General features: G+C 39.0%; 5 protein-coding genes across 6 annotated transcripts; 3 read left to right on the plus strand and 2 right to left on the minus strand.

Annotated features, from left to right (window-relative positions):
- Positions 1-3099: 3099 nt before the first annotated feature.
- Positions 3100-8484, plus strand: LOC140234809 (trafficking protein particle complex subunit 2-like). The gene is made up of 5 exons (XM_072314847.1): positions 3100-3255; positions 3563-3648; positions 4175-4236; positions 4811-4896; positions 5482-8484. Exons 1-5 carry the CDS (start codon positions 3160-3162, stop codon positions 5578-5580), a joined length of 429 nt encoding a protein of 142 aa, XP_072170948.1. The 5' UTR covers positions 3100-3159; the 3' UTR covers positions 5581-8484.
- A 2526-nt stretch (positions 8485-11010) lies between these two features.
- LOC140234821 (uncharacterized) lies at positions 11011-14134 on the plus strand. Its single transcript, XM_072314859.1, has 4 exons — positions 11011-11664; positions 12663-12851; positions 13272-13484; positions 13839-14134. Exons 1-4 carry the CDS (start codon positions 11163-11165, stop codon positions 13973-13975), a joined length of 1041 nt encoding a protein of 346 aa, XP_072170960.1. The 5' UTR covers positions 11011-11162; the 3' UTR covers positions 13976-14134.
- Positions 14135-21226: 7092 nt separating this feature from the next.
- Positions 21227-25127, minus strand: LOC140235195 (polyprenal reductase-like). Its single transcript, XM_072315228.1, has 5 exons — positions 25003-25127; positions 23837-23988; positions 22920-23111; positions 22094-22231; positions 21227-21550 (listed from the first exon to the last, which is right to left on the minus strand). The coding sequence occupies exons 2-5, from the start codon at positions 23943-23945 to the stop codon at positions 21300-21302; spliced, it is 690 nt and encodes a 229-aa protein (XP_072171329.1). The 5' UTR covers positions 23946-23988; positions 25003-25127; the 3' UTR covers positions 21227-21299.
- Positions 25128-35900: 10773 nt separating this feature from the next.
- Positions 35901-84901, minus strand: LOC140235145 (uncharacterized). The gene is made up of 4 exons (XM_072315181.1): positions 84742-84901; positions 44602-44897; positions 42518-42587; positions 35901-37904 (listed from the first exon to the last, which is right to left on the minus strand). The coding sequence occupies exons 1-4, from the start codon at positions 84899-84901 to the stop codon at positions 36109-36111; spliced, it is 2322 nt and encodes a 773-aa protein (XP_072171282.1). The 3' UTR covers positions 35901-36108.
- Positions 84902-114411: 29510 nt separating this feature from the next.
- LOC140234836 (5-hydroxytryptamine receptor 4-like) lies at positions 114412-135738 on the plus strand. Of its 2 annotated transcripts, none has more exons than XM_072314879.1 (2): positions 114412-114854; positions 132940-135738. In XM_072314879.1, exon 2 carries the CDS (start codon positions 132954-132956, stop codon positions 134025-134027), a length of 1074 nt encoding a protein of 357 aa, XP_072170980.1. In that variant the 5' UTR covers positions 114412-114854; positions 132940-132953; the 3' UTR covers positions 134028-135738. The 2 variants fall into 2 exon arrangements, with proteins under 2 accessions (XP_072170980.1, XP_072170982.1); XM_072314881.1 differs by lacking the exon at positions 114412-114854 and adding an exon at positions 120294-120406.
- The last annotated feature ends 8441 nt before the right edge of the window (positions 135739-144179 follow it).

The raw sequence follows: 144179 nt of genomic DNA on the forward strand, positions 1-144179 counted from the left end.
AGTCTAAAATATGGGATGTTATCGTAAAGTTGTTGTGTCTGTGGCGTGTTTATGGTGGGTGATTGTGCAATCGGATCGGGGTTCGGGGGGTGTGTACCGTGTACCGGGGGTTGAGTTTCACCAGATTGAATAAATCCGACTTCAAAGCATTGTAACTTATGGCGACCATAACTGGGGGAGGGGGGCTTCCAAAGAAGAACAAAAGCACTTTCAATGGGTTATGCAATGAGCCAGGTGTGCATGATGCTGTGTCAGTGCATAAATTAAACAAAAATCTGTCCGTCCATAGGAGTTTTTTAAAATAATTTGTTAACTTTCATGGGAGAGGGGATTCCGTGTTGACCGAAGGCAAAAGATTGGTCTGTATCTGGTCGTAAATACTCGTAGGGGATATGTTCCCGGAGACTATGTCTGGCTTCATGGAATCCTCTCCTATTATGGAGGAGAGCGCTACGTCAAAAAAATAAAAGACTCCTGAGGACAGATGAATCTTTGACCCCCATTTACAGTGCAGCCCAGGGCTGGGCCGAGCCCAGGCCGAGCCTGGCCTCAATTGCAGTACTCGGCCCAGCAATTCTGTCCGTTTGCAGTGGACGGTTCGGCCCGGGCTTTTAATGCAAACTATTCAATATTTTGTCGTTGTGGCGCTCTGCGTGTAATTAAACAAACGATTATTATTAGAAGCGCGCCGGTTGCAGTTTGGTACCACATTTGGCACAGTTTGCATTTACAGTGAGAAAGGCCGGACCGAGCACGGGCCGAGGCTACCTCCAGTCTACCAGAGCTTGGCCAAATGCGCGGCTGTTTTTGGTACCGCATTTGGCCTTTTGCGTGTTTACAGTGAAATGAAGGCCAGGCTTGGCCCAGGCCGAGCCTGGCCTTTTCCATACTTGCCAACTCTACCGCATTTGGCGGTAGACTACCGCTTTTAAAAGATTTCATTAGCATTCAAGCTAGTGCTGCTCGCATAGGCATCCTGGATTCTACCGCTTTCTCAAATGAAAATATTGGCAAGTATGCTTTTCACTCGCTGTAAACGGGGGTTTTTCTGTCTAGATTCTGTGAAGCTAGCTCCGACCAGACACCGTGCAAAGCAGGTGCAGCGACAGGGCTATCTACACATGTAGTTACCATGAAGCCAGACATAGTCTCTTCGGAACATATCCCTGACAGCAAGATACAGTCTGATCTTGTCAGTGCATAAATTCTATTTTGTTAGGCATAAATACTTGAAAAGCCCCCCCCCCAAAAAAAAATAAATAAAAAAATAAAAAAATAATAATAATGATAATAAAAAAAACAGCACCCAAACCGAATTGGTCTATAGCTACTTCCCCTCCGGTTCTATGACATTTGCTCCTTTGATAATTGCTCCCATGAAATATCTGCACGCCAAGCCAAACATACAACCTACCCAAAAACATAAACACTAACCCATTCCTAATCCTCACATCTAAACTAAACCTGAAACAGTGAAACCCTATTACAACCCTAGCTCTTAACCCAAGTCCTTAGAAAAATAAAGACCAGAGTAATTGTCGCAGGAGCAAATGTCATGTCACTTCCCCTCCATGTAGACCCCAGTCTAGTTGTGTCCAGAACTTGACATTTTCTGAAAGCCTGGATATATAGGTACCTGGACTTACATCATGTGCACTACCTACAGTACTTGCAGAGGGGCCTATTTCACGATTTTGCCCATGTTAGGCTTAAAGTTGTCCAACTAGCCATTGAATTCTTGGCAATCATGCACTATCAATAACTCATCTCTAATCAGGGCACTATTTTCTCGGAGGCATGACACTTGTGGCGTTTTTGATGTCCTTGTATTTGAGAAATAAAAGAGTGCAGACATTTCATGTTATTTCCTTCCCCTGAACTCTGAGTCGAGTCTGAAGTAGAAATGGGGCATTAGTATCTGATCAAATAGGAAAAACTCTACATCTGTGGTATAACCGGGGATTGTAATTCCCCCGTCAGACATTACTATAGATGATGACTGGTGGGGGAGGGAACGTACTGAATGTTCCACCCGAAGGGTTTGAAATGCTATTGAGGGAGGTTATAAGTCCCGAGACGAAGTTGAGGGACTTACACTGTAGCCTCCCGAAATAGCATGTTTCAAACCCTGAGGATGGAACGTTTGGTACATGTTCCCGACAACAAAAGTCAACATCTGTTATATTATATGGGTTAGTCAAATACGTCATCGTCAACCACGAGCACAACACACTCGATCGCTCGTGCAGAGCCAAATTCACTATGCCCGGGTCCTTTTGTCATTTGTTTCGTGAAAATGTTTTTCCATGGGAGAACATTACAAAAATGTTCTCCCATGGGCAAATATAACCAATGTTCCTCCATCATGTGACTGTGTTTAGCCAATCACTAACCGGTATTTGATTAACTCATTTATTATTTGGGAATGTCATCTGCTGCTACACAGCATGCATGCACTATTTGACTAAGACTGGCACTGCACAGTGTCTGGTCGGACTACACTAAAATGTAAAGACTAAAGTTCAAACAAGGCATTTTGATACATAATGATGGTCAACATTTCAAATCACTTTTAATTAGTTGAGGTGTTAATCATTTACGCACCTTGGAAGCTTGAGAAAACATTTTAGCAGTACTACTGCAACAACCAAACTGAATATTCCTTAAAATAATGCCACAACTTTGAACCTATACATATAGTGTAGGCTATAAAGAGAGATGAACATGCAACTGATGTGCCCTTGTCAGAGAGGTGGTTGTTACTGTCGGTAGCAGAATGAGACAAGTTTTAATTCATTGTTATTCTTATACAAGTCTAGAGAAGCATTTGTCAGAGCGCTATTGTCATAGACATGACACATGAGAATAATGATGTTGGGTGTTGAGACAGTGCAATTAAAAATACTAATCGACAGTGGTTGTCATGACAACTGTCGCAAAGTGTACTTTTGTCAGTGAATGCATGCTATAGTACAGAAGAGTTTGCAGTCTTACCTAAAAATCTTGCCTGTGGCATGATGGAGCATGAGTGATTTGTGCAGGGGGCATTGAGTGAATGATGTCTTTTCTTTGATGTTCATTGTTGTTCCACAGGACCACTGTTCTGGATTTAAGTGCGAGAGCCAAGATTGAAGTAAGACAAACCTGACCGGAGAAGCGATGTCTGGGAACTACTACTTCGTTATTGTTGGTCACCACGACAACCCCATCTTTGAAATGGAGCACAACAGCCAATCGAAAGCAGCAGATGCAAAGGTGAGTATTAGAATGCATGCTTGGCATTCTGACAACCTAGAAATCACCTGGCAATATTTTTATTATTATTTAGGGCTATTCTTCTTTCTTTCTTTTTTTTTTTTGCCATCAAGTGCAATTTCTCTGCAAAGGAAAATTTCTTTGACATTTTGTACAGATTAAGTTTTAACACAGATTTGATAACCATGATAACTGTGAACCGTTATCCATCTGTTTCGACAGTCGCAATGCACAAGTATATTTTGAAAAAAACAAACAAACACTCCATCTTTATTTCTCATGTTATTTATTTCTTTGGCAATTGCAGAAAGATGATCACAGGCATTTGAATCAGTTCATAGCCCACGCTGCCCTGGATATGGTAGATGAACAGATGTGGACAACATCCAACATGTGAGTCCGTCAAAGTCTACAGATTTTGGGCAAAAAGGCCCTGCTATGTACTGTTGTGTGACATGTGTAGGGGTTCACTTTTGGACCGTGCTCAAACTGTGTTCTCAGTTGTTATTTATTTTTGTTAGAAATGTCGATTTTCTTTTCAGTGGTAGTGTAGTGCCATTTCATATAGGTATAGTGTGTATTAAAAAGCTGACTGGTGAATTCCTGGAGTTGGAATTGATCTTCAGAATTGAATGCTTTGAACAATTTCACATTGTTGACATGCAGACAAATGTATGCTTGACAAGCATTTTTTTTTTTATGTGATTTTTTTTCTTTCAATTTTTTTTTTTTTTTAGATTCTTACGGTACAACAGCAATATGACTGAGTATGGATGCCCTATAACTTTGTAAATGCAGTAAATACAAGGTTTTGTCATGTTGATCTTCAGTAAAAATGAGTTTTGCAGCAGTCATTGGAAACACTCATATACCTTATGACTCTGTTTTCTTCATGTTGTTTTTGTTTTTATTTTCATAGGTACCTCAAGACAGTGGACAAGTTTAACGAGTGGTTTGTGTCGGCATTTGTTACTGCAGGAAATATCCTTTTCATGTGATTCCAGCAAACAATTGGATTATTAAATAAGCTTACTTTTGAACTTTGAATTAAGTGGTGGTAGGGTGGTTAATGGGCAGATGCATTGACTCTTGACCCATCCAGGCATGAGTTTCATCCCGATCCAGAGCCCCCTTCCTACCCCCCCCCCCCCCCCCACACACACACAACTGTCCAGCCGCCTGTGTAAGGTCATGCTCAATTGTCACACTGGTCATAGCTATGGTAAATCGACATACAAGTTGCTCATGTTTAGTCCCACATCTATCATTTTTGTGTTGACTCTCGTGTTTTGATTTCAGACTTCTGCCAGTAATATTTTATTCAGGTAAAAAAATATTTAAAAAATTAAAAAGATATGCCATTAGAGCACTACAAGCCTATTAAAGGTAAAGATTTATGATTGATTTTTTTTCCAGCACTTCTTGAAGCGTGCACAATAACGTGCACCATCTTTATTGCATATCGGTAAGAATATTCCATATTTGACTAGGATCTAAAGAGTGAAGGATTGTGTGAATGCATTTGATGGTGTATTCCTTGACTGACCTTTGACACGGATGAGATTTTTGGTGTTGCATGACATCAAGAACGAAGACGGCATCAAGAACTTCTTCTCAGAAGCATATGAGATCTTCATTAAGGTAAGTTGTGACACTGCTCAAGCTTAGATGCACATACCAGTACATGTACTGATAAGATTTTTGATATGAAATTATGTCAAATAAAAAGATTTATGTACAGTGCCTGTTTTTTTTTTGTGTGTGTGTGTACGTGTGTGTGTGTGTATGTGTGTGTTTATACTAAATACAAATGAGTACATCAATTCAGAGGCATTGAGAAATCGTGCAAAAAAAAAAAAAAAAAAAAAAAATTGCTGTTCGTCTGCAACCCCCAAATGTTAGTATTGAGCAATTGTGTTAGGGGTTGTTAATTTGCTGCCATTTGTTCAGTTTCTGTCCACAGTGACTTCATGTTACCTCAAGAAACTTAGAGTGATGAGAGTACCCTGTACTGTTTTTTGACAAACTGCGGTATGCTTTTCTCCCATTCCTAAATTGTAAGAAGTGTGCATATTTTTAAAAATGTGTCATCCATGTAATAACTGATATTATTTATGTGTGTATGTGTGTGTATTTCTTCTATTTTTCTTCTTTGTATGCATGACATTGTTCAATTGAATTCTGATAAAACAGTTTTTGTTCTGTGTTCCATTCTGTTCCCGACAGCTTGCCATGAATCCCTTCTACGAGCCCAACACACCTGTCCGATCCCCAGCCTTTGAGAAGAGGATACAACAGCTGGCCAAGAAATTCCTCTCCAGCTGATACAGCACCTGATCCGATGGATTCTAGATGACTAGTTACTATGTACAGAGACTCGACTCTCCTGCTTTGAGGTCGTATTCACAAAATCTCTCGCTGTCCGGTCAGAGTTTGAATATATCCCGCTCTATCTGTGTGTCTCCTCCTAAAGATGCATTTTCTCCCACCTAGAATTTAGCTTTCTCCCGTTCAACTTTAGTTTTGTCATTATGTTCAAAAATAAGGCTGAGGTAGCATCAGAGAGCATCTATAACTGTAAAGCTCCTAGGGCCCTAAAGTGGATCCCAGAGCCCAGCTGCAAGGGACGTCTCGCTTTGTGCTTGTGATGTACACATATTCACAGTCAGAGTCTCCAGTTTGCTAGAGGGTCCAGATGGGAGAATCTCCAGTTTTTGGGTTGGAGTTTCTGCATTTATATTGACAGACATTTAAGAATATCATATTACATGTGATATGGGAATAGCGATGTAAATAATGATGATCCTATGTGTGCATTTACAACTCAGCTGTAAGGAAAAGCTGAAAACAGAGCTTTTTACTTTGTAGGCCATCATTATGTTTTCATTTAAAGTCGTGATTACTAGTGGAAATTGCTTATTTTATAATGTGCATGTTCAGTGTTCCCTATTTATTTAGTTTGTGTGTGTTGGGGGGGGGGCACAAAGATATCAACCAAAATGCCCTGTAGTCACGGTGACACAACATTTGCTCCTCCGACAGTTGCTGTGGTCTTATTTTCTCCAAGGAATTAGGGTTATGGTAGTGATAGAGTTGAAGGTTAGTTTGATGCGAGGATTAGGGTTTGGGTTATGTTTGGAGCAATTGTCACTCTGTAGTCACATGTGTCTTTGGTTTTTAGAGGTTCTGAACGTGAGATGACAGTCGAAGAGATATCAGTATGAAACTCAATATTGCTTCATTCACCTCTCAAAGGAAAGAGGAGCAAGTACGTTTGATGTTTTATGTTGAATGGGACTTATGAATATATTTCAATGAGATGATATCCAGCCATTGACATTAGGATCTCTGTGCAGCAGAGGCACTGAAGCCAAAATTTGAATTTATTGATTTGAATCATGTGTTTGCAGTAGAAAGCCTGTTGGTCTACATTGTGAATTGTCTTTGCTCTGAGAATGTTGATTTCAGAACTGCCGCACTGGTTCTCAGTTGACAAGATCTCAGTGCATGAGGGCTAGGGATTTTTGTCAGGAACAATCAGGAACCAACCAAATACAAAAGAGTTTGTTATGAGTATGTGCAATATAACATGAGAAGTTCTCAATGTAGAGACATTTAGTTATTTCATGAAACAAACTTGCTGTTATAATCTTTGTTTGATTTTTAGTTCTACAACACTAAAAAATTATGTTGAATATAAGAAGTACAGAAATACAATCAGGCGTGTATTTACCTGTGACAGCTTGGAAGTTCAGATGAAACGATAACAGAACTATGTTTGACTGAATGGTGTACTTATTCTAGGTCCCTCTTGCATAAAAGTTGTGATCAAACATACAAACTGTAAGTCAGAAACTCAAACATTCAAATGTAAGTCAGCAAATACTCAATTTTGATTGTCTGAAAACTGACTTATGTTTGACTTCATCTTTTTATGCTACATGGCTCTGCTGCCAGATGTTGTTCCACCTCCGTCTTGTGCCAGCTTGGAGAATTGTCTTACAGAGACATAACATCGTGTTTGGTGATAAGATGACAAGATCATGATAAAGGACTAAACCACAGCTGTCAATGTCTTTAACCATTGTGGCCCAAAATTATGGGAAATGTACCATGAACCTGTATGTCACTGTGATACAGTACAACCAGGTTAGCATCGATACAGCTATCCTACAATGCACTGTGTTTATGTGGTCTTCTTCGCTTGCTGCTAATATTGTTACAACAGTGATGAGCATGTCTACAGAAGTTGGACTCTGAGCCAGATTGTGCAGATCCATAAAATTTAGGTGAGCATATTGCAGAATACTGTGATAATGAGGAGTGGATCTCACTTTGAGCTGCAATAATGTACAGTCAAACCTGCCTTAGTGGCCACCTGTCTACAGCGGCCGCCTGCCATATGTGGGCACTTAAAAAAAATTCCCTCCTCGAGAAAAGCCATGTAAAAAGATCCTGTCCAATGTGTCAGTAGCAGCTACCTTTTTTATCTCTCTTGTGTGGCTGCTATAGGAAAGTTTGACTGTACCTGTAGCTGTATGTAGGTTGTTTCACACATTCCTTCATAGATCTGCTGCTACGCTGTACTGTACAGGATACAGTAGTTTACTTACAGTCACAAATCATACATGTACCGTACTTGAGAATTGCAGAGAGCCTTGACCCAGACAAAAACTATAGGTCTACTATGATTGAGTGCAGTCAGTGTGTGTCAAGATGGCTCTTTGTGTCAATGTATTGGGGGGGGGGGGGATTCAGTTCCCAAGGTGTTCCTGCTACAGCAATGGTTTTGTTTTAGTTCTGTATCAGATTGATGAATTACTGTATGAGCTGAAATTTTCGCGTACAGATATTTTCGCGATTTGCTACTTGGAGGACATTTTCGCGTGTTGTTAATTTCTCGTGTTGTTATTTTCGCGATTCGAAGGCGATTCGCGAAATTCGCAAAAATAAAACCACCGCAAAAATTTCAGCTCGTACAGTACTTATTTCATTTACATGTGTCCATGTACTCGTATGTATAATGTAATAAAACCTGAAGTGTGTAAATGGCTGAAAGCTTTTGTGGTTGTATATGTGTTGTAAATCATAGCTGTATTTACCTTATGAAATTTCATTGAGCATGAACAAGCAGAATGCATTCACATTGTACATGTAATGTAATAGATGTGCATGGTGGTCAAAGGGAAATGGTGCCCAAATATATTGTGGATTGAGTGAATGCAGCAATATTAGTACATGCATGTAGTCAACAAATAAAGTGAAGTTTGAGGAAAATCAGACCATGCATTTGAAAGTTATTAATTTCTAATGTTTCGGTGCTGCCATTGATGGACGAGAACACAGCAGTTTGTGACATTACTGCAGGACGATGTGAAAATATAGAAAGAGAATTCCTCAAAATTTCTTTTTTTTTATGCAAAGCACACATTCCTTCATTTTGTTCTGACATGTTACGGGGTCTGGAAGAAGTAGGGAATAAGTCAAGCGCTCTTTCATTATGCTAGAAAAATGAAAATACCCTGCGTATCGTACATGTAGTTTTAATTGTCTTACCATCTTTATACATTGTACTGCAGTGATGTCGCAAACTAATGTCTTATCCAGTGATGACAGCACCAAAAATTGAAAAAGTCACAACTTTTGAACAGATTGTCTGATCTTCCTCAAACTTTACTGATGTTTTCTTTCAATACTGCGGCTTCCACTCGATCCACATACAGTGGTTAAATTTAATTTATACATATTGGGCATCATTTCTTTGGGAAAGTCCCATGAACAGAATTTGTTCAACCTTTAGTGTGTGTGTGCGTGTGTGAGTGTGTTTGTAGATTTAGCGGGATGTGATTTACATTCACATTTGTCATAAAGGAAACAAAAAAGAAACAATCGAGAATGACAAAGAACATACAGAAAACTATTACAAACATTCATAGCAGAACAAGTTGTGCCAGTCGGCAACAGAGGATAAATGTCGCCCTCTTTTGATAGTATTATGTGCTTCTTCTTCTTGCTTATGAGGCAGCAGCAGCTAAATAATGTCCCTCAATTGTTGTAGCCAAGTTACAGTCTGTGGAGTAGGGTGTGTCAAAAACTGCCATCGCATTCAGTTCTCGAGAAATACTTATTGAAAGAGTGTATGTTTCTCCCTGATATAAAATGACCGTTTCGTATTTAGCGATCAAAACAACTTCAACCTAAACAAAAGTTACAAAATGAAATTGATAAATACGTCTGAATGGAAATTCAATTTCCATCAACGCTAACACATATTCATTGCTTTTGTTTTGATCGTAATACTTGTTTGGTTTGTGGCATGATCGAAAGTATATGGGCTTAATTTCACAGCACACTTGAAAGTCCCAATATCTAGTATCATAACATGCTTCTCATACCGGAAAATGCAAGTCTCTCTCTCTCCCCCTCTCTCTTTTCTCTCTCCTTCATCACTACGCGTTGCGTCTGTCTTGCGCTGGTGGCGCGCGCCATTGTGTCAAATTGCGCAACATCTACTTTTCAAACTGTGTAGAAGAAAGACTGATATGTTTTGCCTTGTCCATGCTGTCGGCTCTCAAACCAATAAGGATTGACTGTTTTGATTCCGTTTGTTCGCTCGAAGTAGGCTGGGAACACGACGATACCTATCACGAGGTATATCGGAGAACGACAGAAAGAACATGCCGGCTGAAAAACTCGTGAATGAGCTGTCTGCCTTGACAACTGAAAACGAGATGCTACATCGCAAGATGGATCTATTGAAGGAAAACGCGGCGCTGAAACAGAACGCGATTATTTCCAGCTTCCTTTCCTGGATGGATCGACGTGACGGGAAGCCAAGAGAAGCAAACGATCCTTACGAGAAGGAGTTGGAATCGCCGAGGAAACAATCGTCGACTACTAAATCGTTTGATAAGAACGGATCATTTGATGGTGTCAGCATTGCGGCGGGAAATGAGACGAGGCTTGCCGGAAGTCCAGACGTGACGATTAACAAGGAGCGTCGTCTGCCTAGCAGCTTGCGAGAAGAAGAGAGTAGACCAGTCACGTCTACTCCGCTAAAGGCAGACCGTTACAGCTCGAAATCGCTTGAAGAAAGAAGACGTGTCAGTAATTCCGACTCCAAAAACATCTCTCGAAATTCTTCCTTGACACGAACAACTGACAAGAACAGATCGTCTGACTATCACCGTACGAGTTTTATAGATGAGACAAGGCTCGCCGGAAGTCCGGACATCACAAAGTTTACTAGCGGAAGAAAAAGCAGCAGACCAGTTACTTCAACACCGTTCAAATCAAAGAACATGAACGACCGCTCCGCATCAAAGAGGGTTGTGTTTGAGGACGAAATGGCAGACAGAAAAGACAGCCAGGCCTCCAGACACAGAACATCCTTCACATCTTCCAGTAACCGCCGCAATGACCAGCCAAGGATTAAGAATCAAAGTGATTTTGCCTCCTCCCGTGGCTCAACATGTCTTTCAAACACTACGGTGGAATCGCTAATGTTGGCATCGGAGCCAGGAGCAGATGCAAGTATTCCAACCGTTGCCCCTAGGAACAAAGATGACAAGGATGACGATGCTGACGTTTCCCATTTGCGAATGACGGGTAAAAATGCGACTGCTAAGGTGTCAGACATCGGTGGAAACGGGCCTTTGACATTGCTCGGCTCCCGCGATACCAGCGGCAATAGTCGAGGAGGTAGAACTATGAGTCCGAGTAGTGGATTTTTCTCGAGGGAACAATCGGAAAACGGCAACCCGGTGAGACGCAATCTGCAGTTTGATGTTTCGAGTGGCGGAAGTAATCGTTCCCCCTTGGATCCCAATAAATTCTTTAACAGTAGATCACCGACACGACATCCCGGCCTTGGTCCATCTACTACCACCGACGCTGAACATCATGGCATGGAGTTAAATCACAAGACAGATACGTTGTCGTCACCCAGACGAACTGATCCTCCTCGAAACTTGGGTGGAGTGAATGTAGGTAGCGAAGAGATGACGAACTCCTTCACCGACCTCGAAGTCGCGCTGCAGGATATTTACCGGCGGAACTTGGAAGACGAACTGAAGATCACGGAGATCCGACGCGACGCTCTCCGGCGTTTTGCGGCGTGGCGTGATGCCGTGGACAGAGAGATGGCGAAGCTAGAGAATAAGAAGAGGACGGATGCAATATGCGATGAGGTCGGCGAAACGCGTGCTGAGCTGAACATGAGTGCCGACTATGACCATACCATCAAAGGTTTTCCCATCAATTTAGCGATCAATAACATCAGTGAAGGTCGACTGAGTCAGCTGGAGGAGACGGCTGCCCCAACACGTTCCAGTTTGAAGCTTGAGGATCTCGAGAACACAAAATCAAGACTCTTCTCGGCATCTAATATCTCACATGCCAATACGGAAGGTATGTATGGTTACCTCTTTTTCATTATTAATGGGAAACTGATTATAATCGGATAAACGGACTATAATGTAAAAGACTTTACCCTTAAAAAGCACGGCTCTTTTCGGTATCAAAATGATTTTCCACTTTTTGAAAGGAAAAGCTCTTTTCTTTCCTATAGCTATAAGTAATACTCTAAATCGTTAATACATTTGAATGGAAATTTGAAGTCAATAAGAATAGATTTGGTTTGGAATTTGCAAACTTTGATAGATAACTTCTAGATGTAATATTTATATTTATAATGCTTGATTCTTGTGACAAAAGTTTTATGTGTATTTTATTCAGTCAGTCTTCATCTTGCACAGAATTCGGCTTCAATCCAGATTAGCAAAGCACACTACCTATAAATCTACTAACTATATATTTACAATGAACAAAAAGTATCTTGTTGGTTTATAATCATGCCATTTAAACAGCAGGCACGATAAAGGAATCTTTGATGAATATGTAGGCCCCCTACTTTAATTAGCTTTGCATTCTCTTTGGCCGGCGCAACACACTGATAGAAACACAGTATCGCTCTGTCCATAATATTACTATCTCTCCAAAATCTTATTCTTTATTTTTAACCATAATTGGAGTCGAAATAAAAATCCTGATGAACTCTCTGTAGAATAAAAACGTTTTACAAAATTTGTAAGGTTTCTTACATGGCCACGTCATGTTTTAGTACGTCTTTGCGGCTAGAATTATAATTTACAATAATAACCCATGTGACAATATGTTCACAATTCAAGGCGATTCAGTCTTGTCACAGTAAGCGTTACGTGTTCATCCAATGTTTTATTTAAAGAGAATGCTAATTCACAGGCCCTCTTTAGTATCACGTAGAAAAGAACAATAAAATGAGAAACATTGAAAGGTCGTGACTGGAAAATAATGTATACACCTATAGACAAAGTAATGAATTAACGCGCATTTACTAATATAATATGCGTTATATTTTACCTATATAGATGACATTATTGAGACGAATTCGCCGTGGAAGTTGTCAGACAAGAGACGATCGGGAAAGTCTGAGACGATGTCGTCTTCCTGCTCATTCATGTCAAGCCCTGAAACCGTCATCATCGGCGAGGTCGCCTTCCAGTTGGAGCGCACAATTCTTGCCATGGTGTTTCGAGGCGGTTCTAAACAACTAACAGGTATACCTTGGCCCATGCTACAATTTTGGTTTGTTGCCTGTTGTGCAGATTCTCTAGCGGACAAGAGATTTATACACTGTACATACACTTGTATTATAATCTCTCAATCGTATTATTTGGGGGGGGGGGGCGCAATAGCTGTAAGATAATTCAGTTAGTATGCCATCTGATTGCGCTTTATGACGATCTTTGCTAGATTTTATACTCACAACAGACATCTAAGATATAAGAATGGTCTATCATTAATCAGTGCGACTAGAATGCGGTCATTTGAACAAGTAACAATTTTACTACCGGGAAAAGTAGTGTAATGGGCACTTATTGATGGATGGATATTTACTTTCTTTCGAAAAAGAAATGAGAAAAATGACACACACACACACGCACACATCAGGTTTTGTACAACTTTCTGTGTCCTAGGCTATACTCTGTCCAACATGGAGAAAATGCTGCACAGCCATTATGACATCGGTCAGCGCCCAGCTCTCGAGATGCAGCTCCGCGAAGTGAAGGGAAATTTGAACATCTGCGGCTGGAAACCAGACTATCACCCAAAACTGATAGCTGACTTGATTCGCACATACGGCACGTTTCCTAGCAACGCAGTGACTTCGAAGCTCGTGAAGAAACACGGTAATGTATTTTCACCGATTAAATTAGACCTGGGAGGTATTGTACCTCATCGATCAGACATTGGTCTCAATCTAATCTCGGGTTGTCGCATACAATCGATGAAAAATCCTTTTAGATTTTTGCGCAAAATGAATGCCTTTATTCATCTAATCTGTCTTAGCAAAACTGTTGAACCTAAAGCACTGATACGATTACAACAAGAGTGAGAGAGAAAGAGACGAAGAGAGATAGAGAGAAGATGAAGAAAGGACCAACTACAATGCAATATAAGAAATTCATTATCGCACCGGGGATTTCAAGAGTACAAATGTCAATCATCTTTTCTTTCTTCTTTTTTTTTCTGTGTCGATTAAGGTTGGACGGATCCAAGAACTCTGAAGGAGACGATTTTATGGGGAATCCCCAAAGAACGAATTCATGACATGATCATCATTCTGGACTGTCTCATCTACCTCAGCAGGAAAGCCAACATCCCTCTCTTCACGTGGTGATGGGACGACATCTCCTTTGTGTCCAGTTTTTCAGTGTTTTTACCGCCTCTTGGCATGCCGTCCGACTTTCTGCGAAGGTCGTCTGCAGGTTGCATTTAAACGCCGTGTGGCACAATCAACTCAGCTGAGGGGCTGTGAACATTTATGGGTGTGTGTGTGTTGGGGGGGGGGGGATGTCAGGGGTAGTGTCTAGGAGTAGTGCCAAAGGCTAGTATCAAGGGCTATTGTGCTCAATGTTTTGGTTATGAAATATTTCTCCCCTTCCCTTCACCCCACTTTAAGGAGCCAGCAGGGCTCTGTTGCACGAAAAGATGCAATCAAACGTATTAAAGTCAGAAATTCAAACATAAGACCAGTATATCAGCCAATCAGAACCGAGTATTCAGGGACTTATGTTTAATTTCCTGACTTACGTTTGATCTAAACTTTTATGCAACAGGGCCCTGTGGGGGCTGCAGCAGTGCACCTCTCTCATTTGTGCTCTCATTCAAATGAAACTGCTGCTGTTCCGTTTGTTCGATACGAGTACAGTGAAGAGTCACTACACTTGTTTCTGTTGGTTGTGACCAGGCTACCTGTCTTGATACAAAATTCAACTTTTATCGTGAAAAGTTTTAATTCATCATGAAAAGATTTTAAGTGAAACGAGACTTTATTTTCAAAGCAAATTGGTTCCTTAAAAGGGGTGGGAGGAAGCATTAATTCCCTCTAAATTTGATTTGAATATAGCGGTGTTTCACTTTATAGATCTTTTCATGATAAAGGTTGGATGTTGCATCATCCAACAAGTAGCCTGCCTTCTTTTGTCTAGACATTTTCATGTCTGCAGCTAAGGGTCACTTTGTTTCTGTTGGCTGTAACCTTAAAGCTGGGAGTCCCTGGCATGAAATTTCAATGCTCTAATGAGTCGGGACGTCAATCGAGTGGCAATATCTTCCATATGTAGATTGATGAACTTCCATCTACACAACACCAGTTAACCCTTTGCGTGCTTTCTGCGTCACTTGGCACAGAAACACCCCCATAGTGTTGTGTTGGACACACTTTCTGAAGTCCCTGGCACAGAGAGTGTTAACCCTATTCTAACTGGGGGGGGGGGGGGGGTCAAATTGACCCCCCCCCCTCGACGTTTCGCGCCACGATTTCGCAACGCGCAAAGATTTTGCTGCGTCGTTTCACGACTTTTTTCATTGAAGTCTCCCGCATATTTTGAGACCAAATTTGCGACGTCCGGGTACACCGTTTTGAAGTTACGTAATGTTTTGCATATGCATGTCAACCAAAAAACAGCTCAAATTCATGATATCGTGTGCAAATCCAATGCAAATTGTGTTTTTTGGTTAAATTGATATAAATTAGATCATTTCAACTTTTAACCATTGAAATTAATTAATTCTAGTGTAGATAAGCCTGAAAAAGTGCCTGCAACAAATTTTGGCAAAAAAACAATAGAAAACTAAAGGTCGAAAAAACAATAGAAAACTAAAGGTCGAAAAAACAGTAAAATACATAAGAAATTAACAAAACAATAAAAAACAAAAGAAATTGATTTCAATTGTGCTATTTTTTTACATGAAAATTGTTTGATGTGTCTTGAGGAATTCTGACACAAAAATTTAGCAATCCTCCCGTCTTTTTAATGGAGTTATAGGTGAAAATATGATTTCATGCACAAATTTGCATAATTAATTTATTAAAAATAGAAAGGCAATATTTTTCTATTGTATGACCATGTAATCTTGTACTTGACATCCAGCTTTATCTTCAGGCAAAATTTCGCGGCGATGGCGCGATCGGCGGCCAAGATCTGAAGGGGGGGTCAAATTGACCCCCCCCTCAGTAAAAACTTGGTCTCAAATAGCCCAGTTAGAATAGGGTTAAACTCTTCCCCTCTCTTTTCTTTCCCTCTCTCTCTTATCTGTCAAAACCACTTGTCTATACATAAGCAAACTGTACCAAGTCAATATGGAATGATCTTAAATATCATAATGGATACAATCCTATTTACATGTCATGGGTTTATGAAAAATTGAATATATCAAATGATCATTTTATTCTCATCATTCACAATGAAGCAAAGTATGTGTATTTGACAAAAGTTGATGCACATCACTTACATTTGTCATGTATCAACTAATGAAGACATATGATTTCAGATCACAGAAAATTGGCACTAGATGATAATCTATTCTGACACCATCAGAACAAAGACTATGAAATTCTTAAGTAATGGGAGTGTAACATCAAAAATAAACATTCAAAATATGTTATTGCAACATTTCAAAACTTTTGAGACCATCAAAAGTCAGCTCAGAATATTAAGTATTAAAAGGTGTAGCCATCTCATAAGGGCAAATTTTGAACAATATATTATCCATGTAATTACATGTATGTAGTACTATGATGGAAGTTTATGCAGTAATGTTTGGTGTAACAATGCAGTAATTTGTTACCATATTGAATCACTGATTTCATTGATAATTGAAACACAGAGCTAACTTACACTACGTTTCTGTAATAAAAAGGCGAAAGACATTGATTTGTCGACTGCTATTTCTTTTTCTGAAAATAACAAAAGTATGCATTTTCTGGCTACAAAGAATATATACCATCTGTACAATGCATACCAATTTCACTGGAGTTTTTATGAAGAACATATTATGTGATCTATTCTAAAATTGATTTGATTATCTAGAAAAGTACGCAAATCAGAAAGCAAGGAATGTAGATAAACCCTTCTGACACTCATTTACGGAAAACAAACAGCATTTAAAATATACATCTGCCAATCATCTAGCAAGATGGAAGATCACATACATAATGCATAAGGTCCATAAACATGTTTCTGAGAAATCACAGTTTCCAAGTATTATATATCAAACTGCAACAGTTATTTCTGTACAAGTCTTACACATATCTTGTATGTTGCAGAAAATCGCACATTGTACAAATACCCTGTTTGTCTTCATGATAATGGCAAGGTCCAATAATGTAAAACTGTATATCTATGTAATGTATCATCATCATCAGCAGTACTTCTTGTGGTCACTGAAAGGTGACATGGATAATATATAACAAGCACAATCTCATTCTCCAAACCACTGATATCTTCAAACAAGTTGTTCACAAGTCATCCCAAAACATACAATTATTCTGTCAGCTATGAAGATGCTAGAAAAGATTGGAAGAGAATATTTGCACAAGTGCATTACAGTTATAGTTACTGTTAGCTGCATGCATGAGATTAATGAGCATAGTATGCTCCCAGAAAAGATTTGTTAGGATACTATGAGTTTCTTCACAAACGATTGCACTTTCATGACAAATTCCTCTTCTGAAGATGCTCAAGATCCATTTACATTTTATATGTCTCACATAGAATTTAAACAGAAACTGCATGTCTCATGACTCGACCTTACTTTATGTGACTTACGGATGTATTGTAAATTTGTGACATGGGCCAGCTGCTATATAACAAACAATTAAAAAAATGTGCTAACCTGAACATTTACATGTTTGGTGAAATGCATATACAGTCAAACCTGTCTATAGCGGCCACCCAAGGGAGACGGAAAAAGTGGCCGTTATAGACAGGTGGCCGCTATAGACAGGTAATCCAACTTTGTGTGCATTGCTTACATGTACGTATCATCGTTGTATCCTTACATGTACATGTATGTGTGTACGTATGAAATCACTGTGTGTTTCATGCATTAATATGGCGGTGTATATGAAATTGTTGCACAGCAGTATGTGTGTACGTATGAAATCACCGTGTGTTTCATGCATTAATATGGCGGTGTATATGAAATTGTTGCACAGCAGTATGTGTATTGTCGTGAAGAAAGCTTAACATTAGTGCATTATCACGACTGAATGAGGGATGAATGCAGCGGTGGCAATCACTGAACGTTGCCCGCACGACTACAAAGCAGAAAAACACGCTGAATTATCGGCTCGGCTACGGCTCCATTGGGTTTTTGGCTGCTATAGACAGGTTAAAATCTACCGCGGGAAACAAAATTTGTGGCTGCTGGCCGCGTTAGACAGGTGGCCGCTATACACAGGGTCTTTAACAGGGCTTTTCTCTTGGGGGGAGTTTTCAGTGGCCGCTATAGACAGGTGGTCGCTATAGACAGGTGGCCGCTAAGGCAGGTTTGACTGTATTGAAAACCAGATTCATGTGATCAAATTCATGAACATGTCAACTTGCCCAATTCCATAATTGACTTGCTGTCTAGTTCCGGTAGTATGCCACTATCTGGAATTCCCTATGGAGTATGGTTTGGTGAATGATTTCATAAATGATACACTACGAAGAATATAATATAATGGTCGATTATTGTAGGCAGTGGTGCCCATCAATGACTGCCATCTAAGTTTTTGTAATAGTAGTCACACTCTATCTTGCACTAACGCCAAGATTAACTGCAGAATTTTCAATCCACTTTCAGCAGGGAAGCTTGGTGGCGGATGAACAGATTTAGACAGGGCTGGACTACAAAACTTGAATTTTTAATTTAATTTTTATCTTTGGCACAAAGCTCATTGTTGTTGTAATAATCTGGTGTATTGATTTTTTAATCATGCTTGAAAAAAGGTAGCGAATATACCTATTACTCCTACATTCTCTATGACACACCAAAGTATGAAATAAAATAAACTCCTAACTGCTTGACTAATTATTATTAGTCACAGGCAATACAATGGCTTGCACACATTTACCAAAGGATTGCTGAAAATGGTGGTGAGAAACTAATTTTCTAAATAGGACACATACATGTTGCCGTGTTGCATAAAAGCTTAGATCAAATATAAGTCAGAAAATAAAAAAATAAATCTGAATAGTCAATTAATTTTGTTTGATTTTCTGACTAACAGCGCGAGGCCGCACAGAAGCTAACAACAGTGGTGCTGTTTTATCAACTCACTAACAGTGCCAGGGGCACCGATAGTGGCACTGTTAGTGCTTCTTGCGTGCGCGCTGAGTGCATGCGCTGTTGTTGTCTCCCAAGTAAACCTACTTTGCCCGAAATTGACCCGAGAACTATGCAAATAATTGAGAATGTGGTGGGTTAAGGGAGATGTAGATTTTGCTTGACTTCCAAAGTTTCTTTCACGACATTTAGTTTCTCGGTTTCAATACGGATCATTTCTTTGCAACTGTTTGGTTACAAAGTGTTACATTTCACACAGTGACAGTGTACGGCGCAGTGCGCTTTGTTCGAATTGCTTTGCTATATCACATTGTTTAAAAAGTGTTGTATTTCGGAGAGAAGGGTACAAAACTACGCACAATTTCAGAATTGATTGTGACGTAATTTTGCTAATAATCTATGTCATCATAGAAATGACGTTATTTTACAAACAAACATTTCATGCAGTGTCAAACATGCCAACTTTCTGACATGGTTTAAAAATATCTAAAATCACGTTAAGCTCTTTCAACCAATCTCTACCTGCTAATTTTTTTTATCGAAAAGATAATATCAGTTAGGCCCAGTCCGCCTTTTATAACATAGTCTTATATAGGAACTTCTGTGAAGCACTGTAGATAGGGACATCATTTGGAGATGTAATAAAACTTAGGACCCTACCTATTTTGTTCTGGGGGTATGACCGAGAGTATTTCTTTTTCATCATCATTCAAGGAATCGAGGACATCAGGATCATTGACTGCTGTATTTTCCCCTTCTCCCGTCTTCCCCCGTTCTTTTCTCTGCACTCGTTGGCTCTGGGTGACTTTTTCCTTGACACTTTTTTTTAGTGATTGACACTTGTCGAGGCGTCTCATACCGAGTGCGCGAACCTTTGTTACAAGTGCGCGTACTCTTGCTACAAGTGCGCGATAACATGTTTACCACTGTGACTCAGCGTAGATTTTGCCTAACTCTTAAAGCTAAATTCACCAACAGCGCCGTAACAGCGCACGTGTCTAACAGCGCTCTAACAGCGCTTTCAGTGCGGTCATGGTGCTCATGCTGTTAGTGGCTGATTTATTAGTGACTTGATAGCGCTAACAAACCTCCCACAAACAGCGTTTCTGTGCGGCCGGTACAGATAGAGCAAAGCCAAAACTGACAATCATACAATCCCAGTGCAGCTTGAATCTCTGAGTTGAAATAAAGCAATATCATCGGTAACACTATAATTCATGCTGGGCTTTTGTTGCACATGCAGCAATGGTAAACAGAAGTAGCAGTCATAATGATACTACGACAACTACTACTACTACTGCTATGATAATCAAGATGATGATGATGACGACGATGACTGTGACGAAGATGAGCATCCATGCTTTCATTTTGAGAGTTCATTTATGTTATGATGGGGTGAATTGCAAAATAAGAAAGAAAGGTAGAATTTAATGTAGTATGGGAAAAAAATACTTGAAGAGCTTGCTGAAGTATTTTCCCCTTTATTATTGTTTCACACATTCACCCATTATAGCAGGATATATGAACATAAGGAAAGGACCGGTTTTGAGAAAAGTTGAATTGACCAAGTAAAGGATTTGATTTGATTTAGTATCAAATAAAAGGTTTCTTTTTCTAAGCTTATCTTTAACTTGGTGCAGAGTAAACAAATACATGCACAACAAGGACATTCTTAACAGGCTAAATTTGTAAACTGGTTTGTGAACACGCAACCTACAAGTGACTTGAGACTGGTATAGCAACAGTAACCAATGGGTAGTTGTCTTCTTATCACTTACTACACACAAAATAGATTTAAACTGCTTTACTTCACTGAATCAATCAAATTGCACTGTTGGCATTTTCAAACACTGGCTGTAATTAGGCTTACAGTGGCCACAGCCACAAACTCATGTAGCACCATTCTCATTGATTACTTACACTCTAGTAAAAGGCATACTGATGTGCCACAATCTTGAAAGGGATGGTACAGTTTTGGTTGAGATGAGGGTTGAGGTTTCTAATGTCTTTGTATGATGATTTTTTTGAGATAATGAGAAACCTCTTATGAAATATGAAAGAGCATATAATTCTAAGAGGAATTCAAAGTTTATTTGATGAAAATTGGTTTTGAAATGGCTGAGATATCCAAAACAAAGCAATCCTAATAAAAGGTGGGGCCCACCTTTTATTAGGATCGCTTTGTGTTACTTTGTTTTTGGATATCTTAGCCACTTCAAAACAGATTTTCATCAAATAAAGTTTGAATTCCTCTTAGAATAGTATGCTTTTCAACATTTCATGCAGTGGTTTCTAAGTATCTCGCAAAAAAGTTAAAAGCGGAATTTTCACGTCAACCAACACTATACCATTCTTTTAACTGGGAGAGTGGACTGAAACCAGAGGTGTTAGAGAATGAATGGTATAAAGGCCTTCCTGTCCTTGGGGTAATCCTCAAACTTGGCACGGTACCAGCGGTGCACCTCCAGGGAGGCGGCTGTCTGGTTGGACACCACAAAAGCGAGAACCAGCCACCAGGTCTGTTGGGCGGGGCCCAGGATGAGGCCCAGGGAGCTGTAGATGAGGATCTCGGCCAGGTAGTGGGGGCAGGAGACGTACTCGAACCAGTCACCTCTTGGTATCATGTGCCTGTTGACATCTGAGGAAGAATTTCATGGAGTGGACTCAAGTTACCGGTATCTTATCTTGCTAATGTTAACCTGTTGAAGACTAGTCCCGAGTATACTCGGGCAGGTGTCTATGGGAAATACATGTTATAGCAAAATCAGCCCATCGTCAACACGGTAAAAATCTTCAAAACCATGCACTGGTTGAAACAACTCTATTTCACTTTGAAAGTCAGAACATGTGACCCCGCACAACAGTTTTTAGAAGAAGTCACAAAATTTGAAAATACTTTTTCGAATGCATCAGAAAAGTTGGTTCGGAAGCTGATGATATATCATGCAACTATGATTTTGAAGGAGAAATGCCCCAACAAAATAGTTCAAATATAGAATTAGCCTTATGGAAATGTTAGACAGCACGGAAAAATTTAATCAAAATTGGCAGATGCACAAAAATATTCTCATTTGCAAACTTGTACAGAGGGGAAGTTTAGAGACAAGGGCCCTGCGTAAAAATCATTAGTGTGACAAATTACATCGACACCAGAGCACAATCACAATCACAGTTCATCTACCTTTTGCTGTAGACCTGAGGCTGGCAAAGATTTCATGAGCCCTGTGATGATGGAAGCTGGCCCAGAGGAACACTAACACTCCAATGATGTGATTCACTCTAAGGTTCTTCATCATTTCAGACAGAGTATGAGGAACACCTGTTGTGAGAGTATACATAGAAATAACAACCTATTACTTCCTAATTATGTGCAGCTCTTCCAAGAATAGTATGCATGGATAATTTAACTAACTGCATACTTGTTGGATATCTGCTACAGCCAAGTGCTTTGAAGGTACGTAGCTACTTTATTTTGCAATGATACATGTTTGCAACAAGCTAGCCTCAATATTTGATGGCAAATATAAGCTAATCGTGACAAACAGTGACAAAATAGTGATGGTGTTGCTAGATGTACTAGTGTGAACAACCTTCAACTCTAATGACCATTCATTCAATTGCATTTGCCATAAAAATCCTAACTTTCTTTTGCTCATTGCAAACTATTATGTATCAAAAAGCATAGAAGCACATGATGTATTGTATCATGGTGATCTATCCACTATCTTCCAACAAGGAGTGCACAGGTTAGATATACAAACAGTCAGTGATCAAGAAACTTGTTGTAAACAGAGCAAGGAATTCAGATCAGAAATCTGATATATATGCCCATACTGAAGCACTTAAATGGGAAACATGAATTCAAATGTGGAGACTTGCTGCAGGCATATAATTCTGTATTGCCAATCACAACGATCATGGAAATTGTACAATCAGTAAGCTCCTCTTATCAAAGCCAGGGGGGGAAAAAAACAAAAAACGCCAAGTTAACCAATGGCCACACTTGCCTTCACTGTGTACTTGTGGCCCCTCGCCAATGATGCTGAATCCCTGAAGCGAGTAGAAGAATATTCCCGCCAGATAGTGAGCCACATGCATGTTGGATTTGGAGTACACGCTGACAAACATGCACTCCAATATCCTCCTGAATGCATGAACCACAATCACCGTTATGGCAATGGTGATGCTCAGTAGATCCACTGTGGAGGTGTGAGGAACAAAATAATGGTTATTAGGTGTGTGAGTGTAGCTTGAGAAACAAGTCAAATAATTGTAAGTTTCAGCTTCTCTGGCACACACTGGAAGCGAAATGCAGGTCATAGTGTCTATACCCCTGACAAGTGACATATGAACTTCACATATGATTCCTGAAATAAAAACACAAATTTCGATATAACAATGCAAAAAAAAAAATACTGCTGATATCAGCATTTGTTAACATTATATCATTTCAGAACTTAAATCTGATGAAGCATATTTAAAATGCTTCCATCCAAATACATGTGACATTTTGTCAAGCATGTAACATGCCAATTATATTAATTGGACTTGGAATCTTATTGACAATATTTATTTACTGTTGCTTATAAGACTGCATGAGTTTACAAATACAATGTAGTTTCATATGGTGTTGCCTTAATTTGATTTCAGTGTTACACATTAGGAAATGAGAAATGAATTGCAAATTTGTTGGTTACAATGACAGTGCTCTTTTGTGATCTTCACTTGGTTTTCATAACTGGCAATCTTAACTTGCCAAATTTATGAAAAACAGAATCTGCAAAATCAGTATATAAAAACAAAACAAAAGAATGCTTTCTTTTGTTGCTTTGTGGTATAAGTGCGTTTTATAGAAAATAGGTTTTGCTACAATGAGATATCTCAGGTGAAGTTGAATGAATTATCTTTGATAAGAAACCCTTACCTCTTGGGGTAGAAATGGGATAATTTGTAAGTGCCTCCAGCGCCCTCATATACCACGCTGGGAAAGGATTTCCTTGCAGCACAAAGCGAAGAGTGATAGCCAGGGTCATTCCATTCCAGACGAATGACAAAACGTAGAAGTGAAGGAACCACCTGTGACAGAAATAATCAATGATAGTGTGGATGCAAAAAAGAGGAAATTAGATGCCTGTTCCAATCATGGATCATAATCCAGATTAATATGAATGATCAATCATAATAATAGTAGTAGTAGTAGTAGTAGCAGTAGTAGTAGTAGTAGTGATAATAATAATAATAATAATAATAATAATAATAATAATAATAATAATAATAATATACAATTACAATACTGATAATATCATTATTATAGCAATGTACTCAATTTCGTATTTTATCATTATTTGAGGTCTTTCATCACTATTATTATCATTTACTGTCTTTAAAGTTACATATTCCTTTTGTTACAAATGCTGAATCATCTTTATACTCAAAGGAAGTTTTTACAAGGGGGGCCTTGAATGCTGGTGCAAACATCAAATTACTTACCTCTCTCAGTCTCTTGTAATATCATTTCCCAGAAAATTTAGATATTGTGCAGACTTAAGAAACTTGTTCATGTTGTTGCATGAATGAAAATAAACAATTTAACCCGCACGATAGTTATTTCAAATTCAAATAAGATGAAAAAAGGTCCGTCTCTTTACAGACTTGTAAAAACCCACAAATGTGTCTAAGTGTAAGCAGAGATTGAAATCGAGTACAGGTTTTGGTAACTGCGTCTGTAACTGTAAGTAGGTTTGATAATTTATAGTTGTTTTGGCCTTACCCTATGCCTAGCCTAGACTCTCGTAATTTTTTATTCACTTTTCTGAGTGAACAAGGCGGTAAATTTATAGTAAATTTTTACTGTTCATGTTGCACCCACGCATTTATAGTCTCAGATCTGTGGACATGTCAGTCTTTAAGATGATGAGAACAATTAAGCTTGTAAAATTCATGTTTTGTGTAGTACCTAGTCAAATTGAATAACTCCAAATCCAATGTCTTTTCCCACGATCCCGGTAAACGTTTTAAATGTAAACCAACGGTGCAACACATAAATCCGTGGTACGCATAAACCAATACATGGGACTGTGTTATGCTCACCTTTTAGGCACAAGCAAAAGTTGCAACGCACCCGAGCGCTGGGTCTTGTCCTGTAGTTTACCATATACGATTGCATCTCTCGCAATAGTTGGAAGAAATCTATAAATTCTGTGGCCTAACCCTACAAGTACGAAAAGGCCTGTAGTGATTGTCCAAAACCAGGAAATTACAGACATATCCATGACGACGACACAACTGCATAAGTCACGTAGATAGAGCTATGTGGTACATACACCTTGGGATCGACCATCCGGCCGTGCATCCCCATGCGATATGCATGCATTGCGCATCACCCTGTACACAACGTAACCAACAACACATGCTGCGAAGGCCCTGGGAATTTCTTTGGCTGGACACGCCCCCTTTCTTCCAGTTAGCTCATTCATGCGTCTATCCAAGGAGTATATGTACCTCCAAGGTCTATCCATGAACCTCCACTATCATAGTGCTCAGACGAAGGTGAGAAGAGGACACATTTTTAATAAATTCTTTTAAGGGTAAAAATACTTGAATAATCTGATGCAAGGGTATGATTTTTTTTTCCTTGTTGAAGATATGTGTCCAAACAGTTGGAGAATTGCTAGGCAATGCCACTGTAATTTGTACTCCTATATGTGATGGGTATCACTGTTTGAATATAACAGGCAAAGCAGTCAAACTCTAAATTTTATTTGATTCTCATTTATGTGAGCTCAATAACACACACATGCACACCCACCCACACACACACACACACACACGTATCATACGCGCATGCACGTGTACCAAGAAAAGCGTAGCGCTTTGTCTGTATATACCAATAATCTAGAAACCAAGCAAGATGAACCTCAGCTAACAGTCTCTGTATCTCCCCTTCCTATATTGTATTCTTTTGTGTAGTGTATATCATAACTTACAAAACACATAAGAACACAATAATACTGTTACATATACATTATAATATATTCATAATTTTGTCTCGGCAAGTTTATCTGTCATCGCCATGAACTCCTCTTTCATCTTCCGTGGCTCATTGCTCTCACAATCCTCACTGATCTAGCAAAATCATCATCAGTATCACTACGCGAGTATCCACATTCTATATTGCCTGGACATCAACCGGGTCACATATTGTCAGCTGAGAACTAAAAGGGCGCTATCGCATTCCAAGATTTGAGCATAAATAAAATCAAAACAATCAGTTTTCATGAAATAAAAAATTAATTTTGGCCAAAAGTGGGTAGATTTATCAGCATTGTTCCAAATACGGGGTAAAATAAAGCCCTTGTGGCTTTGATTTTTAATATCTAACTGAAAATAAAAATAATTAATTTAAGATTGACACCATAATGTAGAGGAGATCGAGCTCTACAACATGATACCAATGAATAACTCACTACATACCCCCCAAAATTGTGATAAAGCCCTTCTGGTTTTCAGCCAACAATATATATGTACAGTGCTACATCAACATCTCAACTTCATTGACATAATTATACCAGACACGCTGCTCTGCATCAATCTTGTACACAAGCTATTGAAGAAGACAAAGTGACAGTTCTAGAAAGAATTGTGAATAAATAACATTTAATCCATCGCACTTGCAGAATATTTACCAAACACAATGGTGTACAAAATAGATATCAAAATTAGTTCTGGAAATACATCAAATATTTTGGAACTTTATGATTGCATCTTTAAATTCTTCACACTTCGCCAGTAATAGCCCCTCTCTACCCTCCCATGTCAATGCTACATTCCACTTGACTAAAACTGATATGAGCACACTCAAAGTTACCAAAGAAACATTAGTCTTTTTTTTTTTTACTCTCATATCAGCCACTGCTGAGTACTTTGATATACCCATGCTCAGAAGACATTTGTACTGATTTATTCAGCTATCATTTTGTAGGGAAGCCACTCCAGTTTGTTACATCAAGGATTTGCATTGAAATGTATCACTAGATTTTGAAGCAGGCTATCAAATTTAAGCTGAATTTAACTTCATAAAATTATGAATTTTCAGTGACTGATCATTCTACTCCTACTCTAAGAATTACCATTCCTGTTCTTGAGATAAGAAAACATCATCTTGCCTAGATTTGCACGAAGCGGGACTTTTGTGCATACAAGGTGTGAAAAGACCCATTGGCTCTTGCAAGGAACTCAGTCCTTGCTTTAACGATGTGCACATACAAACTGTGTAATGATTTTAACATCCCTTTGAAGAACTTTAGTCACTCACTTGGCACTAATTTCACGACAGCAAACAAAGAGTGCATGATTCCGTTGGTGAGAAAACATCTCATACAAGAGCTATATATGTTCAGAAACATGTGTACACACACTGACAGGAGACTTTACTCATCCAAAATATAATACACTGTATGTGACTTTTCAGTAATGAGAGGATGTGGCATGGGAAACAATCTATCATGGCACTGATAGATACATAGCAATAGGCATGGAGCACAAAGGAACTTCTGTTTCTTACTTTTACAATACTGCTCTCCTCCACTTTATGCCATAGGAACCTAAAAAAAAAAAATACATCTCACGATGACTGGCTCATGATTTTATGGCAAAGTACTGATTGGTTTCGGAATGTCACACACGCTGAAAGACCATCCACTCCTTAGAAAATTGATTAAGGTCTTATCAACATATCTGCTAGTCAGACTGAAAATAGAAATATTCACTTCTTTTTCTTTCTATAGCACATGTAGCATTTCCCCAGCAAGCAAGCAAGAAAAAAAAAAAAAAAACATGCAAAAAGGATAGAGAGAGAAAAAAAAAATGCATACACCATTTGGACTGGTGTCTGATTCTAAACCATACAAATTTGATAGTGAAAGATTACCTGATGTTTTCTATTTTACATCACAGAAGTAAATATCGAATGAATACAGTGTAGATAAGTTTCCTGACATATTCCAATTTTGTCTTTTTCTCTTCACAGGAGTTGTTCAAGACAGCTGGAAAGACTGTCTGGGAGTCCACATATTGAAATGTGTTTAGTAGAAGTAGGTTAAAGAAAATATCTTGTGACTGAGTTCTTTGAAGAAACTGTATTCTTATATTTGAATATATTAGTAAATCATGGCTAAACAAATCCCCTACAAAATCACAGCTACAATGATATACACATCCCTTCAACAACCAGAATTCATCCAAAAGTAACACAATCAGCACAACATATGAAATGTTTTCCTTCAGATAAGATATAGAAATCTACACTTATGTGGCCCGTAACTCCATTACTGTAAATGTCAATATTTTCGCGTGATTAATTTTTCGCGCTGAGCAGATTAAAAATGTATTTGCGGGTTCTTGAATTTGACCTGCACAATTGTCAAACCATTCAAAATGTGCAGTGAAAACTGTGAAGATATTTCTGCGGGTTTTAGAGCCGGAAGTAGTGTGAAACACACGAAAATTAATGACTGCGAAAACATCTGCATTTATAGTATTCTTTGTTTTTTAATCATGCTTTTGATTCTTTAACATAAAGAGAGATGATGTGTTATCAGCACTAGATGGTTTTCAAATGCAAAGCACTGATTAATCATCATGTGGAAATCTGTAAAAGTGGATATTTTCATGCGAGTGATTTTTCATACTCGGCCGGATAAGATGCGTTTCACATGTTTTTAATTCCGTGGAATCAAGGCATGAAGTACTGGAACATGTAGCAAGCAAAAATATTTGTGGCTTCTATTTCACGGTAGTTTCTGGTTGTGCGAAATGTGCAAAAATATCAACACCACGAAAATTTTCACTTTTACAGTACCCCTTCAATAGTGTGACCATACCTTACAAATGATCTTCAGTACCATATCTCTATCCTCCTTCATTGTATCACTTCCTACAAGCTTGAGGGTCTCAGTTGCTGAGCAAAATCTTTTAAAATTTCACTTTCTGGTAGACTTTTTGGGGGTACGTGTAGTCGGATATTGATAGGGCTTTGAGACACAATAAACCCTAATTGCTTCCTTTATCATATGGGTTTGGGGAAATAGAAAGAAACTTTGTTTTGTACAGTTTGGTCTGGTATGACTGGTAATATCAACATCATAATCAAGAATGGGCAAATTTCTGACGATGAAGAAGGATGTTCTTGTATGCTACTTTGTTACGACCAATTAAGTGGAGAAATTTTCTTTGTGCATCTAATTGTGACATGTTAATTTTCCTCCACATTGCAGCACAACTTGAAGTGATCTCTCCCTTGTGTGGAATTATTGCAGCATCCAGGGAATAGATGTGCTCACAGATTTGTGTGTGATAACGTCAAATTCCTTTCATAAGGGAATATGGGAAATTCCAATTGTAGTCAAGGAAAATGTAGCCAAATTAAAGTGAAATATCTATATGTCACTGCCAACTTGTTTAGTATGATAATCTTACATAGACACATTATTACCCAACATACCCTACATTATCACACAGCAGGTTTGCATGTAGACAATAGGTCTTTCTCCATGTAGATACCTTGTTTTGTTATCAAACACAAATAATTATAATCTGCAGAAAAATAATATAAGGGTTTACTCAGCGGAATCTGCTTTGCTCTGAATTCTACAGCAATGATGACATGTAACATCTTATACACTGGTAGTACTGTTGGAGTATGCATTATGCATTGACAGACCCATAAATACAGACATTCACATGGATAAAACAGGTACACTGGTTTACACATGCATTTCTCAATTGCACAAGAAGATTTCCACATTCTCAGACGAAAGTATACATTGGCATTCGCACAGCCATTACTATCTAAACTAGATAGTATATCAATGTGCAAATGAAGGCAGGGTGAATGCTTCATGCATTTAGATATTATAAGAGCCTCATTTACATCAAGAGTCAATTTCTACCTGAAATGAGAGAGGAGCATCATGCAATTGTAGACAAATTGAAGATAGATTTCTCTCCAAGGGCTAGCGTGCAATTACAGCCTCAAGAAATTGCACTAATGTTTCTCTGTAATTGCCTGAATGAATGCTGTTCCAAGTAATTCTCATTCCAGACAACTTAAGTACAGAAATAATAGGACTCTTTTATATCTGAGGCAAATATCATCTCCTCCTCCTCCTCCTCTCTCCCTCGCTCAGGAATTAATTGGCCATCTCAGTGATCCTGCGCCCTGTGCCTATGAAGGAGCTTCGCATACTGCAAGATTTCTGCAGCTCTTGCAAGCTAACCCAAGCAGACAATTCAAATTAATTGGCTACCACACTGTCTCGCTGTGGACGCACGACAGAGACGTCCCCTACGTGTCTTGGCTAGCGGAGAATGCAGAGTGGCTGAAAACCCACTTGCAACTGCCTTATACAGAAACCTGCTGACAACATATTGGTAATATACCATTCAGTCACATTTTGTGAAGACTGGAGGGTGGAAGAATATTTTACTGAACACAGAATGACATTTTTTTATCAAGCTGACTCTGGCGAGGTTTAATGGTTCCCTGAAATACAAATGCATGTTGATTTGTGTTGATTTATGATACCCTCAACATCACATTTGCGCTGAAACGAATATCTAGAAACATTCCATATATTTTTAACTAATTTTTCCTCTATTTTTCTTCAGATTACTTGGATAAGCCCACAATAAAAAAAAAAAACTTCCAAACCAATATTCCTGTTGTTACCTCATCTGTCAATCATTGCTAAAGTACTGATATGTTTAACAAAAGACATTGGAATGCACCTCCCCTTCGACTCAGCATAACTTGCGAGTTCCCTTGCCATGTCTTTTGTTAGTCACATTAATATCACAGAAATATGCAGACATGCTGAGTTGAGGGGAAGGTGCATTAAATGTCTTTTCTTAAACACATCAGTACTTAAGCAATGATTGACAGATGAGGTCACAACAGGAATATTAGTTTGGAAGGATTTTTTTTTTTGTGGGTGTATTCAGGTAATCTGAAGAAAAATAGAAGAAAATAGTTAAAAATATATGGAATAGTTCTAGATATTAATTTCACAGCAAAAGTGATGTTGAGGGTAGCATAAATCAACACAAATCAACATGCATTGCTTTTCAGAGAACCTTTAAACACTGCCCATTACTGCAATTCCCTCAGGGCCATGGATAGAAAAAGGCTCTTGCTATTGTACATGAGGGTCTCAAGTTTGGCTTCTGCAGGATTTGAATCAGCACACCAGTAAATGCAAATATTAGTTTTGAGGTTAACGTATTTGCCCACCACTGACCAAAAATTAACAGATGAGAGGACATACAGTACATCCAAATTGCAGTCCCGTTTGGTGGCTGAAATTCTTTATCTGGACTTCACAAAGTTCCTTCATGAATCTACACTGATACACTCTGTTTGACTAAGATTGGCACTCAGACAACAGCTGAGCAATTATTTTGACAGAAATTCTGTAGTGGCTACTATGTGTTTTTGTGATTACAGAAAGCAGGGATCAAACACATGGTGAAGACAAAGTTATTTTGTGGGAAACAAATCAGTGACCAGTACATAAAGCCCATTGCTCTTGCTAAACAAAGAACAAAATTAACTCTGTTAAAACTAATGTGAGCTGACACCCTTCCGCTTGTCAAGTGATAAGTGAAAGTGATTTACAAGTATGAAGGTAAATACAAGAGACAAAATCACTGCATCTACAAGAGACATTTCATGTGGAGAGTTATGTCTATATTCAGCATGTTTTGGTACACAACAAGAATGACTCATGTACCTTCCAATACCAGTACTTAATCAAACACAACAGTCTTTTTATCATACACAACAATGTGTTTTGACGTTTTCTGCAAAATTTTGCCCATTGATTCACAAGTATGTGCGTAACGAGGTATGCTCCAATTAGGCCTACTGTCAAGCACACCAGAGAAAATTACAATGTGCAAAAATTTTGACAAAAATTAAAACAAATATTTGCCCTGCACGTGCTGTCCCACGACACCACTTGAATGTTGCAATATCAAGTGACTACTAGAAGTGCAGCCCCCATTGCCATGCTATTGGGCCCCCTGCTCAAAACCTTGGAATACTAGGACTTTTTTTCCGAGAGATTTGATATCATTTCAAACAATGTTTTAACAAAACAGTTTGTTTGAGAAACCACACTTTCTTCTGAATATTTGTGTCATTTCTTTTTGTTGCAGTTACCATGATAATAAAAAGACCACAAGGTGCAAAATTAATAACTTGTGAAAATGTCTGATCAACTGTCAATTGCAAAAATATCAGTGTGTATCATACTATAAAATTATCATGGCACTAATTCCACTTACATACAAACACACACCCACACACACACATACACACGCACACACACACACATATATATAATGTATATAATATATATATGTCTGTATATGCATGTATAACAATTTTTCAGGACACAAAAAACAGATTCAGTTTCAAACACTGATAAAGATTTCATAGAATGTAAAAATAGAAATGTTGGATAGGTTTTACATAAGACAAGGTTCATCACACAGGTTGAACAAGTGCATACTAATCACTTATTTGTACTGGAATGTGAAAGTATGATATTATACACTCATTTTACATGTCCTCTGAAATGATTACTTGATACAGACTGTTACAATATTCTTGCACAGTATGTACCATTATGTGCAGGGATTCAACCATTTCTTGCTAGCAGTGTGAATGGTTGAAATATCTAATAGCAGTATCTAATCTTGCTTGTTACCACAATGACATGCGTTCAACAAAATAAATGTCCAAGAAATTCTTGCATGGGCTGGTGAATACTTGGTATATTGTGTGCCCCATTACACTCTGGCCGGAGACTTTACTAATTTCCAGAATCCTATTATGAAGTATATTCAGATTTAAAAGAATTTTGTAGTGCCTAAAAGACACTGTGAAAATAACTACTGATCTGTATAATGCTTGCAAATGTGTCTCTTGTTTCATGCTGAAGTTTATGCACAGGAACCCTCATTTCTATTACACAAGATGATTCATATCAAAGTAAACAACTCCATGTATGTGACACAACAATTCTGGCTAATTCTACGCTCAAAACTTTTTGCTGATACTGTCTATGGTGTTTCCACCACATTACTTGCCTCAAAACCATATAATACTTTAATAACAATAAATGTGTGAGAAGAAATGGAAATTCCTACTCTAATGACCTTCTATTCACCCATATCTGCCAATCTACAGGACAATACAAAGCAGAAATAACATTAATGATTACTGTATACGACGTTATTTTCACGAATGACGAGGTCATAGACATTTTCGCGAGATGTTGTTTTCGCGAATCGACGCCGACGATTACGTTAATGCTCTATTAACAAAGCACATGGAGACAATTTCGCGTGTTGTTAAATTTGCGATCCAACTGCAATTCGCGAAAATTAAACCCTTGTGAAAATAACAGCTTATACAGTATATCATTTCTAGAGCTTTTAAAGCCGGAGAACTCTGATCAAGCATCTCACAATCCCTCACCTCACTTCCTGTCACTAATGTTTGGATTGGCATTTATTTCTGAAGTTTACAGCTAACAGAATGGGTCTACATCTATATGAGATCAAGCAATGCCATAAGCATTCATGCTTCACTGTAGTCCATCCATAGTTTTATATCAAAGTTAGACCACACTAGTTTACAATTGTCTATCAGTTTCCATTCAATGTGGTTTTTTTTTTTTTATATTTGTTAGCAGATGTAAATATTCATATTATGTGACATTACATAATTCATCAGCAGACTCTAATTTATATTTCATACTAAAGACCATCATTTTCCCTTATTAATTGATATAGGTTTTTCAAAGATTTCTTCTCTTAAGTGTCAGTGACATCAATTTGAAGTTAAGAGAGCAGTTGAATGAACGTGAGTGAAATAGCCTCCAGCATGAACAACTTATAAATTGCATTATTACCCCTCCCAGTGGATGGATTAACTCTTCTTCACTAATATGCCTAGAGGCTTCTGCCTGCTTTGCCTGTTTGAGGTCGCTTGTTCACATCGTTTCATGTCGATCCTACACTAAATTTCTTGAAGTTCTTTTACATCTTCACTTTCCTCTTCTTTTTTTCCTCTCCAATCTTCTACTTGTTCTTGCTTTTGTTATTTACCTCAGACTGTAAAACTAAACTAAAGCTCAAATTATTCCTCTTCAATGTATATTATATCCACATCAGTTTACATACTACTTTCATGCCTGAAAAAGGACGTAAGATGAGCTGAAACACCTTGCGCTTCTGAGCTGCACTACAATTTGCAGCGATATACTGGTGTCATCTGATGTACCTACATTGTTGGTGTATGGTTTTTATGTCCCTATCATCAATGCAATGTTTCTGCAACACTGAGTGCTGTGTCGCCTAACGATTACTAACAAGCCTGAAATCTAATTAAGCAAGCTTGAGTTTGTGGTTCAGTGGTACAAATGCAATTTCTCAGTGCTAGCCGCAAAAGCCAAGAACTGAAGAAAAGAAAGATAGAGAGAAGATACAAGAGAGAATTATCTTAACTGCATACATGCTCATGTACTCACTCAACCTTTCTGTATTGCACAAAAAAACCACCATCCCACACTTACCACATATCACTCAGGACAAAATTAAATATTCTTCATTCTAAGTAATCACGCCTACCACAGTATAACATGAGACAGGGCTAATTCTGCACTGCGTTTCCTTTCCAGTGCGATGCAACTTAGAGGTAAAATACACACATTGATTATCTGTAGCTTTAGAGCATGAGTCTCCTTCACACAGTTTATCGCACCACAGTGGTTAAACAGACATAATTCATTGGTACAGGTGTGCTCAGTACCTCTGAAATTGATTCAGTAATTACGTTTTGAACTTATATGCTACACCTAACATCCCTCTGTTCATCAAGATGTCTTTGCCACAGCATATTGTGTTGGGATTAGGCAAGATTTTGTTGGAATTAAAGTAACAGCATTGCCAGTATCAGCTGAAAAAAAAAAAGTTGGAGCAAATTTGAACAGGTACAAAGCAGCTCAAAGACTTTGAATGGTAATGGGCACCTGCACTGATATGCTCAGGGAACATGAAATAACTGCCTTGGTCATTTGATCATGACATAATTTGCATAAGAATTCTCATCAGGTTTCTTCATAAAAGTGATATGGAGTCTTTCGAATTTGTACTAAGAGGAATCCACAACAGAAGTCTGGGAGGATTATATGTAAGAATAATTGGAACCCACAAAACATAAGTCTTAGAGGATGTATGAGAACAAATACTTGATAAAGAGCAGAGTCAAGACAAAACTTTTGCTGTGAGAGAAAATTTGGAAATGCTGAAGTGACTGTCTTGTTAACAACACCATGGGAACACAACTGTTGTTTTCCAAATTTTTGTTGACAACATCCTCACTAGTATGTTGCTTTCATTATGAAGGGTAATCTGTAGTGTGTATACTCCTCTGACAGGAATACCAATGTCTGTAAGCAACCCAAACTCTAGGCACTGCAGTGGTGAGCATGATACTTCAATTTAACCTGCCTTCTGATTTTGAATGCAAATAGATGATTTCCTTCAAATTTTTGTTGTCACTGTAAGATAAACACCTGTTTTTCACCACGGCCATTTTGACTGTTACACACCTGCAAAATGCACAAAGCCAAGTCTCTGTGAGCCCAGCATAATGAACACCTATTACATTTGAGACTTTTGCAGTGCTGTGCAAATACCGACAACTATCTTTGACAAATTCATGACAAAACTGTAAAACTTCATCACTGAATGCATGCATTTAATGACTAAATTGTGTGAGATATGACATTTTTTATTTCTGCCAGAAATATATCTAGTCACTCCTGTGATGCACACATATCTCACAATGAATTAAAAGAACTACTCCGTAATACCACGATCAATATGACAATTCCATTGATGCAAGGGAATACTGGTAATGACAACATATATGATATATTCACACATGAACACATCTGAACGATTGGAATGGATGAATACATATATTTCAACAAGGGCACTTCATCTGGGGGAAAAAAGTAATATCTGCTTTGTTGATGATAAAAATAACCACTTTTAGTCAAAATGACATCTCTTTACAAAAAACATCATGGGAACAAAAATAAAGTTTGTGGAATGCATGTTCCATCATATATGCCACACCTCTACCTTCTCAGCCACAACACACCAGTTAGCATGGTCATAGTAGCTCTTCACAATGTGAAGGTTGTCAATATTCCTCTCGATCAGGTCAGTTAGCTCCCCTTCCTTAAACACGTGGTAGTATCTGAGATAGAGTGAAGCGTCATCAGGGTCCTTGGGCTTTGCCTCACCATCTCTGCCTTCACTCCCCGCATGGACTCTGGTGGTCTTCTCCTGGTGGACAGTACTGAGGTTAGGGTTACTAGATGGACGCTTGCTTGGGCCGTCTCCTGCACGGCCCAGAGGACTCTTCTCGTAAGGCTCAAAAGAACAGCTCTCATTCAGGGAAAGACTGAGGGAGGACGGCTTTGGTGGGAGTGAGAGCGGGCTCTCTGCGATCTTGGTGTCTCTGGACTTGAGCTTTTCAAGCGTGCTCAGAGAGTGAGACCTTGCGGGCATCTTAAGCTTGGGTGAGGAGTCCTGGCTGGATGGCTTACTCCTGAGCGGATTTATCGGGTAGGTGGTGAGGCTTTCATCAGATGAGGAGACGGAATCCAATGAAGACTCAAAGTCCTTTTCGGAACCAGACACAGAGAAATGGCTTGGGTTTCGAAAGGGTTTGAAAACCTCACCTTTGGCTGTTGTGAAGTTCAAGCCAACAATTGGTTTCTTGCTTGTTTTGGCTTCGGACTTGCTCAAAAGCTCTAGGGACCTTGTGAAGACACCGTTCAAAGAGTTGAAGCTTTTATCTTTGGCACTACTTGATCGCAGATTGAGCTTCATTTGCTGCTTCCGCTCCTTGAGGAGTTTCTTGGTGGCTTCTGAAGAATCTCCATTGACACTGTTACTGCTGACAAATCCTGAGGTATCACTGCCCCAGGCTGAGACCTTCAGGTTACTGCCCTTAAGGTTCTTGCCATCTATTGCACTTTCTGAATTGTGCGAGAGGGACATAACACCCTTTCGCATAGCACCAAATTTATGAAACGTACAAAAGGGTGAGCCGGGGGACTCAAAGTCCCTCTCATCCAGGGACTGGGAACTAACAAGAAGAGATGATCGCTTGAAGATGTTTTTAGGCGATCTCCTGGACTGTGGTAGTATACTGTCACAACTGTTTGTGTAATCCAGCACCGAGTGCGGTCGACTCTTTCTACTCCTGACTCCACGATAATTCACTGTTCGCTTTCCATTGTCATAGGTGATCATTGAGCCATCCTTGTTGATGACACACCAGTGGCTCTTGGCATCTTCTGCATCGTCCTCCTCATCACCAAAGACACTGCCAACATCGGTAACCGTCACATCGTCCTCACTCCTCTCTGAGCACATGGGTGAAAATCGAGGAGGGAAGACCTGCAGGAATCCATCCCACATGGTCCCGCCCTGTTCCCCTTCCTCCACACTGCTGCTCCTGCTGACCATGCGAATCTGGACGCTGCTGTCCGACTGGCACCGTAGTTTGGATGTCCGGGGCTTCCCGCTCAGCACAACACTCTCCTCACAGCTGTAGCACTTCCGCAAGGCCCGTGCCTCCTCCCTGCATGGTAGCTCTCTGCGGTTTGGGAACTTTTCTCGCAGCCAGTCCCTCTCAGTGGTGTGCCGCTGCAAAGTCTTCACCGCCCTAGTCCGAAGCCCACCATTATGAGCTGTCTTGATGGATGGGTGAACTCTTCCCTTGGGCAGTTTACCGCTGGTCTTGCTGCTACTGCTGCCTTTGTCAGACTTTGCTGTGGACTTGTCTTCCTCATCTGATGCAGAACTGCTGCTGTGTTTGCTGTGTGGAACATTGTTCTGCTTTGCTGCATAGGAGAACAAAAGACACAACATTGGCATGAATTTATTTCACAGTCTCCTACAAAACTACATGTATAGAATCATTACTCATACATAATGACAATATTCCATTTTTGACCTTCTCTTACTCCCACAAATGTTCTGAATACACATGGAAAATACAAGTATGAAAATAACACATTCTCCCTTTATTACCCCCCCCCCCCAAAAAAAAAAAGAGAGGAAAAGACCTAATTTTCAGAGAATCAGTCCAGTTGGCATACAATGTATTGTGTGTTCCTGAAATGGCCATCTTCCTGTATGGCCATGGAATGGCTTCCACAGAACTCCTGATTTACTACCTACCTCAAAAGATCACTAAAGAGTACATGTGGAGGTATTTTCATTATTTTTCTTTTAATCAAGGAAATGGCTTCTTTAACTATTCCTGACTTTATTCATATGGCCCAATTTTTTTAGATTGATCTTTTAACTGCCTTTAACTCTTGACGTGCCATATCGACAGTGTGTCAAGTTCGCATATTTTGCTCATATGCACAAACCCGTCCAAACTGATCAATAAATTGCCAAATGTCATGACACACTGAAAGTTTCACTTGTGATTCTGTTCTTCTCACATTTTGCTAGCATTGTGTGGTGATAGAATATCAAGCGATGTTCCCTCCTGGATTTTCATGCAAATTTTAAGTTTCTGTCATTTTGTGTGTGTGTGTGTGTGTGTGTGTGTGTGCAAAAGTCATGACTGTACAGTAATACAGCTACTGGTCATTTGAGAGAAAATTAATTATCAATTTGTCACAAAATTTACACCTTAGCAAACCTTGGATTTTCTCTACAACTTTGCTCATTGTATGTCCAGCATAACGAAAATGTATAAAAAAAGTTGGATTTGAAAGACACAATGTTTGTCAAAAGCATGCCTGCATTGCAGTCGTAGAATAACGTACAGTACTACACAGGGGCTTTACACCGTAGCATAAAGAGTTAACCATCAGTTTGTCTTTACAATATTAATCTGTCCTACAAAGACACATATTCTATTGATATTCACCTGTTTTTTTTATTTGGGAAATGACACTGAAATATCAGTGCATGTATCAATAATACCGTAAAGTCGAAACTTTCCCAGTGCAGAGAATTTGGCGCATTTCATGCAACCAGAAGCTCATGCAAAAATAAAAGCAAGCGAATATTTTTCCAGTAGTTCGTGTCCTGTTTCCACAGAATTCAAAACACGCGAAATTCATCTTACCTGACTGAGTGCGAAAAACTACTTGCTCAAAAATATCCACTTTTACAGTAGTCCTACAATGCAAATCTATAAGGCACTCTCGGTAATAGCTTGCTCAGTATGGAAAAAACTGCCTTGAACAAGTTTTACTACGCACAAATGTAGCTGCTAACAACCTCAACACAACTATACATCAGTACAGAGTGAACTGATGTCATTTAAATGTCACAAGATGAGAAGGAAAATTTCACTAGTGCTATACTTTCACCTCATAAGGTTGCAACTGAAGATGACATAAAGTAGAGAAAGTGTTGGACATATGATCTATTCAATGACACAGATGAGATAACGTCAGAGCAAGACAATGATTTACGGTGGCACACGTGGACACGGCTCATTAAAATGCGTGGCTTGCACCCTTGTGCGTCCTGCTTCTGCCGTGCGCTTTTCTCTCTCTCTCCGAAGCCAATCAAATGCATCAAGGATATGACTGACGCTGGGACAAGTGCGGGGACGAGGACGCCAACTAGACATCTTTCTGATGTCCTCCCAAGACTATAATCATCAAATCTGCCACACTAATTGGGCAAAATTGGGAGCCTTAGCTGCACTATGCCATCACAGGGGTTGTCATCCTAGAATCAATGGTAAAGAGTGTGGAAAATCATATACCAACTCCCGCATTCAACACAGCATCATCAACTTCTGACTAAATGAGTTACTTCATAATTTGAGGCAGTTGGCATGGAAACTGAGATGCAAAAGTAGGTGATCAAAGAGGACAGTATACAAAAGATGCACATGAACAAGTGCATCAGTACGAGTGTCTGCATAAAGTAACTAAAGGCTAAAGCTAAGTGGGTTTAGGCAAAGTTCCATTATTACCGCATGCATATTATTCTGATTGATGCACGCAAAGACATGTGCATCATCTGTTTTATAAAATGGGGGACATTTTTTTTTTCCAGAATCTATTTTCTAATCATGAAACATAATTGCAAAGTGACTGGATACATTTCTTTTTGGCTCGTCATAGACAAAAACCGTGCATCCAGTACTTCCAGCCATGTATCTGCTGATTACTTGATAACATGTTTACAGTTACTATCGTCAATGAGGCAACATGCGGCCAGTAAAAATCAACACACAGCTCCCGATCAATGAGATCCCAGGATTTTCACTATCCATTCTGTAATATCAAATCAATAGGGAATGTGTGGGGAAAGTGAAATGAAATATCAATCTATTGTGAGCAGTCTCTTTATTCTATCTTCAAAGCACTAATATTCCATTTGCTCTTTTTCATGAATCGATACTCTTGCATTCTTCATCATGATAAACGAAGAAAACAACTTTATATGACGACTCACAACATTATATCAATAATGCCTCCGGCACCACTTCGTGGTGGAGGCATGAAAATAAGGGCATATATTTCAATAATGTTTTTGAACAAAATATTTATCTCGTATTTCAAGATGAGATATCAGGAACTAAAATCACTCAATTCATCTCACTACCATAGCTATCACATGATGCTCAAAAACAAAAACAAAAGAAACAGGCCCAAAACTTTTAGACTCTGATAAACTTATGTCAAAATGCCCTTTGATGAGCAACATCCCCAAGACATCAATATTTGATCAAATGCGGTCTTATTCAATCATAAACAATCCATTTTACTTCGATCTCTCACAAAAAAAAAAAGAAAAGAAAAAGAAAATGAATGAATAAAACATATTCTGAATTCATACCTATGGTGGTTTCAAGTGACCGATGAAGCCCTGCATGATAAGAATTGTTTAGAGTGGAATCCTATGAAGAGGATGTGAAGTAAGGTACATCTAATCAATTATCAAGTATGCTTCTCAGAAGGGAAAACCCCAACTGTTAATAACCTCCTCCTTGATACATTTCTCGCGGTCGTTAAAGTCACTCAGAAGGAGCATGATGGGCGCTACTTGACACATACACGCCACTTGTGTCTTTCTGCACGCAAGGAATCCAAGACACGAAACAAGTGAATCATCGTATCTAACCACAGCAGTTGTGGTAGCTGTTTATTACTTCTGCATGTATGCTTTAGGAGAAGGCTTTGATGCGCTTCCAGTAATCATGTTACCACACAGGAAACACTTCAAAATTCGAAGCTGATTTTTTTTTTTCTCTCTCAATGATGCTATACCTCTCATCAAAGGTAATTGTTTACAGTACAGACACTGTAGGTCAAGTGTCAAAGGAAGGCAAAATCCTCATCTTGAAATTTTCCATTTTTGAAAAGATACTATCCATGAAAAATAATGAAATGTGGCAAAAGTCTAGTTGTACATCCATTATTCTCATGACCTCTTTGATGTCACTCTAGGTCTACTTCTAAATAGCCTTCAACATTTGCATATGTCTGGTTTTGACTTTTATTGCAAAATAGCAAACAGAAGTTGGGAAACACTCACGCTTTGTGGAAAAAAAAAAGGAAGAAAGAAATAATAATCCTGATAGTCAGTTTGAACTTACTTTTCAAAGCTCACATATTGTTCTGCACTTCAATGCCAATTCAAAAGCTACAGACAACCCTGTAGGTACTAAAGGACAATTTGGTCTATTAGCCTATGGGCAACATCTTAGAGCATCTTAGAATGACTCACTTCAATTTTTTTCTTTGTTGCTCTGCGATGTCGATCTATAAATTGCACGCCTGACTCATGTTTATCACAGAGCTAATGGACGGATGTGTTGACTTTTGGCAAGAGAAACTGTTTTCTTTGTGAAACCAACAAATAGCTACTGTCGGTGGAAAAAGAAGGGACTGTATATCATGAATCTACATTTTTGTAGACATGGCAAATGATATAACCAGCTCAATCACTAATACTGTAGGCCTACATGATATGCTGGTGCATCAAATAACTGTCAAATAACTGTCCAAAATGGGATAGATGAGATCAAGTGAAAGTGTACAATTTCTTAGTATGTTCACTTGGTAGGGACTCTACACAAATACATACCATGGCATATTTGCATGCACTTTTGGAAGCTTATAGTGGAAGCTTATACTGTAAGAGGAATGGACTTCCCTGACAGAAAAAAAAAAATCATCTTTGGGCATAGCACTGTTGCAATATCACTTCTGGGTGAATAGATATTTATGCTACACTAAGGCATTGAAATGAAATTGTCATACTACCGGTCAGAGATATCATATGAAGTATTATTTCACAATGCACAAATAAAGATTTGCGCGCAAGATATACTTACGCGCGTCTCAAAAAAATGCTAGCTGACTGCCCAGCAGTAAAGGAAAACTAGTGACTGTACCTTTGACCAATCAGAGTCCAACATTTATCAAATGAGGTATATGATAATCTATAACCTTCTGATCTTTCTCACCTTTGACCCTTCGACTCCGCTGGTTCTTGGGTTGGAGATGCCATGGAACTAGAACGTCCTGGGCATCAAACTTTTGGGACAAAGAAAAAGGGAAAAGAAAAAGGGAAAGGATTTGATAAAAGCATTAGAAATACTACCACTATGAAAATCTGACTTTATTCGTGGGTTGCTCAGGACTGACCATGGCTAGTGGATGAACACCATGATATGGAATCTTTGTTTCTCAACCTGCTTTAACCCACTGCCTAAGGCAGCCTGGTCAACCCTGTGCAAAATGTATGAGGGATTCAGAATCTTATGGGAAAAGGGACAAAGGACAAGTTTACCTTAACCCATTGAGGACAGTTTGATTTTGCTACAACACCCACTTCCCATAGATGCTTGCCCGAGTATACTCGGGACTCATCCTTAACAGGTTAATACATGTGGTTTGAGTGACTGCAGCAATGTCAGAAGAACACATCAGTCAGATCTTGAGGAAATCGGACAATCTATTAAAAAGTTATAAATTTTTCAAGTATCTGTGCAGTCACTGCTGAATGAGAAGACTACAACAGTCATCTTATAGCCATGGCTGTGTGGCATCCCAATCTCTGCAAACCAACTTCATGGTTTCCTCAGACCAAACAGTCTTTTTCTCCCTAAGTGTTTTCTGGGGTTATATTTGTGTATTGTTACCACTGCATGAGTAATGAGGGTGTGACAACCACATCCTTTAGCCCGTTGAGGACAGACTGATTTTGCTTTAACATGCATTTCCCAGAGACACCTGCCCGAGTATCCTCGAGACTCATCTTCAACGGGTTAAGGTGTTATGTTCAAGCTTTTTATTTGTTGGCAAAAACTGTTTGGCCTGAGCAAATACAGAGGATGCTCAATGATCAGCGTACAGACGGCCTAAAGGAGAATTTGCCCAAACTGAATGAGTACTCCCATTTCAAGGCACTGTAGAAAAAAGGTTAACAAAAACATTTTAGTGCATATATACAGATACATGAATACATGTATGTGTGTGTGTGTGTGTGTGTGCATGTGTGTTTGTGTTCTTATGGCACATAGTCTAGAAATTTCCAAGAAATTCACAGTCATACTATCTCCTCTAAAGATGGAGATCATTATTTCATTGTCTGTCTGTCTTTGGGTTGTTGTTATTGTTTTGCACATTTTTTTTTTTTTTTTTTTTTTGGGGGGGGGTTATGAGGATTCAACAATTAAGCTAATAGACAAGAAGCACATGGAATACAAACATTGCGATAGTTCCACATCTAACCCTGATTATTCTATCTTTAAATAAAGAAAACACCCTCCCTAAGAGAAAACTTATAGGTAACACAGGGTCTAAAATTACTCTGGTGTTTGCATTCGCCTGTCAAACCAAGAAGAAGTGAAAGGGCTTTGGTCAGAGCATTTGTACACTTTATTATTGAATAATTGATTTCTCTCCCACACCCCCTAATGGAAATTGTAAATAGCATTTCTGAGTATCCACGCAAACACCAGCTTCTGGAGACACACACACACTGACATTGACGTACTGACTATTTCTCTGCTTTTTAATTCCCCCCCCCCCCCCCATCCGTCTTTCTTTCTTAGTCTGTTTTCTCTGTCTTTGTTGGTCAGCCTTTCTCAAAATTTTTCAATCTGGGAAGATTTTTCATGCCAACCAAATCTCAAGATTTTTGCCAGGGTGGACATTTCACTAAATAGCATGATCAGCATTGCAATTCTACTCCCAAGAAATCTTGTGATTATGTTGGTATTTTTTATCTTTATGAGAAAAGCATGGTAACGTGCACTAATGTGAGTGTGTGAATGCTGGAACAAAAAAAATCTCCACATCCTTAATCACATCATTCAAAACACACATCACAACAGCCCAAGAACACATGGGCAAGGCCACCATTTTGGTAGATTTTGAGCATGCGCAGTTTGGTCAACAAATTATTGCGATCGGCAATTAGCAGCATATTTCTATATAATCTGAATAGGAGCAACAAATCTTAGTATTTGGATTGCGATCAACATCCCGCTATTTTGTCCAAGTGAGAATGGCACGTCACGTATCTCTCATTGTCCCAACACACCTGTCTGTGTTTCTGCTCCAGCGCCCACACGTAGATCATAACCAGACCCCCGGGACGGCAGATCCGGGCCAGCTCCTGGATGGCCTGCACTCGGCGCTCCACCGTGGCGAAGTGGTGGACGACCGCAATGGAGATGACGGCGTCGAAGCAGCTGTCGCGGTATGGGAGCCGGAGGTTGTCGCACACCATGGCCTCGTGGCCTCTCCGCACGGAGATCTCCACAAGATTGGCACAGCAGTCGCAGCCCACCTTGAAAGTTCGGTTGTTGATGCCAAGGTACTTGCCATTGCCACAACCTAGCCACGAAGAAAAAAGAGAATATGATGTATAAGAGTTAGTGACTTATCATTGATCAGCAGTGTGACATTACTACCTGCTTTATAGATTTACACTGGATGTAAGCCCAACTGATCTTTTTTTTTTTCATCTTCCTTGTCCTGATTCTCATTCTGAAATGTTATACTAAATCTAATCATACCATCATTTTAATTCTATAATAAAATCGATGAAAGAAAATTAAGGAAAATTTTCATGTGACGAAAATGCAAGTAAAGAACAGCATTACAGCTACTGATGTCATCATATTGGCGTACAATATTAACTACAGTATTAGTGTGGTGCATATGAATTTCACTTGCGTTTATCTTTTATATAGTACATATTTCAGTACCAGATTTAAAGTACCACAGACATGATAAATGATGACTGTCACTATACAGAGCAGGATGATATAAAAACCACATGACAGTATACGCATCACCCATCTACCCTCCCCCCCCCCCCAAATAAAATGTCAATTCCATTCTTGCATAATTTGAATGAACCAATTTTTTCAAGATGGCAAAGTCAGAGGTCTCTATTCCGCATGCATTCACATGATAGTATTTTAGATGAGAGGTTTTGAGTATAGACCACTCACTGTTACGTACACTCCCATACCCCACCAAAGTAATAAAAAAAAAAAGTGTATCACCTAATTAGACACATGTAAGAACATCTCATCATATAATGTCAGGCTTGTCTGAATGGGATTAGCCACACATTAGGACTGACGTCATCTTTCTACACACAAAATGAGAACACTCGAGCATTCACGACACACATATTAAACGTGATGCATATTCATAGCAGCATTTGGTATGAAATTTCATACATTTACAACACAATACCCGAGACAGGCTTGCACACGTGTTACGCATCGCAGAATCAATACCGGGTTGCATGATTTTAGTGCGTGCTTGTCACAGGGGACTGCGCTAAACTGCCATCAAATTTCTATCTCGGGCTAATTGGCATGCCCTTGACAGGCTATTCGAGGCACAGATGCAATTGCTGCACCAGGCATAAGGCAATTATGTATCTAAATGACAAGCGCGGTCACTCATTAACACACTCCCAAGTTCGTGCTCATCATCATACTTATCTGCTCTCTCCTCCTTGTACCATGGCTCCTTTTTTTTTGTATATTAGTGCATACTCCCTAAATTGGAGAATTAATTTAGCTACCATTTGATTAATAATCAACAAATCTGCAATTAATCCTATAGATAAGAAAAGCGCAAAAAAAAAAAAAAAATCAAAAAGCCGTTGTGTGCTTAGGTACTATCATATGCAGAGAACGCTGTCCCAGCTACAGTTTCCTGGCATAGATCAGAGAGCCATGCAATGCTACACCAGATTCGTCTAGTCTTCTCCCAGTCTGACTTTTTAATTCTCCACGGAAACATTTTCTTTTCTTTTCTTTTTTTTTGGGGGGGGGGGGGCAAATATTATTTCTATATTGCTAAATGCAAGACTCTGTATACAATTGCCTCCACTCCTCTTATCATGCAGGATGGTCAGTTTTAAACTAAAGAGACTACATACCTTAAAATGACAGTAAGGATGCAAAATCAACTTACTGAGACATAAAAATAGAGAAAAAAAGAACTTGAATCCACCCTCTTCCAAAGAAGGGTAGAGAAAATAGCAAGTACTAGGATTCTTATCAAATCATAGTTTTATTTTTCTATTTTTCATTTCAGTTGATCTTTCCACCTATTCTACAAAGGATGTTAAATAACAGTTGCCTGATTTGCAGCTATCTTTTACAAGTGTGTATTTTGTACATCTTATTTTTCATCTCATTTTATTCACTGCTCCCATGACTGGAGTCAGCCTAGCTTACCCTTTCCTGACACAGACAAACTCACTGACAGTGGATACATAAAGTTAATGCCTGTTTAAGGAAGTCGTGTCCAATGTCTGACTGCTATTCAAATTTTTGCTTATTTTTTCAACCATTCGATCTGATTTTGTCTAATTTCTCACTAATATGCTCTGCGTTTAGCAACTGTAGATCATAACAGCTCTACATAGGTAGGTGTGCAAACCTCTCATTAATGATAGAGTGAGAATAATATCACAAAGCCATAGGCTCATATCACTGAGAAGGATCATGATATAGTATACAAATATACCAGGCCTGAGAGGCTCTGGTTGAAACTATGCGCATGAGGTGACTTCAGTAGCACTATTTTCTGAGGGGCGCAGCCCCGAAGAAAATAGTGCTACTGAAGTCACCGAAGGCACATAGTTTCAACCGGTGCCTCGAAAAATTGGCCTGGTATATTTGTTTTATATCCCTCCCAATGAATTTAAGAGTATTCGACTGCTGGTATTCTGTAATTTACCTCTTTTTTAAGGGCATCTTGCTTTACTTTTCAAGAAGATTGACTAGTCATTCACGCTCGGGAAAGCAGCTCAGCAGGAGGGCAGCGCGTACGCGTACTATGAAGAGACCACTGCGCGCTCAGCCGCTGAAGTGTACTCGGTACTCATGCGCAAACTGCAAACTCACTACGCGCTTCATACATGCAATACGCCTATCCGATCTGTCAACAAGTACGTTCGGTTGCCACACAGTGCGGTGATGATGTGCGTGCTCGAGCTGATCAACGATGTGACTGTGAGCTGCAGTTGATTGTGTTTTCTGTCGTCTTTCTACCTAGCTGTCATGTCTGTACATGAATATGGACTATCATTTCCTGTTAAAATGCAAGTATACATTGTAGATTTGGGTAGCATTCAGTAACAGTGTATAAGGTTAGATTGGGCACTGGAAAAATTCTAGCAATTAAAGCATCGAGTGCCACTGTAAATTCGTGTGATTCGTACGGTGTTCTAACGTAAACAGTGAACAAGTTAGACTCTAAACTTACTCGTTAGACACTCTAAAAAATAATTATTAGGAATGAGATTACGGGAAATAGGGCCTACTGTTAGACAGGTAGAACTAACGTTAGGCTTAACTAGCGCTATATAACGTTAGAGCAGGCCTACTATCTACTGCAGTTTCGTTTGTCAACATCTTTTGGGTGGGTCGCTCGAGTTTAATAGTGAACTGCGAGACCAACTTTCAAACGGCGAAGCATGAACTCCCGAAAGGCCTACGGTACGTCGAAGAACCCTAGCTTGCTTATTGTTGTCTAATTATAGATCTACGATATCGCCTACTCTGTTGTAACGTAGAATGAGGGCTCAGAGTCTGAGTCTGAGTCTCTCTAACGTAACCCGTGTCGCATTGCTCGAGTGTATGCGTGCCTTGTGGTTCTCGCGAAGTGCAGTGATCTAAGGCGCCGCGATACCCATTCATTTGTACATGAAATCTCTCGCGAAGCGAAGGTGCTGCGATACCCATTCATTTACACGTGAAATATTTCGCGTCGCGACGCGAAGCAAAAAAGGCGCGAAAATCACCAGCGTGGTATAGTTTTTACCATTTCCCTAGGGAGTATAGTCTTTTTCGCGCACTTGTATGGTAGAATTATGTTTTGTTGTTTACAGTGCTCTCGACCAATCAGAGGACGAGATGCATTTTGTGAGGGATATAATCATTTTTATTCCCCTCTTCCCTTTGCCTATATAACCTCTATCATTATAATTTCAGTTAACACAAATACAATATATGTGCTACTGTGACATGGATGAGCTCAAGCCAACCTTCCTTATCTGTTGAGCACGGGATACAGCTGAGCAACTTAGTCTTGTGCATTTTTCAATGTTTGGATTTTAAAGGTGTTATTAGTCTCCCTCACCTCCTGTGGCTTCCATTTTTTCTCACATAAAAGTCTTTCCATGCAATTTCTTTTGTTGGATGTGTCCAAAAAGTCAAAGCTTTAGAGTCACTACTAGTATCCCCTTATGTATGACTTACCCTGATCCAATTTTCTTGAGTATCCTGGTACCCAATTATTTGTCTGGCATGCTTTCCATAAAATCCTTAAAATTCGGCAGTAATGCCACATTTCAAATGCATCCAACTTCTTTCAACCAGCCTGTTTCACTGCACACCCATCCATCTCATATATTACGTAAGTTGGATGCAAGTTTCAGATTTGTCATATATTGCAGTAGTCCAAAATGGTCACTGCCCAATCCTCTTGATGGAGGTAACTACAGTACTTTTTATTTAATATTCATAAACAGTTATATAGTTATCTCCACTGTAATTGTTCCAAATTGCTTTCTTTGCCTACTGCTCAAGAATGTTTCCCCTTCACTGCACCTAGCAAGATCTTGCATTGTAATGTGTAGTCATAAAGGGAGAACTGCTAGAAAAGCACATCAAAATAAAACACTTTGAATAACAGCGCCTGCAGAACATACGTAAACACTTATAGGGACATTAAACATTTCTTGGAAGTAAAGTGACAGAACTAAATAGGTAAAAGTTGATATTCTGTGACAAATTATTTGGAAGTTTGAACTATCTCCAGCTCATATCACAGGCTTTGCAATTATAGCAGTCTTGGGCATAACATCACCACATCTCAACTCCTTGTTTGCTTTGTCAAAAATGAACACAGCACAAAATTCCTACATCTTGGAGAATGCATTAAGAACATAATATTCATCATACATTTTGCACACAAACATACAGACCTGCAATAAATGAAGATGAGAAATTATGATAACATTTCTACACGATTACGTCACTACCATGGCAACTCTGAGGCAAATCAAAGCCAATGCTATCATGTCAAGAACCCCCCCCCTTCCTTGTTCTATGAATGCCACTATTCTATTGAGGTTTTTAACATCCACAAAGAAAAGGTAATCGTTGTTCAAACATTACATGCTATTGTAATGCTCTGTTTGGTTCATGTACCATCTAATGCAGATGATAAAACATAAGAGTGAGCATGCACACACAGCTGTATGACATCAAAAGTAATCATCAGTTCTTAAATCATTATCATAGTGATGCACAGTATACTCTCTGAAATTTGTTTCCAACTCTAGCATCTAACTGTCCATGTGTCTGGGAATTTCACACAGTCCAAATGCTGCTAATAAAATATAAACAACAAACTATTGATTACTTCTGATATAAGCAGAATATACCCCTTTTTGTAGCTATCATTTATTTTTAGGCACATAGACCATTTTCTTAAGGATTGATTTTTCTTTTTATATTCCACCCATGACAACTTACATGGGGCCAAGGTCAGAGTGGTATGGACAATGGCCAGGGTTGAAATGGTACAGATGCTCTATGGCTGGGTAGGACATATGGTCACAGTTGCAAGTGGGTGGATAGTCTCGGACCGGTCGATATGGATGGTCAGCGTTGGAATGGAATAAGATTGTTCGGGTTGGGGTGGCATGGATGGTCAGAGATAGGGATGAATGGGTAGTCAGTGATGTATAAAGGTTGGAAGGAGATTTCTAGCTTGGTTTTGGACAGGATGAATGGTCAGAGTTGGGTTGAGATTGACTGTGTGCAGTCTGGATGAATAGGCAGAGTTGGGGAAGGATAAAATAGTCAAGAGTTTGGTTGAAAATGTTAGGTCAGCATCTGGATGAGATGAATGGTAAGGTTTGGGGTGGAATTGGATAGTCATATTATTTGCTTGACTACATCTCAATGGCATACATTTGGAGAACGCACGGTCAGTGGAATTGATAGCAAGGTACAGATATTTGCAGTGGATTAGGGCTATGAAAAGGAGAGAGGATATGCAATGGAAGTATAGGTGCCCTGTAAACAGAGGAGAGGAGACCATGAAGCTACAATATAAGGGGCACTTATACTGCCACCGAAAACCACAGTTTTTTGCACATTCCAGTCTTTTTTTGGAAGTTGCTAGGAAACTATAGGTATGTGGGTGAAAAAAACAGTTCAACTGAAAAAAAAAACCCTCCTCAGAACTGAACTTTTTTGAAATTCTGCAGTTGTTTTGTTTTTACTTTACCCATATAAATTCCCGCTCTCCAGCTCGCCAGTTTCATTCAAGCTTTTGGGTCTTGAATGTGACATCTGCTATTAACATGGGGAATCTCCGCCCCACCTGCCTATACTCAAAGACAGCAGCAAGTTGCACATGTACAATACGTAAAAAAAAAAACCCTTTAAGGACAAGTCCACCTTCATATACATGTGGATTGAGTGAAGGCGACAATATTAGTAGAACACATCAGTGAAAGTTTGGGGGAAATCGGACAATCCGTTCAAAAGTTATGAATTTTTAAAAGTATCTGCGCAGTCACTGCTGGATGAGAGCACTACTACAGTATATGATGTCACATGCGTACAACGATATAAGGAAAATAAAAAGAGAATTTCACAAAACTTTACTTTTTAAATAAAGTGCACATTTCTTCAACTTGTTACTGACGTATGTTAAGGGTAATATTATTCCCCCTGCCTTCCGAAAGAGAGAAGTCAAGTGTTCTTTTGTTATGTGAGAAAAGTGAAAATATGTTGAATTTTCTTTATTCTTTCTTTATATCGTTGTACACATGTGACATCACAATCCTTAGTAGTCTTCTCATCCAGCCGTGACCGAGCAAAAACTTCAAAAATTCATAACTTTTGAACGGATTGTCCAATTTTCCTCAAACTTTCACTGATGTGTTCTACTAATATTGCTGCATTCACTAAACCCACATGTCTATGAAGGTGAACTTGTCCTTTAATGTCCCAAACAAAACTTGCCTGAATGTGTCGTGCTTGAGCATATCTCAGTCATCCAGTCATATCACTTATCCGAATGGACGCCAGCCTCGACATGGCCGGATAACTAAGCTTGCACTGTGTTCTTCTTCTCATTTTCCTATTACCTCCTTTGCATCAGTCAGGGATCTTGCTCAAAGGAAATCTATACACCACAGGGTTAGCCTTCTTCAATGCATGTACTATTAAAATATTCAGTGCACTGGAGAATTCAGCTTTCAATTCCCCTACCTGCCATCATCACTAGTCCAGTCCGTTGCCCACAAGATTTACCAAATAATCTCTCTACAATTGATTACAAGCTTGATTTATGGCATGCACTTTTGCTGCCCACTTTTGCCCCCACAGGACGATGCATCTACGACTGTTTTCACACGGGTTGAGGAACGTAAAGCTGAATTACAATGCTGATTACGATTACAGTTAGAATTATCATCCACATACAAGCCCAAGGAAGGCTTTGCGGATTATGCTGCTTTGAAACCAGAGCGAGGAGAAAGGGTGTGGCTTCTTTCCAAGGTTTCATCAATCACTCTTGAGTGTTAAAGGGTGTGTACAGTTCTGGTTGGGGTGAGGATTTAGCTTTTAATGTTTTGTGAGATATTTAGAAACCACTCTATGAGATGTCAAAGAGCATGCAATTTTAAGGGGTATCAAAAGTTTATTTGATGAAAATCGGTTTTGGAATGGCTGAGATATCCAAAGACAAGGTGAAACAAAGAGATCCTAATAAAAGGCGTGGCCTGTCGCCTTTCATCATTATCACTTCTTTGATATCTCGGCCATTTGAAAACCAATTTTCGTCAAATAAACGTTGAATCCTTTTTAAAATTACATGCTCTTTCATATTTCATAAGAGGTTTCTCATTATCTCACTTACGAATGTTATAAACCTGAATTTCTACCTCAACCAGTACTGCACAGTCCCTTTAAGGAGTGTGGTTTTTCTGCGAAAGTGGTTGAAAGGTCACCGTAAGCTCCGCTCCTCCAAACACAATGTGGAGGTCAATCCGTACTCATGACGGTTTCGTTTCGTAATTCTGGAGAATCGTCACTGGAATACACCTCCGGAACATCACTTCAATTCCCATTTCAATTGTGATTCAAATCACCCTCCGCAGTTCCAGTGTCCTTATATACAAGGCCAAAATGCATCATTTTGAATTATGATTCTAGTGATGCATCGCTGGAATCATGAATCAAATTGCACTCTCGGTACATGTGAAAACGACCTAGGAGAAGATGACAAAAGCAATACCCTGGTATTTTATCTAGGCGTCTCTAAAAAAAAACTAGCCTGGGAATACTGCTTATAGGGGAATGATTGATAACAAATAAACAGATACTACAGATCTGAGGAACCCAGACAACATCAGCGTCCTCGGAAGGATGTTTCTATAAGACAGAGCTTTACTTGACTTATATTACAAACATGCAGTGACTCTATTTGAATGCAATTTCCCTACTGGCAAGGATCAAGGGTGGGGGGGGGGGGGGAGAGGAGAGGGAGGTGGTGAGGGATCATGTAGCAGTCTAATAAAGAAAGATGCTGTAATACCAAGTACATGCAGAATGGAAAGTGACTGTGCCACTCTGTCTTTACTGAAAATCAGAAGATCTACACTCTTCTTTCCTCAACATTATATACAACCCTGAACCACAAAACCATTTTTTCTTTAAGTTAAGGGCAGATTCTAAAAGAACAGATTTTAAGCTTTAAATTATATACAACTCAATTCAAATGGATTCTTCTAGTGTGTACTGAGAAAAGAGGCTCTGAAGTATAGGGTATATTCAAGTGCTTAATCTTACCAAGCTGTGCTCTAGCGATCTGTGTAATGAATTAGACAAAAAACAAGATATAAGACTTCATCACAAAGTCAATGAAGGGATTATCAGATTATCCTGAAATTGAGCATGCTCTAATTAAACACATTATCCATGTCTAATGCCAACTTTCAAAGCAGTAGCATCATCCTTTTAAAAGTTATTAGAGTTGAAAGTAAAGAGTGTGTAAAGAGTTTTTAACCCGTTAAAGATGAGTTCCGAGAATACTCGGGCAGGTGTCTATGGAAAATGTGTGTGAAGGGTGACTCAGGTGAAGAAATGAAAAGGGACCTCTAAGACATATCTAATCACACTATTCTACAAGAAGGTGCTCTAGAAAAACAGGTAAAAACACAATTTCCCATTTCTTTTATGGTCCCAAACTCAAGATTTCTGTCAAAGAAGAATTGCTCTTTCACAAAAAACAAAAACAAAAAAACTTTAAGATGTATTAGGTTGACCCGTTTCACATAAAATCAGGGTGCGCGACTTTTTGTTGGTTTTGTGATGCATGGTCACATATTTTCTTGGGTTTACTTTGCTTTGATTTATATCTCTAATGAACTACAAAAGACAAATCTATGGAATATATATAATATGTATATAGAATGGGGAGCTAGTTAATGCAGAAATCGGGCTTGTCTCTGAAGCTGAAGAGTGGTACAGCAAACGCTTGAAGTTAGTCGCATTTACGGTGACCAGTGTGAGAAAGCAGCACACGCACATTGCGGATGTGTTTGTCACATGGTACAAAACTGGACACGTGGCTTGCAGGGTCACTATACTACAATGTGTACAAATAATGGCTGCATACTATTCTGCCTGTTACATCAAAAATACAATAATGTCAGGTTGAGAGTACAAGTTCCAATACTGGTAGCACATGTGTGAGGGTATTTACAATGGTGTGAAATGCACAAGGTACATCATCTCAAGTATGTTTTACACGTGTGCCTCTCGAACTTTTTCAACCCAAAGACCACTGTGGCATCTACAACTTTTGTTTTGTTTTTGAGGCCCAGTTAGTTAAAAATTATTTTTTTTAATTTCTTTTTTGGCTGACACTGCAGCCAATCTGCTAGAGCATTGCAGCCCACTGGTTGAGAAGCAGTGTTTTATACCAATTTGCCATAATACCAATTTGGCATAATTTACAGCTTAAAAATGCTCACACTTACCATGGGAATGGAGAAACCCTCCCCCTTCTCCCCCCCCCCCCCTTCTCTATCCTTTGCTTCACTCCCTCCAGTGTGGAGCTGCAATATCTTCTGCAAAGTTGCTCCTGACCTTGGCACCTCTGGGTGTATACTGTGTTCATGTACATTCAAATTTCGCAGTCAGAGCTGTCACTCCTATTTAAAGAGTTAAGGACGAGTCCCAAGTATACTCAGGCAGGTGTCTATGGGAAATGCGTGTTTTAACAAAATCAGTCCGTCCTCACACCACCAATAAAAGTCATGTAATAAAGTGTCCTACCATTCTCCTAATCTAAGCCACAAGAGCTAATTTGGTTCAGCTACTACCCCATCCCCCCGCCCAACAAACTTATATACAAAATCAATTAAAAATAGAACAGCACACATATTTGTCTGTTTGCTCTCACAACTTATAAGCTTTCAGGAGAGTTTAACCACTCGATACATGTCCAGAAGAACAAACACCTGAAAGGTGGTCAACCAAACAACATAGCAAAAATAACAATGTATCCCGGCTATGTTATCTAATTTTACCAATTAATATTAAAAAGGCGTGCTTTTAACCAGGAAACTCAAAAGACTAACAAGAACAGAAAAAGGTGCATCATCATGGTTCATTTCTAGGAGTAACAGAGTTATGATATTGTACTGATGCCATCTTGGCGATGACATATGTCCTTTCTACAATGACCACTGCAGTGCTGGGCCAGATTCTTTCAATAAAAAACAAAACAAAACAAAAACACAAAACAAACCCAAAAAACAACAAACAAACAGGCATTGAAATCAAATATGTGTCTGCAGAAAGTCTAAAGAATGCAAACAACTGAGTATATCTCAGTACTACCTGATGCATGATATACATGATATCGCAGTTTGTGTACGTGGTATTCCGGTTCACTGGTCATCTACAAAATAATAGACAACCTAATCTCTTTTCAGTTGTCAAGGATATGCACAGAAATTACATAGTGGAGCATACAAGTGATGGAATGCAGGTAAACACAAAATTTGCTTTGGGTCATTTGAGGGTGAGGCCATAGGGTCATTGTATCAGTTTGCTTGTTTGTTTGTTTATTTGTTTGTTTATTTGTTTGTTGTTGTTGTTGTTTTGTTTGTTGTTGTTGTTGTTTGTTTTTTTTTTGGGGGGGGGGGGGAGGTGCAAACATGTGCATTCACACTAGAATTACTGTATTGTATGCAAGAAGGTTGTTTTGATGTTTATTGTATTTTGGTAACAAACAGGGCTATTTGAAGCCATTCCGTGGCTGTAATACCAGTAGATCAGTTTGTATACACGTATGAACTTTTCATTTTCTTTTTTTTTCAAACAGTGTTCAGCAGTATTAGTGGCATCAAGTAAGATTGGTGCATGACTAAACTTATTTGTATTCATGAAGTATAAATCACTGTCTTTGTCATGCCTGTCCATCAGGTGTTGCCCTCTTCCAGCTAGCTGAGCCAAACCTATAGAAGGGGCTTGGGATTGCCCCCTCCTCTGTTTGTTTCGCCGTTTGGGGTCTCAATCTTGCAACCAGCCTCACCAAAACTGCATGTCTTCATTTCTTGAGCCGCAGCGGCAAAGTCAGGCACAATTTCCTCAGTCATTAGCTTCATCTCTGTCATCTATTCAATCCCCTTCTGGTATGCCCATTCCTTTTTTCCCCATAACTGGCAAAATAACAAATCTGGCATTCACAGTATGGTTTATCTAATTTGGGGTTTAATCTTTTTTTTTTCTCAATTAATTTATATCATATTGATAACTTATGACAATGAAAATTACACACATTTATACACGTCAGCACACAATTGTTATAAAAGGCAATGGTGGCAAATAATCAGTAGATACAAACCTGAGCAAATGAACACATCCAGAGTAAAATTTTAGTAAATTGACACACTGAATGTGAATACAAGACTAACGGGAATTGGAAAAGTCTATATTCTACAAGTAAGTTTCCCTTGTTGAGTTTGCACAATCTCTAAATGCCCCTGACCCAGATCTTAAGTCCCATTAAATCCGGACGAAAAAATTCTTCCCAATATGAAGCTCTGTGAAAAGACTCCCCTACCTTCACCCCAAACACCAAAGATGTAATTATAAAGAATATGAACAAAAATATGATGGAATGTTTCTAGATGAATAAGCAAACAAACTTTGCATGAACAATTTTCTTTTCTGTTATCTGCCAGCAACAAGTGAAATGGGACAACTAGGATCAATCAAACAATGGCAGACAGACATTTGATATCTGCATCCTTGGTTCAGCACAGTGTACAGTGACACATACAATATGGCTGTGTCCTTCTGTCCTACACACTATTCAATCTGCCTCACTACTCCCCCCCCCCCCATTTCACCATTTCAGACTAGAGAGATCTTGTATGGATATACCATTGCAGACCTCCCAACCTTTCCAAGTGAAAAGTATACGGATGAATTTGGCTCAAAAGTAGGAAATAAGACCAGTTCCCATGAAAGTGTGTAGTAAAATTATCAAGAAGAATAGGAAACTCCTATTGAGATAAGAGATATGGGAATGGTCAAAATTCAGATTCTTTCCTCTAAATGCAGAATGGATAATAGGAAGTCTTTACAAGTCTGAATGTTCGTATATTCAAACAACATATATCCATACATCATTTATTTGTGCCTGAATGCTCTCATATCCATACATTGTATGAATAGGCAGGGCTTACCAATGGCTCTAAACAGGTTTAGTGCAAACTATACATGTACCTGATAATTGCACTGCAAAGAGACAAACACAATGTGCAAAGCCGAGCAAAGTTCGTATGCTGCGCAAGGGTGAGATTTCTCATGAAACACGACAGAGCATGCTGAGGTCTGATGCCGCCATATGATTACCATCTATCAAGATATTGTGCCTGAAAGTGGCCTAACTTAGTGAGAAAAAAAAAAACCACACAGTTGTAATGATTACCAAGCAAATGTTTAACAAATCCTAGCCTGCTTTTCCAAAATGCAAAGCATTTGGAGAGAGAAAGAGTTTCCAAATGACAGGAGTCACTCCGAAGTGAGAAAGAACCTTGGAAGAGCCCACACATGAAAACATCAACCACCAACATTCATTGAAGACCAAATGATTACAGGGAAATGCTTAATATGTCATGGGGGAAAAAAAAAACACAAAAAAAACAAAACTTTCTTTTCAGACATTTCATCATCACAGTGAAGACACGTGTTTTGTGGGGAGTGTGGTTGAGTACAAGTGCATGATTATTTCTTTTTCCTGCTTACTGTTCAATCTACATTTAAAAAGGCAGGTGAGTTTTAGATGAATGCTTATTTTCTCACATTTCACATCAAATAGCCTCTGCCTCTGATGGTGACACAAAATGTCTACCTCAGTTTCCTATCACTTTTTGTGAGTTACAAAGGTGCTCTTACATTGTCTTTTCTAAAGAAAATATATTGAATGATTTGATATGTCCCATGTCTTTGGGACAGCATTGTTTTGACCCTTAGTGGATGAGCAATGACTGTTCGTGGCAGCAAGTTGTCTCTCATGTTTGAGTCTCCGTTGCACACAACACTTAGCAGAATGAGGGCTGGTGTCTTCTTTGCAGCATGATAAAAGAAAATGTAACTTCTCAAGAGATTGAAACTGTATGACACACTTCAGAACACACTGAGACAGTCAAGTTGCCAGATCATCTGGTTGTGAAATAAGTGGTGTTCATACATATTGGCTGTCACGGTATACAAATGATACACCCACTTTACAGTGATGACAGTAAGTCGTATCTTTTTGAAACAACATTCAGCTATAAAGGTGATTCCATTATAACACACAAAACATTATAGATCTGCCCGAGTGATTTTGTCCAGGTAATTTCTATAGTTCTGGTGCTCTACAGACATTTCCAACCACCCTGAACAGCCTTAACAAATTCAATCCTTTGATCTGAACCAGAAGGCACAACCTACCCTCTAAAGGCACAAAATTGTGTAACTTTTGTCAGGATACAGAATCACTTCCCCTGTGTGATCAGCTTCACTGACCCACAGGGTCTACCTGAAAAACTGCTATTGCATCTTTGATCTTTTGTCAAAAACAGACAATTGAACACACAAACAAAAAGTATTAGATAGACCCATCATAATTTGTTATGATACAGGGTTCAGTTTGATATGAAATATCAACAGCTGACTTCCCAAACTGCCTATATAAGTATGCTCATTTAGTAACAAAGGTACCAATACTGAAATAATGGCTGTATCTTCATGTAGTTATCTAGTGTACAAAGGAGATGATACTTTTCAGTAGAATTTGAATAGATGATATGAGAATATTTGTCATAAAAGTGTTTGTTGGTCAATCTGTTTGACTATGGTGCAAGGGTGTTTGTTGGCCAATCTGTTTGACTATGGTGCAAGGGTGTTTGTTGGTCAATCTGTTTGACTATGGTGCAAGGGTGTTGTACCCCCAGGCAATAGGATTTATGAGCACATGGACTGCGAACAGTTTGTCATTTTCATCCCAAAAACTAGTCTTCACTCATAATTCAGTATATGAAGATAGCCTACACCAAATCTGTCTTTAAACTTTAAAAGGAAGTCAATGCACCTAAAACACCTGGCAGAAAGATATAAATCTCAATAAAAAATCACAAGTCTCTTCCCATCTTGCATAGTAAACATATGTTGCCTTTGCTCAATCCAAAACAGCAACTGAACTTGATATTTATGCCTAGCTACTGTGACTATTTTGAATCTTTAATATGCATGCCTTCAGCTAAAAAACAAACAAACAAGAAAACCAAACCAAAACTAAAACAAACAAACAAATAACCATCCCCACCAAAAAACAAACAAACAAACAAAATGAAAACAAAAACAGAGCTCTCCTGATGCCTGTGATGGGAAACGCTCTTACTACATGAGAACACAACATCTCAATTCAGACTCTGGACACACAATCACATTTAATTGGATCATTGAAAGGTGATTGACAGACAAAAAAAAAAATGAATGGATTGAGGTGAATTAATCCTTTAAATGTCCAGGCACCTACATGAAGCTTAACTTACCAAACATTTTTTTTTTTTCATCAGCATTCAGTAATCCCCCCAAACTTGCCCTAGTTGTAAGATAGCAAAGCCCACCGTACTGTATAGCAAAGTGTCTCAGTCCAACAGGAAAGCCATCGTGACACAATTGGGATGGGGGGGGGGGGGGATTAGGTAATCTCTTTAATATTCTTTGGCAATTTGTTTCTGGACATCTGTACGAAATCGGCGGAGAGGACATTCCAGTGGATTTGCTAGTAAGCAAACAAAGCACACTAGAGCAGCACTCTGAGCGCGCAGACCTCTGCCAAACAGATCATTTCCACCAATGATCTTGTTCTTCCGAAGAAATCAGTGATTTCTACCCATACGTATGCATGCTGAAAATCACCTGATTTCCCAATATAGAAACCTTGTGTTACATCATCAATGCCAGCTGCGCGGCATGCCTCTTTTTGAGTTATTTTGCACACGGACAAACCAACAGTAATGAAAACATAACCTCCTCCCTTCGTGGAGGTAATAAGGGTGAAAACATACTTAGATTTGACCACTGACATAAACAATAAGCTGCTGGGTTTCTAAACTGTCCTTGGCTGTGGAGCTCTCATCAAGTTCTGCTTACATATTAGTCATTCAGTTTTTGTTATTACAGTCATCACAGAATGGGCATTACATAATCCTCCCTGATTCCTTTCCTATGACAGTGATGTTCACATAGTAATGCCATGCCCATTTTACCACACCTCAGCAAGTTTAACCTTTATTTTGGCTACCCATACTTTGATGTCTGAGAGAAAATGAGAGCTTGATAAGTTTTAATGGGCACATAAATGATTAAATCTATGCAGAGCTAACAACAACATTATATTTCATCACACAGGAAAGTGCTATATTGGACACGAAAGCAGCACATCATAAGACTGATGTTAGAAATGAAACACAGCTTCCAAAACAGTATAATAATATGTTCTTTTTAAGCAATTAATTCCCATTTTAAGATTTTGTTGTTTCTAAAAAAAAATCATCATCTCAAGTAGATATCGACATAGTATAGTAAAAGGGTCAAAACAATTTGTCTTTTAAGCATTCATGTATCATTTTCTGTACTAGGATAAGTCATTATATATTCACACCCCGCTTGGGTTTTTATGTAGCATTTTCTGTACTAGGATAAGTGATTATATATTCACACCCCGCTTGGGTTTTTATCACTACAACAAAACACACGACACAGCCCCAAACAGCAGGGGCAATAAGGATGCAACATCAGACCAGAGTGGGATCAAGGACCTGCCAAGAGTGTCTCTTCATTTGGACGGTTACAGTTTGTACCGAGAGCCGCTAACACTCGCACATTTATGAGGCGTGTGGTCAAAAAATAGATTGGATTTAAACGCAGTCGCCTCATGTACAGGAAATGTGTGGGATATTTGTGCAGGCTTGTTTCATGGTTGAATTGACCACCAGAATGAAGCAGCTGTGTGTGTTGCCTGAAAATGATTCATTCACACACTGCCTCAACCACAAACAAGAGCAAACAAAATAAAACAAAGTCCTGTCACAAACATTAGAGTAGTTAAAAAATGAATGCAATGGCAAATATTAAAATGTATGTGGTCACACAGTTGCCTCTATTGAGATTTATCGATGTTGTCTCCTCATATGACAAATTTTCCTGCATTTTACCAAAAGTCACACTCTAATCATGTAGTTGCTCTACAAATTGTGAATCAAATTTCTGTTCTTCAAACACATAAGACTGAAAGCCAGTCTCCAACGCAGCTACTTTACCTTGCTAGCCATTTGCATAAGATGGACAGTTCTTGTTTCTACAATGCCATGTCAACGTAACCACAAAAGCTGGCACTCTTTTTAGATTCCTCTTTTTTTTCTGTCATTGTTATAGTTTTGAACTTCAGATCTGTAACTCTGTGCACATTGATTTATAAAATAAACAAGTATGGAAAAAAAGAAAACAGCGTGAATCTTTCTGCTGAGATTTCTTCAGAAAGCCAATTTGGAGCAATATCCTATGAGCAATCTGATTTGGTAAGAGGAGGCACACACTACAGTTCACACGGAAAGACCTTTAGCAGGGCAAATCTATGCTTTGAAATTTCTTCTGACAAGCCATTATTTTATTTTTTTTTTTTTTTGGGGGGGGGGTGTGGGAGACCAATAAGATGTAGAGCAGGAATATGCAGACACTGCACTTGAAAAGGGACTCTCTTGTGATCTACATACATGCGGACACACTGCGTAAAAACTTTGGGCGGAAATGTATCAGCTTGTCCTCTCCCTATTGATTGGATGATGCATTTGGACGGAAGCAACTTGCCCCACTGCGGGCATCCTGTCTAGGTGAGAGTGTTGTCACCTTGCAAAAAGGGAGGGGATGCATTATTACATGGCAGTACTTGAGAACAAGAAGGGCACTAAAGCGCCGGAATGATGCTGTCCTCGTTAATCAGCTTTGAAGGGTCTGGAGTGTTTACATTTTTCACATGGAACCATTTCCCTTTCTGAGAATAGACTTTCCTTGTTTGTGCGACCATAGCATTACCTAGAATGATGAAAAACAAAACAGTCTTAAAGCAGTCACTCTGAATTGAGAGTGCCTGCTGAGCTTGAATAGTGACGACAGAGCAGTGCTGTTATTATCTCCTTACATGTATGTCTTGTTATGGAAACTGACCCCCAAACAAAAACAAACACACAAAAATGCACAAAAATGCTGTCTTGTAGAGTCTGGATGAAACATGCCTCACAGAGGCGGAGTCAGTATCCTTAGGGTATCTCAATATATCCAAAAACAATTTATGCCTGGCTCTCATGGGGATGTCTTTATTTCAATGTAACAAAAGAGTGCTGGAGGCCTGAGAGAGTATAATAAACGGGAAGAGGGCAGCGGCCACGCAGCATAATTACATACTGATCTTGTTTACCGCATGCCAGCTGATACCTTCCTTACGGTTGCCGTGGGGATGAGTGGATGAAGAAATGGCTTTTGAGGGGCAACAAGACATGTTATCCACCATATCCCCATTGTCCGTGTCCTGGTTTTTCTGCATCCAAGTTTTTGCTCACTAATGCTCAGCTACGTTCACTCCCATTTCCTGACATTTTCTACCAATCATCTCAATTCCACGTCACTGTTTTTTTTTTTCTCTCTCTCCATCTATTATAGATCTAACAGTCAATCTATACCACACAAAATACATTTGTCACATCATCCAATATCTATTTCATTACGAATCTCTTCTTAATGTACTACCTTAAACTCTTGCTCTCACTACCCATGTTATTTTTCTTTCTTTTTTATATAATAAATACTCATCACAGTTTCCTCCATTCCATCTCCTTCTAATATATGGAGTTATATCTTCTTCCTCTGTCCCAAGCCTCTTTCCTCCTTACACTCTTCCAAGCTACACGATATTAGTAATGTGGACCTGTGGCGCTAGATTAAATTTCCTCTTGCACAGCTACTGTTCAGTGCTATAAAACCTGTGCCGCTGTGAAAATCTAGGGCGGGTGTCAATTTGTCTACCGGATATTGATCGCCATGGCAGCCGTGCAACTGCCCAGCACCTTAGAGACCCGAAGACGTCTTTCTAACAACATCTCCTTTAGATTTAGGCCGCATTCATCATCTCAGCAAAAGCCTGTCAAACACTATGGCCCGTATTCTACTGTAGACCAAGGTTTAAACCCATTTTAGACTCACCTATGGTTTAGCTAGACCCGAGGTTTAATTTTGTATTCTGCTAGCGAGGTTTAGTTAAACCCAAGTCTATTTCGGGTTTAAATTAAACCCGAAATAGTCTTGGGTCAAGCCACCATGGTGCCCTCTATGGAAGAAGAAATTCTTCCTCTCTGAGTACTTTTCTCTCCACAAATCCACTTAAATTTATTATTGGCAGTGTATCAGCCACATGAGCGTGACTTTCTTGGATTTTGAATCGTTTTTACGGGTATTTATGTCGAATAAGGGCATGCTGTATTTTTGCTTGCGACGACTCGTGAAGCACTGTACATTACTGTACAGTTTGTGTACGTGTGCGACGCACATCACAGGATACTTGCGTATTAGTCTATAGCGTATAAGTAGCGGTATTAATTCCTGGCTAGCTAGCTTTGAATGCTCAGTACCAGCAGAGCCATCGCGCCGCGCCGGCCGGCGGCACGGTTGCTGTGTGCGCTGGATGGGACATGGCTTTTTATGTCGATTGAATCGTGAATTCGGAATGGATTGGCGATTGATCAAACCAGGACTTTGAGGTAGGAAATTGAATAAAAGCTTTTCTCTTAAGATTGTCAGTTAATAAAAATGGAAACCATCCTAAAATTTAGAAATACACTTTGTAGATCTAGTTCTAGGCCAACCCTGTCTCGATATTAGAAGTAGATTTTACCTACCGTACCACACTAACCTAACTTTTAATAGATCTAACGTTAGTCCTAACGTTACAATAATGTACTCTAGCTATTCGAATAGGTTCTACTAACGTTAGTAGGACCCTACTCCTAGTCCGAACGTTAGTCCTACGATCTAACGTTAGGTTCTCAATCTAACACCAACAGTTAGTCTATCTAGGCCTATGCCAAATCGACCTCAGGCTCAACCTACCCTCTAGTCCTACATTGAATTCTTGGTCTAGTCTTCAGGTTATTTTCATCGTAAAGTCTAGACTAACTACAGGTAGTACTAGGTAGTAGTATTTCTAACATTTAGATCTCGAGTCTCTTCTAAGTGTACAAGTAAGTATACTAGCGTTTAGATCTACATACGGTAGTAGGCGTGTGTACACGCGTGTGGCCGGCAAGCTAGCTGCTGTACGTATCCAGGCAGCCACTCGTTTGTGCCATTGCATTAATTGGCATTGATATGTGTGCTGGTACCCTTACCAGTCATCGTTAGACTCGATTTAAACTCGAAATAAACCTCCTCCTGGGTAGGTTTAATTTAAACCCAATTTAGACCACAGCTGGACTTAGTAGAATACAAATTAAACCTGGGTTTAAACCTGGGTCTAAACTGGTGGTTTAAACCCAGGTTTAAACCCCCAAAACCCACTTTAGACCCAGGCGTGGGTTTAAACTCGGGTCTAAGTTTTTAGCAGAATACGGGCCTATGAGTGCAGTGCTGTTTGCTATCATACATCATGACCTGGCAGTTGAATGAGCGGACCAATATGCCATGCACCATATTAAATAATAAAATTACAATTAGCATCCATGGGTGTACCTTCTCTCCAACTCAATGTATGCTGCAAAGTTTAACATTTCAACTTTAGACAGCACTCTACGAGATGAATACACTGTTCTTGTCTCCATGATTTCCAAGCCGCTTTTATTTCTCTCATTTTTCTTCACACCTGCTGTTCTTAATTCTGTGCAGATTCTTCCTATAGTAATACAGTAAGTACATGCACTGTACTTTTTAAACTTAAGTCTAAATGCCATCCTTTAAAAAGAAAAACAAACAAACAAAAGAGTAAAATCCAAAATGACAATGACAAAAAGGACACTCCCAGGGATGCCGGTTAGCACAGAAGGACCTGTAAATCATCTACAGGATGCTGGTTTGTAGGTAAAAGGGCCTGAAATATGATATTGCCAGAGCCAGAACACAAGCTTTTGCCTGAAAGCTGGTATCCCTGAACTTCAGTTGCAAATTTCTTGATTGATTTCAAGTTTGATTATAACAACAGAGTGACAGGGAGGAGCATTGTTTACATCAGTTTCCAACCAGAATTGAAGAAAATACGGGGGAGGGGGAACAATGTCAATAACCTGAAGGCTGTGGTACACAAACAGGCCAGGGGCACTGTGCTATGTCAATAATAGTCGAAGAAATGACCCCCAATATTGCTGGCAATTTGAGATGAAAGTCATCATAATGACCTCCGGTCCACGCCTGTAATTGTGTCTTCTCTCGTAAAATTACAGGGTTTTTTTGTTCTTTCTTTTTTTTATTGTAGGCCTATTGCAAGTATCTGGAGAGATATTTTCCATATGATGCATTTGAAGAAGAATCATTAGAAGAAGTCTTGGATTCATGAACAGGGACTTTTTGATTTCAACTCGCGGACATGGCCGTCGAGGAAATGATGTCATTTTGAGGAAATGCGCATGCTCAAGGTTCTCCAGCGCGTCCAACGTCAGAATCTTCAAGGAACTTCCCGGCACCGAGATTCATGAAATGATGACATCATCGTAAGGCGCAACCAATCGCCAGCCCGCTGGAGGGGACAGGGCCATGACATCATAGCAGTACATCGCGAATGGCATGCACTGAAAATTGAAATGGGTGATAACACCGTCGGTGAGGATCGTACGAGACTGGCAGCCACGTCCACACAATCGAAAAGTCCTTAATGTTGATTCTAATACACTGTGGGTACTCTATTTCAACGGAAATCACTTCAAAGAAGAAGAAAGTAACAGTGACAGGAAAGCGACCAATCAGTGTACACTTGGAGCAAAATGGGTTAAATTTGACAGGTGGAAGTTATACCCTCAAAATATAGAGAGGAAATTTCATGGGATTTGATAGACATGGAAAACATATGATTCCCTAAAATGACGTACTGCATACAATTTGTATGTAAAAACAACAAAAATTTCCCTACCTCCTTTCCTGGTCTCCAATTCCAGAGGTTATACTGACAATTATGAATGATGATTTTCAAAATTTCTTTTGTTGATCTTTAATATCTTTCTACATATACATAGTGAACTGATTTTAAGCAAGATAATGAGCCTTCAATGCATTATCTTGATCACATTTTGAGAAAGCCACCATAGAAAAATAGATTCGGAATATATTCATATGATGTTTATATATAATACATATATGGGCCATTCTCTGCTAAAGCGTTCAAAAACTGAAAATATGTGTCGCCAACGTTCCCACGATTATTTCCATTGCCAAAGGCCTGGTTTGAATTGCCAAAATTGTCTATGTAACACTTGAGGGTTTGAGGAGAAAAGTAAAAAAGAAAATATTGTTGTCGCTTGCGTAATTTTTGAAATATCCACTGGTAAAGTTGGAGAAGTATCCCAAAACCCAATGTCGCCGCAATCATGTACTTTTTGTATTATGCTAAAAAATTATAAAAAATGAGCTTGAACCCAACATGATATTGGTAAATATAATTAACGTCTGATATATTTATGCATAAACAAGCCAAAATTTGAAATTTGAAAATTTGAAATCCCTCCGGAGCTCGCTGAAGGTGTGTCGCCAAAATTCATGTCAGATACGTTACCAAAACATTTTGATTGATAAATTAGTGAAAATAGCAGACGTGAGATACGACAATACATGTTTAATATCAGAAGGATATACTTTATCAAATACAGTTAAGTTTGATTTTCTGTTTCTAAATTTCGGTTTTCAAAATCAGACCATTATCTCCGAAAACGCATTTTCCACATTTTTTTCGCAACAGATACGTTACCTATAAATCACGACCTCCTACAAAAGTGTTTGATGTAATATTGTTTAATTGTACATTGATTAAGACCTTTTGAGATTATGCATCATCACAAAAAAATAATTACCCATTCTTTGCAAATGTTTAAGAGTTATTGCGCTTTGAAAAAACGTGCGATCAGATACGTTACGTCAGATACGTTACGTCAGATACGTTACTGAAATATGCGCACTCTGTGAGCGTAATTCTCCGCTCATGATTACGAAAATTTAGCAAAGAGACCGTCTCGTTTATCATGTGCTGCAGTCACTTTTTTCATGTCTACCCTGTGTGGAGCGCTCGGTAGTCGTTTCGACGGAGCATTTACAGTAAATTTTCATCGTTCTTCGCAAGACATCTCGTAAATGCGTTTGTCAAAATAATCTTTAGATAATAACGGTACATTTGGCATGTTTATGATATCAATAGTTTACGTTTAATGCTAATTTAGTACAAGTGCACCACCTATGCTATACATTTATCCAGTTGTCAGTGACTCGATCATGAATCTAACATTGTGTGTTGTGCCACAAAAAGCTGGTAACGTATCTGACAGGTGCGGTAACGTATCTGTCGGTTAGGATCTGGTGGTTTTCTAATAAGTTATTGTGCCGGTAGACGAATTATTTCTTCCCTAACTGCTTTGAAATGTAGCATAATGATACTTATAATTATTATTATTATTATTATCAGTAGTAGTAGTATTACTAGGTCTATCTTTAATAATACATTATTATTGGTCGACATCGCACAGAACTTAATACTGATCCACCCATCTCTGTCCTTCATATACATACATACATACATACATACATACATACATACAGTGTGTGCGTGTATGTTTGTATATATATCTTCTTTATATGCAGGTTCCTTGTTAAAGTAGAGCCCTGCATTTTCAGATATTTCACTTACCACTTTGCGCTCCTTCTCTTACCTTAAAATGTACAGTATATTTATGTTTACTTGTCACCTGTTTAGTCTCATTGTTTATATTTAGGTTAGATCTCATTAAGTTTTTGATTCCAGATTCTTTAATGTAGGCAGTATTCATCTTACATATAGGCTAGTTATGACTAGTTGATTCCTTTTTTACACTACTATGATGAACATAATTATTTTGATAATCATTTTCTTGGTTTCATTTCTTCTTCGGAATATGGGGAAAACACGAGCACAAATACAAAAGGCCTATACAGGGAAAGGAAGAAATTAAATGACCCATCCTTCCTACAAAATGAAAGATATCGCCAGGCGCGATTATCGTAAACCTGTAGCAGATTTGTCAAACTCAGCTCAATTCAAAAGACGGGCATTAAACAGGATTCACACTCGAAAGTACAGGTATAGGCGTATACATCATGATGATCATATTTTCATTTTTGCTTAAATTAATTGTTTGTTTAAAAGTAAAACAAAGGTCCATAACAACAAAATTATTTTATTCAATTTGATAATCTAATAAATAGAAATTACAAAATTTGCAACTATACAGAGAAAACCGTTTTCTGCATGGTGATAATACGTCATGAATAAATTAATAAACTTGTATGAATTAGAACTCAATAAATGAATATATATATATATATATATATATATACATATATATAAACTCATATATATATATATAATATATATGATATAATGATGTGCTGTCATTACAGGGCAAAGAGAAAGAGCGCTACAGTACAAACAATAAGGCATTATTTCACATTTTCTTTAACCCATCAAGTACGTGCTGCACTGCAGTACATGGAAGTCATTTCCAATTTGCTCAAATAAATTGACAACCATTTGAAAATCGAAATCTCACTTTTTCTCATCCCAATTGGCACCTTTAATTTCCAGCAGCATGACCTTTGAAATATTTGACTTTGCGTAAAAAACTTTCAAATATCACATTTTAAAGGGATCTTCTGTAAAATAAAGAATTCTATGTTGCAAATTTAATGTTGTAATATGAAAATTCTCTCCTTAAAACTCAAATTAAGTTTTCGACCTTGATGGGTTAACATGTGTAATTATGGATGTGGAATTATATATACATGATTTTACATATATGGCAAATCGTGTAAAATGCTATTGTATATGTGTTAATTACATAACTTTTTCATAAAAATTATATCTTAAGCGTACAATGTTAGGACATTGCTTGAAAATACTTAGACTGCCTGCTTGAATATCAATTGAATCTTCATGCGGGCACTGTTGAAATGTAGCCGACGAATATGCATTATACTATCATGCATCCTTCTTATGGAGATAGATCTCCTCAAATGTTAATATTGAATGCGTATCAAAAAGGGATTTTCTATGGTATGTGATCAGAACAGGCTACTAAAATGTGTCACCTTAGATATGAATAATGACGACAGCCACACAAATACTGCATTTTATCATTTATTCCACACAGGAATTACACAAGATACACTTACAATGATGTTTCGATTCTGCCAGGTGCCAGAGAAGTTTAGGCAGAAAATGGATAATTATCTTTTTGTCAGATACGTTACCATGACTTTTACTGTGAAAATAATATGTTAATGAAGAAGCATGTGAGTTCACTGATTCGCATATTCAGTCTTTTTACACTTTTGCAATGAGCGTAAGTAATACAAAACATGAAAAAGTCTGATGTGATTTACACGGATATACGACAAGTTGTATACTATTGCAACAGATACGTTACCATGATAAGAAATTATCAAAAAACGTCCTTTGGTGATTCAGTCATTTACTAAAGTTTGTAACCATGCAAAATAATATAATTGTAACATTGTTTTAAATCTATTTGTGTGCCTTTACAATTTGAGTTCTTCACAACACATGGTTGAGAATTTACGGAAAATTAACGATTAGATTATTGGATAAATGTACAGTTCTGATATACAGATACTCACAATTTACCTTTGAATTTTGATATATACCGTCAAATTTGATAGTAATTGAAGACAGAAAGTGTTACTCTTCCTGCTCTGAGCTCAAAATTCAAAAACAGATAGAGCACATTCATTAAAAGAGGTATCAATATCAATAACAGTTACGAAAAAGATGCAGAAACAGATACGTTACCATGGACATGTGGTCATTTGCGAGATTGTTGTTCCAAAAGTGTACAATAAAGCCTTTTGGAAGATGGTCAGTTTTGGTCGTGTTGGCCATCCATGTAGTTTAAACCAATTTAATCAAATATATTGGCATTTTTGTTATTGGCATGTCTAACTGAAATCAAGTGAAAAAAAAAGTTAGGAAATATATACAAATTTTTGCGTGAACTCCTTATCAATGCAGCGAAAAGACAAATTATATAATGAGTTTGTCTTTATTCTTACTTTAAAAAGGCAATTCGTGTTGTTGTACGGGATCAGACGCCATTCTTGGGTGAAATTCGGTTTCAAATAGTCCGATATATTGATCTAAACCTGTTTTATATCATGCTGTGTCCTATCGGTAACGTATCTGTCATAGAGTTATATAGAGAAATGTATGCCCAACTTTGTGCCATTATACATTGTAAATGCGTTCCTTTGGGAATTTACTGTGATTTGTTTCTTATCCAGCAAGTGTTGTTGTTTAAATAAAGACAAGTTTTGAACGAATATTTCGTGGTTGATTTTTGGGTTTTACTCTGACTGAAATTGAACACTTTATGTGAGAATGGCCCATATGCCACTTCACGAAGCAAAAAAAAAAAAGAAGTCACAAGTCAACATCATAATGTATAGAAAGGAAGTGCAAAGTCAGTATGATGGATTATGAAACAGTAACAGAGTATGCTACGTGCATGAACACACAGTCTGGATGACTGGAATGACAAAGGTGGTATGTGACATAGTTGATATTTCGGTGTGTTGGCAAGGTACGAAGTCCGAAAAATGTCTTTCATCCCACCATATCACTTTCAAACATTCCTTTGCATGAAATATATTTGCATAAAACTGAAGAAACCACAGCCTGAAGTGCAAAATCCACAAGTTTACAGAAAATGTATTTAGCAAAGCTACTGCCCTGATGTGGTCAGACAAAGCTCTAGATGGACTCGTCTGAATCACCCTCTACTGTTGCTCAGCCCCAATCAGCCGTTACTTTTAATTCTGTTCATCAAGCTTATTCAATCTATGTACGACGCCACGGCAGACATGTAATTGGTCAATTACCATGTGGGACTGTCTTCACACTTCTAGGGTGTGAAGCCGTAATTTGAGGATTGTCCAGAGGTGCTGAACGCCGAGACAAGGTCTATGCCCCCTGCTTCTGCACGATCGAGAAATGAAGCAGCAGTAACTTGTCACCTGCCTCTTCAAACATTGATCACACACTGCAATCAAAAAGTATGGGATCAAGGCTAAGCTGCACTCTTCTTTTTCTCTCAACAAGTTTCACCAAATAGCTGACTCTTGTGAAATAAGGAAACTTCTGCACTGGCTCCACAACTATGAAGCCTAAAGCTTGTTCTTTAAATTCTCCTTTGAAGATGTTTTTTACTTCGACATATATTGAAGATTCTTGCATTAATCACAGTCCATTACCTACAACAGAACTTACAATAGTTATCCAAACAAACAAGGATGTATGATTGTTAATATGCTTGAAACAAAAATATTGCCCCCCCCCCATAAAAAAGACAAATTACATACAGTATAAAATCCATATTTTATGCATATACACACAGTATTCACATGGCACCTTTTTAGTACCGCAACAAATGGTGAATATCTGTCCAAACTGTTCTTTGAAGCAAGACCTATGAGATGATATGCTATAAAAACTATAACCCCCACAAATGTCAAATGGTCACATTCAGTTTGATAGATATGGGCCTTTGCCACTAACGGATACTGAAGATGGCTTCCCCCATGATTAATTATAACCTTTCACATATAATGTCAAAAATTTGCAATGATAGATAGATCTAGTGAAATATCAAAGCAAATATGTGACAAAATGGAAAGGTTTATTACATTCATTCCATGAGGCACAATATGAAACTCTTTGACCATAGGTTACAAGCATTTTACAGGGGTTTCATGTATAAAGAATTGGCTGACAGGGTATGTATATAAAAAGCAGAGGCATATCTCAGACACAAAAGCGATCTATAGGGCTTATACATTCAAAAGAGATTTACTCTGCAAACTAGAAATGTCGCTACGGCGACTGATGCCTCCGCCATAATGCATGATTCTCCCAATAGGTGTATAGTACAATGTCTTGACAATGTGTGATGACAGTTTCACATAACTGGCATAATATCGAAATAACAGGTTTGTCAGAAATATCTTGAATGTTCACTTTCCACGAACTGGGTTTGCTATAATTGTCTATTAAAGAGTGCAGGTACACATATTTGGGGAATTGAAAATTTTTACTTGACTTCTGACCGACCTTATTATAAGTTTATGCATTGAGTATAATTTTCAAGGTATGAAGAAAGAGTGTAATTACAGTACAAAATATTTTTTTTTCATTTAAACCTGACCTTTGACCCTTAACCTTTGACCTTTGACCTTCTGGCTGGAAATTTCCAAGAGAATCTCCATCAAGTAATACATGTACATATATTAAACACTTTTAAAACTAATAATGCAATCATTGCATATACTAGTATACATGTATGAGGGAAATACAGTAGTAACATTTTGAGGAGTTGACCTTGACCTTTGAACCCCTGACTATTGACCCATGACCCCTAAATTCCCTAGATAATCCCTGCCAGTCAGTACATGCATATGTACCATGTTCCATGAAGATACATTGAACCATTTGCGAGAAAAGTGATATTGCAACATTTTCACCTAACCTTTGACCTTTTGACCTTTGACCTTATGACAGGAAACTCTCTCTGGAGAATCCTTACGCAGTAGTACATGTCTACACTAAGTTTCAAGAAAATAACTGCGGGCATTGCATAGATATGGGGGAAATAGCAACATTTTTAGCATTTGACCTTGACATTTTGACCTTTACCTTTTGACCTTTGACCTCTTGTCAATGTCACTAGAATCTACTCAACTAATTTTCCCATCATACATCATCCTTGGACCAAGTTTGGTGAAAGCTGCTTCATCCAGTTTTGAATTATCACATAAACAGATAAATTTTAGGATTTGACCTTGATCTTTGACCTTTGACCTCTGTCCGATTTCACTGAAAAACTAATCAAGTAATTGTCCCATCATACATCATCCTCCAACAAAGTTTGGTGAAATTTGCTCCATACAGTCTTGAGTTATCGCGTAAACGGATACAATTTCATGATTTGACCTTGACCTTTGACCTTTGACCTTTAGCCGATTTCACCCAAAATCTTATCAAATCGTTGCCCTATCATACTTCATACTTGGACCAAGTTTGGTAAAATTCCAGTAAATATTACTCAAGTTATCGCGTAAACGAAAGCGGACGGACGTACGGACGTACGGACGTACGGACGTACGGACGTACGGACGTACAGACGTACGGACGTACGTACGGACGGACGGACAACCCGAAAACATAATGCCTCCGGCACCACTTCGTGGCGGAGGCATAAAAACACACTCGGTCAAACACGTGAAAGAATTCTAAAGGAAAGATTATTTTACAGGATTTCATACTCTACGGATCAGTCAATAAAACCATTGTGCCTTGCTTTGGGGTTCTCTCTGATGCATAATCTGTTTGGTTCTGGTGTCAAGGTTAAAGATACTGACATTTTGTGATAATTCTATGCCATTCTATGAGTCCATCCTTCGACGGAATCAAATAGGATTAAAATAAAGTCATACTCTCCTTCATTAGATTACAATATCTAGGACTAAGCAAGTTTTCAAGACACCATTCAGGTTACAGTGGGGATGTAATCAATATTAAACTGCATGTAAGCGTCCATCATGATTGGTATCTTTAGAAAAAAAAAAAAAAAAAAAACTTTATTACCCCCCAAAAAAGTTTAATAGCATTCTTGAATCCAAATGAGATTTGCAGGCCTCAAATTATGAAAAAGGGAAAGGGATAAAAATGATACCCAAAAAATAATGTATTACTTAAAACTTTGGCAGAGCACAGATATATAATTGTCCACAAATACATCAATCGTTCAACTGATGCATACAAATGGACTGTGGAATGACCATATGAGTGGAAAGCCCTGAAATGATGACCTCTCGCTCAATCTGGGAGTCATTCAGGCAAAGCGGGCTAAACTCAACCTTAATATCTCACTTGGGGGGCCCCCTGTGGGGCTCCCTCAAAGGAATACTTTGTGTATAACACATAGGTCTTCAAGAACCTTGCAGTTCAGTAGCATGTAATGATATTGCCTAATACTATAATAGCTGGTTATGTAATGAGCATAACATCTTAGACAAAAATTGACAACTATGAGTGCAACAACCAGCACATTTTGGCTAAATGTCTAAGCGAGCATACTCTTATTTTATATCTACTCTATACACATTGACTCGCAAAATTCAAACAAATTTCAATCTCGTGCTGTAAAGAAAAAGTCATGAACTAAAGAACTGATGGGGAGCCACTTTGGGCTGAAAAGAAAAGAAAACCAAAATAAGCTGGACAGAAAATGAGAAAAAAATATATATTTTTTGAAGGTGCCACCCAAAGATTTTTCTGAATAAAAGGGGAAGGGAAGAGGGAGTGTGGCCATTGATCCCACCAGGAGACAGGAGCATTACAGAGGCAAAAGCATGATGCGATATTTCTGACATCAATAGCATTCTTCTTTGAAGTATGAATTTGATGAAGCACAAACATTATGATTGTGAAGTCGTGAAATATGCATTACTCAAAGTTCTGTGTGGGCGGAACCACATATAAGAAAGAGCTGTTAACCCACTGAAGACTGGTCCCGAGTATACTCGGGCAGGTGTCTATGGGAAATGTGTGTTGTCGCAAAATCAGCCTGTCCTCAACGGGTTATGATACCTTTGTGACAATTCTACATAGAAGCTGACTTTTTTAAAATGTTTTGTAGTCCATTTCTTATCAATGGCAATGCATAATGAATCTAATTGGAGAAAGTGGTTAGCGGGGTGAAATAGGCATGATTTGTACTTAACTATTAATACCTCATATAAAACACTTGCATGTATGACATCACCTTCTCAACCCTGTGTGTTGCAGTCACCACTACCGAAGTGTAGTACTCTTTTATTGGCTGATAATGAGATAGTTCACTCCCGCCTGCCTCTTGCGCTTTGTACAGTACATGTAGATGGGAGTCATCAGCGGCACGATAATTGCCTTTCATAATTCACTGCTTTCGTGGAAGCGATCTTTAAAAAATTCATCCTAACGCAAACCTGCTCCCACGTAATTAATTTCTGATTGCATTTTGTTGCAAATGTTGATTTCTATTATAGTCAATGCAATCTTTGTGCTTTAGGAAGAAATGAGGTTGACCTAATTGAACAACCTTTCTTCCTTCTAGGAAAAACTGATGGACATACAACAAATGGTTGAAATGTTAGGGTTAAAGAAGCAGTAAATACAGAAGCATGCAGTAATATTTCAGAGTACCAAGAAAAATAAGCAGCAGAAAACCTTTTTTTTTTTTTTTTTTTTTTTTTTTTTAGCACACAATGATATCATGCACAAACATGTTAATACGTAAGGAGCTATTATGTTCACACTGATTGTACTGGGCAGTCAAGCATTGCTTTGGTTTTATACATGTTGAGTGGAATTGAGTTATTTATTTGAACAGAGTAAAGGAAAGCTTGCTATCAGCTATAAACTGTTCAGCAAAGGCCATGAAATGATAACAGAATTATGTAACAACAATACAACTTTAAAATACAACATATAAGTCATACAATAAACAGAATGCAACTTGAAAGAAATATATAATCAAATGCATTATCAATAGAAACAAACATGGAAAAAAAAAACAGAAAAGGAGTGACCTAGTATAAGTGCAAATTAAAAAAAAAACATAAAGTTAGTGGAAAACGGTAATTACTGACATAGTGGAATAAAAAAAAAGATGATATAAATCAGGGCGATTTATCTACACAGGATTTAAAGTAAAATAGTTTTTGAGAATGTGGTAATGTAAGTTACGGATCTTGTTTATATAAGTAATGTATTGAAAATTCTAATGCTGAATGTAAATTGTTGTTTTTAAGAATAATCAATTTTGGTTTGGGTAGATTAGGGATATTTTCAAGGTTACATTATGTTGTATGTTCTCAACTATTTGTGATTTAAAGGGGAAGGCTAGTAACTGATCAGTGGGAATCAGTGGAAATGCTGGGAGATGATTGTGGCAATCCTTATGGGATTCATTCAAGAGTTCATTGTATATCTATTCTTGTGTGAAAATGATTTGCTTCAGAACGGTCTCATATTCAAGTAATGTGCAGATTAATGCTCCGTCACTGACCAGGGACGCCAACCTGGAAACATTAAACTGCACATTACTTGAATATGAGACCATTCTGAAGCAAATCATTTTCACACAACAAATGAACTCTTAAATGAATCCCATAAGGATTGCCACAATCATCTCCCAGCATTTCCACTGATTCCCACTGATCAGTTACTAGCCATCCCCTTTAACCTTTGTTCACCTGTATTTCATCAGCACATGATTCTTAATAAGAGCATTTAATTAAAATTGGTTCAACCCACATGCTGGTATTTGAAAAAATATCCAAACTGCTGGTTTTTCATCATCTTCTTTCTTTTTTTCAAGCTGGCAACACGGAAATGTCTAAACTGTCCAACATAAAATTCAGAAACTTATTCCTTCCTGTTCAATGCCGATGTGAACATGAGGTGAGAATGAATTCAGTGAAACTGGAGACTTGATTCTTAACATCATGCAAGGTCCTGAAGGCAGTTCAGTCTCTCCAGGAAAAGGTAGAATTTCAGGAAACCTCTTAAAGTGATTGATTACTGCGAGGGGCCGTGATGGCATCTAAACATCAGGATTGCAGACTGAAAGCAGGCTGCATATATTGAAGGTTTCTACAAGCGTCCACAGGACAAATACAATGTATATCCTTTCAAACCCCTGTACAGATATGTGCAGTTACATCAAATTTGTGATACCGCATACAGCATACAGTCAAACCTGTCTATAGCGACCACCGTCTATAGCGATCACCTGCCATATGTGACCATTGAACAAAATTCCCCCAAGAGAAAAGTTATGTTAACGACCCTGTCAATAGCGGCCACCTGTCTGCAATGGCCACTATTTTCGTCTACCTTGGGTGGCCGCTTTAAGCAGGGTTGACTGTATCATCAAGGTTGGACATGCAGTAAAAAAGTAAAGGACGTGAAGAGTCATATGATTTTTGACATTACGATATTTCGAGCAACCACATTACAAGCAAACAATAAAGACAGCGATGGTACAATTGTATCTCTTTGCAACTCTCCCACTCATTTGTATACAAAATATCTTCAATGTCTTGTTTTTGTGTGATACATGACTCCTGCAACCTCATTCTCCTGTGGATTTACTGCTTCTACATTTTACTACAAAACTGAAATACTGTAAAACATGATATATTCGCGGCATGATTTTTTCACGAATTGGAGCCGACGGCCTTTTTTGTGGCATGAAAATTTCGCGAATTGCCACTGGTATTCAATGCATATAGTGTAGACAAGAACTTTCGCGTGCATTTTAATTTCGCGAATCTTCGCGCTCGCGAAATTTGGGAAATTAAAATGCACGTGAACATTCCTCGTTTTACAGTAATGTACTGCAGAATATACTACATTGTATGTTTCTTTTCTTTCTTTTTTTTTACTCTAAAACAGGATATCTAATGAAGAGAATGTGAAGTCAATTAAAGACTTGTGAGAAGATAACATCATCATGCAATTGCAGACACATTTTCCTCCTCTCTTTCTTCCTCCTCCTCCTCGATCTTTCCCTCCTCCTTCTCCTCCTCCTTCTTCTTTTGGTAATTACAAGTACAGGCCACCCATGGGGTGTATCAGCATGCTGGTTTTTGTCACGGAGGTTGTATGTCATAAAATAGCTATCAAAGTGGACATTACACATGCATGGCTATATGGCAAATTATCTGTCTATGTGTGCACAATATCCTATTCCATACTTTGTCCATGAAATCATAAATATATGGGAGGGGGGGGGGGTTGGGGCAATGGGAGAGGATTATGATTGTCGGTGATCTGATCGCTGAAGATACATGGAGGAAAGTGTTCCATGAATATCAAATGAAACAAGAAATGATAAACTGGCCCCGGCCAGAGGGTTCCCACGGGGGATTTCGGCAATATGGCTCTCATAATTGAAAAGGCATTATGGGGTTGCTGTACAGGCCTGCTACTGACATGGAAACGACTTCTTTGAGATTTTGAAGACCATGAAAGTCAGCCCCTTTTCTCCATGCTGCAGAGATGAAAGGGGAAAGAAATGTTCTCCCTCATTCATACCGCTGCCACGGAAAACCAGAAACGGCTTGTTTGATGTCTTTGAGAGCATCAACATTCATGAAACATTGGGCCAATTCTTTTGGAGAGAAATTGTGACATCAAAGCCTGCGACGTTTGACCTTCTCCATTGACAATGCACTGAAAATTGTGATACTAACTGCATTAGAGATTTTATTCTATCATTATTTTCACTCCTTTTTTTTTGGGGGGGGGGGGGTTGCCACCGATTTATAGAAATGCAACTGATTTGGCAGTCTGCCTGCAACTACACAATACCTGAAGTACACTGGAGGAATAAACCTACTTCACATAACAGTCTTGGCAAGCTACCAGAAAACTTGCCATTTAGACTTCATATTTGGCCATGGGAGTAATCACTACATGGACCCCGTTTACAGTGCGAGGCTCGGCCGCGGCCGGGCCGCGGCCGAGCCAATCCCCGCTTCAGTGTAAACGCGCAAAAGGCCAAATGCGAGGCCAAAATTGGCCTCGCATTTGGCCTCGTTCTGGAGGCCGGGCTCGGCCGCGGCCGAGCCCGGCCTCTTCTTGGTGTAAACGCAAACTGGGCCAAATGCGCGGCCAATTTTAGTCTGGCTTCCAGACCCTCTGCCCGTACTATTTCGCTATTCACGATATTAACCCCCTCAACGTGGAAAACTAGTATAGTTTCAGGTAGTTTTGTCCTGCAAAGGATTTTTCCTTCGGCAAAGACCTTTGCCCGAACAGCGACTTTGTTGCCACGGAATCCAGTTGGCAAAGGGTCTGAAAACCAGGCTATACCAAATTGCATTTGTTTACAAGCAGAGCGCCACTACGACAAAATATTGAAAGGTTTGAATTAAAAGCGCGGCCGAGCCCAGCAGTGTAAACGGACAAATTGCGAGGCTTGGCCGCGCAATTGAGGCCGGGCTGTAAACGGGGTCATGGAGTGCAATCCACATGACAAAAATCATCACAACTTGTCTGCAATAATGGATACAACTGCACACTGCAACACTAAACTTCAGGCAAAAATGAAAAAAAAAAAATGCAGAACAGACGGTGCATTCATATTGGAATAACTACATGCTACAGTAATCTGTTTTCAGCATTCACACTGGTGAATTTTATGTCAAGTTATACTGTGGCATTTCAGTTGGTACTTTTCTTATTCACAAAATTCTGCGAAATTTTGGCCTAAAAATATATGTCTCTGAGAGAAGCACTGCACACACATGCATGTTGAGAAGACTAGGAAGTGCGTCAGGTCACATAAGAAATACGCCACAGTCCAAAGAGTGGTATTTTGTGACAAGATATATACATTAAAATGTTGCATGAGTAATTTGTGCAAACTTACACATGTAGAATTACCACCATAGATGCCGCAGTATTTTGCAAGGTGTGTCACAAGGTATTTGCCTTCACATTACAAAATACCGTGCAAAATACCACAGTATTTTGCCATGTGTGACTGGCCCTAGAGTGCAATGTTTAGGGTGGTATTGGGCACAACTATGTATCAACTTTTACTGTGATGTCACAAGTACTGTAAAACCAAGATTCTCTCAACCTGGGACAAACATATAAAATGTATAATAGTTAAAGATGTGTAGCCTCATTGCAGAAATAACCCCCAGTTTTTACAAAATGTGTTCGTGACAGATTGATATCTTGCTGCAAAGTAACATAACAAATATAGAATCAGTCTTGTTGAATGTTGATGGATGCTTGTGTATAAACATGTCACTTATAAGTGGGTTAGGTCCTGTAAGAGAATCCTAACACAGACATCTATTTGTACAAAGAACTGTTTAACCAGTTGCTTTTGATCACTGTCTACTAAAATAGGACCATGTAACACAAATGCACTTAGTATTTTAAAGTCACAATACCTAATTTGAATATGGATTTTCAATGACTTTTCAATGACTCGGGATTTGACCAAGCCATTACACATGAGTTTTTCCCCCCCTTCATTATAATCATGCCCACACTAAGAGTTAATGGTGAAACAAAACAGAAGTGAACTGCATAGATTGATGCACACTGCCTTCTGCCTCCGAAAGGGGACAGCTACAATTACAGTGTACCTATTGATATGCATATTAGCTGCATCCTATCCACCCGACACCTTTTGACTTTTTACTACGTATATTGTGACCCGCAGTGCTTGACGCTATGACTCCGGCCATCTTCAGAGGCAGCGGGAAATCGCCGCCTCTCGAAAATTTGAAACCAGTTTGGACGAAGTGCTGTCTCCCAGCGAGCACTACTCTGAGATCCAATGTCACTGCCGGGAATCACACACAGTATGGGGTGTCTCTCGTTCCCTGGACTTCTCTCCTTCTTCTTTTCTTTCCTTCTCTCCTCAATTTACACACACGCTCTCTCTATCTATCAATCTCTTTTGTTCTTTTACATCTCCTACTGTATAAAGTGCTATGTAGGTGCTTGAAGAGATGCAGCACTTAGGAGTACTGTTGTGAGGTCCTGACTTACGTTTGCCTACACATCCCCAGCTGCATGTCATTTGTAAGCAATGGCTAAAGCATTCTCTGTTTACACAAATGTGGAACAAGTATGATCATCTGCCATACTTAACAAAATTTTGAGTGTTCCTATGATACCAAATTACTGTTTGATCCTGAGGTTCAAGAAAACATCAATTTAACAAATAAAAGAATGATGGAATTCCTTTGCTTAAAAAAGAAAAGAAAAAAAAGAACCCTATATGATCATTAACAGTCTTGGCTGTCATGAAATCAAAGATTTTGCGTAAATTGCAAATACAAAATGCCTTGGAGCACTTTCACAAAGATGGGTGTTTGACTTATCCTAAAGGACAACCATTTTCCTCCTTGCACCATATTTATAAACAATATGCTGACAAAAAGTGACTTCAAGTTGATTCATATGATTAACAACCTTTCCTGATACTCCATAGTGTATAAAGAGGTATTATAACTAAGATAGGGACAATCTCACATAGAATGAGACACCTAACATCTTACTTTCTGCTATTAAATCCATTTGCACAAAAAGTTTGTGCTTGAGATTTAATACCTGTTTAATACATGTAGTACACACTAAATATCTGTATCTTGATTAATATGTCTTTTCTATATGACTCAGTGTATATCTTAGGACAGTCCATTATATGTAGTCACACTGTGTCCACTGTTTTCCCTTATTCTTAAATTTCACAAGACAATCCATTAAAGTAAAGGTAGGGATAACTTGGTTCCATCAGGAAAGGGAATAAAAGATTAATAAGTGTGCGCAACTTGCCTGCAGCCATGCAAAACATGACAAACCACACATATGTGGTATTTAATTCATCATCACTTGTGCAGCAGACGCCGTGCGATACATGGAAAACCACCATTGAAAGTCACTCTGCGCAAGTTCTGGGTCTCATCAAATACAGAATTCATGACGGCCGAGGCAGCGGCAATCTTGCCTCAAAAAATATGATCGTTTGCAAAATCAAGTCATTATCTATTCATGCCGTTTCCGCCAGATCCATCTTGCAAATGAGATTAAAATGATACCCGGTATTTGGAAGGAAGGCAAAATATGAAAAATGAATAAATTGCAAATGGCAGTGACCTTTTTACTTCAACAGTAAATAAGATCACAGTTACAGCAACAGTCCAAATGAAAGAAAGAAAAACAGGGAGGGAGAGAGAAAGAGAGAGATATATAGAGAGGAAGAAAGAGATGCAGCTTTAAAATGTGTAAAACACTCAGAAACTTGTTTTAAAAACAATCAGTATCAACAGTCAAAAGGTGACTTTATGAAAGCACAGACCAGTAAATTCTACTGCAACTGATTGACAAATTGCCCTACATCAACGTAAATAATTCTTTTATCATGGCTACTACCAAAACACTGACTAATTGTCAATCAGCTGGAATAAGCTCAATACAACAACTCAATACAAAAATTTTATCAACTTGAATTAAGTAAATTCTGAGCAATTCATCGTGAAATGGAATCTCACAACCCTGCAGGCAAACTAGCCATAAGACAAAATACTTGTGGCTGATGACATAACTATCTTTATTCCTAGCGGCAAATTGTATGTGTCATCCGTAAGGCAGAATTATGGCACATGAAATATTCAATTATTTTTTCCCTTCCATCATATACACTACTGGAGTACCAGTATAATACGTTTAAGTTCAAAGTCAGTTTTGCAATAAGAACAGAAATCTTTCATCTCATTCATATTAGCTAAACCTCTGTCAAGCAAGTGCATAAAAAAACTATTTTTTAATTGTTGTCAATACATTAGTGCAAAATGGAAGAATTTATTCTTTCTTTCCTTGTGTCACCCTCTCTAGTTAGTACAAATCCTTAACACGGCTTGGTAACTTTAAAAGCCACCCGAGAAAACCACTCTGCAGCTTAATACCACTTGCAAAGGCAATAAGGCCAGTATTAGCAGCAAGAAGAGGCACTGCTGTGTCCACAACTGAGACACGGCAGATATATTGTAACTATTATGGGAACGTGAGGAACAAGATGACACGCTGCTATCATCCCACTTACGAGTCTCACAACCAAAGCGTCACCTGAAACCTGCTCAACAAGTCAAATACTGGTTTGTGCAGCTGGCGATTACGCTCCTGATGCAAATTAAAGCATGGCTCTGCGCCGCAAAAATCCTACACCTGCCGAACACTGCCTTGTGGCGCACTGCAGTGCCATTTCAGCACATTATTTTCCCATGGATACCTGAAAACGGCTTTGATTGGTCACATTGATAAATCTGACTTTTTATCATTACACCTGTTTACATTCTATTGCTGTTCTGCATTCTTTTCAATTCATTTTAATGCATTTCTTGGTTCTCCCAACATTTCTTTTCTTGTTTGACCATTTTTAAACAAAACATGCAAAGAAAAGATGCAACAACATGTCAAATAATAAGCAGAGGATATGGTATCTTACTCTTTCAGTTACATAATTATAAATGGCTTTCCAATAAGGTTAACTGTGTATCTGATTTTGAGTTATCTTATTCCCATCCTTACTATACACAAAGAGACAGAGAGAGAGAGAGAAAAAGAGATTCAGTTTTCCACAGTGCTTCTCATTTTCTCAACATGTTTTTAGCTTCCTGTTGTATACTGTAGTGAACATTTCTACTTTTTAAGATGAAGTGTTACCTTTTGTACCTGTGAGCTTTTCAAAATCGCTACCTCCCTTTTCGTGAGTGCACTTGCATCCCCTGGAAAGGTTGTGGCCATGCCATAAAGTTTTGAGAGTCTGCACGCTCCCAGAACCCGCATTCAGCAGGGCTGTGCATCGCAGACGGGAAGCGGGTCATAAAGAGTGAGAGCATTCAACTGTCTAGTGATAGGCAGTCCATATTTTACAGCATCTACTAAATGTCAGCCTGCCCAAGCTGGTCATCGCCAAGCATAAAACTGCTTTATTAGAGCTCAACGTTTTCTCCATTTTGTTTGTTTGTTTGTTTCTTTTTACCCGAGTACAGTTACCGATCTTGGGACATTTCATTTTTTTTTTTCCAGGCCATTGAGCACACAGTGAAGCTTACACTTGCACTATCTGATGTCTTACAGATCTCTTCGCAGGGTAGGGGATTCAGGTAGCATAAACATTTTGTAGTCAACCTTGATATTAAGGTCAGACTATCGCAGATAAAAATGGCTCCCATATGAACCTGTTCTAAAAAGTCCAGTTTACAGTGTTATACCAAAGCATGCTCTGTAGATCTGACTTGGTACAGGGCTGTAAACAGTAGAACCTTAATCATCCAAACTAAGTGTACATAGCGATAAAGGCAATCTAATCATGAAGCCATTGTCCATCATATCTTTATTATTTTGTGATATATGCATTTGTCTTTATTTATTAAATAACTTTCAACAAAATGGGCCTGATGACAACTTGCATATTTTTTCACAATTGTAGGCAATGCATCCCTTTGATTATGGCTGAATAAACCTGTAAATACTTGCGATCGACACAAATGTAGCTGTGTTAACCCGTTGAGGACGAGTCCCAAATATACTCGGGCAAGTGTCGATGGGAAATGTGTGTAGTAGCAAAATCAGACCGTCCTCAACGGGCTAATAGATAGCAATAAATCATCTACTGTCTTTCTTTCCTCACATCCGCTCCCCGTGATTTTTTATCTCCCAAAGAGTTCATCTTCTGTTGTAAACTCACCAACATCTGCCACAATGCTCCCCGGTTCGAGCTCAAGAAGAAACTCCTTCACCCGAGGCCACGCCTTGTAGTGGGCGTCGACGAAGTGCGGTGCGATGCGGTCGTAGACATCACGAACATGCTTCTTCTCAAGGGCCACAGATTCGGCCTCTCGATCCATGGAGAAGAAGATGACTACACAAGGAGATGTACACCAGAAAGAAGGGAAGAGTAGGGAGGGAAGGCAGAGGTCAAAGGTCACGACCTCAGGCTGGGTCACCTTTTCCCAGTGCGGTAAGGAGATGACTGCCACTGCGGCATTGGAGGATCAGTCACCATCAGATCTGCATGGTAGAAGAATAAACCACAGAATATCACGAATCAATGAAAAACAAAAAAAAAAATGCTCACATAGCACACATACAGTCAGTCAGAACCATATTTTCATGAAAGCATGCGAACATCAACATCTAAATCTTCAAGGAAAATGCACAAAATACTCCCTCTATATACAACAAAATGGCAGAGATCTTCTGTGTATATCTCTGATCATATAGAACCAAATATCCTTGTAAAATACAAAAATCTTTCATTATGACAATGAGTTGAATACTCAGTGTTGTCCCTTTAAACTGTTGAGGATGGTTTATTTTTGCTAAAACATGCATTTCCCTTTATTAGACACATGCCCGAGTATACTCGGGACTCGTACCTCAATGGGTTAACGATCAGCTATTTTAAGCCACAGGTAGCCTGTTTGTTTGTTTCCAACTGAGGACTCTGAAATGAAACCACTTCCAGTGCTAGAATCTGCTACCCCTAACAGTTGTGCTGCAGTGCAAATTAACTGACACGGCTCTGCATCAACAACTGATATTACGGTTGTTAAACATATCACAGATGTAAGATGCTTCGTGTAATTGCCACGGTCTCATTACCCTGCCCTGTGTTCAGACTTTGAAAGAAGGTTGGACTGTTTACATAGCTCACAGAAAGCTGGAGGCCGGGTTCAAGTACTACGCTTTCTCCCATTTCACATCAGCATTAGATAACACAGACAAAAACTTGCACACATGCTGGTGGCAGTGTGTACACACAGGGGGATTACACTCACACGTCACATGTTTACTTCTTTGAAATCGACAAAGGTTGTGTTCACACAATGTATGGATTTCTACAGAAAAAAAGAAAATCTTGTCAAGGTGTATAGTTACTGGCTGTCTCTATGATAAAAGAGAGAAAGATTCCTGAATTTATCCTTATTTTAGGAGTGCAGACGATGCATCAAACATGCACTCTCTCTATGACTGCAACTATAACTTGCACAATGCATAACTGATAAACAATTTTTATTATGTCACAATTTATGTAATAAATCCATACATTCCAGTAAAGTTAAAGTGCATTCCATTTTAACTGTATTAAAAGGCATATTCATGCAGTGAGACACTATATTCATTCCAAAACTACGAGTCACACAGCCTAAATATAGTTCTAAGCATAATACATGTAATTGTTCTCTACTTTCTGCATTCTTGCCATCTACTGATGAAAAAGCACATTTTACATCACTCTCCACTTCTGAAAATATGTGATACATCAAACTTGAAGCAAAAAACAAAAAACAAAAACCAGTTTGCGGTATGATATATGTTGTATGACCTTTAACTTTTACTGGATAACAGATCTTTAAATTCAGCTCAATACATTTGGCAGAATGCAGACTTAAACTGAGCGGTGATTACAGCGGATGAAAGTTCAAAGCAAGCTAATGTACTTCGCAAATGGACTACGCTTGCATTACAGACGGTACAGGGAGAGTGCCTTTTCAGACGTCTTGTGTATTTCTCCTTCTTCTGTGGGCGGCTTTGCTCACTCTCACGATCGACATTCCTTTCATTACACAGACCCTTTCAGTGACCCATTATTTGTACACAGCTTCCTGCAACCTCTTTGAACAAGCTGGGGGAAGAAACGGCAGAATTCGATATCACAGGAAGTGCTGACATTGAGAAGTCCCCTATTCCAAACCAACCTCCTTTCCTGCCTTAAATTGAATGACAAAAGGGCAATATTTCCTCTAGTGATTTGATCTCCGGACAACCATGCTCTCTCAAATCTGGTTATACGACCGCGAGCTTTCCGGATAATATACCTCTCGTGCATACTTCTTCCAGACATTCAACCACGCATTCGCCAGTTTGCGTCACAGGCGCTGACTTAACGGCGAACATTGATACTTGACAAAATTTTTTCGGCGAATCCATCAACCGACTGAAAACAATTTGCCGGTGGGCTCTCTCCCTTTGACGTCTGCCGGAGCTATCTGGCAGATTACAACGAGGGTTGACTGATCGCCAGTTGATTACGCCTGTCTCCAGAGAATTGTGATCTCGTAGCGCTAACTCTCTCTGATATTTGGACATGATTCCCCCCCAAACACCATGGGAACTGACTCTAGATAGATATCTATGTCTCTGCCTACGCCGTCCATTTTGCCGCATCACTATTTTGTCAAAATCTGCAATCTACTTGAACAAATCTGCAAGCACTTTCAGTGTTTCAGTTACAGATATGTGATGACTTCACTAACAAGTATAGGATCTGTCCATTGTTGAGAAATTGCAGACAAAGTGTAAGATTTCCTTCTGCACTTCATGTTATGATGGGATAGACTTTTTTTTCAATTTTTCCGTTTTCGTTATCAAACTGTGGTCAGATGAAGTGTTGGCAAAGCTTTTGAATGTGTCTCACAGAGTTTGATAATGATTTTGGCAGCACTGATTCAATAAAGGAAACATTCATCTTTATTATAGAATAGCTGGCATCTTTGTTTTTTATATTTTTTTTGTGATTGATTGAAGATGGTGTATTAATTCATTTGGTGACCATAGCTATACACAACAGCTTCAAGTCCAAATAGAATATTTATATTATATTGGATGGCTATGAATTGGATACCAGGGAATATTGCACGAGTTAGGGCCGATATTGCAGGAATCGAAGATGAGTGCAATATCGGCCCTAACGAGTGCAATACTCCCTGGTATTCCATGAATCAAGGCCATCAAATATAATTATTATCATCTATACAATCAAGCAGCGCAAGCATAAACTGCACAAAATTAACCGGCTTCTACTCATCTTTGAAGTTGATTCGGCAGTCACATCCCAGCGCTAAAAAGGGGAAGCCCCTAAAACTGCGTATAAAACAAACAACTAGCAAGATGTTTACGCGCTTGTGAATTGTAACAAAATGACGCGCACTAGTAGCAAGCGTTTGCGCATTCAGCAAGCGCTCGCACAATAGACAAGACGGAATTGAATATGGTGTGATCTTGAATGCCAAGTAATAACGGCAGCCTATGGAGAATTAATACGTTGGCCTATGCGATTCATTCAATATGCTCTGATATTGAATGGTAAAAATTTAGCGGACTACAATACGCGTTTTAAGGCGCCGCTAAAACGTCCTATATAGATGATAATATACAAATAATGAATGTTTATGAGTGCAATGGACAGAATATTTCATGAGGTGAAAGATGAAATAATCCATTCAATGAGGCGCAGCCGAGTTGAATGGATCAAAGATTTCATCTTTCACCGAATGAAATATTGTATCCATTGCACGAATGAAAAACATTTACTATTTGTTTAATGTAATGCCTAAAATAGATCCTTGGCATTTGATGTTTTATCAATTTTTAGCAAGAGAGAATCTGAGATCAAGAGAGTGCTCACTGAGCGTTTTACGCTAGCGTGCATTTTACACGCGTAGTATGCCAGGCTCTCAGTGTGCATGCAATGGAGCAAATCGTATGGATCCAAAATTGCACGGTATTAAAATGGAGCCACAATTGCACGGATGATGACCTCATAGTGAAATGGGACGAATGATCAATGTCACCAATCAAATAACAAGGATCTATTTAGGCGTTATATAATGTTTTCCATTACATTAAATTAAAATGCACTCCAAAACTATGCAGATAAAGCATAAATTCAATAAAAAAAGAAATCTTGCTGTAATGAAACAAATTCATACTTAGTCACCACAGACATATTCCACTCTACTGAAACAAACAGAATTATTCATTTCAAACAATGAGAAAAAAGTGTAAATATCCAAGTGTGAAAGAAATTAACAAAGTGTGATAACTTCTTTTCTTTTCATGGGCCATTTGTAAAGCATGCAAATGCCCTTCAAAAAAATCTTTTTGTTCTCATGAAAGACAAATCACACTTTTGGTTCTCTAACTCACTAAATTGATAAGAAGTACACTTCCTTCTGCAGTATATCACGCCAATTTGTCTATGTGAGAACATCCAATTTCCGTATAGTCCACGCAACAGAACTCCCATGTTAGAGAGGATTTTTTTTTCCTTCATTTTGTTCTCCAGCCGGAAATTGCCAAGATGCTCACGTTCGACTTCCGCCCGCTGGTTCCGCCTCTCCTTGCGAGATGAATGACCCACATAGGCCACACAGAATCCGCCCACACGTTACACCTGCCTGCCCGCCTACCTCCCTTGTCCTCGTGTTCACCGGCATTAACAGTTTACCCAATCAAGGGGCAGGTCTTGTCCTGCTGCAACAAGGCGGCGGTGTAATGGATTCGCCAATTTATAAAACATATCTGCCTAAGTGGTCGGAGGGTAACCTCATCACAGAGATGGGGCAAGCAGGAAACCCCTGTGATCTTCTCCCCACTCGTGTAGCTCTTTACCTGGCCCAGTTGCACACATGAACAGCAAAGCTTGCTTGGATTCTACACAAACAGTACAGTGACTAGATAAACCCGGCAGGTAACATAGTTTGAATGGCGGACACACTCTCCCGGACTGGTGAACATGTTCATGGTAAAATGTAACATAACCACGGATAGCTGACATACATGTATCTGTTGAAGGAGGTTGATGAACATGATCATGTATCACTGATAGATGATGATGATGATGATGATGATGATGATGATGATGATGATGATGATGATGATGATGATGAAGAAGAAGAAGAAGAAGATAAAAGCAGTGATGTGACATCAAAATCCATGTAAATAATAAATTGATGGCCATCACATTTTCTCTGAACCACGAGCATCTATACAAGTGTTCATATAATTATCATTTTTACTATCATATTATACTTCCTGTCGTACATGAAAAATGATTGGAATCTTGTTGGTGTTATTTGTATACCATAATTAGAAATGATTTATGTTTGTATGCCAATAGTTGAAATCAATAAAACATATAAGGAAAAAAATGATTGGAATCATAGTAAAAGTGGTATGGAGGAAAACATGCAAAAGAGACAATGATTACCACAAATATGACCATGATTATGCAAACTTGATATTAATATAAACATTTTATTAACTTGAGCCTTCCCTTTACTTGCCGTCATCCTGCACAAATCTGTTGAGTGAATACATGTATACATAATGAAATCCCTGCAATTATTTATTACCTTCTCACAAGCAGTGTCTCAATGTTTTTTTTTATACAAAAAGAAATCTTTTTTTAAAAACAACAGCAGATCTACAGTGTAGATTTTCTTTGCTAAAGGCTTTGCTCACTTCTGCAACAGATTAAGGCAGACGCTGCGTGATTATATTCTGGGTCTTCTAATACGCACTATCCACTTATTCCATTAAAAATTTATGGATGGTATATTGTATTACTCACAAAAAGGCACATGTTTTGTCAAAGATGTACATGTACATGTACATGTACATTACGGATATAGCCTTGCACGTCAGTGAATTTCAGACCTTCATATATAAAAAGAAAAGAAAAATGAGAGAAAATTACAAAGACACAGTTCTAACTCCTCTCAAGCTGTTGTTGTTTTTCTCTCTGTGTCTCTTTATTGGACAGAAAGGGTCACAAATATATGGACTTTGAAACTTCTGTGTTGGCAGAGGCATGTCACAACACAGGCCTACAGTAGGTGCAGTATTGGTGAGGTTACAAGAGATCCACGAACAGCAGCAGAGTGGGTCTGGAGGAAATGCTGCTGAGACTAATATATGGGAGCATAATCGGTGGGAATGATTATACATGCACCTGCTTGTGCAACCTGAAATGGATGAAACCCTAGGAGGTATCACAAGTGCATTACCACGATTGAGATGCATGCACATGCAACAAATAATCCAGAGATCATGTCAGAACACAGCCAGCAAATGCAAAAAACAAAAAACAAAAAAAGATTTGTAAAATGGAGGGGGGGGGGGGGGGAATAAATGAATAACACTATGATTAATTCACATATCCAGAAATGCAGACCAGCTAATCAAGGGACCATTTCGTTGTGGTCGATACAGCTCTCTTTTCAACACAAATTTCCAACCGAACAAAATTGCTATCTTTCCGGATATTAAAATGGACGGATTTATTCTTTGTGCAGACTGGGGATTCCACTGGCAAAGATTGCACATTGCAACATCTATCAAAGGTGTAATCTAATGCAGCTGATAAATATAACAAAAGACACAAACAAGAGAAATTATACATTGTATGGCAGGAGTGTAAATATAAAATATAAAGATTGTATTCACGGAGAAGCCTGAGTATGCACAAATCACATCAATAACATGCATGCAATATAAGCTTTAAATCAACATGAAGTATCCAATGAAGACACAAAAGGCAGAATATGATTTTTTACACACATCACATTGCCTACTTCTCCTTCAAGGCTAGGCAATTGCAGGTAAGCCTATAGGCCTGCTTTGAAAGATCACGTAATGGGGACAATAAACCAAGCTTCGCTTTCGACTCTTTCATTCAGATGCAGCAAGTGCAATGGGACAATGATCTGGAAGATTACATCTGACGACACCCACTCATCTGGCAGCCAGATACTTTATTGTGAAATTCAGCCAAGAATTCCCAGCTCCACGCAGAGTAAAACATACTGTAAAACCAGAAATGCTTGTGTGCATTTTAATTTCAAAGAATTTTGCAAGAACCAAGATTCGTGAAAACAAAGCACAAGCAAAAGTTCTTGTCTACACTAAATGCATGTATTGAATGCCAACGGCAATTCATGAAAATTTCATGCCGCAAAAGAGACCGTTGGCTCTGATTCGTGAAAATGTCATGCTTTTACAGCAATTCGGAGATCAATGATCAGATTGACTTGCAACCACATTGCATATGATAGGCCAGAATGAAGAATAAAATGAATGAAGCCTAATGAATAAAAATGAAATCAGAAGTAAACATTCAAATCTCCTAACTTCAGTGGGAGACTGGTGAAGGTATATCATTGACCATCTCATATAATCTGCCTAATACTGTATGTGCTGTTGCTAACATCACTGTGTTCTGAAAACACTGACTGGCATATTGTGCTCAGTTTAGGTCTTATTTGGATGAAACTTCTACTATTCCCTTTGTGTGATTTCTAATGCATTTGTTAATCGCAGATTAAATATGGTGTCACATCGCACTTAATCTTGAAATCTTGGATCTTAATCTCAACAATATCTTTGCAGAGTGGCAACACTAACTTCATGGCCCGAATTCACGAAGGTGGTACAAATGAAACCATGGTTTAAACCATGGACAAAAACCATGGAGCCCCAAGTGTCGCATGGAATATTTCATAATGCAATTAGTCATTTCGTCAATTGAATTATTATTTTGTCAATGAAATTATTATTTTGAAACGAAATGACAACATTTTGTAACTAAATTAACATTTCATCCACAAAATGATAATTTCGTTAACGAAACGGTCATTTTGTTGACGAAATGACCAATTTCGTAACGTAATATTCCGTGTGACACTTGGCGCTCCATGGTTTTCGTCCATGGTTTAAACCATGGTTTCATTGTACCACCTTCGTGAATTTGGGCCCATGTGTTAATTCAGGAGCAACAGAAGAGAACTCCTTTACCCTCAGGTCATTCAAGGTCTGTGAAGGACAGGAACAACCGCCCTTTACTATCAGTTATGGTACCTGTGACCCATATAATCGTTGGGGTGGCAAGACCTTGTATCTCAAATCTTGGTGAAAATCATTTTTCTTTTATTAACTGACAGATAATCAGTGGTAAACGTGATGTCCTGTCCCAATCCTGGCTACCTAATATCAGGGAACACCTCCCTGCTAATACCCAAAAGATGAAGCTACTACGGCATGCTAAAGGAAATGTGATCCCATTTGTTCATTCACAGTGCTTTGGCTGCCATGTTTTTTCACTCTCCTGAACATTTGACATTTTTTAGATACCAGGTTTTATAATCCCAGCAGCTATTAGGCCTTGAGACTCAATACTTACAAGGGTTTTATGACCTGCCTTTTAGGAAGTGGGTCAAACAATGACTCCAAGAAATCCCCCTTCCCCACCGCCCTTACTGGGCGCTGCTTCCAATAAATGGCCACCATTCATCCGAACACAAGTGCAAAGGCCAACATTCATGTTATTCTTCAATCACATACGTAGCATACATAATGTATAGTGACTCTGTAAACAACATTATATTCAACTGGTATGCGGGCTGCATTTTCAAAGTTGACAAAAATAGTTTAGTACAGCACTCTTTTGAATAGATATGTTTGTTTACCAGTACCCAAAATGTGCTAAGTTCATATCGGCATGTACAATGTAGGCACTGAAGTGTTACTGGTGCTCAAAATCAAAAGAAAGCCACATTCACATCACTCATTCATCCACAAAGCCTTTGTCTTACTACCTATTGTTCTGTGCAGATTTTATGTCATTCTTATGTCCATTCTTTCCAGCGGGTGCCTTGTTCTTAATTAGGCAGATTGTTAAAATCCATGGGATGCTTTAACCTGTTGAAGACAAGCTGATTTTTCTATTTATTGCACTTCCCACAGACACCTGCCCAAGTACACTTGGGGACTAGTCTTCAACAGGTTAAAATTAGTGATGTCTAAGACCCTGTTTACAGTGCAGGGCCGGGCCGAGCCCGACCTCAATTGCGGTACTCGGCCCCGCAATTTTGTCCGTTTACAGTGCTGGGCTCGGCCTGGGCTTTTAATTTAAACCTTTCAATATTTTGTCGTAGTGGCGCTCTGCTTGCAAACAAGCGACTATTATTGGGAGCACGTGGGTCCCAATTTTGTACCGCATTTGGCCCAGTTTGTGTTTACAGTGAGAAAAGGTCGGGCTCGGCCATGGCCGAGCGGCAGCCGAGACTTCCTCCACAGCTTGGCCAAATGCGAGGCCGATTTTGGTACCGCATTTGGTCTTTTGCGTGTTTACAGTGAAATCGCGGCCGAGCCAGGCCCTTTCACTCACTGTAAACGGGGTCAAACTGCTTGGTAAACTTGGTAGTGGATAGAGGATAAGAATTGCATCATAAGTTGCCTTCTATGGGCAAACTCATGGAAAATTATTACATTATTTGAAAAAAGAAAAGAATAACAGATCAACTGTCTGAAAAAGATGTCACATTATCATATTGATATTCTACCGGTATTCAACATCACATGGATCAGCACAAACAAGCAAAATCACAAAGCTTTGAATCTATAAAAGTACAATGATGATGCTTATAATTTTCTTGCATTTAAAATTAACCAATCCAGAAATTTGATCTTCTACACATCTAGGACCCTACTTGCTCATCCCAAAGAAATTTTCTTGTCTGAAACTTGCTTGAACCCATACGTATAATACAAGATGACATTTTCCATCACACAGGTGTGTGATTATGTGATTGAGAATTCAGGTTCTCAGCTTCTCTTCCCTTTGATTACGAGTAGATCTTGACAAATACGCAGCTACAATATAAGTGGGTCCAAGGAATTATTATATATACCTGCATAGTGACCAGTCTACTTTCCTCAAGCAATCTGCAATGTGTGCATCAAATCAAATTTTCTGCAATTTTTTACCTTTGCTGATACGTCTACAAAAGTGGGAATGATTTGGCATTGGGGTAGTGAACGGTGACATGTATTATATTGAGACCAATCAAATCTTACGAGAATGTCACATACATTTGAGATTGATCTTGCAAAGTATCTGTCATCTATATAATATTGTCTGGCAGTCACATACAAAATTCAAGCACATGGTCTGCCCTAGCTCCTCTTGATCACACAAGCCTGGTAAAGTCTGATGTAATTCAGTGCTTAGGCTACAAACATTGTATTGTTGGTTGTAACTAAGCAGACTGTTGTAGTAAGTACTGTATACGGCAAATATTTCGCGATGTTTTCATTTTCGCGAAATTCGTGAGTCAGGTGCTATTCACGAATTTAAAAATAAAAAAATCAACTCTGCTCCTGACATGAATGTGACGTGCATGCACACATTTCTCTGTTCAGTGCCATACTCCACAATCGTGCACTCATGAAATTGCCGGTAAGTCCCGATTTGCACAAAATTAAAGATAATATAAAGTTTTGGTACCTCAAAAGTTTCCCTGAATTTCCTTGTCTTAGTTTGTGTTTCAGGTTAAAGTACCTTTCATATAACTAACACTGTGAGACTTACTCGCCCCAAAGTGCTCTCATGTCTTAGTAATCATGCAATAATGGTTTCGTACCAGAGCCGTTTGTTTCGTACAGTACGTGTGCCTCGCGGTACCGCGAGGCACGCGTACTGTACAAAACCATTATTGCATGATAACTGCGACCAGCAGCCCCATACGCATAGCTAAATGGGGCTTCGCATTGTAGCATTCAGGATCATGACAGACTAGTATCACGGGTAATTATATCAACTTAAAATCCAAAAATTTCTTTAATTTGAAGACTTACCAGTTAAGTTGAACTATTGAAAACAGGCTTCGGGCAACATTTGGTTCTGCCAATAGTCCCTTTCTGTTCGAATTGATGACTGAATGTGACTCGGTCGAGAAGACCTTGGGAGAGCTACACTGAATACACTTTGTACTACGGCCAGCGCATGTGCACACATCACATGCGCACAAATTTCAAATCCATGAACGGATAAGGTGTCTGTGTGCGCATGTGCTGGCCGTCAATTCAGTGTAGCTCTCCCAAGGTCCTCTCAACCGAGTCACATTCAGTCATCAATTCGAACAGAAAGGGACTGTTGGCAGAACCAAACATTGCCCGAAGCCTGTTTTCAATACCTCAACTTAACTGGTAAGTCTTCAAATTGAAGAAATTTTTGAATTTTAAGTTGATATTTACCCGCGATACTAGATCTGTCATGATCCTGAATGCTACAATGCGCAGCCCCATTACGTTATGCGTATGGGGCTGCTGGTCGCAGTTAATTGCATGATTACTAAGACATGAGAGCACTTTGGGGCGAGTAAGTCTCACAGTGTTAGTTATATGAAAGGTACTTTAACCTGAAACACAAACTAAGACAAGGAAATTCAGGGAAACTTTTGAGGTACCAAAACTTTATATTATCTTTAAAATCGCTAAATATATGGCATATACAGTACATTGTAGAACATCACCACAGTGATTTTGTTAATGAAATCCGAGCATTGCCTTCAATTACAAGCACCTCATTAAAACAGTTCTGCACTGTTCTTTATGATTTCCCTTTTTTCTAACTTCTTGTAGGCATAATAACATATACACGGTGTAAATGTCTGAATCATACCAATACCTACATATTGACATTTGCTCAGATATGTCTTTCACCACTTTCTACAGATTCACAGTGGTAACTCCATGACATACAAATCAATGTCCATTTCGTTTTCTTAAAAATTGTATTTTGTTTTAATTACTCATTAGCTCTGCCAAAGAAAATGGGTTGCAATAACTTTGACCCATTTTCAAGGTGCTTATTTTCTCTATGATTTTATAACAGGTTTTCTTTCTGACGCATTCCCCACTCCCTTGGACATCTACTGTAGTGCCTCATTAGTCCGGGAAGAAAAGTGAAAGTGCTTGGCAGTAACTCGATCCGTCACTTTCGCCAATGACATCCCCTGTGACGTCCGATGCGTGACATGACGTACCAGGAACTGACCATTGGTCAGCAGTCTCCTGATGTCCACAGTACCGTAATGACCGATCCTGGCAAATGCACACCTGCCATCGTTATATTGTAGAAGGATGATGCCAATGCATCCCCTTGTTAGTAGGCTGAACTTTGCAAAGGAGGAACAGCAATTAATTTGCTTTTCTCCCTCCTCCAAGCATTAATCAGCAGAGAGTGGGGCTGCATGACATACAGGGTTACATTATATTGTATACTCCATGGAAAGCATGCATTGTTGAATGCATTGCCTTGTAGCCACTTGATTTGTTTTGCTTTGACATCAGTGCTTTTATTTCTCTGAAGTGAACTTTTATCTTGACGATACTTTGTATGATATATCAGCGGTTTCACGCACTTTCGTCTCAAACCTTTTTTTTATGCAGGAAAAAATAACTAAAGACAGAGGTAAATACATAAGTATAAACAGAAACTTTAAAGGGATAGTACAGTATTGGTGGAGATGAAAATTGGGCTTTTAACTTTTTGTGAGATACCAAGAAAACACTTAAGATATAGTACAGAGCATACCATTTTAAGAGGAATTCAAAGTTTATTTGATGAAAATCGGGTTTTGAATGACTGAAACATTCAAAAACAAAGTAAAACAAAGCGATCGTAATAAAGTGTGGGTCCCACACTTTATTAGAATCGCTCTTTTTTGGATATCTCAGCCATTTCAAAACCAATTTTCATCATATAAACGTTGAATTCCTCATAGAATTACATGCTCTTTCATATTTCATAAGAGGTTTCTCATTATCTCACCGAAAAGTGTTAGAAACCTGAAATTAGGCCTCAACCAAAACTATATGATCCCTTTAAACTTCGAAATTTCGTGCTTTCAAACTTACAATTTAGATAGAAATAAGATAACTCATGCCAGATAATAACAACAACAACTGCAACATCTGAAATCTTCCAAAAAAAAAAGTCCAAATATGCATATTTTAGGACCTAAACACTGGAAAATCAACCCATGGATGCAAAATTTTGTGGGTTTTGTGAAGCCGGGCCACGAATCATTTCAAAAGTTTGCTAAGATAGAGTTTTGCCTTTCTTGCACTGGTCATATACAGTGTACATTTCATCTAATCCTTGCACTGCACTCTGACATATTAGTTATGCTTTATACATCTCATTACATCTGCAAATGAAGTACACAGTGAGACTTGAAAGCATACAATACCATCTTTCTGGATGCACAGGATATGGCTTCTCAGAGTCTCTGGAAAAAAACTAATCCCCCTATGGCTTCTCTGCTGTGCCTAGAGACTGTGCTAATATTACTGTCTATGAAGAGATTCTACTTTTACTGCTTGGCAGGAACAACTTCCAGGATTCCCATCAGTCCACACTTCAAGCCGTCACCATAGCACCTCATATTCCCCGCAGATGAAGGAAGATTTAAAACTCTTTCTTCCCCGTAGCCATAACAACCATACTTCTGGATGGAGATTGCATCTCTAATCCTAGCCTTTAGCTCTTGAACCAATAGCAGCCACTCTCATGGTGAGAAAGGACAAAAACCTATTCAATTCTCCTTCTTTTAGAAACAAACATTCTTTGTCACACATCCACTTGCAGAGAGACAAGATCATGGGACACTTATAAAACAGCTAACAGGAAGTATGCATCGTTGTCCTCATGATCAGAAATAATACATGCCCACAAACACTCCTCATAGAGATGGTGAAGGTGATGATGATGATGATGATGAGGAGGAGGAGGAGGAGGAGGAGGAGGAGGAGGAGGAGGAGGAGGAGGAGGAGGAGGATGAGGAGGAGGAGGAGGGGGAGGAGGAGGAGGAGGGGGAGAAGGAGGAGGGGAGAAGGAGGAGGGGGATGAGGAAGAAGGGGAGGAGGAGGAGGAGGAGGGGGAGGAGGAGGAGGAGGAGGGAGATGAGGAGGAGGAGGGAGATGAGGAGGAGGGGGAGGAGGAAAAAAATGCCTTTCTTGTGTCACGTCTGGCACATTTAATGCTTCAGAACTCATGAGGGCAGTTGACCGCAGTGTAGGAATAACTGTAAATTATGTTAAAGTTAATATAACTTTTGCTTGAAAAAAAAAATGTCTGTTTTAATCTTCTTGTTGTTTGGAATTTCTTATCTAATGATATACAGTCTTAAATTATGGAATTTTCTTGATTGAGTTAGTATAGACTTTCACAGTGGTGGATCCAGAGGGGGCGCACCATGCACATTTTTGCTTGCCATAATGTTCCAGTAGTTAATGTCTTGATTTTGCAGAATTAAAAACATGCAAAACTCTTCTTAACCAACCAAGCGAGAAAAATTAGTGGCACAAAAATATCCACTTTTACAGTACATTGATGAAGATGTCTGGACCCAGGGATTTTCCTCCACGGACCTGTACCTCACAACGGCAACATAATCTTTTAAAAGATCTCTTCAAAGTGCATGACACCACTTGCAAGCTTACTGCTACAGAGACAAAGGTTCAGTCTTTCAACAATGCATGCTCGAATGTAGATTCAGAATACTCAATTTGCAAAGATATTGAGATGGTTCAATAAGATATGCATTTGGAGCACTCATCTATTGTAGCAATTTTCACTGTACATATTTCTGGTCAGGAGGAGCAATTTTTTTCTCCTGGCCAGCAATTTCCTACAAGAAGCTTCCGCGTTTGTGTTTATTCATGAGTGATGATACAGTGGTATTTTTCTCTACAGGTACTTGCCTTTTGTATTTTGTATTGGTTTGTTTTGTTTTGCTTTTGTTTTTTGTCCATAAATGAATCCAGTCTGCTCAGATTTCACATTCTGGATCTTATGAAAGCTTGTTAATTATGTCATTCAACATTCAATCACAAATCTGTCCATCCCTTCACCCCCCCCCCCCCCCCATCATAAGCCCATGGAATGCCTGCAGATACAGATATATTGTATATGCATGCAAATGTCTTGTGCACAGACAAAATGCACACAATTTACCAACAGCTTACGATTCATTCAAACAGGGGCTCATGCTTGCAAGCGGGAAAGAATCATTGCCAGAATAGAGGAGCATGATTTTCTTGCTTTCAGGTGCAGGTACATCCTATTTTGTATCTCTACCTGCAAGCACTAGATTTTAGCTTATATCCCACATGATACGTCACTTACGTTTCATAACTTTACACCCTTGCATCCTTCTCACGCAAGTACTGAAGCAGCCGCCACATAACATGCGGTTAACTTGTTCCAGCCAATCCTCTCCGTTACACTGAATTTCCATTGTATAATTACTGGGGCAAGATGGCAGATCTCAACCAAAAAGCATGCCAGATTGAGGTTATTGGAACAAGAACTCAGAATAGAAGAAGAAATGAAAACATGGAATGGAAACCACACCAAACATTGTGGTTTTTGCTCAGGTTTCATGTGGCACAATAAATGGGTCATATGGTGAAAATGGCTGATATATGTGGCTTCTGTAGCTGTATTTTCAACATGTACAATTGTATTACAGACTTATCTGTACATTCAAGCATAAAAGATCATACTACCACTAACAGTATACAGTTTAAACATCAGACTTCAGTCATAATGTTACTGGCCAACAATTAATTGAATATTTACAGAGTTAAGGAAGCAAACAAACAACAGAGACTGAATGCTTATAAAAAATGGGTGACCACTAATGGGGAGAAAAAACAAAATAATGACAATGATGAAGAAAATACAATGAAAATGCTTCTCTATAACAACATCAACAAATAATAATGATGATAATAATAATAATGATAATAATAATAATAATCATCATCATCATCATCATCATTATTTAGCCATTGATCCACTTCCTTTCAAAAGCCAGAAACGAACAGAAATATCCGCAAAGTGGAGAGAAAAGCAGCTACATGATGGGCATTTCTGCAGAGAGACGGAGAACATCAGCAGTAATGACACATGGTTATGGCTGAAGAAAGGAGAAATGAAGAAGGAGACAGAAGAACTGATCATCGCTGCCAAAGAGCAAGCATTGTCAACGAATGCTCTGAAAGCCAAGATACAGAAGAGAGATGTGGATGCCACATGCAGGATATGCCGGGAAAGAGACGAGACAGTGCAACATATAATATGTGGCTGTAGTAAACTGGCACAAAAAGAGTACAAAAGACGACATGACAAACTGGCACAAGTCGTTCACTGGGAGCTTTGCAGAAAACATAAAATACCATGTGAGACCAAATGGTATATGCACAAACCACAGAAAATTTCTGAAAATGACCCAGTTAAAATCCTGTGGGATTTCGATGTTCAAACTGACAACATCCTCCAGCATAGGCGTCCGGATATCATCGTCGTAGAAAGGGCTCGACAGATGTGCACGATCATCAATGTTACGGTACTGGGAGACAGCAGAGTAGCCGAGAAGGAGAAGTAGAAAAGTACCAGGACCTTGCCAGAGAACTTCGCCACCTGTGGAATATGAAACAAAGGTGATCCCTATTGTCGCTGCAGCACTCGGAACAGCTGCGAAGGCACTTGGACGATGTGAATGTGGCCGGTGCAAATCGTGAGAAAAGTACTAGAAGTCTAAGTTTCCAGGATGGAACTTGACGTGATATTGATCTCAAGGAGATATCTTGTCAAGATACAGACAATGATAATAATAATAATGATGATAATGATAACAATGATAAAGATAATGAGTACAATAAAGATAGGTATAATACAGTAGTGATGGCATGATAATCAACACAAGTAGCCTAATCATTGTTACAGTGTTTTGTAATCAATAACGACAATGATCATATTCATATAATTGTTGTACTGTTGGTGTTTCTTTATTTGTGAGCTGTGAATAGATAAATATATCCTTGTTCATTTCATTTGTTGCATTACAAATTATAAATGACTATAAATCACCTCTAAATATGTGTACGACAGTATAAATTTGATTTTTTTTTTTCAGTAATGGGAAGTGGAGAGGAATGGATTGTTGGATTTGGGTTTGTCAGAATTGTTACATTTACCACAAGGTTTTGCTCCTTGAACTTAATACCACACTTTGCAGTCAATTCTTGTAATCTCTTTTCATCATTTCTTAGAATAGACCACCAGAAGTGTTGGCATACACTTGTTATGAGAAACCAGAATTATTACTTCCTTTTACAGCATCAACCAGTCAGCAAATTATGCCAGTTACAGAGTGGCACAAGGGCCCAAATTCACACAAAAAAAGGTGGTTTAAACCTAGACCTTGGCACAAATTTAAACCGTGGTCTAAAATAAGCGTGAAATTGGCATACCTTTGACATGCCATATCAATGCATGTTTGTTACTGGACGTCTGTTGGCATATGCAGTCTGTCAGTTGTGCTTATGCAGAAGAAATTTGCATAGACCATGGTTTAAATGTGTACCACCTTTGTGAATTCAGGCCAAGAAGGCCCATTTGGTGTATTATGTTTTCAAATTCATGGATTATATAAGTCCTTTAAGGACTCGTTATAAGCTGAAGTATACATCCACCTGAATAAATGTACTCAATATGCACCAATACTTGGAATTTGGTTTATATGCATCAGTTATTGCAGTGCCAGGCAAGCCCTCATCAAGCTTTCTATCTCAATGATAAAAACAACCTTCGTTAGAAAGGTATGCAAAAAGTGTAAACATGTGTGTAAAGTGGTCTGTTGTTTCATCCAGGGACCAATGTTTGTTTTGACTGAATAGGTTTGCTCGTCTTGTTTGTTTTTTTTATTCTTTTTGTATGAAATGGCAGAAACAATGAAATATAATAGGGAGTATTTTGGGAGTAAGTTGCAAAAATCAAAGGTTGATTTCATTTTTCCAGTCATGTAGATTACTAACATCATCTGTTTACCTGCAATGGTTTGACTTCATTTGGAAAATAGGGATTTACTCTGATGGTGGGTGTTTGATGCAACTATAGACAGTCTCAGAGCAGATGGATAGAGAAAATTCCCCTCCTGCACAATTAATCAGCAGTTTGAGGGGGGAAAAAAGCTCATTACAGTGTTTTGTTGTTGTTTTTTCTTTGTTTTTGCCTGTGGAAAGAGGCATCTGCTTCTCCATTTCCTGGTGTCAGGGACTGTTTGTAGATTATATTTTGTGTGCAGATATTTTGGTAACAGTGACTGCTTTTAGACAGAGTGGGAAGGTACAATGTACAGAGTGTACAGTATGTGATTGTCGTCTTTGGGTGTGTGTTGTATGATGGTCATCATTCAGCTAATATCCACGCCTACATATTTTTCCATCTCCACTTTTTCAGGGTGTGTCATAATGGTATTTATGCAAGGATGATTACTTAGCATCTTGTTTATGTCCATTTCTAGCAGTGCCCATGAAGGATGCATCTTCTATTTTTTTAAATTTGAAATCTATTTTTGTTTTTTCAAAGCAAAACATGGGTATGTTGTGGAAGATGGAGAAATTGTGCAGAAAAAATGATTTACACATGCATCTAAGCTTTGCATAACTCATTATTTCACGGCAGCATATTGCCATAGCCTTAATCTCTCAAGTCCATCCTGTGTTTTGCCTCATGATTTTTTTTTCTTTATAGTTTATCATAGACATCATAGAAAATTACCCAGACTATGCATTATAGACAGCTTGTAAAGCGGGTAATGAATTCCGTTTATACTCTACTTGCCATGTGTAGTTGGCACAAACTGCAAATTATTTTTTTCCCCTTATGTAGACAAGTAAAAAGGCAGTTATAGAGCATCAATGCCAACAACACATAAAAATGCAGGCAAATTGGTACATAAAGAGAGATTAATACCAAATGTGCAGGCTGCCCATAAAGACTCAGTGCATTGGATACCATGAAGTACTGTTATGTAGGAAGGCTGACCCAGCTTGGATAAATTTGAGAATCCCTGTAACGAATTGTGTTACAGTTTTATCACTGATTTCTGTCTTTGTACACATGAAGCCGAAGAATCTTGACTTGAGTCGACCGTTACTGATGAGCATACGCTTTCATGCACATTAGTATGCATACAGTGTTCACTGACCGGTGCCATTTGTGGTTTTCAAATGTACCACAGTGGGCAGCGAATGAACTGGGCCACCAATGAAACCTTTGAATACTGCCGGAAATCTGAATTCTGCAAACACATCTGTGCTCTCAGACTATTTGCTCAAAAGTTTGGATATCTGTCTAATGTTAGTCACACAGTCAGTGTAAATATTCCCACAGAATGCATCAATGGTGACATCCCATAACACCATGCACAGCAAAACGTAATATATTAACCTACTGAGGATGAGTCCCGAGTACACTCAGAAAAGTGTCTAGATGGGAAATGCGTGTTCAAAATCAAACAGTCCTCGACGGGTTAAACAAACGAAAACCACTGTCTGACTGTCGCTGGCTCTGCTCAAATATGAATACATCCTCTCAGTGGAAACTACTCCCAACTTTACACATAGGTACTACATGTAACAAATCAGTTTTCAAGTATAAATTTCATAATATAATTTACTTTCTCCATGACTGATTTGAGTTTACAGTACAAGTGCCTTTAGCCAAAAAGTATCTTTAGCTAGCAATTAAGAATATTTGATTTATTTAGATTTCTGTGTGTGAGGAATATTTTCACAAGGTTCTTCCACTTGTCAAGTTTTCCCCATAAAAGTTTGTAAAATCGGTCAAAATCATTGAATTTCTGCTGATGACACAATGTTGTAGTCTAATGTTTTCTCTATTATCTGCTGAGATTTTGAAGCTAAGTGATCAAAGGAAAGGCAAGAGATTAGCGTTTTTCTGAACCATGATTTTCTGACTTTCAACAGAACAGAAACGTGTCTGAAGATTTGGATTTAGTACCGCAGATAAGACTCCGCTCCTAGCAACGAAGGAGTGGTCTCATTGGTCAGTGCGTGGCATCCTGGTAACTGATTGGTCGTGCGTAGACCGCTGACGCTAAGCTTGAATGAACATCGCAGAGGTTGCTATAAGTGGACCTTCTATTGTCATTCGTTTGAGGTGAAAACTGTCTTACCTCTTCTTTATCACAATTGCATCTGACAAAACCTTGAGGGCGGTTTTCTCGAAATGCTGATTTCCTAGACCACTCGACATGGTCTCATAAAATCATCAGTATCTCCGCAAGATATCATCAATATCTCCGCAAGATATCATCAATATCTCCGAGTACTTTTATGAATCATGTTATATATTAAAACGGAAGAGTAAGGGAATAATGTCTTGTCATTTTCAGAAAATCCACCTCCCTCGACTTTCGGATCTTTCTGTTGTAGTGGGTCACATACATATAATGTATAGTCTTGGGCTGACATTGATTTCTTGCTAGTGCTGCTTGATGCTTACTGGGTGAATTCACTGTACAAGTGTGATGATAGAATAGTTATGACTCCACAACAATGTGACATGCATTCTAAAAGGTTTCTTCTTCTCACATACTTGCCTCCATTTGGAAGTTGGTTTTGAAAACATCATTTGGCTGATTACTTCATGACTGATTCCATTTTGCTAGTGCACACATTATGTGCAAGCCAATGTTTACAACACAGGCAAACACTGCCAGATACACACCATCTTCTTCTGCACACACAAAAATCAATTCCTCCCTCAACTGGTTCTACATCGTGAAAGCACTACATAGCTAGGCTGTGTTAATCTAACTCAAGAGGGAGAATCACGTATGGCGTTTAAGAATGTGGTTCGAAAGGCGAATCTTGGCGTGCCGCGTTAACCTAAACATCATATAATTGCGATTCGAGTGTTGTCACTCTGGAGCTGCTTCACGCCGTTCGACTCGGGGAAGTAGAGGTCAAATTAAGCGTGCACTTTTCTTTTAAGTAACCAACAGCATGTACAGTATACTGGAAGTTTTCCTTGGCGGCTCGGAGAGAGACGTTTCAAAATGGCATTGCTTTTATCTACTCGTGCAAAGATGATCACAGTCTCAAACAGGTTTCAAATTGCCCTTTGAATTGTGATTAAAATCAGCATTTTCATAACGCATTTAAAAACATGGTTGTATTTTTCTGATGACTGAAAATCGCATTTAGGATTGTGATTCTGCCTCAGAAAATTTCTAGATACCTGCACCCATATTCACACGCAGCTTTTAAAAAGGAGCATTGCAACACACTTATTTTCTCATTATATCAAAATTTATCAAAATGTTATGACTTATTTTCTCATTTTATCACAATTTATCAAAATGTTATTTGAGAGGCAATGCATTTGTTTCAGACCCAAAAGCTGATTTCAGCATTGTGATCAAAGTGAAAGATGCCAGCTCAATGTCCAAACACAGAATCAGGAAAGATGGATCCCCTTCTACTACATGCTTAAAACAGGTTATCAATGCAATACAATGTTAATTTTACCACATGCAGAGCAAGGAATGTGTACCGGTAATGCATGCAAACAGTAGGCTCACTTGAAACATGTGCCGTATACTACAGTAGAAAATACACACATATTAAACATACTTGCAACACTAGTGTTTAGAATGCAATTGACTGGTATTGTAGCCATTACAGCAACATACATACAACACAAAAAGTATCTCACTATTCATAACCTAATTTGCTCAATACGAGATTCCATTTTCATGCAATTGTTGACCTTTGCTTCTCTGTTCTGGTTTGCAAGGCAAAGATGATACCTGGTGCATATTTCTGTAGCATGTGTTTGTTGCGGTTGCTTTGCCACTTTAACATCATAACCTAGGTCTCCAAAAAACATATTCATCAGGTACCGGTACTGTGCTTCTACAACAGCTCCTGGGGGTAGTCACAACACTAAGCTGACCTCACACATCAACTGTGCTTTATTCAGATTCTGCTATCAGTACAGACTACGTTTATACCAATAACAGATGAAACGCTTTAATATAACAAACATTCATATTCAATACATTGTATCATACTCACTGTAGGGCCTACTACATACAGTATTATTGTGGATAACACTGCACTTGACATTGCACAAGACATAAATCTAGACCCCTATGTGTTACGAGTACTGTTACCATTTACCAGCTGGTGCAAATTACTTTAGTGTAAACTAGGTTACATGTAGGTGTATAGAGGATAGCTTTGTGTAGCCTGTCTATTCAGACTCAGTATTCTAACATTATTATTCTGAAGTATTACTATAGTATTACCCTCTGCTTCTCAAAAAATCCTCTGAGTTCTGGACAGTTTCTGCAAGGGGCGTTTATCTTAATGTAACTCTTGTAATCATGGGCAGTGTTTGTTTTAGAGATTGTAACAAGTAATACATTGGGCTCATGGGCTGGCTCTCAAAACACAGCGATTGAACGATGAGTACCACCACGTCCAGGCCGCAAGCGCGAGCTACCCGCCCGCTCGCTAGGTAGGGCCCCCTCCAGCCCTCCCGTCTCTCGCACCAGGTGAGGGAAGACCGCATCTAACCATGTTACACTCACAAAAGCCCTAACAATTTTGAGGAGACCACGCACATACAATCATACTTAATAAAGACATGATATTGCATTCACATACATCTTCAATATTCACGTTTCACAAGAAAGAAAACGAGCAACAAACCTTACCAGCATGATATGATGACGGACCCGTCTGGGCTTCGCGTCGCTAGTGGCATTGTACAACAGTTGTGTTGCGATCTTGTCACACCGATACGCTACGATACCACTGCTCCGTTCCTGTTGGCTTCATAGCAGACGAAACGCTTCAGCGAACTACAGCCAGATTGCTATTTTGTACACGCATTTATGTACAGGGTGTCGTTTAATCTATATAAGAAAAAAAAAAAAAAAAAAAGGAAAAAGTTACAACCACCTAAGTTACTGAAAAAAGAACAGTTCTTACGGCAGCGCTCCGTATGTTGCTTAGCAAACTGAAATGCTAATAAATGCAAGGGATTTACTTTTTGCCCTCCTTTAATACTGGGCAATTATTGTATGACTCTTAAGTAAATCATGATTTTGTGGATGACAGCTACAGATTTTAGGATGTCAATAGAGCTTTTGAACAGGGTGGACTATAGGCCTATTGTGCATCTTAACGTTGATGATGTTGACTCTGCGGGCTGTACCGGTACGTGTGTACCGGGATCCACGTATATACAAGGAGTTATGAGTTCTCATACCTCCTTGGTATGTACTACCATTTTTTTATTTTTTTATTTCTATTTATTTTTTTTTTTTTTTTTGGGGGGGGATTTGTTTGAATTGGTAATTCAGTGTGTTCACAGAGGGATTAGATGGCTGTTGTATATATGCAGCTCTTTGTTAGGGGACCACGAATGTTTTCCTCATGCAGGCTGGAGATGGTATTGATTGATGATGGCCACCCTGATTGCATATGTCTTTATAATCAGTTCTGTACATATTAGTGGGGATTATCTGAACGTTAATGGAAAAAATTTTGTCTACAAGTATCTTAATTTCGTGCAGAAACTGCGGTTAAAGGGATGGTAGGTCTATATAGTATTGGTTGAGATATAGGGTTGAGCTTAATTAACATTTTGCGAGATAGGCCTACTTTAAGAAACCATGTTGCAGAGCATACAATTCTAAAAGCACTTCAAAGTTCATTTGACGAAAATTGGTTTTGAAATGGCTAAGATATCCCAAAACAAAGTTAATAACAAAGCGATCCTAATAAAAGCTGGATCCCGCACCTTTTATTATAGGATCCTGCTTGTTTTGGATATCTCATCAGTCATTTCAGAACCAATTTTCATCAAATAATTTTTTAATTCCTTTTATATTAGAACAACATGCTCAACATGTTTCAGAAGAGGTTTCTCATAATCTCCACCAAACTTTGAAACATAAGCCCAATCTACTACAACCAAAACTATTTCCTTAAGTCTTTCTCAAAAGGAAGGAGTAGTCTCGGAGTGCAGACATGGGATAGGTAGCTTTCGTGCTACGTGTATCTACATAGTCATTGTTATTTTGTAAGAATAACAGTCTTTGCTGAAGTAAATTCGTCAAATCCTGATATCAGTAGGGATGCGCAAGCTGAAATATATCTCATCATCCAAGCGGGGAAAACTAGTTTCATTACATAATTATTTGCGACAAATGAACCTCATAAATGAAGACCGTGTAGGTTACTACACAACCCCCTTTGTGTAAAACTGCAGAGTCGGTCTTTAAAGGGATGATACAGTATTGGTGGAGATGAGAATTGGGCTTATAACTTTTTGCGAGAAAACGCTTATGATATAGTACAGAGCATACCATTTTAAGAGGAATTCAAAGTTTATTTGATGAAAATCGGGTTTGGAACGACTGAAACATCCAAAAACAAAGTAAAACAAAGCGATCGTAATAAAGTTTGGGTCCCACACTTTATTAGAATCGCTCTTTTTTGGATATCTCAGCCATTTCAAAACCAATTTTCATCGAATAAACGTTGAATTCCTCATAGAATTACATGCTCTTTCATATTTCATAAGAGGTTTCTCATATCTCACAAAAAAAATGTTAGAAACCTGAAATTAGGTCTCAACCAAAAGTATACGATCCCTTTAATTTGCAGTTTATATTTGATGTACAATGTACCTATATAGTCTTATTGCCCGTGAAACCCCTAACAGAACCATTCAAGGACATACAGTCATGACACACTAGTCTTATTACAGGGAGGTGGGAAGACCACCTTCTGCTTAATATTAGTAACTTAAGCGTCCTGCAAACACGGTTAATGTTATACGCACGTTGTGCCCATCGGTTGTGCCATTGCGCATTTCCTCTGTGAACCAGTAAAGGCTAGTTCAGTGATTTCTTCATGTAACGAGCTGAATAGCAATTTTTGTACTTTTTTCCCCCATTGTCATTTTCCCCGCATTTTCCATTGGTAGACGTTAGCATCACACGTTGGATGCGTACTAATGACGTCTATCAAATGTCTTAAAGAGCAAATAGGGGCCTACCAGCAAATGTTAAAGTTGACTTTGATGAGTGAAGAGTAACAAAAAATCATAATAAGTGGAAAATAGAAACGTGAAACAAATTTATGCTGCTCATGTTGTTTAAAGCACAGTTTTATGAAAAAAAATATCCATGACGTCGCAACTCTTCTACCCCTTCCTAAAAAAAAAAAGGAGGGGGGGGGGGGAACACCTTTAGTAGGTAATTGAATTATAACACTAAAAAGCATTGATGTGAGGTAGGTGTATAGGTTACCTACAACTATAATTTTCACATTGGTCACAAGTGTGACCCTGACAGATACAGCAATATTTTGTATATCATTTCAAATGAATAAATGAATGAATAAATAAATAAATACAAAATAGAGTTTTGCACTGACCATAGTCCTGACACGGAAAGGGTTAAAATGAACGTTTAGATGAAGCCGGCAGCCAGCCTCTGTGTAACCATAGCCTTTGTAGGCCCGGTTTGGAGGATACGTTGTATACTACTGGGATAGAAAAGACTATACCAAAGATGTAAAGATAAATAAGTGAAACATGGAATGATACATCGATGATGAAATCACCTTATTTATGTTATTGTAGGATAAGTCAATTAATATTAGTGCATCCACCCCATCTTTTTTTTTTTTGATTATCTTTCTCAAGTAGGCTTTATTATACAAAAGCACATGCCAACGATCGACGACAAAGACAATCTCGTTCACGAACGCTATAAATCAGTTTGAGAAAAGTTAATGTCCTTTTTTTTATTCACTGTGGATATAAAACAATACTGAGTTTATTTTGTCATCAGTGAGTTTCTGCATGTCAGACCTTTCAAGTGACTTTTTGTTTGTTTGTTTGTTTGTTTGTATGTATGTTCGAAGGACCATAACACTCCAACCTTTGCTCAATGTGAGTTTGTTTACAATGACATTACATAGATTGTGGTGCCCACCAGTTTTGGCGCCGTAGCTACAATACTTGCAAGATTGCGTGAATGAAAACTATTCTCGCTGTTACATGAAGACTTTTGGAAACAGATCTATTATTTCATGACTAATATTGATTTTGAATTTCTATCATCTCAGTTTGATTTTACTTTATATGTCTATATATTGAACACGAAGAAGAGATATGCTATAAAAAAAAAAAAGTACCAAACCAGAACATTCCGACTGCAGAGCTCTGCATTGAAGTGTACTTGTCAAAAGAGGACGCTGTTCAAATAACGTGTTGAGAGCAGAATAAAGTTTTCGGTATACCTTGCGGCGGACTTGAAATTGGATGTTTGAGGAGCTGTAACATCGGAATGTGTGCTCAGAAAATGCTTTAAGATTCTTTCAAGGAATTAGAAGCTTGTTTGTAATTCTCTGCTTTGATAAACGGATGTCTGGCGAAGTTCCCAGCATGGAGGATTAGTTGAAGTACAATAAGACACAATACGTTCGTACTCGTCATCGAATGCAATAATTATTGTACAAGCCTTTCGCTGATGAAGTAACTAGCATTTTTAACATTGATATTGGCTGAAAAACAATTGTAAAACCACGCATTCTTGGTATCGCAGTGGACTAACAGCCCTTTCACTTTCGTCTTTTTGGAGATTGGTTACCAATGTCTAGTCAGCTTAACCTACTAAGCGTCTAACTGATACGTTAATGCTTTATTTCAGTCATGTATTGTGTCATTTACTGCGTGCATGTCAATTACATATTGCAGTGCTAATGATTGCAACTTATCTTCTTTCTCCTTCCTCTAGATCACGCCTTTTCACATTCTCAGACCCGAGAAGTCGAGAAGACGAGAATTCACAACTCGCCTTTTCGCCTTCTCGGACCAAGAAGTCGAGAACCCGAGAACTCACAACTCACCTTTTCGCCTTCTCAGACCCGAGAAGCCGAGAACTCACAACTCGTCTTTTCGTCTTCTCGGTACCGAGAAGTCGAGAAGCCGAGAACTCAACACTCGCCTTTTCGCCTTCTCAGACCCGAGAAGTCGAGAGGCCGAGAACTCACAACTCGTCTTTTCGTCTTCTCGGTACCGAGAAGTCGAGAAGCCGAGAACTCAACACTCGCCTTTTCGCCTACTAAGACCCGAGAAGTCGAGAGGCCGAGAACTCAACACTCGCCTTTTCGCCTTCTCAGACCAGAGAAGTCGAGAAGCCGAGATCTCACATCTCGCCATCTCAACTCCTCGTCTTCTTGGACCCCACAAGGCCAAGAAGACGGCAGAAGTTCGGCAGATCTGTAGATGCACATCACTTGAAGTTACTGTGCACAAAATGAGTAAGGACGATTGAAAACAAACAAAATCTTATATGTTACCATTGAATATAATAACTCTCTGGGCTTCATCATTTTGATCTGTTGAAGCTTAATGATGGGTTTCAGAATTATAATTCTGTAGAGATCCATTGTGTGATATTAAAATTTCCTATTTTGTATTCTGTATTTTGTGAAGCAATTGCCATAATAAGTTTGTCTTCAACGCATTTACAAAATTGGAGAGATCTCAAGAGAGGGTGTCAAATGCCGCTTTTCGTCAAATTAGAATCCTCATATTTTGTGGTTTACTCGCAGATTGTGCGGTTTTCATAATCATGTCATAATTTCACAATCAATAATCATTGCATACACAAGAAAGGAAGTGACATCGGGGCCATGTACAAAATAATATACCCACTGTATAGATAATGACCCACTGTACTAGTATATTACGCTTGTCATGAAATTGCAGAAATATATAAATATCAAATATCAGACTGATCCGCACGTGAAGGGTTTCACAATGCAATTTAGGATTTAAATATTGCTGGCTTTCTGTCCTTTTTTATGATGAGTGGAGCCTGACGTCACTTCAATGGAATCAGATTTCATCATCCTTCTACCCTGAACAGATTCATGTCTCTGTCTTCATTCTCATTCTTCTGTATAACATTGAGTACTATTATCTTTACAAAGTGATTTGCATAATCTGGTATATAGATGCATTTTGGATGTTAGGGATCTTCACACAAATCTTAGTTAAAATTACTTATGTTGTTCTGATTACCACAATCTCTATGCATTATCTACTTAATTTGGGTAGTTTTCATTCAAATCGTCTTAATGGTGCTTTCAAGCCTTCCTCTAACTATTAAGATATACTGCTTTGAGTAACAATAAATCACATTGATTGCATTGAACCTATATCAATCGCAACGCTGATGGCGCACTTGGACTTGGTGCCACAGAGCAGCTGCTTAGCTGTGGGGCCGTCACTGTTACTCTAGGATTCCCGAAAGAGATCAGTTCACAGATCTCTATGATGCCGCTGGAGAAATGTGTATGGCGCCATCTGCGGTGAACTATCAGATTTCTGTTCTTTTTCTTTTTTCTTTCTTGCTTTCTCTTTTCATTGATCTCAATTAAAGCCGCGCCGATTAAAGCCTCTGGTAAAAACTCCCCCGCAATCTTTGAAGACATTCGAGGAAATGTCACTAGTATTGAAACTGCATAAGAAAACACGCTCTTAAAAATGAATCACATTTCTTCAGAGCAATGATGTCTTTTGGATTAATGATGATACAGAATGTAGAATACAATACTAATTATCTTTTGAACGCAAAGGCACGATTAATTTCGTTACAGTTATCAATTAATGTGTAGACCACTCCGCGTAGATTGATGATATCAACAAACTCAATGAGGTTATTTGTTGCTGATTAACCTTATGCAAAGTGGTAGCCAAGAATGTTAGAAACATTACTTTTGGTTTCTATCATCCATCATCTATCATCAACATGATTATTTCATTTGTCAACCTCGAGAGCCCAAAGAACCTTGTAACTCTTACTAGCCTACGTGCGCGCTTCTCCATGTCAATGATTTCGAGTGGTAAGTACGACTGCTCAAGGAGCGTTCAACCTCATGTGTGCGTATCCCCCATACCGGCAACAATGACATGATCCACACACACGTGTCATGTCATGTAATGATCAGCACGCGTACACGCTAAAATATGTAGAGTTTTCAGAGCCAGCAAAGTTGTTTTGTAAACTAATTAGATGTAACCCTTCGATGTAACCCTTATTGGAAATGAAACGAGCAACCTCTGGAAACATGACTTGTATCCAATGAAGATTGAATATTGTATGAAGCACTAGATTTTAAAATAACACCATGAATGTCACCACTTATACCGTAATAACTGTTGCTTCTACTTCAGCTATAGCTGCGGCACGACCTCAGATCCCACCCCCTCTCAACGAGAAAGTCCTTAACGTTACAACTAGCAGAATCTTAAAGTGTATTCAAGTTTGCATGTAGGCCTAACCTTGCGCAAACAGAACAAACACACAGCAGAAGCAGAAAATAAGCTCATTGGGCTCTACCAGTCGAAATGTTCATGCACAGTTTGAGCGATAGTCCGCGATTGTAGATTTCTATGTCATGTCACTTTGTTTCACTTGAAAAAGTAAAAAAAAAAAAATCACTGTTGATGATAAGAGGACCACGCATGTTAGTATGATTACAGGAAATGCTCTGATGTACTGTTGAATTGCTCCTGTGTGTACACATGGAAGTAGCACGTTGTACACAGCTCCTCCACGCATTCCCTCCCTCCAGGCAACTTTAAAAGTTTTGTTTGTTGCTCATTTGTTGTTGTTTCTTTTTTGTATCCCGCGTTTGGCGCGCGACCGCGCACGTTGGGATCGCACGCAAGAGCACTGCGTCGCGAGGCCTACGGACGAATTCGCAGGCGGCAGAAACAGGTTGACAACAGTTATAAATCACGTGGCGGGCTCCCAGGCCGGTCAAAATACTGAGCGCGAACTGAGTGGGACGCAGATACCACCTAGAAGATTGACCAAACTGGTAGATCCCTACTGCACTCTTATCAGGCACCGTCTGCCTTTTGACACAAACTGTGATTAATCAATTCTTTGGCTCGGACTCAACGTTGCATTTCTACCGTCGTCATTCGGTCGTTTCGGTTGATCTTGGTACGCCTGTCTTTTTTGGCACTGTTTGTGATCCCCGGTGTTCATGAATCCTCTGATATTAAACTTTAATATCATCTTTAATATTGTACCGAACAGTGCGTTTTTGGCTCGGATTTGAACTAGTGAGTGATGGACAGCTGATGAGATACTCAATCCACAAATCTTGGAGCGCATCAGATGCAACAAAGCCAGGAGACCTGACACTGCTCTGGAGCACTGGAATATTGACACTGATACCTCTCATTTGGAATATTTCAGTCCTTCCCAACACCTCTGCATTGTGAACAACTCACAGGAACTTATATCGGTTAGTATAACCTCACATTTGAGGGCAATTTTGTAATATCTGTTTTTCTCGTTCATGTCAGCCAATTTGTGTGAAATTGTATCCTACAACATATCATTTTACTGCACGACGTGCCCTGATGACGCATATTTACATACGGAATATTAAATTTTTAAGAGTATGAGGAGAGAACGAACCCCAAATATTACCAGAATTTTCTCATACGTTGTTCTCCTGATATAGAATATCACCAGTGGAAGCAGTTAGACTTTGTCATTCGAGAAATACTTAATTATATTAAAATTCAAATAGGGAACGTAACAAAGTGAGTGGGTGTCTTTACAAAATGCAGTTGTACCATACCCCTGAAAATTTACATACAATTTTCTTGGTGACTATACTTTCCTCCTTATATATGAAACTTTGTTCTGGGTTGCTGCAAGAAATCATGCAGGTAGTTTTCGTGTTTATTTGTTGTTGTCTATTGTCTACAGCAATGCTATTAATCATTCTGTTTGAAGGAATTCGGAGATGAAATCTTGGTGATTGTCAAAACTAGTGTTGATAGACGATTAGATTCTTCTGGAGTTTGACATTAAATCGTTTAAAAAAATCTCGGAAGTTCGAAGGGGAAAATGCTAGTAATCGATCTTGTCTGATTGCAAAACGATTTATAATCCATTATGTATACATGCTTTTTTATCTCTTTGCTGTCGACATATATTAGGCGTGCGATCTATTTCAAGTCTGATAGAACTATCTAGCTGCAATAAAATCTCCTATCCCAAACACTCGATGCAGATTTGGGAAGAGCAGCGAGACGAGTAATGACAAATAAACATGCCACAAAATCACATCTGACAACGAACTATAAACATTCGCAAACAACCAGACCTCGAAACTTCGTATCGAAACGATCTCATTCGCGCTAGGATTTCATTTAACGTTCCCATCATTTTACGGGCCTTTCTTGGCAACATCTATCGTTTCTTGCCTCGGAATGTCTCGTTATAGGCCTAGATCTCAATACGTCAGGTTGTGTTATCCGAGACCTTTGAAACACGCGCCGTGTGTACAGAGGCATAGAAAAAAAAAATGATTCCCGTAATCATGGTAATCACATACGATACAATTTAGAGTGTATATGTACTGATAAACAAATGGACATGTGAAAAGCTCGAAAAAGTTTCAGTCAGTAGACTTATCTTACTGTGATTTCGTAATGTGACTGGTCGACAGAGTGGATGTTACCACCTCCCAGATGTTACAAGTATTGTTATTTTACGCTTGTTGAGTCGTATGTGTAGAAGAGTTTACCGAAACGAAACAAAAAAACAAAAAAAAAAAACAAAAAAAGGAACCTCCGCGCTGAGTATACAGATTTTCATGATGGACCTTCCTTATTTTCATATATTATTATCACAAGATTGTATGATTCATCGTGCCAGCCAATGTATTGCAATGGTGTGAGCTTCAGTGAGCGCCTTAGCCATTGTTGGGGCTGACCACACGTAACACCAGACAGCAGATTTTGGCACGATGGGCGATTATTGCGTCACTGTACCTTATTTCTCCCTAATCTCTCCATCGGGAAAGAGAGGATTAGCAAGCTGCCGCCGACCCCTGGCCAACCCCTGTCTGATTCGAAAGCTGATCCCATTTTTAAGTAAATAAATCCATTCAAACCCTGTCAAGCCACTCTCTATCTCCTTTCAGGCAAAACACGAGGTGTTGTTTTTGCTTCTTTATAAAAACAAAAAAAAAGTTGGCGCGTGTCGCAAGACACGATCGATGTCTAGCAGGCCTGTCGAAGTTATTCGCTGTGTTATGTGTAACTTTCTTGTCTCGCTGTTTCGAAATTCAAATGAAGGAAATGTGTAGGGAAATAAGGCTAGTTGAGACATGGGACAATGGGTATTTGGCATGAATTTAGTGTCGAAGAACGTGTCTTGGCATAGTAATATGTTTTCCTCTCGTTTCGATTTATAGGGCCAAAAGAGCGCGATGCTCTAGGCAGACAGCAACAAAATTAATGAACTACCTACACGAAGCTCGAGGTTTATGCGTTTGATAACATCTAATAAAGACATAAACGAACTATACGAATATATTTTCGAGAATTCGAACAGTCGGGGTCTGAGGAATATTTGAAAGATTGCAACACGGAGTTTAAGCAAGAAGTTTTCTGGACGTCGAGTATTTTTATATGGTCATGAATTCTATTTCATTACTTTACTACGTAAGTGGAATGTTCAGCATTGTATCTATATTTCTTTTCACTTCATAATTATGCTATCAACCCCCTGGTCATTGGCGCCGTTCTAAATGTTACACATTTATATGAACGAAGTAAGCCAAAATGTTATAGAGGCTCCTTCTCTCGCCACTTGGAGAATAAGGTAAGATGAACCCAACCGTGCTTTGGGTAGCTCCATATAGAGTGTCGTACACTGAACAACTGCTAAACTTGTTCTTTTCTTGTTGAAGTACTCTTGTTGAAGAAGGAGAGTTATCAAATATTCCGCGTTCTTGCGTCCTGATGAATTTGTCGCCGTTTTGATGCCACGGTGTGTGCATGCGTCAATCAAAAAATCGACAGTCCCCGATGTCGCAGTTTCGTCCGCTCATGGGCTCCAGAGAGGCAAGCTGACGGGTGAGTGCCCCGCTTTCCTCCTGCGGGCACCCCGCTCCATGGAATCAGTTTCGAACCGAACAACACCACGTTAGAGGCTCCCAGAAAACTTTGTTGCTGTTGTTGTTGGTGTTGTTAAAACTCCCCTCCTTGAAATTGATATTGGTTTCGAAAGAGTCACGTTTTAATCCCTCTTTTTTTTCTAAATTTATTTGGCGTAGCTCTTTATAGGGCCAGGTTTAAGTCACTGTGGAAGACTGGTGGATTTGAGGTATTTAATAATCTGCAATGAAGGCGTTTAACTTTAGCCTGTCTGTGGTTTCATTGTCGTAAATCGCTCTCGTAGACGAGACCTTGCAATTGACACTAGCTGCACTAGTTGCACATAACAGGCAGCGACAGTCCTCTAACTTGTGGTTCTCTTTTCAGTTTTGCGCCATGCATGTCATGAACAGCTGGGATTGTTCGGCCATGAGGTACCTTGTAGCCAAGCACGTTCACTTGGTTCATCGAAAGTGAACCACAACACCTCTGTATCTCCTGTTATAGTTAAGCGAAGTGTATTTTGTAAATAAGTGCATCAAACTTCACCTTTGGGTAAAAGTTGAAATGTTCAAGAGTGTCGAGCGTATATTTATTTCCGAAGCAATGTTCATTGTGCTCCAGGCACTGCTAATTACCGTTTTGTCCTCGTTATCTCTTGCTCTGTGAATGCCAGCAGCAAGAGACGGCCGTGACAAAATGCCAGCAATTGTGAACAATTTTTTACTATAATCAGAGGTAAACGTGATGCGTGCTGGAGGAGAAGACAAAAATAAGAAGAACCCTGATCTGATCAAGATTTACAGACACATACATTACGTTCACATAAGTGTGCTGGCTTTCATTATTATTATGAGTGCGAATGTCGTGTTAATGAGACAAATTTGTTTTGAAAGGGGTTGTCATTCTTAGCTCATGTGTCTATTTCGCTGAGCCCAAACATCCACCTTGCCCAACCGGGTCGACATTCATACACTTACCAGTTTTACTACTCTCTTATCCCCTTGACACTGTTGGGTGTTAAACACGCCACACCCTCCGCTCTGCTCCCTAGGAGGGTGCGGTTGTCAATGTTTTTGGAGTAGCCTTTCTTTGCGGTCGGATTTTGTTGATTTTTTTTTAACTCTTCCGGGCTATTTAGCTCATTCCTGTCTTGTACCCCTGCCTTTACCTCGGTGAGTTCTTTGCACTGAACCCCCTCCCCTTATATTGCAGTCGTATTTTGCTCATGGACGTTCACATGATAATTGAGTCACATCAGGATCGTACAAGTGTGAGTGTGTATTTGTGTGTACGTTTGTGGGTGTTTGTACAGCAAAGCAAAGTATGACCACTCCCTGCTGAGCTACTTCATTCAAAACAATAACTGGTATCTACTCGAGAAAAAAAAGAAGAAGAAGAAGAAGAAGAAGAAGAAGGGGGGTACATCCACAACGCAAACCCAATCGTTCAGAACTAATCTCAAGCGAAATCGTTTCATCCCCAATAGTTTAAGCTGATTACTCTTTTTTCTGTTTTCTTTGCTATCAACTTTAGTTGGTTCTAATTTTACATGTTTACTGTAGTATATGGTAATAATTTTTTTTCGAGGTATTATTGCAAACAATGGTATTTCAATAGCAGAAACACAATCAAAAGTCCCATATGGTACTCTGTAAAATAGCCAAAGAAAACGGTACCCAGTATTCTGTAGATTAAAAAAAAAATAAGATACCGGCATGTCTGTGTACACAAACGCACAAAGATACTAAGTTCATATGACGCCACATTTCCAGGAAAAAAAACAACAAAAAACATACCCTCAAAGTTCAAGGTATGGTGTACAAAGAAAATTTGTGGTCTTTTGATTGTCTGGCACATATGCGTACGACCATGGAAGAGTAGAGTAGAGTATATTAGAGAGAGAGAGACGGGGGGGGGGGGGGGAGGAGGAGGCAGAGTTAGACGAAATTCTCACCTCCTTGATTCTTTATACCATGTTTTTACTGAGACGGGCACACCTTGTGTATCTTGTAAAATCACTCCTCTGTGTGTAATCATGAGCTCCCCAAAGTGTAGTGTATCACACCAATGTCCACGTGCACAAGGGATTGAATTATAGGCCTATAGTGTTATTCAAGTCGGACCGAACTTGTCCGTCTCAATTTTTCCCCAACAAACGGAATAATTACGTAATCTATAATGCCTATCTCTCTGTTCAATCTTTTAAGGGGATATGCTACAGTTACACGTCGTAATGTAGAAATTCGACTTTCCTTGTTGATAGAATGGAAGAATAATGTTAATTTACATCCTGAACTATAGGTTGTCAACATTTCCGCCGGCCGCCAGGTGTTTCACAAACACAATGCAGGTGTTTGCACCATTTTTTGGAAAATACATTGTACTACGAAACCCACGTGAGTTTCAAACGAAGTAAAATCCTGTTTATTTCCGCGAAAGTGCATTCCCCTTTGTTCGTACTTATGCTGTAATGACGTCATAATAAGATGAGGAAGAAGACAAGGAGGGTATGTGGACAGGAAGTTGCCATGCCCATACGCATTCCAAAAGCTCGCCACCACGCCTAAGAATCGTCTCTACCTTCGAACAGAGGCCGGTGGTAGAAACAAAGGTTTGATCAACTTCTTAGCTTTCAATGTGTTAGTCATCTTCGACGTGTCTCACTGATAGTATTGTCCATAGCATAGGACTCAAGGTGTTTCCACGTCCCCCTTTTTTCTTGGTATAACTCCTGCTCAGTGAGGAAGTAACGGAAGAGCTTACTTTATCTGGCACGTTCGGACCGGAAGTCGTGTGCTAATAAGATAGTAGGGGTGTAGATTGTTTGAGCTTTGTCTCCGTCCAGCTGGAAGGTCTCCGCTCCACCCCCGTGCTCCTACGTGCGTACATGCCAAGTGTAAGCATAGTTTCTTAACTACTAATCATCTATTGTTTGCATATCAAATTTTCTTCTTACACCGAAAGTAGGAAATGGGATCAGGGCTCCTCCTTGATTGCTTTTGTCTCTCGCACTCCCCGTGTTTCGAGTCAAGGTCGTGCTAGTGTCTTTTGTTTTGTAATTTCTCTTGTTTTTTCTGCATCGCACACACACACACACACACACACATACATACACACACACATCAGTGTTCACAATATCATATCACCAATTTGTGCTATACAGTTGTTTATTTCAGGCGAGATATATGCAACCGGAGATCAAGAATTGTTCTTCATCAGATAAATAGTTATCTCCTGAAGATGATCTCCGACAAGATACTTTATTTTGGTAGATCTCTTTCTTTTCTCTTGACTTTTTTTTTTTTGAGTGAGGAGGGAGTTGTTATGTTCTCCGCATCCGTATGTTTATCTTAAAGTACAAATTAACTGCCAGGTTTGTGACTGAGGGAATGGACCTCATAAGCCTCGGCGAGGACTAAAGTCGAAAATAATTGCCCTGATTTACATCCTCGCACATTACAGCGCTTCAACGCGGATTATTCTGAGTGATTTTAGGATGAAGTGTGCCAGTTGTAGTGGCTGAGGGCTCCTGACCATTTGCCCGAAGCTCAGGAGGCTTTATATACCTGTATACTCGATGATTGAAGCCCTGCGACCACCCGCTCATACGGGGGTAGGTCGTATCAGGACACTCGGATTGGTTTTCTTTTTTTTTTTCTTGCAAGCCTCTCCCCCCCCCCCCATTATGTTGTTGTTGTTATTATTATCATTACCATTGTCATTATCATTATTATTATTATTATTATTATTATTATTATTATTATCATTATTATTATTATTATCATTATCATTACCATTTTGAAACGCGATAGCACCAGTGTAGAGTACTATTTTCCGGTTAATGTGGCCGCACTTCTCCATCTGTTTTTTTTTTTTTTTTTTTTTTTTTTTTTTTTTTTTTAGTTCTGAGATTATTTGTATTATAGTGGAAGTCTACCGTTTAGAGTATTTATTCTTGGCCTTTTCAACGCAGAGCGATTTTCAAAAGATGGTAGAGAAAGTTGAAACTCTCAAAAAGTTAGGGTTTATAAAAGTAGGCCCTTCATGTTTGCGATATGCGCGTTTGCCATGCGGGGTACTGAAAACCTCACGAGCTTGGGGGAAAAACAGAAGCAAGCACATGATGAGCAGCGTGTTGGTCCTGTGCCATCTATGGAACTTGGAGTGACGTTCACTTTAAATTGACGTACACGAGTGTCACCATTCTTCCCTCCCAACTCAGCAGCAGGTGCATCTAGGGTGTGCTGCCTGCCATGAGTGCGAGTGAATTCAAGCAGGAGGTCCACCTCCCTGGTTTTTAAGTGAAATTTCATTCCTTGTCCGGGGTGGCAAATGTGACTGTGACTGTTCAGTGAAAACATGCGAAAATTGTAGACCTCAGCATAACTCTCTTACCTTTTTGTTCGAGTTTGAAGAAGCTTCTAACATGATGTTTTAAAAAAGAAAGTGTATAGATTTGGTTATGCGCCCTGCTCGTCATCGCTATAAGATCAGTGTGGCTAACCCGCACCAGAAAATGAAACCACACAAACAAGCAATATTTGGGAGTGTGTATAGTTAAGCGCTAATTTGCTCGCGCGTGAGAGAGGAGAGAGAGAGAGAGAGAGAGAGAGAGAGTGAGTGAGATTAAAGGGCATTTCAAATTCCATTTCCTCAAACTGGCACGCGTAATTGTGATAATACCTGATATTGCTGTTTTCGTGAAAAAAAGTGACAATATGTAGTCGTATATCTGAAAGTTAAAGAACATTCGGTGTTTGCCAGTATGGTTTCTACAACAAAGCCAACATGAATATGGAATGACATTGTGCTTTAACCTATCGGTGATAAACAGAGATGATGTGTCGTTCTCGGCGCATTCAATTACCTTGATGACTCAAAATCCGCACGGCCTACCTCATTTTGCAACGCAATGAGCTTGTTTCAAGTGAATCAGCATTCGCGTCGTGAACGCCCGACGTTTCTTTCATCCAAGCAAGAAGCGTGTTGATTCACAACAGACCATTATCACGTACGAGACAAGTGACATGTATGTATCAGCACGTTGTCTCGTTCAGTTTGCAGACGAAGAAGACTCCTCCTCTCCACGATTTGTGCTGGAACCCGTTTCATGGTGATGTTTGTCATTGATTCAAAGTTCCAGTTTACTGCAACAACTTGATCCCACGTACAGTGATTTGTTTGGTTTTTCTCTTGTCTGCATCCATAGTAACTGCAAGTGGCCAACTTGAAGTACATACGCATCTTTGTCAAACGTGCCTCTGGTCATTTAGCATAGATTGTGGTTTCAGATCTTGTTTTTCAGTTGTTGTGGTTTTTTCCGCACAACGAGGTTGCAATATAATATCGTCTCCTTAACGCGCGAATGAAGGATAGGAATTGAGATCTCCGTGTGATCTCTTCCAACCACCCTGGTACAACCAGGGAGGTACAGCCATAGAGCTATACACTTCAAGCAAAACAGTTTGGTGCACCCCGTATTTACCCCTTTAACAATTCCATAAAGGGACAACCCCACTGTGTGACGAAAATTGAGAGTGTCAATCGATTTATAGTTTTCATTCCGTTACGTACATAATTATACAGATGAATAAATAAATGAATAAATATATTTATATACATTTATTGCAGGAATAATGTCTGTCCCAATGCACATGATGTCGGTCTGGCGCAGTTCCAAAAGGCGTAACGAATGCACAAAAGCGTTATTCCGCTTTCTCTTTCTGCTGTCAGAGAAAGTGAAGTAAATAGATAAATAAATACATAAAAATGATCATAAGAAAAAGAAATGAGACCAGACTGTTTTCTGCTGCGATCCGCTTGGATCATGAGGCCGGCAGCTGTTGCCGGGGTAACCCATGTCTGGTTCCTAGATGTCAAAGTACTTCTCCTTTTACATTGGAAAGTGAAAACAAACTCTTGTGTACACTTCTGACTGTCTACAATACTCCATTTAATGTTATAGAGAAGTCTTTCTCGGATGCTGCAGGCACAACTACATGGAAGTACAATGAGCCGATGTTAAATCTTAAAAATTTAGTGTTATGTTGTGACTGGTCCAGCTGTTATACCATGAGTTCATTTCTGTTTAAACAGGCTAGTAGTACAAAAATAGTGCAAATGAGATGATCAGTGGCATCGTCAACAGTGTGCAGAAAGGTGCCTTTGCATTGTTTGTCCAAACTTCTTTATTCCCCCGGGTGAGTTTTGTCTGAATGTATTTGCTTTCAGAAAGAGAGAGAATTATGTCAAAAATAAATTTCCTCGAATGTAGACCTTCATTCAATGGAGGATTACTCCCAGGAATGTAAATCTCAGCATATTAGCATGACTCAAGCGTGAGCGAATCTTCAGCGCTTCGAAGTCTCTAATGCGTTGGTTTCCTGCATATGAGCTCTGCACTGTGGCATTGTTATTGATGATTCCACTTTCCATACAGTCAAAAGTACCTGTTCGCTTCTTTGCTGCCTCTTCTATAACCTGAACTTACATCGACAAATCTGACCAAGAAAACTTCTAAAGACAATTATAGTTATACACACCACATGTCCTTGACTTCTGCTTGTCCAGCAGAATCGTTTTAACGGAAATAACAATTATTATGGTAGTCTCGTCATTGAGACCGTTTGAATTTGAAGTTCGCCGGTTCAAGGAAAGAAACAAAAAACGTGCTTTTTTGCAGGTGCCTTTGTGAGTGAAGAACGTGGTTATTCCATGGAGCTACGTAGCTCCATGCTCACAGCATGGACCCTAGGGTCCATGCTCACAGGGTACAGTTCAAATATCTCCTTTTTTATTACGAAGACAACAAAGATGATTAATCATTTTTTTAGTGGAAAAGTGAGCAAAGAAAATGGGATTCCATCGGGAGTCGAACCCGAGACCTCCGGATTGCTAAACCGGTGCTCTACCGACTGAGCTATAGAAAGCCCTAGTACAGTGTTCGTCCCAGTTTGTGTGAGAACTGGTGCACTAAGGTAAACAATTACGCATGTGAACAGAGATAGCCTGAGAATTATTGAAAAGAAACTGTAATTGTTTTCCAGTGTTTGATTGTGGGTCTTGTCGCCTGTGTTTGGAGGCAGCGGGCATTCAATTTTGTGAGGCAGATGGGAAACCGCGAAAATATTCTCGGCAAGTCGCTGAAGCTGGCGTATTTCTCATGTCATGGATTGAAGCCAATGATATCTCTGGTTCATTCATCATATTCACCCATCCATTTTAGAGACTATCATATAATACGGGTTTCATTGTTATGATCGAACGGGAAGCCTATTATATTTCATTGTCGGGAGCGGTGCACCAGCTGAATTTGTGCAATTGAACGAACACGTTAGTCATGATAGGCGGACAGGTGTAACAAACTTGGAAATATTTGAAATAGAAAGTTTACACAGGAGATCCGATAAATTTCCGCTATGTGTACGTACCCAGGACCTGGGTGAGCAAGCATGGCAACATGGGAAAACAAACGAACTGAACTCGTCCGGAAGTGAAAGTTCAAGGGTATAAAGCTGGCTTGAAATAGGTGCCTACTGGAATTACGAAATAATCGTATTTCAACATGATTACTTCTCAGCGAAATGAATATGCATTCAACTCGTGATGTGTCTTGCGTCATTGCCTTGCTACGTGATTACGTCATGGACTTTCCCATGGATATTCTTGTGAAATAATGCGTGCCAAGAACATTGGATGAATAAAACATTCCGGAGTCATGACGTAGGATATTGTAATTCCAATCAGTCCACGTTGAGCAGTGAATATGAGTGTAAAGATAAACATCTCACCTTTGCCTTTTATGTGTAATACTCTTGGGTAATATCCATTTTGGTATAACAAGTGTTGTTGATGAATTACGCGGTTGTTGTCGTTTTAATAGAAGATAGCTCGGCGATATACTCGCATCAAGCGTATTGCGTCTACCCTGGGCTGGATAAATAAAGTCAGCTTATTCCTTTCGTCACAGTCTCTATCATCTTTTTCAAAGCGGCAACATCGCGTATGAAATAGGAAGAAATAGAGAGACAAACTCGTCCTAGCGAAACTGGGGGTCGTGTTACATTAGCCTGGCCTTGTAGATCATTTCGAGGGTATTTCGTTAAGTAGCGGAAGGGGCCAACGAAAAGATGATACAAGCTGCTAATTAGGGTGGCATCAGTATCTTTTTCTGCATCTCTGTCAACGGCGGGGAAGGGCGTGTTACCGTCTTTAAATAGAGTCATCCTTTTTCTACTCGTAACTGTGATCTTACATCAACAAACAAGTACTACATTTTCGTCATCGCTGTTAGAAGACGCCTGCTTAAACGCCGGTAATTGTGCTCTCATCCTAATTGGGTTTATTGGGATTCAATTAGTGAACAACGGGTCGGTAATTGTGCTATGGGTCGCGGAAAGGGCTTGGCTTGGGCCGGCGGACTTGCGCGGATGGCATTGTGGATGGTGGAAAAGACGGAGCGTGCTGCTAATGAGGATAATTGGGCGATTTAGTGGCACACTGCGAACGCTGGGGGTATTGATAGACAGGTGACAAGATCAGTATCACATCCACGAGAAGTACTCTCGTCTGTTTCGGAATTGAATGGGTCCTATGATTTATTGATGCCAAAAGGTATGTTTGTTTTATTCACTGCCCCTGGATGAAGATTACTTTAGTTATTTTATTTCTAGTAGTTTTAACGATAGTGTTGGCGTATAAGAGAATATGGCAAACCAATTTTTTTTTAATCATTGCATTATTTCATTATTTATTAATTCATTTATATAATCTATTTATTTTATCTATGTCTTCTTTGAAAGCAGGGTAGTCACTTTCAGAGCAGGGAGTTGACTCACCTGTCTGTTCAGAGCCATACAAGCCTGCTTTACAAGGGAGCCCTGCGTCAGATACAAAAGTTACAAAATAGAATGGGTACAAGGAATATCTATTTATTAAAAAGAATATAATCAATCAGGATAACTTTCACAGGATGACATGTTGCAATCGTATACAGTTATTTCATGCAGCTGACTGAGACCTTTGCATGCCCCCTCCATTTAATTTGCATTCTAAGCAGAAGTCCTTTTCCCCTCCTCGCATCTGGCGAAAATAACCATTAGTCATTTAATACAGTGTTTGAGGATTATAAAATGCCAAGCATTTTTCCGCAGTTCGACGACGAGCCCTTGTCGAAAGCGAAAGAACTTTCAATTGGTTGGCCAAATGCCAGAAAAAATCGCTGACATTCGAATCATAAAAACATGACTTTATACGCGAGTAACATACAAGCCTTCTCATCACTCATTTTTATCAATATGTCTGTCGTTTTCTGTGTAACAGTATTAAATGGTGTGGTTTTGTATATGGCGTAATGCATGAATATTTTATTAGCAATGCTATGTAGTTTGGAATAGGTGAAGTAATTTGCTATAGCGGTTTACGATTTAATTGTCCAAATCCGTTTGTGAAAATGCACAGGCTGTTTCAAACAAAGCTTTATCGCTATACAGTTATACGCGCGTCCATTCAGCACCTGCTCGCTTCAGCGCCCGGCGATAATGCCCGTTCTAGGTTGCTTCGCGTGGCGCCTTGGTGTAAGCCTGCCAGGAGCGCCAGATGTTGCTCCATTTGCCATCAACCCAGTGTGGTAGATGGAGAAAAACAAGATGGGAATTGATGGGAATTTTCACATCCTCCGCAACCCTGTTGTTAGGTGAGACGGACCATCTATTATCAAATCTCACCAGAGAAGTCCAGAGGTGTTCCATTCATGGCTATATTGCTCGTTTAGGTGTTCGCCCAGTGTGAATAGTTCATTCAAGCTCTCCCCCAGCAAAATTACATACATATTCATAACAAAATATTATCATAACATAACGATCTGGACACTCGGCACAAAAAGCCTTTTCATCACTAGTTACAAAGAGCTGCAACACATCGTCCATACAAACTCCCATCAAGCTAATATCAATGAAGAATATTGAAATTCACACAGGGTTGACACGTAGAAAAACGAACAAGGTGTTTCCTGACACTGAGTTTGTGTGTTCTTATTTGTTGCTGTTCTAGGCTTCCTGAAATTGTCGAGTGTATTTGCAAGCCGGAAGCCGATTCCGTATTTTTGGGGCAAAAGAATAAAATTGAAGATCGCAACAATAAATTTCTTATTAGTTTTCCGCTGCTTCCTACTCTCATTCAAACTCTGTAGTAACATCTTCCATCAAAGTCATCGGAAGTCTGGATGCAATACAAAAATTTAATTCTCTGTACAGATTCACCTGCATAACTATGCGTTGATGTGATGTAGGAAGGTGTAGGAGATCATGTATATCCGTACAAATGTATATAGCCTGACCTCAACGATGAATTTGGCGGGTAGTCTGGTTTTCTCACGCCATAATGGCGCTACGCTCATCATGCCCAGATCTGAAAATCCCTCACTCTGCTGTTCGAAATACTGAGTTCAATTCATAAGTATTCTGGATTGACAAACAAACAAAAAAACTCAATAGTAACCCACATCAAAAAGCTTGAAAATTGCAGCTCTGGAACACGAAACTGTACTCAGTTTGATTAGTTTTCTGATATCATTATGATGTAGGTATTTTTGAGCATACATCGTCAATAAGAAGCACTTTTAGTCTTTGCGTCCATGCTCCATTTTTCCTTGTGAGAAGGCAAATTATAGCTGTGTGAAATTCTGTAATCTGAACATTGCCTGTTACATACCATTCTGAAGTTAGATGTAATCCTCATCGGGTGGAAATTTGGTTCAAATTTGGAGGACTTTGAAGATGGACTCGCTTAGCACATTGAATAATGCACAGGAGTTCTCACTCCGAGTACGGAATAACTCAGGGTCTGCTCGACACCAGCTTTACACCAGCTTTACACCAAGTCGACACCAACTTTGGCCATTGAGCGCGAGGGTGTTTCGATGATGTGTATGACAGCACTCCCAGAAGCACTTTGCATCTGTAAGTGTAGTAACTCCCTATAGTGCATGCTCTCACCAAGGAGGTACTACCTCCTTGCTCTCACCATGTTTTGTAGCTCCGTGCTCTCACAGCTGCAGCTGCACAAAGTAGTAGGTCCGTGTGGGTTGGCAGATGGTACCTCGTTACGGTATTTCACCCTTGTCACTCACTGCAGTCTCATAATCCCGAAGATGCCGCGAAACAAGGGGAAAAACTCGTCAACTTCGACGAACTTTCGTTCTGTTATAGTCTGCCATTATGTAGCAACAATGCGTGAAACAGTAACAGCAGAGTAGCGCCGGCGAAAGGCGTGGGAAATTTGGTTATGCTCTGATTCCATGATCGTAATCAAGTAAAATGTTTAAAAAATACAACTTGATGAGACAACCCTGCATGTGATGAGTCATCAGATGACCTTTCTCAATCCTACTCCAGGTACTCAACATTTTTGTAAATGTTATTTTAAATGACACTTGCCATTGTTTGTTATTACATTGAACACTGCACATTCATTGTTCATCCGTAGAATAGTCAATAAAAACGATCAATCTTCGTTTAATTTCTTTGAACCGTTATCATAGCCCGACTAGCACCTAACATTAAAAAGCATTTTGCTATGAGTAATGGTGATTGGTCGTAATCCATATCTGCTCATCTCTGATTGGTCAATTTTGAAGAGCAATATTCCCTTGAACTAGACGAGTGTAGTGAACAGAATGCTGAGCGGTCCCACGTGATGATACTGATAATGGCTGGGAAATCATAACCGATCGGGAGGATAGGTTGGATGACGCGGTCAATTTAGTATATAGGCCGGTATTGGATGAACTACACCCGGAGCCTTCAAGGGCAAGATGAAAATGTTATTTTTTTTTCTCTCATCTTGTTAACGTACATTTAAGCAGATTCCGAGCTGTAATGCACATTGGGGAAGGCATTTCTTGGAATCTCGCAGCCTGCCAATCAATTTTGGAATCATCAAACAGAAGTTTTGCAGCAGTTTGAAATGAAATCATCGCAGAACGTGTAATGATATCCGGCGGAAGTCGATGTTCTGAGCTCGTAGTTACAAGGACTACAAACCAAGAGTGGCTGGTAGGGGAGCAAAAAAGAAAGGAGAAAAAGCCCACCAACTATATCAACTCAATTGTCTGAAAAAGAAAAATGAGGTTATGTGCATTTAATTTCCCTATAAACCTATTACAGAAAAACGCATTTCATCAAATGGAGTACATTACGTTCTCTCCTTATCCCCCCCCCCCCGCTCGATTTTAGTTTTCTGTGAGTGGGTCTGGCCTTGGAGCGTCCAGAATTACATGTGATAATAATTTCTAGTAATTAAATGTAAAGGTATGAAAGGAACGTTTATGTGCTATATCAAATTTGATATCTAATATGTTGCCCGGCAAGCATCTTTGAGCCACCCTTCTCTAAACTGACTTTTACTGGATACTTTTATTCATATCTTTTATTTTTTTTTAAAGAAAAAAGAAAACATGTACAACCACACTGCCCTCACCTTTCTCATTCATCCGTTCGTTGTGTATCCTGTTACTACACTCGAGTAGTATTCTCCCTTTCTTTGGTTTCATTCATGAAGATGACTTTTGTTTTTAACGTTCGATGTATTTCCCATTAACTTGCTCAAGCGACGCTGGATGTGCACACCCATTTTGGCGTGTTGAATGGCCGATTGGTTGCCGTGTTGATTGATATGTTGATTGATCGATCGTCTGGTCCAATTTAGAGTCAGCAGTGAAAAGATATGCTCGGTGAATATCATGAGTACTTCTATGTCGTTGATATTGATTTCATAGCACACGCAACATTCAAAACACCTACCTAGCAGTTAGTCTTTTCAAGGATTGTACTACATGTACTAAGTAGGACTAGGCTGTTCAGAGCATAATGCCGACTTGAAAAAAACAAAAAGTAACTTAGGCGGTTCCATCGGTCGTAAACTGCTCTCACTTCGTGATGTAGACGACCGTGTATAAGCGATCGGATATCGGGTGGAAATTTCATCTGTGAATATTGCATCCGCAGTCATGTTCATCTTGTAGAAAATGGAATGTTCGTAAAAGAATGTTTCAACAATTCTCTTTCTTGCCTATATTCACGGTGTCAAATGAGGTCACCGCAGGAGTACAAGCACCAGCAAAAGGCGTACGGGCGTCGGTGCCTTCAAAGCTAGCGCGGGATGCAAAATCTGCTGGTATAGGGCGATAGCTATATTGTAGTCGCGCGTGGTGCTCTGTATTCTTAAATTTATGAAATTCATCGAATAGCACGCATGAACACCTTAGAGGGTGAGTGTTAGTGGCTGGCGACTTTACTCTCATTTTGTTTGATTTGGTTGTGTTTTTCACGCTCGTGTAATATGACACCGTTATCAATAGACTCGCGACAAAGGCGCATTCATATGGAAAACCAATTTTTCCTTCTAATTTCACTGCCGATATTATGAAAGCGAATAATGTGCTTAGAGGGTTTGAACGTAATTGTTGATATATCTCATTACTTGCTTCTCAAGTCGCAATTCCAGAGTAATAAGAGACGCTGGTTGTCCCCTTACAACTATTCAGTTTGCATTTGATGTATTTGTGGCCTTTGTATTTGTCCATAAATACTAGCCAAATGTCGTTTTGTTACTTTTAATTGTGTTGTTACAAAGTTCTTTTCAAAAGCTGGGGGTTTTTTTTCTCTCTCTCTCGGCCAAATGTCTGTGATGGCGTTCAAAGTGAAATGAGCTGTCGTTAAATTTCACACTTTGTGAGACGTGCTTTTCTCACGCACCTATCTTAATATTGGGCAGACAGAACTGAAATGGTGCAAATGGTTGAATCATTGACTTTTTTTGGTTCATTGATTCATTTTACAAATGGATTATATTATTTACGCAGCTATCTATTTATCTGTTTATTCGTTTCAAATCGTGAATTCAAGCATTGTAAGACCAATTAATGCCGAGCCAATTCACGTGAGAATAAATGTTTTTTGAATGGTAAAGGACATTCTGTGTGGCCCGTCTATAAGTGGGACCAAAAGAACTGTAGATGGCGTGAAATGAAATGAAGGGAGATTTTATTTGTTGGGTTTTTTTTTTTTCATGGAATTATGCAATATTTTCGAAAGCTTTTACATGTCATGTAAGATAGACACGGAAAATGCTCTTACAAAGCACACACACACACCAACACACACACAAAAAAAACACATTTTGGATAATAAGGGTTTTCGCAAAGGATGAGGATTAGAAAAAGATCACATGAAAGAAACACCACTTTTTTGACAAATATGACAAGGAAAATGGAGAAAGGGAGTAAAAGGAGAGACAGCTAAGCATCTATACGTCAGAATATATCAGTTGATCGTACAAGTACTACACACGTCCTCGTCAAATATTCTATTTTTAGTTTGGGGAATGCCTGTACCCTGTTTTGTAACAAAAACACATTTCATAGTGGATTTGTTAAAAACACATTTCGGTACACTATTCAGGATGTCTGGAGGAGAAAAGAGGAATTTGAGGGTAAAGGACGTTGACTTGAATGTCATTCGCCAAGGATTGTTATGTTCCGTTATGTTTTCACGGCTTAGGTTTCAATTATCGCTCTTGTGATTGGACGGAGAACAAAGTGGAGAGTGACCAGTCTAATAGCACTTGTTGTGCTCACCCTCCCACCCGTCGTATTCATCCGCCATGTCCTGATTTCTGACTGTTTTTGTCACGCGACGCTGATTTCAGTCATGTTCAGACTTGTCGAGATTTGAGGTCATGTGATTGAATCTGGGCACCATTCCAATTTCTACATTTATGGGTTTTTTGTTTAAAATAAACGAACAAGCGAAGCGCAATTAACATCTAAAACTCAATATTTGTTGTATCCTCTATGACGTGGAGAAAGTTTATGCGTTGTTGTCGCTCTCATAAAGTTGACCAGAACTGACATACGTTGTTCCCCCGCCATCCTTCTGCGCAAGCGCAAAGAGAGACAGGATTAATAGGTATAATGGTACTAAATGACTACTGGGGTTTTCCTGTTGACGAGATATCGTCAGATGCTATCGCTCCGGTCAGGGCTCGATCTCACGTCAAATTGGCGTCTGACCGGAGACAAGCGTCACGTGACCCTGATGACCCACAAACTTTTAAAATCTTTATCTGTGACTATCTGTGACAATGGAAACAGACAAGGCCATTTGTATAATGTCTGTGATGAGTGTTGTCTTGCGCAAATTGAGAATTTTTGGTAGAAACTTTTCACGAAGAGCAAACGCTTGTGATTCTGTGATACAACGCGTTCTTCAGTGTCACCTATACAGGTGACAGGATAAAATGCCTCTTTCTGTCATTTTTACTTTGTACACAACAAGACATAATAACTCAAGCAGTCCCACTTCATATATTATTATGTCGGGATATGCAAGTTGACTAATAGGTAATTCGTCTTCTTTGTTTTCTCCACAGATAGTTCATACGACATGGCGAGCAACTCAACAGCGACACCATCCCCTCTGGGAGAGATGAGCACTACGGATGAGGCAAGGGGAGAATTCCGCTTCACCGACTACAACCAGCGACTCGTATTGGCCATCATGTTTATTCTCATCTCAGTCATTGGCCTGCTGGGAAACACGGTGGTCATCGCTGCCGTGGCCCTCTCACGGAAGCTGAGGACGGTCACCAACGTATTCGTGGTCAGTCTAGCCATCGCCGACCTCATCACGAACCTCTTTTTGCCCTGGAACGTGGTGGCGCTCCTCAACGAAGACCGCTCATCGTGGCCCATGGAGGACTCTCTGTGTGTGATGGCTGCCATCGTGGTGTACACCTGTGTTGGTTGCAGTGTGTACAGTCTGGCAGCCATAGGCCTCAATCGTTTCGTCCTGATCACGCAGCCCATCCACGTCTACCACCACTACTACTCCCGGGGCAGAATGGGTGTGATGGTCTTCATCACCTGGGCCATCCCGCTGTTCATGTCGCTTCTTCCATTGCTCTTCGGCTTCGGACAGCTTGGCTATGACGCCAAGTATGGCACATGCACCCACAATACTGCCCATCCCTTGTCCGACTACTACAGCATCACCCAAGCCATCATCATCTACCCAATCCCACTCTCTGTCATCGTTGTCTCCTACGTCGCCATTTATTTCCACGTCCGCGCCCACACCAAGTCCATCACTGAGATCCAAGAGACCTCGGAGTCATCTTCCTCCACACACAAGCCCAAGAGGCGGGAGAGCACAGCGAGGAAGTCCATCAGCAAGAGACAGGTGGAGATTACCAAGAACCTCTTCTACGTGGTGTGTGCCTTCGTTGTCTGCATCACCCCCTACTGCGCAAGCCTGGTCATCCCTGGTTCGGAACCGTTCATTCCATGGGCGGGCGCGATCATCCTCCTCAACGCGTGCATAAACCCGCTCATCTACGCCACGAAACACCCGCACTTCAAGAAGGTCATGATGGCGATCATCAGGTGTAGACTCTCCGCAATTCCCGAGCCGAGCTCGGACTGCTTACGCGCGCAAGGGCACCCAATCTCCAGTAGATGAACATCGATGAATCCATAACGGAGAAGAGACCAAACGCACAAAGGCCCATTCTCATGTGGTACCGACACACTTCCCGAAGGATCGTGTCCTTCCTTTTGAAGAGTCACCCTCACACTAAATCTTGCTGCGCGAGACCGGCTTAAGTAAGGGAACATTGATCGCAGAAATCTCGGTGTCATTGTCCAAGTGAGGGATTTTGAGTTTCTGTACTAGTACTCTCATAGGCCTCAGAGCCCCATCAACCGCTCCGTATTATCTCCTTGTCCGATCCCCGAGACCAGCGTGTGCAGATGCCAAGTGTGCTAGAGGCTGTAAACCCCCATTCCAGGTACTCCAGGGTTGGCTTGCGTGGAAAACCGCCACAGCACCTGCCGCACTGTGACTAATGACCAAACGTCGATATGAATGACTGTTCAGTCACAATGAACAATACTATGACGTTAAGAAACCTGCCATCCAAAGTGATGTTCGATTTTAAGTGACATTACCTTAGTTGTTGTTACAGGGACTCACTATGTAATGTACCGGTGAGGGTATTTCTTATATTGTGTCAAGGAGAAGTCGATTAACCCTTTCTGTGCAAATAAGTCAAATGTGCACAAATTTCATACACATATACATATGGACAAGAAATTAATGCAGCACTCAGAGGATTAAGGCGCAGGTGTATAACTTATACTATACTGAGATAAGAACATGCCTCACTACCCTTTACCAGAACATGCAGTATCGCTATATGTAGTAGATTTATTTGTACACCCATAGCACTCATAGTATGTCAATCCACGTAATGCACTGTATCGTTTCCCCCACTGCATCGACGACCATCACACTTGCATTTAGATCAACAAAAGTGTCAAAACAAAATCACTTCTTTTAGTCATGTACTTTATTTGACTTTCACAAGTAGACATTACAATCGATATTTATTTTGTGCAATGATATATTTGATAAGAACACAGAATTAGAGACCGTCTAAGAACATGATCGCATTGATATTATTGTAGACCTTTTGAAAAATCGACAGTAAACTCGTTGCCCGTCGAATTAAGGCAAGCAAAAATCATTGCTTTATTAACGATATTAATGGTGCTCCATTGCCTCGACAACTGTATGATCGGGAGAAAGGTGCTAGGACTTTATCATGCAATCGTTTTGTGTTGTCACCACAGGCGATTTAACTGTGCCTCTTGTCTTGTAAATACGTTTTTTAGAAGCTGATAAAATCAAAGCAGCTTTGTACAGTATCTCTTTTTTCACTTTCTCTTAAGATTTTTTCTCTTTGGTTTCGATGAGTGATTTATGGCTGTAATATTTGTATCATAAGTATCACTATTTATGAAATTACTGCAAGACCATTAGTGTGCTTGATGGCGCGAGATGGTATATTGTTTGTGTGTGTGCGCGCTCACGTTCATGTGTTTGTTGATATGAGTAATTTATATAAGTTGTAAATCTCTTATATTCAAAGAGTAGTGAAAATACTAAAAAGCACTTGCAATTTTCCACCTTGTCACGTGATTATCTCAATAACAGCAAATTAGGGTACATTTTGTCTTTACAATATCATCGAAGTTGCATCTTAAGAGAAAAGAGCATTAACGCGTAGTCAAATCGTTGTTTTGTTTATAACAGAGTCTGCCGAAATTAACACACTATTGTAATGCCATTCTTGTTGATCAAAGTAGTAGCCTTATGTAATTCATTTGGTTTGTTGGTGGTCTTTGCTTGTTTGTTTGTTTGTTTGTTTGTTCGTTAATTTTTCGTTTTTACATCTTTGAAAAGGGCAGAGGTAGCACTGTGAACGCAGCGTTTAAGCGGTACTAGAGAAAAAATCCTTTTTTTATTTTAAGCGCCATCAAAAGTAAGGCCTGAAAAGCTATGAAGTATTAGCTAACTGGATGGGTAAGTTTAACCCTTCTCTTAGCCCAAAAGGCCTTTAAAACATAACATTCTGGGTAATTTCATCTTCTTTGTATCGTCAGAATCAATTTGGCGTGTACTGAGAAACATATTATGAGAAGATTATCACTCACATCTAAGGTGTCACACATAGAATCTTCGTCCGTGTTGTGGTGGTTAGTGTTTCACCGCACAATCTTGGCATTGCACCAATTACGGTAGTGAGGATATTTCATCTCGCTGAAGGGAGTCTTTGAAAGTGAAAACATTTGCTGTCGGCATGATATCTTCTCTGATGAAAGTCCTATTACGTGACGGGCATAAACAAGTAACTACACACGAGAAACCTCTCTAATTAATTGATAGCGTGATCTTGACTTGTTCGTAATGGATATTTAATTGAGCTAGCGTGATCTATATGGACAAAAACAAAATGTACAATGTCATGCCCATGACATTTTAGCTGTACAATATTTTTGATGTTTTTCTTCTGACAAATCAGACTAAATGGCATTATCTCTTGGATTACTTTAACAACATTTCGAAAAGAATCCGTATGAGACGATTACATGATTAAAACATGTGAAGAGGTTGTGTGAACACGGTATACTTCAAACATTAGTGTCTGCGTGAAATCGGGAGTTGGAACGTGATCGACTAGAGTCATGTATTAGCGTGATGTTTCACAGAAATAGTAACTTTTCTTAGTTTCACTAGGTTCTTGCGAATTCACCTGCAACACACTAACTTTTGTTTTGTTTTGCTTTGTTTTTATTTTGTCCTTTGTTTCTCTTTCGTTATATCTTTGGTTATTATTGTTATCGTAATTGTCTTTAATCTCTAATAACAGTGATTTGTGTTTGTTTGTTTTTTTAAGGCAGGTTACCAATACACAGTGGCTGCAGAACATTATTTGTCTATTCTTTATCAGCTCGTTTTAATTCTAAAGTTCTCACCTTGATGCCTGTCGGGTAAATTTTACCGAGAACTTCCCTTCTACAAGTTGATAACTGTCAAATGTTTTGATATTACAGACATTCACTTCGAAGCTTGTGAAAAGAGTAAGGAGATGTTGTTATGACATTTTTGTTATCGGTCTTCGAATCGATGTTCATGGATTCTTATGTATATCTTTCGTGATTTCCTATACCATTGTAGAAGCTGACATACTTTCTCTTCAAGGTGCAGAATGTAAAAGTGCATTGTGAAGCATTTTGACAAAAAAAAAAATAAATGTCATCTTTTCATCCACACTTAATATGATTATAATGCAGATTTCTTGATCTTAACCACAGCACTATCTGACCCATATGTATGTATGTAATAACAATATATATATATATATATATATATATATATATATATATATATATATATATATATATATATATTTACTGATAGACAACCACATTTTATCAGATACCATGCACACACACTTTATGTAATTATACATATTATATCACACATACAAATAGATTATATAAATACATTGTATTTAGTTAATAAACACACACACACACACACACACAGAGACACACACAAACGAAGCTTTATAGTTGTAGTTGCCTTTTTACACATCTAATATAAGGTGTATCACACTGCACCAGATGTACGTGACCATAACGCATGTGAAGTGATGTGTGTTTATCATGTTTCATGATTCCCTCTTTTACACACACACACACACACCCACACACACACACATACACATACGATAATAACAATAATAATGATAACAAACATAATAATAGGCCTAATAATAATAGTAATGATAATACTGCCTACTTGTACAGCGCACTGGTCCACCTTTCAGTGCTCATAGCGTTTCAAAAATGAAAAGATAGATATGTACATGCATATACATGTTCAGACAACAACAAAGAAGAAACTGGCAAAACATCAAACAAACATAAATATAGATTATATATATATATATATAACCCCTCGAAAAAAGTTTGGAAATCTGAGTTTGATCAATCATTTCTCATTTTTCCTTAGAAATACTTGTAGTTTATTTGTTCTTAGTACCGCACAAAGGTTGTTTAATTCTCTTTAAAATGATACCATACTTGTTATGATTATCGTATACATGGAGGTGCAGTGCTTACAATATGAGGTAAAGTCAGAATTTAAAAGCTGCAAATTGGCCCAATTTTTGACGTCCCTAATGGCGTTTCCTCGTCATGAGTGAGTTCCCCATTGTTTCTTTGGTGTTCATTTACTGTAACATCAGCATTTTTATGGAGTGAAACATGTATGCGTTCAACCAAACAGATAAACACACACACACACACACACACACACACACACACACACACACAAATACAAGACGATCATGACTCGAACCATTTTATCTCACAGAACCTCGCCACATCAACCACAACAAAGACATAAAGAAGTGAAATGGCATGGTCTTGGTTTTATTGGAGTTTCATCTTTATTTTGTCTTTATTTTGCGTTATTTTGCATTTACTTTATGTTTACTTTGTCTTTATAATTGTCAATGAACATGATCGGGGCTCAGTATCTGGAGGACGACCCAAGTGCTTGCACCACCGCCTGGCACCGTGTTCTCATGCTGTTGATTAGCTTCGTGATTCCGCTGCCGAGGAATGGCGTTCCACTCGTCAACCAGTATCTGACGGAGTCCTGCCAATGTCGTTGGATTTGTGACCCTCTTCCCCACAGCTCGGCCAAGTGTTCTAATGAAGGCGTTCTAATCGGTTTAGGTGAATGGACTGGCATGCATGCAGGCCAGTCCATTCTAGTGATGTCCTCTCTCTCTCTCGAGAAAGTTGCGCACAAGTCGCGCTCTATGTGGTCTTGCGTTGTCATCTTTTTGAACCATCTCAGCTTCAGTTTGCCCGATGGCACGGGCTTTTTGAATATTGCTTACACGTGGCATGATGTACAACCATAAAACTTGATGAGCTTTCAAAATTGCCTGGCATGGCACCACTGAAAAGTTGAATGTAGAGTTAAGATGTCTACTGAAATTTGCCTTCATGGCTGACCAGTTGAGAACAAAAGACATAACACAAAAGAACATGTTCTATATCTACTCTTTACGACCATTCTCATTCATAATAAGGGCCATTCTTGTTTCATTTTGAAGCTTTTCAATGCAGACCTTTCAATCAGACACTCTTGAGTACAGCCCTTTACTTGATAGCATAATCATAATGAGTAGGATATCATTTCAAAGAGAATCTAATAATCTTTCCATTGATGTCAGGCATGTATTGAATAGTGCTGACAAACTGGAGAAATTTACAACTGAAGTCAGATTTCCAAACTTTTTGAGGAGTTTATATATATGTACATGTATATGTATATATATATATATATATATATATATATATATATATATATATATATGTACATGTATATGTATATATATATATATATATATATATATGTGCCGTGTGTGTGTGTGTGTGTGTGTGTGTGTGTGTGTATTTCTGTATGTTATGACCTCGTGCAGGAGATGGAGGTAGTCAACAGCAACACGTCATTTTTGTTACCCTCAACAATAATAATGCTGCATCACCACCAAACATTAATTAGAGAGTCGAAAACCCAACTTTATTTCTCGAGCGCCATGTGCGTGATCTCGAGGTCATCCCACGAGACCGACACTCACGAGTCGTATGGCCCACGAGTTCGACATTGAAAAAAGTCCATGAGTCATACAGCTCACGAGTCATACAACCCATGAGCTCGACGCTAGGCAAAAAGACACATGAGACCGAAACTATAGGCAAACAAGGCCAACAAGACCGATACAAGGTCCAAAAGGCCTATGAGTCCGACACCAGCCCAACAAGGCCCACGAGTTCAACACTAGCTAAAAAAGGCCGACATTACATCGCATCGGTCTCATGGGCGTTTTCTGCTTATAGTGTCGAACTCATGGGCCTCAATGTGTCTGCCTAGTGTAAAGCTCATGGACTGTATGACTCGTGGGTTGTACGACTCGTGGATGTCGAACTCGTGACGTGCACTCGTGGTCTCCATCTCAACAGCAACTTTACATCCACGTGGGTTTCTTCCATCCGCTTCATGAATACACGAATTTACATAATAGATATATGCATATTCATGCATATTGTGTCTTGTGCGTGTGTATTGCATTCAAATTGCTCTTGTTTCTATCCATGGACCTATAACATAGGTCCATGTTCTATCTCACAGCGGGGAGTTTGCTTTGATATTTGATAAAGACACTTGTCAAGTGCAATTTGCACACCAAATGTAATGTCAAATATAGTTCAGTCCTCAGGAACTGCATGACATGCTGGTCGTGCTGTTCGTGGGAATTAAAAAGTTCACTCCTATTTATCACTTCCCCTCTCCAACCAGCAAGTATAGATCCTTGAATCCAATAACAATTTCAAATCAAACGATAGTAGAAAACTGCAGAGACGCAACAAGTAAAAACATCTGTAAATAGATTTACTCGATTCTACGAATTAATAGCAGGGATAAAAATTCGTATTATGGCAAGGTCAAAGGTCACAAACATTTAGCTAAAGTGTACTTTTCTAGCCATGAATTTCACTAGGTATAAGTCCAGAAATGATCTTGTTTGCTGCAATGGAAAGATAATAACTGGAAAACAAATCCTTTAGGAAGAGTTGTTGAAAGGTCAATACAATGTCAGGGGTGAAGGTCAACCCTAGGTCAGAGGTGGAGCTTAATGACCTTCATCAAAATGTATCAGTGAAGTGAAACATCTTACTGACAGTTCATTTAATTGCTTGAAAACTGCAGAGTAATCCCAGTCATCTGTGCTCACGAGTCACATTGCTTTACTTTCGTATTTGTCATATCCCGAAACCAAACATTAAAACAAACGATCAAAAAAAAATCAAACAAACAATACTGAATACTTGTACATCCACTAGATATGTCAACAGAAAATCTCAACAGGTTGAAACTCAACACTGAAATTCCATCAAAACTAACATGGAGGCGTTAAAGGAATCACACCGGGAACAAAGAATGATGAGTGACGAGACCTGATTCTGCAGAGAGGTGTAAAGGGTTTGCTGTAGTTTTTCCCCCCTTTTTTTTCCTTTTTTTTCTCTTTTTTTTTTTCTTTCCGTCCTTTTCCCTTCCCAATCGTCTTGATGTCAGTTGACATCGGTTCGTTTTATTTCCTTTTATATTGCTGTCTTGTGTATTTTCTGAGGGTCCCATATCGTTCAAGCTCTGCTTCTTAGTGGGACCCTCCACTTCCATCCTCATCCTTAGTTGACTTGTATTATACGCTTTATGTATATATTAACAAAGATGTAATTGCATCTACTTCTCATTTTCACATGTACATTGTCAAATTACGTTCTGCAAGTATTACAAATATCCTGTACATATGCAATGTATATAATTTCTTTGTTTATTTGATGGAAGTGAAAATAAAGTAGAATCTTGAAATCTTGATTTAAATCATACGAAAATGCGGAGACGACTAAAATGACATTGGTGGCGATATACTTTTCATCTGACCATGTCCTCGAGGCAGCAACACTACCAGCATGTCCAGCCTCTCATAGTCCATCACCTTTGGCGCTGTTTACCATGTTTACGGCATGGTGTCTTATCAAGAGGACCAGTAGTATCAAATAGCATGGCGGAACACGTGAGCACTGGACGTGGTGAACTTGCGGCCGGCCACGAGCGCCCGCTGGTTGACCATGAGACAACAACTTATGGGCTAATTCGTGGGATTCACGTGCTTAGTAGCTACTTGAAGATGCGGGAATATGATACATGGATGCCTTATCAACAAGTCCAATATTGCCCACCTTGGTGTTATTCTTCCAAATGGAAACTGTCTACGGGATGGAAATGATATATCTTCAGGAACAAATTCATCCAAATATGCATAGATTGAATGAGTCCAGCAATGCATTAGTATAACAAATCAGTGAACATCTTTGGGAAAATCTTACAAAATAATCAGTGAATATCTTAGGAAAAATCTTACAATCTATTAAAAACTTATTAATTCTCGAAGATTTTTAGCAGCCATGGATGGATGAGAAGTCTACCGCAGTTTGTGATGTCACATACGAAGAATGATGTGAAGAGAATTTAATAAAATTCAACATATAAATGTATTATTTTCACTTTTCTAGCATAATGAAAGAGCACCTGACTTGCCTCTCTCAGAAAGCTGGAAATGATGATATCACCGTTAGCATAAAGTCGAGTGAATGTGTACTCTTCATTAACAAAATGGAAATTTGTGGAATTCTCTTTAAATTTTCTTTACATTGTTGTCCAGAAGCCAGAAGGACATCATGAACTGCAGTAGTCTTAAATCCAGCAATGGCACCAACATTTACAAATTCATAACTTTTGAGCGGATTGTCCGATATTCCTCTAACTTTCCTTGATTACATGTTGTTCTACTAATATTGCTGCATTCCCTCAATCCAGCATCCATTTTAGGTGATATATATATATATATATATATATATATATATATATATATATATATATATAGCTTTTATATTCTTTTAACTGAAATTCGCTGAAACTTAATGATAAACCATTACTTCTGTTATACTTTTGCTCCTGCTGCTGATACTACTTCTACCAGGCCTACTACTACGACTACGACTACGCCTACGACTGGTACTATACTATTACGCCCTATGACTATTACCGGTATATCCATGACCCATTTTGCTGCTTCACTTTTATTGTTAACCACTTCAACTATCAATGCCAATATTTTTCCTTTATGTGTCTTTGAATGTACTCACAGGACAACTCCTATATGCGACTGCAACTCGCTTATATCTGCTGAATAACATAATTTTTCTCTCCCAATCTCCTTACTCTCCCTCTAGCCTTTTAGTGTATAGGAAAAGTAATTGTGATGCAAGTATAAGAGTCTTCAATCTGTTTTTTTATGTACGTGTGTTTCCCTCAAAAGGAAATGAAAAAAAAAATAGAAAAGAAGAAGCTGGATATCTAATCATCTCTTTATCAGTCGGGAAGGGATGTCTCTATCTCCATGGACATTCGAACTGACATTCTAGTTTGTCGGGAAGCGGCAGCACTGATCATTACATACAGCATCCACACGAAACCGCAAAGTAAATCGAAAGACATGCACATTGTAGACGATAAAAAAGAAGAATTGTGAGGCATTTCTTATTTAAGTGTAGTGATTGGCAAATCTCCCATCTCTGTGTGCATAGGAAACCAAAGCCCAAACATAAATGTGGAATGAGTAAAAGCAGCACTGTAGTAGGGCCTACAACACATCTGTGAGAGTTTGAGGAAAATCGGACATTCAATTCATTATACAGCAACGATTGATTTAAAGTTTCCAGTGCCGTCGTCACTGGATAAGGAGACTGCTTTATACAATTCATGACGTCATTTTAGACAAAATAGAAACTAACAAGAAGATTCAACATATTTTCAGTTTAAAATAAATGAAAGCAAGAGATTAATAAGCCGAGGGATGAAGATATGCGGTATGAGTGTTCTTCAGTTTATCAGCCCTCTGTTCAAATGAAATTTGCAGTAGATGACAAGTTGGATTCCTTTTTTTTAATCCCTTATAATTTTTTCCCCCGACATGTTTGTTGAAATGTAGATCAGCAGTTGCGATCTTACAAATTTAATTTGTACAGAGGGCAGACAAATTAAAAAAAAAAAAACTCATAACCTCATATTTTCGCTTTCCTATAGGATAACGAAAGAACACTTGACGTGCCTCTTTCAGAAAGCAGGGGCAATAATGACTGATATCACCCTTAACATGTGTCAGTAACAAGTCCATGGAATGTGCACTTCTCATGAAAATGAAATTTTGCGGAATCATCCTTATATTTTCTTTACGTTATTGTCCAAAATGATGTTATGAACTGTATAGTAGTCTTCATATCCAGCGATGACAGCACCGAATCTTTTAAGATTCATAATTTTTGAATCGATGGTGCAATTCAGTTTCTCAAACTTTCACTGATGTGTTCTACTAATAAGGCTGCTTTTACTCAATCCACATATATATTGGGTTTTGGTTTCCTCTAAAGAGACGTGCTTGGCAAATAGCCAATGCCTGTCTTCAAAACTAGAGAGCTATGAATGTTTACGGTAGAAAAAAAAAACATAACGCAGAAAGATTTGTAGAAATGCATATACATTTTTTTTTAAGTTGTAACTTAATCCTAATGTTTTCAAACTCGCAGTCCCCGGTACTAAGATACGCTGCCTTAATTAACATTA

Source organism: Diadema setosum, chromosome 11 (genome assembly GCF_964275005.1).
Source record: "Diadema setosum chromosome 11, eeDiaSeto1, whole genome shotgun sequence".
Taxonomy (NCBI): domain Eukaryota; kingdom Metazoa; phylum Echinodermata; class Echinoidea; order Diadematoida; family Diadematidae; genus Diadema; species Diadema setosum.

Coding starts and splice junctions, on each gene's coding strand:
- LOC140235195 (XM_072315228.1), bottom strand. CDS start 23,945: ATGACCCTGGCTATCACTCTTCGCTTTGTGCTGCAAGGAAATCCTTTC. Junction 23,112..23,836: donor TCCCATTTCTACCCCAAGAG/GTAAGGGTTTCT, acceptor ACACCTCCACAG/TGGATCTACTGAGCATCACC. Junction 21,551..22,093: donor CCTCAGGTCTACAGCAAAAG/GTAGATGAACTG, acceptor ATTCTTCCTCAG/ATGTCAACAGGCACATGATA.
- LOC140234821 (XM_072314859.1), top strand. CDS start 11,163: ATGGAGTTAAATCACAAGACAGATACGTTGTCGTCACCCAGACGAACT. Junction 12,852..13,271: donor CGGTTCTAAACAACTAACAG/GTATACCTTGGC, acceptor TCTGTGTCCTAG/GCTATACTCTGTCCAACATG. Junction 13,485..13,838: donor GAAGCTCGTGAAGAAACACG/GTAATGTATTTT, acceptor GTGTCGATTAAG/GTTGGACGGATCCAAGAACT.
- LOC140235145 (XM_072315181.1), bottom strand. CDS start 84,901: ATGGATCGAGAGGCCGAATCTGTGGCCCTTGAGAAGAAGCATGTTCGT. Junction 44,898..84,741: donor GAGCATTGTGGCAGATGTTG/GTGAGTTTACAA, acceptor CTTCGTGGCTAG/GTTGTGGCAATGGCAAGTAC. Junction 37,905..42,517: donor GCGGAGTCGAAGGGTCAAAG/GTGAGAAAGATC, acceptor TCTCCTATGCAG/CAAAGCAGAACAATGTTCCA.
- LOC140234809 (XM_072314847.1), top strand. CDS start 3,160: ATGTCTGGGAACTACTACTTCGTTATTGTTGGTCACCACGACAACCCC. Junction 3,649..4,174: donor ATGTGGACAACATCCAACAT/GTGAGTCCGTCA, acceptor TTATTTTCATAG/GTACCTCAAGACAGTGGACA. Junction 4,237..4,810: donor GGCATTTGTTACTGCAGGAA/ATATCCTTTTCA, acceptor GACCTTTGACAC/GGATGAGATTTTTGGTGTTG.
- LOC140234836 (XM_072314879.1), top strand. CDS start 132,954: ATGGCGAGCAACTCAACAGCGACACCATCCCCTCTGGGAGAGATGAGC.